At 48.8% G+C, this 140,918-nt stretch overlaps 2 protein-coding genes across 8 annotated transcripts; both read left to right on the top strand.

The window, feature by feature from the left end:
* The first annotated feature begins 7,074 nt into the window (after window positions 1–7,074).
* On the top strand, window positions 7,075–32,564 carry ETF1 (eukaryotic translation termination factor 1). The gene is made up of 10 exons (XM_051793811.1): window positions 7,075–7,308; window positions 22,095–22,270; window positions 23,024–23,163; window positions 26,495–26,633; window positions 27,473–27,663; window positions 28,182–28,311; window positions 28,667–28,822; window positions 29,373–29,437; window positions 29,973–30,120; window positions 31,722–32,564. The coding sequence occupies exons 1-10, from the start codon at window positions 7,223–7,225 to the stop codon at window positions 31,802–31,804; spliced, it is 1,314 nt and encodes a 437-aa protein (XP_051649771.1). The 5' UTR covers window positions 7,075–7,222; the 3' UTR covers window positions 31,805–32,564.
* A 15,058-nt stretch (window positions 32,565–47,622) lies between these two features.
* FBXW11 (F-box and WD repeat domain containing 11) lies at window positions 47,623–126,390 on the top strand. 7 transcript variants are annotated; one of them, XM_051793791.1, is made up of 15 exons: window positions 47,623–47,758; window positions 55,502–55,581; window positions 63,095–63,196; window positions 87,630–87,692; window positions 88,730–88,955; window positions 100,749–100,935; window positions 101,708–101,798; window positions 113,215–113,352; window positions 113,925–114,043; window positions 115,008–115,257; window positions 116,702–116,820; window positions 117,377–117,487; window positions 118,408–118,486; window positions 120,471–120,659; window positions 123,965–126,390. In XM_051793791.1, the coding sequence occupies exons 3-14, from the start codon at window positions 63,146–63,148 to the stop codon at window positions 120,630–120,632; spliced, it is 1,596 nt and encodes a 531-aa protein (XP_051649751.1). In that variant the 5' UTR covers window positions 47,623–47,758; window positions 55,502–55,581; window positions 63,095–63,145; the 3' UTR covers window positions 120,633–120,659; window positions 123,965–126,390. The 7 variants fall into 7 exon arrangements, with proteins under 7 accessions (XP_051649751.1, XP_051649755.1, XP_051649754.1 ...); XM_051793795.1 differs by lacking the exon at window positions 63,095–63,196 and adding an exon at window positions 57,958–58,065; XM_051793794.1 differs by lacking the exon at window positions 63,095–63,196.
* Window positions 126,391–140,918: the final 14,528 nt, after the last annotated feature.

Below are 140,918 nucleotides of genomic sequence, written 5' to 3'. Positions count from 1 at the left end.
GTTGTTTGATGCACTCACATGGATGTTGTATTTGAGCCTGTTCATATTTCCACAGATGGCGTATTATTTGCCTGTTTTGATGCTCTCTTTAAGACCAGGGAGAGGGATCCAAATTGTTTTATTAATATATTATGTTTATGTCATTCTAACATCAGAAGCAATGAGTTTCATTGTAAATGTGTATTCAGTCCTGTTTGCCTGTCCTGGTTTGGGTTGCTACCTCTGGGGCCTCATTAAAAATCGTACCCAGCTTTTTGGGGGAACAGGGGTGGATGGTTTCCAGCCTCCCACCTCCTTCTTCCCCTTCAGACCTGCTAAAACAGTTTTTGAAAATATTGAGTTCCCTTTTGATGTTAAGGACAGCATAATGTTATTGTTAGTGTTGCTCTGTCTGCTCTGTACTGTGTACACCATGTTTAGGGTCAGAAAAGTGCCTTTTAGGGAGGTTGGTTGGACACCTGCCCTGGGAGCAGATAATGCTGAATGGCACGGGAAGTGGGAGGCCATCAGCCAGTATTTGGAAAAGTTTTCTCCTCCAATGACCTGGAAATTCACCCCTGAACAACTGCAGGATCCTGTTAGCATGATAAGACTGGTGAAGGAAAAATGCTCTGGCAGCTCCAGAGATGGCCAGCTCACAGCAACCTGCTGGGCCCTGGCCACTGCCTACCGGGCACTGCTTGACATGATACAGCACTGTCAGGGCGAGGAGAGAAGGACCAAATCCGCAGACACCACGTCCACCCAAACCACAGCTGAGTCAGAGGGAGAAAGAAATGAACCAACCAGCACCGTGTCCACACAAACCATCGAGGAGCCAGAAGAACAAGCAAAACCAATAGCAGTCGCCCCTGTCCAGAAAAGGAAATCAAAGACTAAATCAGTTCGCATAGCAAATGATGACGAAGAGGCGGGACCTTCACATCCACCGGAGGAGACAGAGCCAGAAATAATCACTCGGTCCCTATCCCTGGGTGAGCTACGTGAGCTCCGGAGAGAGTTCACACGACAGGCGAACGAGTCCATTCTGACCTGGCTGCTCCGAATCTGGGATGCCGCAGCTAACGATACGATCCTAGATGGGAGTGAAGCCAGACAGCTGGGATCCCTGTCTCGAGATGTAGTCATTGATCAGGGGATTGGAAGGAGGCAGGAAACTCTCAGCCTCTGGCGGCGACTGTTGTCCAGTGTGAGGGAGAGATACCTTTGCAAGGAGGACCTCCACGTACAGCAAGGACAGTGGAACACGATGGAACAAGGTATCCGGTGCTTAAGGGAGTTAGCTGTACTGGAGATAATCTTTTCAGAGGATGAAAGATTCCCTAAGAGTCCAGATGGCGTACAGTGCACCTCCCAAATGTGGTTAAAGTTTGCACGACTCGGGCCAGAAATGTATTCCCGCTACTTAGCAACGCTGCAATGGAGGGAGGGAGAGGACAAGGTGGGAGCATTGGTTAGCAAACTCAGGATTTATGAAGACACTGTCACCGCCCCATTACGAGCCCACGTCTCATCTGTGGAAACCAAACTGGCTGAACACGTCCGAAACCTGGAAGAGAAAATTGAAGAGGGACACCAGAAGCTAAGAGAAGAGATTAAGGAAGGGATTTTCCATATCTCGCCAGGACGAACAAGAGTCTCTGCTATCAGGAGCCAGCGTCCCCCAGCTAAGGAGAGAAGGTACACTCCACGTGGCGATCTATGGTTTTACCTCCGTGAGCATGGAGAAGATATGAGGAAGTGGGATGGGAAACCCACCTCTTCCTTAGCAGCCCGGGTACGTGAACTGAAAAGAGGAACAAATACCATAAAGAACTCTTCAAGGGTAAACGTTGCTCCAGTCTCTCGTGGGCAAGACTCCAGACGGTACAGGAATGATGATACGTCTGATCCTCTCGAAGGGACCTCCAGGTCATACCCACAAGAAGAGCACAATGAGTACCATGACCAGGACTAGGGGTGCCCTGCCTCTAGCCAGGTAGAGGAGAGGGACAATCGAGTCTATTGGACTGTGTGGATTCGGTGGCCTGGCACATCAGAGCCACAAAGATATAAGGCTTTAGTGGACACTGGCGCACAATGTACATTAATGCCATCAAGATACGTAGGGGCAGAATCCATCTCTATTTCTGGGGTGACAGGGGGATCCCAACAGCTGACTGTACTGGAAGCTGAAGTGAGCCTGACTGGGAAGGAATGGCACAGACACCCCATCGTGACTGGTCCAGAGGCCCCGTGTATCCTTGGCATAGATTACCTGAGGAGTGGGTATTTCAAAGACCCAAAAGGACTTCGTTGGGCTTTTGGCATAGCTGCTGTGGAGACGGAGGAAATCAGACAGTTGAACACCTTGCCTGGTCTCTCAGAGGACCCCTCTGCTGTGGGACTACTGAAGGTTGAAGAACAATTGGTACCGATAGCCACAGCAACAGTGCACCGTCGGCAATACCGCACCGACCGAGACTCTGTGACCCCTATACAAAAGATGATCCGTGAACTGGAGACCCAGGGGGTGGTCAGCAAGACTCGCTCACCCTTTAATAGCCCTATATGGCCAGTGCGTAAGTCCAGCGGAGAGTGGAGGCTGACGGTGGATTACCGTGGACTCAATGAAGTCACACCACCCCTGAGTGCTGCTGTGCCGGACATGCTGGAGCTCCAGTACGAGCTGGAGTCCAAGGAAGCCAAGTGGTATGCCACCATTGACATAGCCAATGCCTTTTTCTCCATTCCTTTGGCAGCGGAGTGCAGACCACAATTTGCTTTCACTTGGAGAGGTGTGCAGTACACCTGGAATCGACTGCCTCAGGGGTGGAAACACAGTCCCAGCATTTGCCATGGACTGATCCAGACTGCACTGGAAAAGGGTGAGGCTCCAGAGCACCTACAGTACATTGATGACATCATTGTATGGGGGAACACAGCGGGCGAAGTCTTCGAGAAAGGAGAGAAGATAATCCAGATTCTCCTAAGAGCCGGTTTTGCCATTAAACGGAGTAAGGTCAAGGGACCTGCTCAGGAAATTCAGTTCCTAGGAGTGAAGTGGCAAGATGGACGCCGCCTAATTCCAATGGAGGTGATTAACAAAATAGCAGCCATGTCCCCACCAACCAGCAAGAAGGAAACACAGGCTTTCCTAGGCGCTGTGGGCTTTTGGAGGATGCATATCCCCGAGTATAGTCAGATTGTAAGCCCTCTCTACCTTGTGACACGGAAGAAAAATGATTTCCAGTGGGGCCCCGAACAACAACAAGCCTTTGAACAAATTAAACAGGAGATTGCCCATGCGGTAGCCCTTGGGCCAGTAAGGACAGGACAGGACGTGAAGAACGTGCTCTACACCGCAGCCGGGGAGAATGGCCCTTCTTGGAGCCTCTGGCAGAAAGTGCCTGGGGAGACCCGAGGACGACCGCTGGGATTCTGGAGTCGGGGATACAAAGGATCTGAAGCCAGCTATACACCAACTGAGAAAGAGATCCTGGCTGCCTATGAAGGAGTTCGAGCTGCCTCAGAAGTAATCGGCACCGAAGCGCAGCTCCTCCTGGCACCCCGACTACCAGTGCTGGGCTGGATGTTCAAGGGAAGAGTTCCTTCCACACATCATGCCACCGATGCCACGTGGAGTAAGTGGATCGCTCTGATCACGCAGCGAACCCGGATAGGGAATCCTAATCGCCCTGGGATTCTGGAAATTATCACCAATTGGCCCGAAGGTGAGAGTTTTGGACTATCCTCTGAAGAAGAGGAGGAGAAGGTGACACGGGCTGAGGAGGCCCCACCATATGACAAGCTACCAGCAGATGAAAGGCGATATGTGCTCTTCACGGATGGCTACTGCCGCATTGTAGGGACAAACCGAAAATGGAAGGCAGCTGTATGGAGTCCCACACGGCGAGTTGCAGAAGCGACCGAAGGACAAGGTGGGTCAAGTCAGTTTGCAGAGCTTAAAGCCGTTCAGTTGGCTTTGGATATAGCTGAACGAGAGAAGTGGCCAAGACTCTATCTCTACACTGACTCATGGATGGTGGCCAATGCTCTGTGGGGATGGCTGGAGCGATGGAAAAAGGCCAACTGGCAGCGCCAAGGGAAACCCATCTGGGCGGCGGAGATGTGGCGGGACATCGCTGGCCGGGTAGAGAAGCTGAGTGTGAAGGTCCGTCACGTAGACGCTCATGTAGGCAAGAAACGGGCTAATGAGGAGCATCATAACAACGAGCAGGCGGACCGAGCTGCCAGGATTAAAGTCTCTCAGGTAGATCTGGATTGGCAGCACAAAGGAGAATTATTTCTGGCTCGATGGGCCCATGACGCCTCCGGTCACCAGGGGAGAGATGCAACATACAGATGGGCTCGTGACCGAGGGGTGGACTTAACCAAGGACATTGTCTCACAGGTCATCCATGACTGTGAGACATGTGCTGCCATCAAGCAGGCCAAGCGGGTGAAGCCTCTATGGTATGGTGGACGGTGGTCAAAGTACAGGTATGGGGAAGCCTGGCAAGTTGACTACATCACACTCCCCAAAACCCGCCAAGGCAAGCACTACGTACTGACCATGGTAGAAGGAAGCACTGGATGGTTGGAGACATACCCCGTGCCTCATGCCACTGCCCGGAATACCATCCTGGGCCTTGAAAAACAAGTCCTGTGGCGACACGGCACCCCGGAGAGAATTGAGTCTGATAATGGGACCCATTTCAAGAATGGCCTTGTAGACACCTGGGCCAAAGAGCACGGCATTGAGTGGGTGTATCATATCCCCTACCATGCACCAGCTGCTGGAAAAGTTGAGCGGTGCAACGGACTGCTGAAAACCACTCTGAAGGCACTGTGTGGGGAGACTCTCAAACACTGGGAGCTGCATTTAGCAAAGGCCACCTGGTTGGTCAACACCCGAGGTTCCATCAATCGAGCTGGCCCTGCCCAATCAGAACTTTTGCATACTGTAGATGGAGATAAAGTCCCCGTGGTACATATGAGAGGAATGTTAGGGAAGACTGTTTGGATTAGTCCCACCTCAAGCAAAGGCAAACCCATCCGAGGGATTGTTTTTGCTCAGGGACCTGGTTCCACGTGGTGGGTAATGCAAAAAGATGGGGAGACACGTTGTGTACCACAAGGGGACCTAATTTTGAGTGAGAATGGTCTGTAATGTTTCATTGTATATATATAGATAGATAGATAGATAGATAGATGTATATAGTTTTAAAGGGATATAGTTTTTAAAGAGGGTTAATTTGGGCATGACATGGATGGCATAGAATAAGGGGTGGATAATGTCCTAGTTAGGACAGCTGAGATCAGTTCATCATGGTGGGTGTAACCCAAAACTGTATTCTATAGCCTTCCATGTCATTTCCCAGAAACTAGACTATTGTTGTCAATAGACTATTCGCACCCTCTGCCCATAGAGCATGGTGGGTGTAACCCAAAACTGTATTCTATAGCATTCCATGTCATTTCCCAGAAACTAGACTATTGTTGTCAATAGACTATTCGCACCCTCTACCCATAGAGCCTGACTCCTCAGGCTATAAACTAGGTGTTAAGAGGCCTGTGAGATAGAAGGATGTTTCTGTCCTCACACCCTTTGTGAACTCCCCGCCCTGAGGGGAGTACCAAGCATTCCTGCCTGAACTGGAGGATATATAATCTTGGAGTTTTGGAACATTTTTTCAACCCACTCGTGGGATCCAGAGGACGGCTGCATCTCATCGCTCTCAACCAGACTTAGACCACCACTGGACTGCGATCACCAGTTCTGGCCAGACTGCAGCAGCTCTCCCACCAGCAGGTTCTTCCCCTCTCCCTTTACTTTGGACTCAAACAGGGCCCAAGGAACACCACTTTGTTCAGGCCCCAGGGTACTGGGTTATACATTTGGGTTTTTGTGGGTTGAGACCAATTGTTTGTTTGTATTATTGTACTTACTGTATTATTTTAATAAATTGTTATTCTGACTTATAATCTCTCCTTTGAGTTGGGTTCATTCCCCCTGCTGGTTAACTTTTAAACCAGCACAGTAGAGAAGAACCCTCTGAAATTCAACAAAGGCAAATGCAGGGTCCTGCACCTGGAGAGGAACAACCACGGCACCAGCACAGGCTGGGGGGGACCTGCTGGAGAGGAGAAGGCCCTGGGGGTCCTGGGGGCCAACCAGCTGTCCCTGCCCAGCCGTGTGTCCTGGGGGCCAGGGAGGCCAATGGGATCCTGGGGGCATCAGGAAGAGCCTTGGAGCAGGGCAGGGAGGGGATCCTGCCCCTCTGCCCAGCCCTGGGCAGGCACATCTGCAGGGCTGGGCCCAGCTCGGGCTCCTCAGCACAGCAGGGCCAGGGAGCTCCTGCAGCGGGGCCAGCGCAGGCTGTGGAGATGCCCAAGGGCTGGAGCAGCTCTGGGAGCAGCAAAGGCTGAGGGAGCTGGGGCTGTTCAGCCTCCAGAGCAGAGCCTGAGAGGGGCCCTCCCCAGGGGGTGTCAGGGGCTGCAGGGAGGGGGCAGAGGCTGGAGCAGGCTCTGCTCGGGGGGCCCAGCAATGGCCCAAGAGGAACGGGCAGGAACTGATGCCCGGGAAGTTGCAGCTGGACAGGAGGAAGAACTTCTTTGCTGGGCAGTGACCCAGCCCTGGAGAGAGAGCAGAGAGGGTGTGGAGTCTCCTGAGTGGAGATCTTGCAGAGCTGTGTGGACACAACCCTGTGCCATGTGCTGTGGGATGGCCCTGCTGGAGCAGGGAGGTTGGACAGGTGATCCACTCGGTCCCTTCCCGCCTGTCCCCTCTGTCCATATCTCCGGGTCGCTGCCACTGTCACTGCCCCCCTCTCCCCCCCATCCCCTCACACTCCCTGCCCCGCCCCCCCGGGCCCCTTTAAGCGCGCGCGGGCGGTGCCGCTCAGCTCTCGCGAGACCAGCCACCCTTCCCGGGACTACACTGCCCAGCGTGCCCCGCGCGCGCGCGGAGGGGTGGTGGCCAATGGCGCTGCGCCCCGCCGGCGGCGGCCCCCCCCTCCCCGGAAGTGACGCGAGGGGCCCCATGTGAGGCGATTGCAACACATGGTGCGCGGCGCGGGGGAGCGCGAGCACCGCGTGCGACGTCAGCGCCGCGCGCCGGGGGGAGCGGGCACCGACCGCGCCCGGAGCCGCCGGGCCCGCACGGCAGCGCCCGGCACCCGCCCCGGCCCGCCCCGCCGCACCGCGCCCCGGCCCCGCCGGCCCCGCCGCCGCACAGAAGATGGCGGACGACCCCAGCGCCGCCGACCGCAACGTGGAGATCTGGAAGATCAAGAAGCTCATCAAGAGCCTGGAGGCGGCGCGCGGGTGAGCGCCGGGCCCGGGGCCGCCCCCCCCGCAGCGCTGGGGGGGGCCCGGCCCGAGAGCGGGGCCGCGGCCGGGGCGCTGCCCGGGCCCGAGCGGGGACGCGGCGGGGCAGCGCCGGGCCGGGCCCTTTGTGCGGCCCTTGGGGGGGCCGTGCGGGGCGGGGGGGAGCGGGACCGCGCTCCCCGCACGGGAGGGGCCGCGGCTGCCCCGGGCGGGGCGGCCCCGCACCCGCTCCCCTGCTTCTGCCCCCGCACTCCGGGCGGGCGAGGCCCCTCCGCCCCGCGGGCCGGCTCCGGTGCGTGTCCCGACCGGGACCCTGGGCCCGGTGCGGCCCCCATTCCCGGCCCGGCCGGCCGGCCGTGCCAGCTGGCACCGCGGGCGGGCGGATTCCAGCCGGAGGAGACGCTCCCGTACCCCCCGTGCAGCCTTGGGCTGTTCCCAAGGGGCCAGCTGGGCCAGGGAAGGAGCGGGGCGAGGGCAGGGAGCGGGGGCTGAGGCAGCGCTGACTCGAGTGCTTCTCTTACTGACACTCACTTGATCTGTCTCACCCCTTCCAGGGAAGGGCTCGGTTCCATTCCCCTGAAAGCAACCTTTTCCAAAGTTTGGGTAGCGTTAAATTTCAGGTCTCTAATCCCACTTATATCCTCCTGGCACTTTGATTTCTTTTTTTCCCACCAGAAGTAAAATTGCTGGTTGTTCCTGCAGCTGCCTTATGTCAAAAGTGCCTGTTTGGGTGGGTAATTCGACAGTGGTCGGTTACATTGGTCAAGGACCCACTTGGGCTCGAGGAATTGTGAGATCTCGAGGTTCTGGGGCTGTAAAATAGCAAAGGAAGTGTGTCTCGGGATATACTTTCATAAAATAAAAATGAAAGGTTACTCCTTGGCCAGCCCAGTGGCTCCAGTTTCCACAGGCTCACCTGAGCAGGTGTCTCTGTACCTGGGGCACCACTGGCAGTGTTCTGTGCCCCGCAGAAGCCTTGGGACAGGCTTCTTCACAGAGGCCTTCACAGAGGCCCAGCTGCCTTCTGCCATTTCCTCAGTGCCGGGGTTTGTTCTGTGTGGAGCCGGGTGGGGAATCATTGAGCTGAAAACTAACCCAGGCAGCAGGGGAACTTGAGCCACAGGTCTCTCTAAATATATTTTTCCCTGATATATGATGCAGCTGTGCAGGGCTGGGGCTGTGGGAGAAGGGAGTGGGGAGCCTGGGCTGCCCTTCCCTGTGGCAGAGTGGACTTTGGCTGCCAGAGCTGATCACTGGGCTGTGCCTTTGAACAGCACAGGTTGTGCCCACAGGGGTCCCAGCAAACACAGAGCTGCTGCCTGGAAGTACAGAGGGCTTGAGAAGCCACGGGCACCCACTGCAGCCTGTGAAATAGGTGTCTGTAACAGCACTGGGGGAGGCTGGGGGGGAGTTGGGAAGTGTAGACTTGGCATTTTGGGTCTCCCTGATTAGGAATGTGCCTGCCTCTAGTATTGTTTGGGATAGGAGAAGGTTAAGGTATGGGAGAACTCCTGGCAGAGGGGAGGCTGAAGGGCAGTGGCTGTTGGGGATATCAGCTTCCTGGGGCCACAGCCCAGGTGCCTTCCCTGGTCCCCATCAGTGACCCCTGGCACACCTGCTTTGTGGTAAAGGTGCCATGGGCACGGTCAGATCCGTGTGGGGAGGTTTAGCTGAGCCCCCTGGATCCTGCACCTCTCTTAGGTGTGGTGATCCTGCTGTTCCTTGGTTAAATATGTGCCAAACCACCACCTGAGGAAGGCGCTGATGGCAGCAGTTCTTAGGCTGCTTGTGTGGGAATGCGTGTCGTGCTTCCAGGGAGCCCTGGCTAAAATTAGTCTAGTTTGGGTCCAGTAAGGAGAAGAGATGCTGCAAGTTGTGCCAGCTGCCCTGCACAGGAGGTGTGAGCAGTGGAACAGGCTTTTCCGGCCTTTGGGAGAGTCGCTTCCTCTTCCTGTGGAGTAGGAAGACCTGTTCTGGGGTGGGTTAGGGGGCACAGCCTTTGAACAGGGTGATGTGGAGGGCCAAGGACTCCTTGGCGTCTCCACCTTCCCTTACTCATGTCCTCCTAATAGTGACCCAGCAGAGTGTCCCAGTTTCATGTGCTGGTTGTTCCTGCAGTGGATCAAAGGGACAGGAAATGGAGGAAGCTGGAGTTAGACATTCCGTTGGCATGTGGTGGTTGGGGCACCTCTGCTCTTATCCAGCTGTTTTGGGAAAATCCCAGTGAAGTCTGCAGGATGTTAACAAAATGTGAAGTGGGCAGGAGAGCAAGGAAGTGCTTTTATGGAGTGTGGGATAGATGAGGGAAGGGGCAGTGCTTGGTCAGAGCACTGAGGGGGAAGATTGGAGCTTCAGCTTTACCAGCTGGTCAGCTGGAGGCCAGCGAGGTGGGACTGCCTCAGACTTTGAGGTAACACTCTGGTGGGAATGCCCTGGATTGTTTTCCCAGCCCTGCTAAGGAAAGCAGGCTCTTTCAGTGATGTCTATAGAAAGAATCTGTCAAGTCAAAATAATGAGAAACAATTTTTAACCCCCCAACCCCTGCTCAAAGCCCTGTCTCTGCTGGCAGGACTAGAAGGAGCTGGTATCTGTGACTTGCTTCCTAAACCAGAAGTGTGTCTTATCTGCTCCCAGCTCTTTCAAAGTTTGACTTGCAAATTGTCTGACCCTGTACAAAGTTAATGAGTTGATGTTTGTGATTTGGGGAGGTGGGAGGGAAGTAGCTGGGTCCCTGCAGAGATGTGTGAGGGACAGCACTGAGATCCAAGTTCAGCACTGCAGGCAATTAACCTTCCTGGCCAGAAGAAGATGAGGTGAAAGGCTGGTCATGAGCCAGTTATGGCCTTGAAAGAAGTCCAGCCTTGTCATTCATCTCTGAGAGCTTGGAGTGCTCAGACTTTCATCAGACATCTCTGCTTCTCCCCTACACAGGGATTCATTCTGCTTTCAGTCCATAGGCAGGTTTTGTGGAACAGATTTGGTGAAACACTGTGCCCTCAGAAGTTGCAGCTGTGTCTTCCCAGGTGGAGGTTGCAGCAGCCCAAGTAGAAGCAGTATTAGCCACTGTTTTCCCCTTGTCCTCTCTCAGGGCTTTTCTGCTGTTGCTTCATGCAGTTTTCCAGTGTCAGTGCTAAACTGACAATCCCTCTTTGTTCCTTTGGTCTCTGCAGTTCTGAATAGTTAGCTGGGCTATGGGCAGGGTTTTTTGCTAATCTAAGCTGTAAATGCTTGGCAAAATCAAGTATCAGCAACAACAAGCAGTCTCTTTGCTAGGAGAGGACCTGGGGTGTCACATCTGAACTGTGTTTGGAAAACTTCAGGTCTTAGAAACAGGGGCTTTCTTTGTGGAATCAGAAATGGTACTGACACCTTCAGAACAGGTGGGCATCCTGACCCCAGATGAGCGTGCAGGAGGTGCTGGTGCAGCGTGTGGATCTCCCTTCCAGTGGTAAAACCTTCAGGAACCCGTTCCCTGGAGACATCTCCTGCACCTGAACTTGCTCAGAGCAGTAGCCCTTGATTACTTCACTGAAACCAGGAAAGAGGAGGCAAAAAGCAGGGTGTCTCTGAAGGCTCTGCCTGCAAACACAACAGAGGCTGACAAACTGTGTGTGGAAGAGTATTTTTTCCAAATTAGGTGTTTTGGAAGGTGGGAGGAACAGGGCAAATGCAGAAACTAGGTCTGAACAAGTAACTTATTCTGGTTGTAACTGGAAGAAATGTTTCCAAGCAGGAGAATGGTGAAATGGCAAGAGAAAGAGAAGTTTTGGTGTCTCCAAAGCTGTGGGAAAGCAAAGTAATGCTGTTTCCTGCCTGGGTTTGGATTCTGCCAGGTTGAGACTTGCATCTACTATGTGGGAGAAACCAAATGTGAGAGATATAAAAAGTCACCAGGAAGGACAGAGGGCTGAAAATACATGGGAATTCCTGCAAAGTGAAATGTAGTTCTGCTTGAGGGTGGACAAGCTTGTGTGTTTTTTGGACATAAAAGATTTGCCCAACTTGCTTTGCCCAGAAAGCATCATTTGCAGGTGGATTCTCCTGCAGTCCATCTGGAGTCTTGCTGGTCCTGATGGAAAGGGCCCAACCTTGAAATTAGCCACACAGTGCTGCTGTTTCCCAGCCTTGTGCAACAGGGACAGGAGGCTGTGCTTCTGCACACCCTCCTCTGGGGTGCCCTGGGATGGTGTCGTTTTGTGACCAGGCAAGCTGGCAAGACTGAGACCTGTCTGGTGATTCTGGAGAACAAACAGGATAGTCTTGACCTGTTCCACCGATGGGCCTTTCCAAAAGCGGCCCGAGAGCCCACCTTGCTGTGAGTTAACACCACAGCACCAGCATTGGGGGGTAACTGGGGCCAGTGACAGCCATGTCCTGTGCTGGTTTGCCTTGTTCCCAGTTTCGTTTGAACAAAAGCCTGGGAAACTGCTGGTGCTGGGGTTCTCTTGTGCTGCACTGGTGAGCTGGATTTCCCCCCTGGATTAGGCAAAGCAAATTCTCAGTCACTCCTGGGAGCACCTGCAGCACTTGCCTTTGGATGGATTGTCCTGCTGGTGGCAAGTGCTGTGCAGCTTCATGGTGCTGAAGGTGCAGCTGTGCTGGAATGACTTGGACTGCAGAATAGTTGATGTTCAACTCAGATGTGGATTCTCCTCCTGCTCCATCCCAGGCGCAGCACCCTGGGTGCAGGGATGTACTCTTGGTTCAGTGTAACACCACCACCGGGTCCAGGCAGGTATCAGTGCAGCTGTCTTGGCTTAAAGGGATGTCATGTACCAGGAGGAGCATTTGGTGTGGGATTTCATCCCTGTGACTGGCTTCTGGCTGCACTGCCAGAGATGTGTTGATCCAGATGCTCCCTCCCCTGCTCCCAGGCTGGCAGGAGATCTTTTCTTTATCAGGATGTGCTTGTTGTTGTGGCTGTGCCTCAGGTCTGGGCTCTCTTGATATAGGATCTGTTTCTGCAGAGCTGGAGATTTCACCTTAGGACAGGGAGTGTGATGGAGACCTTGCTGGGTGAGCTGGTCCATCTGGGAAGGTGCTACTTGGCTTTCCAAGTGGTGCTGTGTGGTGGTATGTTAAGCTAGTGCCAGTCATGGCATAGCCTTGAGGGTCTCTCCACTGCAAACTGGTGTCTCCAGTGGACCTCTCTTTTAGGAAAGTCTTGCTTCAGCTGGAATTTGGACTGGGCCAGCGCTGGGGTAACCTGCTGTTTGTCACACTGCTGGGAATGTGGGACAGATGTGGGGCAAGGACGGGAAGAGGAGGGTCTGCAGAGTGGCATGTGGAATTTATCTTTACTGACAGTGAGTTTTCTGCTTTGACTTTATGATCTGCCATTACAGTGTGGAATGTTTAGGGAAGAGGTGGTGATTTAAGGTCTTACCTAAGCCAGATTGCTTCCTCAAGGTGGTGCTTTCTCAGCCTGCTTCTGTCAAGGGAGTTCCTGAAGGAGGTAAAGGTTATCATTAATACTGTGCCTTTTGCTTCTGGTAGTGTGAGGAGAGGGAGATGTTTGCAGAGAGGGTGGAATAGAAATTGTCCCAGGCAGAAGGGACAGCTGAGGGCTGTGGCAGCTGAGCAGGCAGGATGTGCAGCAGCTGCTTCCACGCTGTTTCCCTGCTCTGACTGGTGGAGTCTCTCCAGGCTGCCAGTCTCCATAGTGCTGGGTTGGAAGCTGAATATGCATTTCATGTGAGCAGGGCTGGTCACACCTCTCAGGACCAAGGCAGTGTCTCTTGTGTTTCAGTGGTGCTGAGGGTGGGTGGTCTGAGAAAGCCACCCCGTTCCTGTGCCAGGTGAGAAGGCAGCTGGAGCCAGGGAGAATGGCCAAGGGGTTGTTGACGTCCTGCTGGTTGCCTGTGTCTAATTGTTGTAAAACATTTCCTGGGCTCTCACCTGCCTGCTCTACCTGTTCCTTTTGAATTACAGCAGCAATTAGGAAGTGCTGTTTGGAGAGAACTTGCCAGTGAGTGGCTGAAAAGAACCCGAGCTGGGAGAGCAGCTCCACGTCAGAACTCAGCAAGTGTTTGACAGCCCTGGGTCCTTCAGCAGCCTGGTACCTCTTTACAACTGTGTGAATCATTAGTGAGCAGTGTGATTCATGCACAGATCATCATTCACATCGAGCTAATGAATGAGCCCCTGAGGAATGACGTGGTAGGAGATGGGAGCAAGCATCTCAAAAGAGGACAGACTTTTTTGGCTTGGTGGCAATGATTTGTTTTCCCCCCTGTTAGCCACCTATTCCCATGTAGATCTGAGGCATTAACATCTTAATAAGCAAATCTGGATTTGTTGTTTCAGTCCCTCAGTGTACATCTTGTACCCAAATGGCCCATTAGCATAATGCAACAAGTCTTTTAAACTTGGAGCATTAATAATTGGAGAGGGAGGAGGGAGAGCAGGGGAGCAGTGGCAAAACTGAGCCTCCCAGTGAGTCACAAATGTCTGAAGTGCAGAAATGTCTGTTCCACTTACCAGTAATTGGGTATCCGGGCTTTCCACATGAGGTCAGATGCAGCCAATAGGGCCTATTCCAAATGTGGCCCTGCAATTATGTTTCGTGGTGTGTTTCCTTAAATCCAAGGATTTCAGGGGGGCATTGATTCACCTTGTCTGTGGGGTGTGCAGGATCTGCTTGTGCTGATTCAGTGCTCCTAGCAGTAGGGGATGAGGTTGGGCTCTGCTCCTGGAGCTGCACGAGTGATTTTGGGATCTGGGTGCTGGTGGTGGCCTGAGCAGCAGCCACAGTGTTGGAGCTGCTCCAGTTGGGGATGGGGGGATTGGGAACATGGAGCTGCCTCTGTTGACCTCTGGGCAGGTGGTGCATGGTGGACCAGTGGGCAAGGGCTCACTGTTACCTGCTCCTGTGCACCCTCAGACACATGATAGCTGGCCAGGCTGTGCTGTGGAGCAGTAGGAGTCCGTGACCTGATTCTTCCCTCACCTCCATGCTGTCCCCGGGGAGGGAGGCCAGTGGAGCTCAGGAGGCAGGTCCTGGCAGCAGGCCAGGCTGGGGGGAAGCACTGCCTCACCTGACCCTTGGTGAGCACCAGCCAGGCCTGCCTCTGCTCCTGCTGGAGCAGCCATTTGCTGCCTCCCTGTGGGAAGCTTTCCCTGGCTGCTGGAGCAGAGCACTGAGGGAATCAGACTTGCTTCTCTCTTGGGTTCTGCCTTGGTGCTTCTCTTTGTAGCTGGCACTCAGTAAGCTTGGTGGCATCTAGGGGTTTTTCCTCTCTGAGAAGATCAGTGGGTTAGGGTACAAGGCCAGGATACCTTTCCAGGACAGTCTTAATGTTTGTCTTCAAGCTCCTCTGGCTCTTTCTATCCAGTCTGCCAGCATTAACAGAAAATGGTGTATGAGATTCCTGTCTTGGGCTCTGCAAGGACTACAGCAGGAGAGCTTGGCATTGTATGAGCCATGGGGGAGCAGCTGCATGGTCTCATGCTGTGCAGCTAAATGGTTTTCCTTTGTCCAGGGTTGAGGTGGCATTTACAGACTGATGAAGGAATTTGGTATCTGGGGTGTTTCCTCAGTTCAGAGGAGGGGGGCTCAATTTCTCCAGTTAATGCTTGTGCTGAAAAGGATTCCTGAGGAAAGAATGGCTTGGTCTCCTGACTCTGCAGTCCCCTCCTCATACCCACCCTGCCCCCATCTTGTGCTCTTTCTTTGCTTCGGAGGCGTCACTCGATCCAAAGAGGTGAACTCTTAATTTTGCTTGGGAACTGGACTCTTCGTTATCTTCATACCCTTCTTTGGATGACTTGGAAACCTTTGAGGAACAACTTGTGTTGGTGTTGCCTTTTAGTAGATGATCCAGAGTCCTGTGCAAGCTGTGGTGAAATGCAGAGCACCACTGAGGTGCGGGTTGTGAGGTTCTTGCTGAAATTGTGCTGTAGGAAGTTCTGCCAACAGTGTGGCTTTTGGCTCAACTCCACATTAAACTTGAGTGGAGCTCTGGTAGGTCCCACTCTGAGCTCACCAGTGCTGTGTGCTCTGTCTGGGTGTCTGTGCAACACTTGTCTCCTGCTGAGCTGTGCTCTGAGCCCGTTGCCTGAGCAGGGATGGGAGTTCGTGTTTCTGATGGAGACATCACAAAGCTGTTGCCTCCAAGCAGCAGTTAGGTTGAGGCATGTTGGCTGTGTTTGTTGCAGAGCAGTCAGCTGATATTTTCACAAGCAATGCATCCTTTGGCTTCCAGGTGACATTGCCTCTGAAACACTGGGAGGGATCTCAGACTCCTGAGAGTCCCTGCTCTTTCCTAGCAGGCTGACAGGATTTCCAGGAAAAGTTGTGCAGCTTTTGCATCTGCTGTCGTCTCTGGATTTGGCATCTCAAGTGGACTTGAGCCACTTTCTATTTGATGAAGGCTTTGTCTTATTAAAAGACATTAAGTTTTAAAGGGCACAGCTGTGACCTGTTTATGTCTTCACAGCCATAATTTATAAGTTGTGAGAGCATGTGCTTCCCTATGGCAAGGTCAGAGCTGTTGCCTACAGGGCAGGGATGGATCGGGAGTGTCCGATGGCCTGTGTGTTGTAAGAGAACCCAAACCAGCAATTTTGTATTCTCCTATACCAAAGGACACTTACTTTTTATAGCACTCCATTCAACATCTCTGCTCAGATATAGGATCAAAAAATATTTTTTACTTACATCACTGATTCTGTGGACTGTGCCCTCGACTTTGGTGAAGCATCACGTGCCTGCAGTGCTGGGGATGTTTGTTCAGAAGCAGTTCCGCCCTTGGACCTGTGGCATGTGCCTGATGGAGTTCTGCCTTGGATTACATGGATATTGCTGGCAGCTGTCTTGCAGCTGGCTGTGGATGTGTCAGTGATGGAACTGGTTTAGCCATCGTCTGACTTGGGTGGTCTTGGCTGTCCAGGCAGCTTGGGCTTCTGGGAATATATTGTGCCTGCCCAGTAACTGAGTTCCCTCTGGATGGAGACCAGCAGAGGTTACCTGGGGAAGGTAACATTGCTTGGAGCACGGTGTGGCAACAGTTGTTTCATGGAAAGCTTCCTAGCTGTGGAATGTGGTTAGGATCACGTTATCTGAAAGCTGTTTGCTCTGTGTTCCTGCCAGGCCTCACGCTGCTCTTGGTTCCTGGGGAAAGCAAGATGCTCGTGAAGCTGTGCCCTGTAAAAATAGGCTCATTTTGAGTCCTAGAGAATGACTGGCCTCCCATGCCTCTGTATCCCCACATTACACAGTGTGCTATCACACAGTGTAAAATGTTTCATTGTGGAACAGCTACAGCTCAGCTGCTGTTTGTCAGGTCTCTGATACCACAGGGCAGGCCACTCGCTGCTATTTATATAGCACGTCTGTGAAATTACTGCTCTCCTGTGCCAGCAAATATCCCAAATTGCAGGAGACAGGTTGACTGTTCCTTCTCACACTTCTGGCTGTGGCTGCTCTTGTCTGCCAAGTTGAGGGGAGCTGTGGCTGGTGCTGCTGGTTTGGTTTGTGTGGCATGTTCAGGTCACCATTTCACTGACACAACACTGTAAGGTAGTGGGAGCCTTTTACAATACCATTTCTAGTTTCAGCTGAAAGCCTAGGGGTCTGCTCAGCTGTTCCTTCTGATGGGCATGGGAGTAGAAACCAAACCTCTGCAGGTGAGGATGGACAACCAGAGCAGGAGGCTCCTGTGCCAGCTGTAATGGAGCACTCGTGGCAGCTCATCTCTAACATGGGGCACTGCCCACTTTGGGCACTTGCCATCTGCTGACAGAAACACAGAATGTGCTGAGTTGAAGGGACCCACAAGGACCATCCAGTCCAACCCCTGGCCCTGCACAGGCCCAGCCCCAAGAGTCACCCCCTGTGCCCCAGAGGATCAGCCAAACCCTCCTGCAGCTCTGGCAGCCTTGGGGCTGTGCCCACTGCCCTGGGGAGCCTGAGCAGTGCCCAACCAGCCTCTGGGGGAAGAACCTTTTGCTGAGATCCATCCTGAGCCTGCCCTGACACAGCTCCAGCCATTCCCTGGCTGCTGTCCCTGGTCCCCCCAGAGCAGAGCTCAGTCCCTGCCCCTCCTCTGCCCCTGCCCAGGCAGTTGAACTGCACTGAGGTCTCCCCTCAGTCTCCTCTGCTCCAGCTGAACACACCAAGTGCCCTCAGTGTCCTCACACGGCTTCAAATCAAGGCCCTTCCCCATCTCTGTTGCCTCCTTTGGGCACTCTCTAATGGCTCAATATCTTCCTTATATTGTGGTGCCCAAAACTGCCCTAGCATTGCAGGTGGGGCTGCCCCAGTGCAGTGGATGATCCTCTGGGGCACAGGGGGTGACTCCTGGGGATGGACCTGTGCAGGGCCAGGAGTTGGACTGGATGATCCTTGTGGGTCCCTTCCAGCTCAGCATGTTCTGTGATTCTGTGGTTCCTCTTAGGCAGTGCAGGAGGACCTTGCAGGGAAAACAAGCTCCTTGGATGCTGTAGTGCCTGCTTGCAGGCAGAGTGGCAAGACTTTTCCCTTCAGCTTTTTGGGCCTATGTCAGCAGGGATTCAGCGCTGCCCACGCTGCCACTCGCTGTGATAACTTGTTAACGCTTGCTCTGAGGTCTCTCTGTCTGGGAAAGCTGTTTGTTTTGTGAAATTCCTTTATTAACGTCAAAGTTTTAATGATAAGAACAGACTGTCCTATACACAAAACTTGATTTTCTAAAGAACTTACTGTCTTGGGAGAGCAAAATATGCTTGTTCTTACTTCCCCTTTTTTCCCCAAACAACTCTCTGCCAGGCTGTAGGAGAAAGTTGGAGCCTACCTGCAGTGCTTTAGGAAAAGTTGGAGGCTGGATCCTCGTGTTCTATCCCAGAGATACCTAGTGCTGCTCATTCCAGGCAGTGATAAATCTGAGCTAATTGCCAGTTCCTGGCAGGGCTGGCGCAGTGAGCAGTACCCACAGTGCCAGGCAGCACAGGGCTTCTGCCTTCCCAGAGCTGGCACTTAACTGCCCCCGTGGTTCTTACAGTGTGTGGGCTGGTGCCCTTGGTGCCCCTGATTGTTTTCCCCTCCCCAGTCCCACGTGCAGTGGCACATGTTGTACTGGCCTGTGTCTGGGATGCCCTTTCCTGCAGAGCAAACATCCCGGAGCATCACGTCCTTGGATTACAATGGCAGCTCTTTGGCTGCTGTGCAGGCACTCCTTAGCCCAGAATAGGGACAGCAACTGTCTGGAGCTGCTGCCATCTCCCTGGCTCAGTTCTGTCGGAAAGCATTAGCTTCCAGCTGCTCTGGCAGAGCTTGGCTGGCTGTCCTAAACCAGGGGGAAACCTTAGCAGTGCTGTGAAACTGGGATTGTGCTGAGCAGGATATAATCTGGAACTGGGTCCGTCCTTCCTTCAGGAGCACTGGGGGTGATCCAGGGAAGAAGCAGCTCATTCCATGCTGGATCCCAGGTGCCAGTGTGAGCACTGCCCTTAATCTGGATTGGATACTCAGTTCACCACCGTACCAGGTGTGTGGGGCCAGGCTGGGAACATCCCCTGTGCCTCACACTCAGCAGAGCCCCCTGGGTTCAGGGTCTGCTCTCTGGAAAGACCCATTTTGGGAGGCCTGAGGATGATTCAGGGGAAATATCTGACTCATTCCCAGGTAAATGCACTGCTGAACCTGGTGGCAACTCATCTCCCAGCTGCCAGGGGGACAGGATGGGATTTGCAGAAATACCTGTCGTCTTGTTGAGGCTGCAAAGACCCCGAGGAGACCTGGAAATTGTCTTCCTCTGCAGAATAACCTACTTTTTTTCTGAGTGTTTTTGAACAACAGCTTTCTTAGAAACTCATTGCTGCGTTTTGTCTTACTGTGGTGAGTTCAGCAGATGCAACCACAGGGTTTTTTAGACCTTGCCATCCTGCAGGAAGGTCAGAAGGCACAAGCTTGCTTGGAGAGGGGAAAAATGCCCTTCCATGGTAGGGATAGCAAGGTGTTAGTGGTGTGTGAGGGAGTTCTGCAGCCATCCTGATTCCTGTTGCCCATCTGCTTCAGCTGGTGTCTTGCTGGTCTCAACCACTCTGGGATGTTTAATGTTTAGTCCTGACCTTCTGCTTGTTGGAGCAAGAGGGAGACAAGCAGGGGGTGCTGGCTGTCCCCTCAGTTACCTGGCTGCCTAGTGAGCCGCTGGGCTGGGTGGCTGGGCTGTGCCCAGTGGGCAGTGGCAGCAGCAGCACATGGCAGGGGCTCCCCCCTTGGGTGTCCAGGGACACTGGTGACATGCTGGCTGGCTCCTGGTGCTCTGGGCTTCCAGCAGCCTGGGATGCCACGGTGTGCTCGGGCTGCTGCTGCTCCCGTGGCAAGCTGCACACCAGCTGTGTCACTGGATTCTGCAGGAATTGGTTAGAGCCAAAAATAGCTTTGGCTCTGGAGTGGTGAAAGCATGCCAAAGCCAAGAAGTGCACTTGATGTTGGTAGTGGAAGGTGCTTTTGGATATAAATCCAGGCTGGAATTTGCTGAAGGGTTAGACCAAGCACAGTGCTGTGCTGTGTTGAACTAGTTTGAGATTTAAGTGAGGGGGAGGGAGTGCAGCATCTGAGAGACCCTTCTGGTTTGTTTGTTTGCAGTAATAAATCACGAGGGCTTGTGAAGGCCACTGTGTCACCTTGGGCAGGGTGTTCCCAAGGGCCAGGGATGTGTCTCTGCTCTGTAGTTAAGGTGCTGTGTGTGGTACAAATAACCCCCAGTCTGATCCCGTGGGTGCTCAGTTCTGGGGCAGTGGAACACAGCATGGGGCCATGGCTGGGATCTGAGGGCTGCCTTGCATTTAAAAACTGAAGGTAGCTTTACAAGGCTTTTTTACTGAAGGATTGATCTTGGGAGGGCATACCCAGCCTTCCTTCTTGCTGTTCACAAAGCTGGAGAAGGGGCTGGAGCACCAGGAGCAGCTGATGAGGGGTCTTAGCCTGGAGAAAATGAGGTTCTGGGGGGACCTTCTGGCTCTGCAACTCCCTGACAGGAAATGTAGGTGTCGGGGCTCTTCTCCCAGGCAGCCAGTGACATGACTCTGTCTGCTCTTTCCCCTCTGTCCTCAATTCAGGAAAAATTGTATGAAATCTCTTCCTAGCAGGAGAGCCAGGGAGCACCCACCTGCCACGCTGGGATGCCCTTAGTTAATGCAGGAGGTTGTGATAGTCTAATCTCTGGGAAGTCTGAGACTTTCTTTGTTCAGAGGAAGAGATGAGTGCTACTTTCAGGGAAGTTAGGAAGAGTTGCTTTCATTCTGATCAGCCTCTTCCTCAAAGGAGCCTGCTGGGGATGATAGGCCATTATCTCTCCCCTAAGGCTGGTGGCATTCTCTGGGGTAGCCAACTGCTTTAATTGAGCAGGATCTGGAGTGTTCTTGGCTGGTGTGACCTGGAAGCCTGAGAGCTGTCAGCATGGCTCAAAGCTCCTTCTGGGAATAACACGGGCAAGTGTCTCTGTGACTTTCTTGATTAGTGTGTATGGGGATCTTGGATATTAAAACCAATTAGTTGTCTTTAAGGTCGGGGACTTATTTGACCTACCAGCATCTGTTTCAACTTGGCCTGGATTGAAGATCTTTGGGAGAGGGCTGCCCAACTTCTGTAAAGAGGCTAATGAAGTGATGCTTTTTAAAGCACTTCCCTGCTGCCTCTGTAGCCCAAACACTTCAGGCAGGACATTAGTGCGTGACAGTCTGGAACAGCAGCAGGCAGGGGCTGTGTTAGTCTTCTCCTCCCCTAAGAAATGTAAAGAGCAAAACCCCATTTTTTTGATGTCTGAAAAGCACTTTGTTGGTTCTCTGACTCAGAATCCTGAGAAGAGGTTTTTTCACAGAGCTTAGCTGGTTTGCCCTTGAGAGAGGGCTGGAGGATATGATGAGGTATTTGATTTTTTTGCCATTACTCTAATGGGAAGCATGAGGTCTGGGTTAAATTTGAGACAATGCAGAAGCAGCACTTCAGACATCTGAGATACTTCAATGGCAAATGGGAGGTACCTGCTGGAAGGCAGATAGGAACTTCCCCAATTTTCCTTCTGGCTTTGGATGGATTTGAACCATGAGGCGGCTTTGGGGATTAAGACCTCTGCAGGATCCATCCCAAAGCCATAGGAGAAATCAATGTCAAACTTAGTTATTTTCATGTAATTTAAGCCTTTTCTGTGATTTGTGGGGTCTTATCTCCTGACTCCATGCCTGGGGTTGGTGCTTGTGAACCAGCAGTCATGTACTTAAGCACAGTTCAGTTAAAGCAGCTGCCAGAGCTGGGGAGATGCTCTGGAGAGCAGAGTGCTAGTGGGGAAATACAAAAGGCTGACTGAGGCAAAGGGATCCTTCCAGTTTTGTTTTCTGTATTAATCTGAGGAAAACAAAGTGTTAAAACAGCACTTGGGCTGCTGGGTGCTCCAGCTGTCTAAGAACAAATGGAATGGTCCTTAAAGTATGTGGCTGCACTGTTTTAAATAATCTCTGCTGGGAGCTGCTTCCCTGCCTTCAGCTCCCAGCCCTTAGCCTGCACGGGTGTTCTTTTTTTCCCAGAGTAGCATCCCAGGTTTAACAAGCAGCTTTTGGAGGACGTGCTTGGTAGTGGCAAACCTGAACACTGGGTTATGGAGTCAAATCCTCTGAAGAGCCTGTTTTATTTTCTTTACTGTCCCATTATTGTCCAGCAGAAGGGGAATTACACCGGTAGCAGTGAAGAAGCATCCTTGGCAGGGCGGGAGGGATGGGAGACAATGGCATGTGTGGAATATCGTGTGGGTACACTTGTTGCTTTGGTGGCTGGCTGCTCACAACCCTCTCTTTTCCCTTCTCAGCAATGGTACCAGCATGATATCACTGATCATTCCCCCCAAAGACCAGATCTCGCGAGTGGCGAAAATGCTGGCGGACGAGTTTGGCACTGCCTCCAACATTAAGTCTCGAGTGAATCGCCTTTCAGTACTGGGAGCCATTACATCTGTACAGCAAAGACTGAAACTCTATAACAAAGGTAACTTCTAGCTTGTATGGATGCTGGCACACTTCCCTTTCTTGGAAGCAGCCTTAAGTTCCTGCACTATGCAGTTTTCTGCTAATCAAATCTGTTGGCCTGTGCTGCTGTTTTGCACTGATATTCCAGGTATGTTGCCCTTGGATGGCTACTACAGGGGTGGACTTTGGGACTAGAATAGTGTGGTGGTCCTTGTCTTTAATAAGCAGGCTCATGATTCTGTCCTTAGCAGTGCTGATTCTGCTAAACTTGGCCAGATTTAGGAGCTATTTATTCCACAATAGTTCATTTGCATTAAAGTGATTTTGCATCAAGCAAAAACTTCTGTGTGCCTTATGCACTGTGCAGCTGCCATCATTTGGGAGGGAACAGACCCAGACCATCTAAAATGAGCACTGAAAGAGTTCATCATTATTGCCTTTACACTGGCATGTGGCCTTCCTTGGGATGGTCAGTCTGTAAATCACTGTAAGAGCAGTAGGAGAGCTCCATGGGGCTCTTCAGCCTTTCTCTGGGTCCTGTGAGTTTGCAAGCTCCTGGGTTTAACAGATCGTTGTAGGCATAGGTGCACTAAATGAGTTTGTTTTCCATTGTAGAGCTCTGGGAGGGAATGAGGTGGGGAAAGGGAAACTTAAAGATTTGGGAACTTTAATTTCAACTTTGCCATAAGTCTCAAGGTCTAGCAGTTAGTTTGTGATGGGTGCAGCTTGCCATGTTTCTTAGTAAACTAAAACTGCATTGTGTCGTTTATAGTACCTCCAAATGGTCTGGTTGTTTACTGTGGAACAATTGTGACAGAAGAAGGAAAAGAGAAGAAGGTCAACATTGACTTTGAACCTTTCAAACCAATCAATACGTCGTTGTATTTGTGTGACAACAAATTCCACACAGAGGTAAGAATTCTCCTGTTGCAGCAGCCAAAGTCAGCCTGCTTTGCTGGGCTGCCTGGGCCCACCTGGGTGTGCTGAGCCTGTGGAACAGCAGGCTTCTGGGAGCACGTACTCTGGGGAGGGCTTGTGACTGGCCACAAATGTGTGATGTTTGCTGAAGGGAGTTGAGACACTGCCAGCTCCTGCCACACTGATGTCATGGCCCAGCCCGTGACTGCTGAGTTGGTGTCACCCACAAACATAAGCTCCTCTCTGTAACTGGAGGCAGAGAGCTTTCTTTCTTTTTAACTGCAGAGGCCCATAGATCTTATTCCAAGCCAGGCCTTAAAGTACTGCCAAGATAATTATCAGTGTTGCCAGTCTTGATATCAGATGTGTTAACTGAGACCCTTGATGGAGAACTGGCATGTGCCTCATCTGTCTGGGATAAAGTGAGATTATTTTTATCCAACATCTAATTAAGTTAAATGAATGGTTTGAGGCATATTTAAAGTAATGTGGATTATAGCAGTCAGTTTGTTGCCTCTGTTTTGGCTCTGGCAGGTGCAGAGGTCTCAGTGTTTGCAGTACGATTCCCCCCACGTCCAGGGTGTTCACCACAGTAGATGTGTGGGCTGAGACTTAATTGCCAGTTGTCAAACCCATGTGACATGGGCTTGAGAGGCCCTTCAGTGAGGTAGTTCTGCTTGTTTGCTTGGGTTTTTGGAGATCCAGTCCATTACTGGCTTTCTAAGGGTAGAATTACAGGAAGGAACAGGTGAGGTACATCCCTGATATTCTGTGTCCCCACAAATGATGAAATCCCAACACATCTTTGGCCTACCAGCAATACAAACCTGTGCACAGGTTTAGAGTTCTGCTGAGTCTGTGTGTCCACAGGCAAGTGAAAGCAAGAGGTAGATAAGAGAATTCAGGAGAGAGCCAGGGAGGTGTTTGTCCCTGCCATTGTTGGCAGTGGGACAGGGGTGGGTTTCCTTCTGCCCTGTCAGGAGAGGGATTAATGTGGTGTCCTCTGCTGAGTATATTGCCTCAGGGCACTGACTCAATCCAAAAGTGTCCAGCAGGCTGTTCCCAGGAGGCAGCTCCAAGTACACTGGTGCTGGTGTGTGGCACTGCTCAGGCAGAGCGTGGCAGTGACCTGAGAGGACTCTGGTCCTTGCTGCTCCAGATGGTGTGATTGCTGACAGGCCCTCCCTCTGGGGCTGTGTGCTCTCCCCTTGGGAGTAGGGGATTATTTTACTTCTGCAGAATCAGATGGAGCTGTAAAGCCTGCTGTGTGATGTGAGCACCGAATTCTGGGCTTTGTCCATCTCTTTGGTTGTAGAGCAATGCCTTTAACCCCATGGTTCCTCCAGCATGTACCCTGAGCTAACAGACAGGGCTGCTGGCTCTGTGCACTCACAGATTTCCTAGGAAATCTGGAGAAGGGGATGTGAAGGAGCAGGGAAAGGAGGTGATCTTCACCTTCAGGCTAAAGCTGCAAAGAGGAAACTCAGTCCAGGCTGCAGGAACAGAACAAAAGCAATAGTCTCTTTTTGGTGCTTGATAGGTCAAACAGTGGAATTGCTGACAGAGGGGAGACTGGGGGAATCACTGATCACTGGATACTGTATTGAAATAAGAGGGAATCAAGACCATCAGAGCCGCAGTCATCTGCTGCCTGGCAAGAGTTATCTGATAAGAATTCCTCTGGATGTTTTATTGCCTGTGTGAAACCAAAGCACCTCCCCGAGGGGATCAGAGCCCGATGGGTCTGAGGGGCAGAGCTTACAATGACTTATTTTGATACCTTGGCTGGAGCATTCATTCCAGTCACACGATTTGCTTGGCTCTGTCCCAGTTGCAATGTAATATGCCACTTCCTCCTCTCATTCATCCCACTGCTGGGGAATTAATACAGAATATTTATTTTGGCCAGGGGATTCCATTAAACCTTAGTGCCTGGTTCTTTGAAGCTCAAAAGCTGTAGCTTGGTTTGTGGATTTTGGAAGAGGATGACTGATGGTTTTTATCCTTTCAGTTCAGCCCAGTAATCAGGCAGGCATGCTAAAGGGCCTGTGCAGTAAACCAGCACCATCACTTTCAGTATTAAACTGGGGACTTAAAGCAATCTGGAGTTTGACAAGTTCTCCATCCTGCTGATGTGGGTTTGCCAGTTAGAAAGAGGATTCTGGCTATTAGTTTTTTGGGGCATGTATAAATGAGAAGGAGTGTGTGTGCTGGATGTTTCCACCTGCTCAGGTGGCCCTTGAGGGAGCAGTAGCTGACAGATTCCCTTGAAATGGGAATTTAGGGTGGGGTGCTTGGGATGTCCCACACCACCAGAGAAGCAAGGCTGGGCAGGAAGGTGGGCAAAAGTAACTCAAACCCCTTGATGCTGTGCAGTGCTTTAGTTGTTGGTCAACTTAAATGACCTTATGGGATGAATTCAGCTACCTCCTTTACAGGGAGGAAAATGGAAGGATAACTTCATTTTGCAGCAAATGTTACTGCTGTCTTCTCCATAAGCAGTTATGCACAGAACAACTATTGCTGCTGTGACTTGTGTTCTGTAAGGCTGAATCTGCCACAGACACTATAGATTTAATCATTCTGCCTGTGGGGCTTGAAGTCAGCAGGTGCAGCAGCCCAGTAGTTGTGGTAGAGGTGAGTTGAGAGGCTGTGTCAGTGCTTTGGAGTGCAAAAATGAACTGACAGTCAACTGAACAAGTTCTGCTTTCCTGGCTGGAGTGCTGGGAAAATGACTCTTCCAGCTGTGCCAGCCAGGGAGGTGCTGCAGCCTTGTAGGTGTGATCATTTCCCTTCTCACCTCCCTGAGCCCATCTCTGGGGCTGTGCTATCACACGTGCCCGTGACCTCAGGTGAGGAACTGGCAAGGCTGTGAAATAGTGATCAAAATTAAACTCGAGTTTCCTTTATGCTCTTGACAGTGTTGCATGAGATTGGATTGTATATGGAAGGAATCCTTCCCTGTGAGGGTGGGGAGGCCCTGGCACAGGTTGCCCAGAGAAGCTGTGGCTGCCCCATCCCTGGAATTGTCCAAGGCCAGGTTGGAAGGAGCTTGGAGCAGCTTGGGCTAGTGGAAGGTGTCCCTGCCCATGGCAGGGGGTGGAATGAGATGATCTTTAAAGTCCCTTCCAACCCAAACCATTCTGCAGTGGGCTGGAATAGTCACAGCTCCTGAATCTGCTGGTCTTCCTGTAGTTTATTTGTAAAACAAACAGCAATGACCACCTACAGAACTAAAACTGTTTGAGCTGTGCTGTCTGTGGTGACCTGTCTGAGCCAGGGTCCCTCACCCCCTGTGCTCAGTGACACCTCTGCTCTGTTCCAGGCCCTCACGGCGCTGCTCTCCGACGACAGCAAGTTTGGCTTTATTGTAATAGATGGGAGTGGGGCACTCTTTGGAACCCTGCAAGGAAACACACGAGAAGTCCTGCACAAATTCACTGTGGATCTTCCAAAGAAGCATGGTAACACACTAGTCTGCCTCTAGACTGTCTGCAGCAGCATGTCCTGGGGTGGGATGTGGGGGTGGAAGCAGGGAACTTGGCCTGTAGGGGTTTAGCTCTATTCAAGTCTTTACTTCCTTGGAATCTGACAGCAAAGCCTCTAGTCTGAACCTTCTGTCAGAATTAATGAATCATGGTAATATGCAGCTGATCCTAAAAGTGGCACTTTTTATTTCTTGGTGCATTTGACCCTTTACTTGGTTTTGGGGCAGTTTTAATGAAATGTTAGTAGCACAGGTAGTAATCCCACTCGGTTTAAAGTTTGCATCCCGTGGTGTTGTGTGCAAACATCAGTGAAGAGCAGGAAGTTGTTCCCTGCAAGAAGCACAGAAGCCTCATGGAGCAAGGAGAATTTGAGTTCCACTCTATAATGCTCTGTGGTAGTCAGGCACTGACTGTTAGGTATTCCTGGCCTACTGTCCTGTGGAGAGTGGGATGAGTCAAAATGAAACAGAAATGTGTCCCACAGTAAGGTTGTGCAGCAGGGGCTGCTGGGCTCACTGCAGCAGTGCACCAAAGGAAATGCAGAACGTGCACAGATGTTCAGTTTCTATAGAGAGTTGTGAGTCTGTATAGAAAGAAATCACCATATTTTCCTCTATGGGATATGTGGAGAAAAATCTCTTGCTGTGAATGGACTCTCTTTGTTCACTGCCTGTGCCGTGAGTGTCACGACTTGGCTTGTGGCAGACTGCCTCAGCTGCCCTTGGCTTTGGTTCCTGAGGGCCTGGTTGGGCCCATGTTCTGACAGCCCTCCTGGAGTGCAGTGGTGCCCAGGCTGGCTCAGCCCTCTCGTGCAGGTCGGGGAGGTCAGTCCGCCCTGCGCTTCGCTCGCCTGCGGATGGAGAAGCGGCACAACTACGTGCGCAAGGTGGCCGAGACGGCCGTGCAGCTCTTCATCTCCGGGGACAAGGTCAACGTGGCCGGGCTCGTCCTGGCTGGCTCAGCTGATTTCAAAACTGAACTCAGTCAGTCTGACATGTTTGATCAGGTGAGTGACCTTTCCTGAGCAGAGCTCCCCTGTTGAAGCTGTTGGTGGTAACATGGTAACATCGACAGTAGCTCTGAGATGCTTCTCGGGAGGGGTGTAACTTGTGTCTGAAGTGACTGGATCAGAACTAAAAGTGTGGGGTATCCAAAGAGCTCTCCCTTTCCTAATCCCTCCTTGCAGGAGATCTCCTTTTCTTAAAACAGTACCAGTAAGAAATCTGTCCTCCCTGGTTTGGAAATAGCAGTCATGTTCTTTGTCTTCCTAAATCTAAAGTAGAAGCTTTATAGGAATTAAACTCCAATAAACCAAATCTTAGTGTTCCTGTTGCCTGAAAATTGTGGTTCAATATTGTGCATTCAGAGGTCCCTCTGACTCAGAGCTTGTGCTTGCAAGTGAAGCCCAGTAGATGAATGCAGTGACTCTTGCCAGGCCTGTACTCTCGTGGTGGGATGAAGGAATCTGATGGCCCTGCTCTGGAATAGATTTAATTTTTCCTGTCTCCTCTTTCCCTTGTTTAGCGGTTGCAATCCAAAGTGCTCAAACTAGTTGACATTTCATATGGAGGAGAAAATGGGTTCAATCAAGCGATTGAATTGTCAACTGAGGTCCTCTCCAATGTGAAATTCATCCAAGAGAAAAAACTAATAGGTAAGTGCTGCACGTGCAGCCTCCTCCTGAGCCAGACACGTGTGACTGAATATGCTGGTCATGCTTCCAACCTCCTGGTAGTGCCTTTGGGCTGCCCCAGCCCTGCCATGGTGGCTGAGAGTGTGACTTGTGATCCTTTCTGGTACCTGGGCACCTCAAATACTGGGGGGGATGTTTGTTTATTTTTTTTCTCCCCATCTTCTTTAGCCTTCTCCAGCCTTTCACCAGAGATTGCCTTAGTTCCAGGCCTTCTGGTGACAGTTTCTTCTTCTTGCATTCAAATGAAGCTTGTTTCAAGCTGTGTGTGGTGGGATGAGTGCTGGTGACAGTCTCTTTCTTTGTGCCCTGGCTGCAGGACGATACTTCGATGAGATCAGTCAGGACACGGGGAAGTACTGCTTTGGTGTGGAAGATACACTAAAAGCTTTGGAAATGGGAGCAGTAGAGATACTGATAGTCTATGAAAACCTGGATATAATGAGATATGTCCTGCACTGCCAAGGCACGGAGGGTAGGTGGCGCTTTGGGAGACCGGGTCCTTGAGGGTTTGACACCTGAACTGTGTCACGGGGAGAGGTCACTCTGGAGGAGCTCCCTGAGGAGATCTGATCACAGGGAGGTTGTGTGGGCAGGTCACGGACCTGCAGCTTCCCAGCTCCGGGGGAAAATCCTGTAACAAGCAGGATTCCCCTGCAGAGAGGGAATTGCAGTGCCAGGGTGGCAGTTTGTCACAGGGCCAGCCTGGAACCTGCCTTCCAGCTGTGAAAGTGTGACGCCAGAGGGGAGGCTGATGTGACCCTTAGGGCCAAAAACACCATTCTCACTGACTGCAGACAAACCCTGTGCCCACAGCAGGGCCTCTCCCTATTCTGGTGTTGGCACTACAGCTGTTCCCTGCTCCCTCCTTGGTTGCTGGGAGAGCTTCAGCTGGAAAGGAAGGCAGTGCCAGTGAGCAGACCCTCTGAGCTGTAATTGCTGGCTGTGCTCAGTCTCTTGCTGCCTTTAACCTGCATCTGGTACTTTTATCCAACCTAATACTATTTTTTTTTCTTGCTTCTCAGAGGAGAAGATCCTGTATTTGACACCAGAACAAGAGAAGGATAAATCCCACTTCACAGATAAGGAGGTATTCCAGCTTTGGGGCTTGTGGGTTTATTCTCAGTTACTGCAGGGCTCTGGACATCTGGGCTTAGTTTGGCACAAGCACATGAGCATGGTGACCTTCTGGCACTCATGTGAGACTTCAAGGCAGTAACCTGTGGCTCTTCTGTTCACCTCCAGTGTAACCCCTGGACTTGCTTTTCTCCAGTCTTCCCTGCTGCCAGTTCCAAGGCTGTGTAAATGGGCTGAGGTGACAGGCAGTACAGGGGCTTTGGCCACGTTCAGACCCTCTGTATCTGCATGGATCAGTGCTGTCAGTGTTTCATTTTATAGCACCAGGAGCCTTCTGCTTGAGCCAGCACTGTCTGACACAGTTGTGTCAGGAATGCCTTCCACCACGAAGCTTCCTGTGGAGCATTAAGGCTGCTGTCCTTAGGAATGACAGAACCGTGGTGATTTTTAAGCCAAAGCCAACTTTTGGTGTGAATTTTCTCAATACCAAACAGACAGTGACCAGGACAGTTTTTATTATTCATTTCTCCCTTCCAATGTCTCCACAGACTGGGCAGGAACACGAACTGATAGAAAGTATGCCCCTCCTGGAGTGGTTTGCAAACAACTACAAGAAATTTGGAGCAACATTGGAAATTGTTACAGACAAATCACAAGAAGGATCCCAATTTGTGAAAGGATTTGGAGGAATTGGAGGTAAATTGCAAGAGAAAAATGTGGGGGTGGGGGTTTAGTGGTTGATTTGATAGTCTGGTACCAACAGTGGGATTAGTCTTAGTCCTGTCAGTCATGAAACTGGTTCAAGAAGAACTGGTGTTCACCAGGGATGTCCAGGTGAACTCATTCCATGTGCAGCAGGATGATGATGCCTGGTGGGCAGCTGTCACTGTCCAGCTGTGTTCCTCAGTCCCTCTGTCCTCCAGAGTGCTCAGAGGGGGGGCTGCCCTCCTTTCCAGCTGGGCATGTCAGGAGGGCCCTGAGCTGCCTCACTGTGTCTCTGCAGTGCCCTGTGTGCAGGGGGGTCTGACAAACCCCAGCCCAGCTCCTGGGGCAGTTGGATCCCTCACTCAGCTCTCAGACCTTCCCTGTACTTGGCTCCCTGGTCTTGTGTTTCTTGTCAAAGTGAAAGTGTTTTTAGCCCAACTTCATGGAGCAATGAGGCCCTGGGAGGCTTTAGTCCTTCTCCTGAGCTCAGTGACCAGGATCAGCAGAGGTGCAGGTGTATCCTGTGCTTCAGGCTGACAAAAATCATTGGCAGGGTAGGGCACAACCACCTGCCACACTCCATGTTCTGCCCAGGCCAGGGATTCCAGGACAGAGCTGGGACTGCTTTGCTGCTAAGCCAGCTCTGCCTCTGGTTGTGCTTGGCTTGATGGATGTGAACCAGGGATGAATGTATTGGAAACAGGAACTTCTAGGCCCAGAGAACCAATCAGAAGGAAACAAGCTTGGATTCTCTGGCTACATAAGGAGCAACAGGTTTCTAAGTGTTCAGGTTTGTAATTCCAGGAGTCCTTAATTTCCTGCCAGATCCAGCCTCTTCACATGGTGGGATCCTCTTTGCTCCCAGGCCTGGTAGACTGGAAGGGAAATACTCCTTGAAAATAGCCTTCACCTCAATAAATGGGATAAGGCTTCCCAGAACCCTGGATTGGTGTTTAGGGTGGGAAGAGTCCAGGAATACAACCACTAAATCCTGCTTTTCCTGCACTGTAAAAGTAACCTCAGTGCCAGCTGCCCTCTGGATTTAACTGACAGGCCTCTGTCAGAGCAGTTACATTGGAACAAGTGATCTGCTTCTGGTATTTTTTGGAAATATAACCCTAAAAGAAATATTTGGAAGAAAATCCTTCCCTATGAGGGTGGGGAGGCCCTGGCCCAGGTTGCCCAGAGAAGCTGTGGCTGCCCCTGGATCCCTGGAAGTGTCCAAGGCCAGGTTGGATGGGGCTTGGAGCAACCTGGGCTGGTGGAAGGTGTCCCTGCCCATGGCAGGGGGGGATGAGATGAGCTTTAAGGTCCCTCCCAACCCAAACCACTTCATAATTCTGTGATACGATTCTAGAATGGGCTCAGCTCTTCCAGGAGGAATCTGGCCTGGCTGGGCAGGTGGGCATTCCTTCCTTTTGGCCATGAGTTCCCTGTGGATTTGTCACTCCAGCTGATGTCTGCTGGCAGGGCTCAGCAGGAGCCTGAGCTGGCTGCTGAGCAGTAATTGGGAAGCTCTGGCTGTGCAACCAGGGCTCAGGAAACTGTTCAGGTGGAATTTTGAAGAAGCTAAAGCGTGTTGTCTTTGCCAGGTATCTTGCGGTACCGAGTGGACTTCCAGGGCATGGAATACCAAGGAGGAGACGATGAATTCTTTGACCTTGATGACTACTAGGTAGTCGACCTGGGTCCGGCAAAACGTGCCTCGCCCCTCCAGCATCCAACCCAAGGAGCAAACTCATGGTGGAAAACACAACAGATCCCTGCCTTAGAATTGGAACATTTCCAGAACTTGATCCACAAGCATTGGATTTAAGAAAGCAAAACCCTACACTTTGATTTGTCATAGTGTCAGTACAGCAGCAAACTACTAAGTTCCTATATGCCACTTTGGACTAATTTAAAAAAGAATCCCAGTTTTTACTTTTACTCAATGGTGAAATTGGTTGCTCTTGTATTTTATGGAAATGATTTTTTTAACCTTCATGATACATTAACTGCTGTAAACCTCTTCCTTCAAAAATTAATAGAAGTAAGATCCTACTGGTTTGTTTCTTTATACTTTGATTGGAGAAATCAATTGCTGCATTTGGCAGCGCCGTGACCCATTTACATGGCATTCTCAGCTTAGACTGCAGAAGAAATGTAACGAGGTTGGAGCCATTCTCTTCAAAAGCTTGAAGAGGCACTGACCTGAGTGCTAGTTCATAACGTGTGGCTTGCAAATTCCAATGGTTTGGGGAGGCTCACCAGCCAAACGTGCTTTAATCTGTTTGCAGAAACACTGCTCTTGTAAACTAGAAAATGCACTTCATGGATTGCAATGGAAATGCTGCTGAAGTCTCGGGCTTAATTTGGATTTGGGCAGTGCAGCCTTCAGGAATTCTATTTTTTTTTTTCAGTCTTGACAAAAATAAACATGAGATTTCAGTGAAGTAAGGTACACTTGGCTTTTTGTTCCTCAGTAAGTTTTTCTTTTTGCTTTAGGACTGCGTAAGGTTTCCTTGATTATGTGAATTTGAACCCACAGTTCTTTAAGGGAAGTGGGTATTTTACAGGAATACTGAGTCAGTGAAGGCTGAAACTTTAGTGCTGGGGGTGTGGAACGTTGGATACCAACCCTTGGAGTGCTGGCACAGGCCCTGGGGCCACCATCTCCCAGCACTAAGGCAGTGTCTGTCCTGGAGGGGATGTGCCCTTCATGGGTTAAAGCCCCTGGGTGCCCCAGACCCCCAAGGCTCTGTGTCCTGCCCGTCCCACAGAGCAGGACCTGCTCCGGGTGTTGGGGGGTCCTGCAGGCCAGGGGAGCACTGGCACAGATCATGCACATGCACATGTCCTGCTTCTTCCCAGGGCTCTGGTCCTGCCTCTCCCCGGGGTGTGAGTTCCTGCACTCCCGTGGGAGCCGGGCCTGTCCTGCCCTCCTGGTGCGTCGCCGGCTGCAAACCTGCCTCTTGTCCCATGATCCTGGTTCACTTGAACGGAGGGGGAGCTTGTCTTAAAATCTCTGCCACGCTGTTCTTTGAGGTCCAAAATTCCTGTGAGCAATACAATTCGTAACCCTGGTCTCTAACCTGGCAGGTGGCTTTGCTGTTGCTCTCACATCCAAGCTGGAATTCTCACGGAAGGTGGGACTGGGTGTGCCGTGGCCGTGCCCAGAGCCAGGTCTGAGCACCCCCAGGGCCCTCACAGCAGTATGTTCTGGATTCTGCCATTGTAAATGGGTCTAATGTGACATGACAAGACCACAAAAATTGGATGTAAATTTACATTTTTGAATATACTGCTTGTTGTTTCACATGATACATTAGGGTATGCAGCTCCTTTTTGTAGTTTTTATTTTTACTATTTAAGTTTGGAAATGATGCCAAATTTTTGTATTTCTTTAATCAATGTGTTCTCTTCAGTGATATATATTGCATTATATATTGATGTGTATATCAATATATACTGATATGTATTACACTTACACATGCAAACACGTTCAACGGGGGTGGAAATTCCTAGCCTTCGCTACTATATAGCCTCTGCAGAGAGATCCCAAGCAGTGATATCTTGGTGTTGTGATGTACAGAAATGGAGAAGAGTATTAAACCATATTTAAGAATATAGTATGGACTCCTGATTTATTTTCTTCAGGAAATTCCTGCTTTTTACTCTCAGCTTGCTCCCAGCTTCAGGTCAGTGCTGGACTGTGGAGGCAGCTCTTTCAGCTGGGCTTATGTTTCTCTCTGGACCAGTTTTCCCCCTGTGCTGGCCCTGCTGAGGCCCCTCCAGGGCTGTGTCCAGTTCTGGGCCCTCATGGAAGAGAGACATTGAGGGGCTGGAGCGTGTGCAGGGAAGGGAACGGAGCTGGGAAGGGGCTGGAGCAGCAGGAGCAGCTGAGGGAGCTGGGGGGGCTCAGCCTGGAGAAAAGGAGGCTCAGGGGGGACCTTCTGGCTCTGCAACCCCCTGACAGGAGGGGGGAGCCGGGGGGGGTCGGGCTCTGCTCCCAGGGAACAAGGGACAGGAGGAGAGGGAACGGCCTCAAGCTGTGCCAGGGGAGGGTCAGGTTGGACAGCAGGAGGAATTTCTGCCTGGAAAGGGTGTTCAGGCACTGGCAGGGGCTGCCCAGGGAGGTTTGGAGTCCCCATCCCTGGAGGTGTCCAAGGAAGGCCTGGCTGTGGCACTGAGTGCTCTGGGCTGGGGACAAGGTGGGGATGGGGCACAGGGTGGGCTCTGTGATCCTGGAGGGCTTTTCCAGCCTCAGGGATCCTGTGTTTCTCCAGCACATTCACTTGCTTGTTTAAGCTGTAGCTTAAAACCTCGACTTCAGAATCACAGAATCAATGAGGTTGGAAAAGACCTCTGAGGCCAAGCCCAGCCCATGAGTGATCACCACCCTGTCAACTAGACCAGAGCACTGAGTGCCACATCCAGTCTTCCTTTAAGGATGGGAGGAAAAAATCCAACACTCCAAGTCCAAAGGCTGTTGTGCCATGAGTGTTACCTGTGGTGATCTCCTGAACACCTGAGGCAGGTGAAGGGCAGCCTGCAGGTGCAGAAACCTGCCCTTAACCTTCCAGTCACAGAACACCTGAGCATTTTTTTTCAGGGGCCTTTCCTGCCCTCGCTCCTGGCGCTGGACCCGCACAGACCCGCTCAGGCTCCATGGGCCTGAACTGCCACCTCTGGTCTCTGCAGCCAAGCTCAGTGTAACCAGGGCTGTCCAGAGAGCACCTGCCTCCTGCCCCAGCTGGGAAGGCAATACGGGAAAGACATCATTAGTATCAGGAATTTTAAGGGATGTGTGAAATCATCTCCTGGCTGGTGTTGTTCAGCTGAGATGCTCTGGCTGAGGCTGAGCATCCACCTTCACAGCAGAGCAGCAGGATCTGGGTGGGAGGCTCTTTGCCTGTTGCTGTCACATGCAGGTTGGTGCAGCAAGAGTTGTTCTTGAGACCTGAGGCTTCCCTTTTTGTAGTCCCTGCCTCCCCCAGTGTTTGATCTGCAGCTGGAGCAGACGGGAGGGTCTGGGCTTGCTGTCCTTGGGTCTCCGGATACCAGAGTTTCAGAGATGTGCCATTTCTGCTGGAGCAGAAATAACAGTGATGCACAAATCTCACGCTGTCTGTGACCTAAGTACAGAAAAGGGATCACCATTCATCTTGTGGTACAGGTCAAAGCATTGAGCTGAGGTCAGCACCAAATGAAAAATATAAAAACGATTCCCCTCAGTCAGCGCAGGCACAGGAGAAGCTGCTGCTTGCAGAAAACTGCCCACCCGTCTCCCCACTTGGTGTAACCAGGCATGTGGATGTGTATTGTTAAAAAAAACCCCAAATATTTCTCATTTCACCCTTTACTGGCAGCACCAGCAAGCCTGGTTTCTGCTTTCCAGTTTTGCATTCCCGGGGAAAGGAGGAGCAGCGAGGCCTGGCTGCTGTGGAGGGTTGCCCAGAGCTGTCTCCTCCAGTGTCACAGCTGCTCCACGCCAGACCTGCTTGGAAGCTGCTGTTTCCTCACTAATCTTGGCTGGTTCTCCTGTCTCTCCCCCTTCACGTTTCAGTGAGAAAACACAAGTGGGTCTCATTGGCCACGTGCACTGGGCTGCCCTGAGGTGTGTCTGGGACCCTCCAGCTGCCCCTGGAACACTTCCAAAGGCACCTCACCCTGACAGAAGGATGAGGCCACGGGAGAGAGAGGTGGTGAAACTCTTTTCTTCCTTCCAGCTGCCGAGATCCAGTTGCTGGGTCCCTTTCACCCTTCAGAAAGCAGTTCTGTTGCAGCCTGGCTTTTGTTCCACTTGCACTCAGGTTGTTTCCTGGCTAAAAGTGCTGATTTCCAGCCTTTTTTCACACCAAATATTGCAGCGGATCAGGTGGTTTTCCCTGCTGTGTAAGGGTGAGCATCACCCTTGCAGTGCTCCCATCCAGGAGCCTCGACTACCTTCAGCACATGGAATTGATACAGCTTGGACCTGGGAAGGGGGTTTGGGAGGGGGCAAGTGTGGCCACTTCCAGCCACAAGCGGTCAGGGGCTGCAGGTTTGGGTTTGGGAGCCAGGCAGGATGGCTGGACTGGATGGAAGGATGGATGGATGGATGGATGGATGGATGGATGGATGGATGGAGGGATGGAGGGATGGAGGGATGGATGGATGGATGGAGGGATGGAGGGATGGATGGATGGATGGATGGAGGGATGGAGGGATGGATGGATGGATGGAGGGATGGAGGGATGGATTGGATGGATGGAGGGATGGAGGGATGGAGGGATGGAGGGATGGATGGATGGATTTCCACCCACCTGCCTGCTAGACCATGGGCTGGGAAATCCCTGGAAGGGATCTGGCCTTGATCAGCTGGAATTGAGAGAATAAATGAAGTGCCACCTCCAGGCTGTCCCGTGGAGCTGGTGCTGGGCATCTCAGAGTGGCTCAGAGCACACCCAGGGTCCCATCCTGGTGTCCAGCCCAGCTTGGCCGGGCACTGCCAGGGGGAGGCTCCACTGCAGCACCTGCAGAGGATCATCAGCCCCTGCTGCCTGCCTGCTTCTGTTTCCTCACACTGAAGGGCTTCAGCTCTTCCGAACGTTCCAGCTGCCCATGCCCCAACCCTCAGTGTTACCTGCTCCTTTTCATGTCAGGGGTGGTGAGCCCACCCTGCCCTCACTGCATGCCCTGTTTGCTGGGAAGCTGCACCGTGTGCTCAGATATTCTGATAATGCACTTTTTAAACACCATTTTTTTGTCTTGCCGTAATTAAAGCCAGAATTTGCCCTTTCTAAGCTGTTATTTCGGGAGCTGGAGCCCGGCCTGTGCTGTTGTTGCTCACGGGCTGCAAATGCCATTGTCCTGGGCAGGCGAGCCCGGCCCGCGGCGCTGGGAGGCAGCTCTGGAATTCCACTCGCCTATTTTTAGTCGGTGGTGAAAAATTGCACTTCCAACACTTCTGAGTCGTTGTCAGGGCTTAAATAAATCAAAGAGCAAATCCTGGCTTCTTGCTAATGAGTGAGACAAGGGGGTGACCTCGAGCTGCAGAGGCTGAGCTGGGGAAAGGGTGGAATTGGGGGTGGGGAGAGTCTGGCTGGGAAGGGGCTGGGAGGGGCTGGGACATCCCAGCTCTGCCCCAGCCACTGCTCTGTCCTGCTCGGTGCAGGTATTCCATGGCCACTGCTGGGGGCTGACTCCTGGCTACTTGCTCTTCTCCCAGTGCCCCTCTCAGGGCTGGTCCCAATCCCCTCTGCCTCCCCGGGCTCCCCCTCGGCTCTGCCGTGGCTGTGGCTCCCTGGCTGTGCTGTGTGTGCAGGTCTGCTCCCCCCAGAGCCACCTCAGTGCCCACCCTGGATGTGGCAGCTCTTGGACGGCCAGGACTGGGAGGCAGGAGCTCCTGAAGGAATCTGTGTGTAAGTCCAGCTGTCTGAGCGTCCAAGTGTTGGACTCTTCCCTACAACCCCAACCACTTCTGGAGCTCTTAAGGCACAACCAGTTTCTAACCCAGGTTCTTCTTTTTAATGCCAGGGCAGGACTTTCCTGAGGAGCAGCTTCACCTGTTTGGCCACCAAGTTTCCACGTTGGCACAAACCCCTCCTCTGGCAATGCTCTCTCATGAGCACCACCTGTGAGGTGCAGCCATGCCGTGTCTCCTCTCCAGCTTTTCTTCTCCAGACTAAACAAACCAGCTCCTTGGTGCTTCCCCAGGGATCAGGGGCCTGGCCACACTCCTGCAGCCCCTGCCAAGGCACAGGGCACAGCTTGTGCTGCTCAGCCATGGGGGGGTTTGGGATGGTTTGGGGGGCACAGGAGGGCACTGACTGGGTGTGCAGGAAGGATGTCAGAGGACAGACCTTACCCCCAGTGGGGAGGTTCTGCACTGTCGTGTCTAAATTTACCCCAGATAGCAGAGAGGTGTGTATTATCTGAGGACAGAGGGGATGGAGGTGGGAGACTTGCCTGGAAGGTAAAAGTGAACAAAAAAGCCCTTTTCCAGTGAGGAAAATGGAAACTGTAGAGGAGCTGGGAAGCAGAAGAGAAGAGGGAGGGCTGCCTGGTCTCCCCTGGGCACTGCTGGAGCTGGATGCCATCCTTCAGGAACACTTTGCCTGGCCACAGATGTCCCCAGTGTGGGGACACTCCTGCTGCTGGGCCTGGCTGAGGTGGAGGTGTCTCCCCTTGCTTTGTCCTGCTGCCGTGGTGCCTCCCCCCAGGTGTGGGGGTGGGACACCCCAGTCCCTGTCACTGGGTATTTTGGGGGTCTCAGCCTTCCAGCACAGCACGTGGCTCCCACAGCTCCCAGGATCTCCCTCTGGGCCGAGCCTGGGTGGCTCTCAGAGAGATTGGAGTTGTTCAGAGGCCTGGAAACATCCATGGGTGTGAAGGTCACCCCCATCGGGGTCCTGATTGTGGCCTTCCAGTGCCTGAAGGAGCAACCAAAAGGATGGAGAGAGACTATTTCCAAGGGCCTGGAGTGACAGAACAAGAGGGAATGGCTTCAACTGCCAGAGGGCAGGGTTAGATGGGATATTGGGATGGAATTCCTGGCTGTGAGGGTGATGAGGCCCTGGCACAGGTTGCCCAGAGAAGCTGTGGCTGCCCCTGGATCCCTGGAATTGTCCAAGGCCAGGCTGGACAGGGCTTGGAGCAACCTGAGCTAGTGGAAGGTGTCCCTGCCCATGGCAGGGAGGGGTTGGAATGAGATGACCTTTTAGGTCCCTCCCAGTCCAGGCCATTCTTGCTGGGCTGGACATCCCCCCCCACGGGCACAGACCCCGGGTGCTGTTTGGGAGGTGCCCCTGTGCCACATCACCCACTGTCTCATCTCCTGGGGTTCAGGCTACCAGAGGAATCAAAGAGCTGCTGTAAATATGTCAAAATATCAGAATGCACCCGAGGCTCAGGAAGAACTGCTGCTCCTAAGCCTCTCTCCTCAAAAAGCTGCCTTTCCTTTGGTGTCTGGCCAGACAGGAGGTGTTGGGAGCTCCTGCAGCTCAGGCTGCACTGCACAGGACAAGAAACCTGGGGCTGCTGGGGGCCAGCAGGGATGGCAGGAGCCAGGGGGACCCTCAGGGCATTAATCCTTCCCAAAGTCCACACAGCTGCAATTTGTGGTAAAAAAATAACCTGGAAGTAAATTCCAATGAAGACCAACAAAAGGGCTGGGGCTTTTCCCTTTCACTTGCAAACCCAGCAGGAGGTTTCATCCCTCACTGCCCAGAGCTGGGATAAAGCCCCTGTGTGAAACTTGCTTTTGTTCTCAGTTCTTATGATGGGATAAGTGGGCTGCTCTCAGTCCCTCCTGTTTGTTGGGATAGGTGGATGTGCCCGAAGGGCTCTGCAGAGTGAAGCAAGTCTTTTGTAGCTTTATTGTCATCCTCCAATCAATTACTGGCTTCAGGAGGTTGTCTTACCACTGGCAGGACACCAGCTGCCCCAATGTCACCTCCTGGAGCAGGCTGGAGAGCCAGCACTGCCCTCTGCCACACGTAGGAGCTCCTGTGCTGCTCCTGCAGCCAGTGCCGTGCCCTGGGTGGATCTGCCCCGAGCAGTCCCTGGGGGCTCTTCTGTCTTCTGGTCTGTACATTTAATTCAATGCTGAGGGCTGAGCTTTGCAGCATTTTCACATTTGATCCAATTCTTGAGGGCACCCACTGTAATTGCAGCAACCAAAGCAAAGCTGGGGCTCAGTGAGTTGCTGTCACTCAACAGGGACAATCCCTGGCTGTGGTGGGAACATGGTCCAGTTCCAGCTGAGGTCAAGTGGAGTCCTTGGGGCTTGTGGTTGGCTCAGAGCGATGGCAGCACCACATCCTCTGCACTGGGGCACCTGCAACATTGGGGCAGTTTGGGGGGACACCATGTAGGGAAGGGATTGAGCCATTAGAGAGTGTCCAAAGGAGGGACAGGGAGATGGGGAAGGGCCTTGATTTGAAGCTGTGTGAGGACACTGAGGACACTTGGTGTGTTCAGCTGGAGGAGACTGAGGGGAGACCTCAGTGCAGTTCCAACTGCCTGGGCAGGGGCAGAGGAGGGGCAGGGACTGAGCTCTGCTCTGGGGGGACCAGGGACAGCAGCCAGGGAATGGCTGGAGCTGTGTCAGGGCAGGCTCAGGATGGATCTCAGCCAAAGGTTCTTCCCCCAGAGGCTGGTTGGGCACTGCCCAGGCTCCCCAGGGCAGTGGGCACAGCCCCAAGGCTGCCAGAGCTCCAGGAGGGTTTGGCTGATCCTCTGGGGCACAGGGGGTGACTCTTGGGGATGGGCCTGTGCAGGGCCAGGGGTTGGACTGGATGATCCTTGTGGGTCCCTTCCAACTCAGCATATTCTGGGATTCCATGATTTACTTTGCTCCAGCCCCTTTTAGGAGTGACACCCCCAGCCTCAGCTTCAGGGAAGAAGGTTTGGATCTGGTTTTGACTCCTGCAGCAAAAGGGATGCTGAAGTTCCAGGCAAGGGATGCAGAAATCCTTTTTGTTATTGTCCCTCCTTAAAATCCAGGTGAGAGCCCTGGAAAAGCTGCAGAGCAAGGCTGGCTCCGAGGATAAAACAGGGATTTTGTGACTCTTTTTTCTTCTCTTCATCCAGTACAAGGTGAAAAAATTTTTTAATTTCTTAAGTGTCCAAAACATGCTGAAGGCATCCAGAGAAAATAAAGACATTGCTGGAATAACCTGACTGTGTGTCTACAGAGAGCATTTGACAGGGACAAATCAACAGGACAAGAGGACACGGCCTCCAGCTGTGCCAGGGGAGGGTCAGGTTGGACCTCAGGAGGAATTTCTCCCTGGAAAGGGTGGTCAGGCACTGGAAGGGGCTGCCCAGGGAAGTTTGGAGTCCCCATCCCTGGAGGTGTCCAAGGAAGGCCTGGCTGTGGCACTGAGTGCTCTGGGCTGGGGGACAAGGTGGGGATGGGGCACAGGGGGGACTCTGTGGGCTGGGAGGGCTTTTCCAACCTCAGTGATTCTGGGATTCTGTGAGTACAGAATCAAATGCAGTGTAAAAATGAAATAAATAAACAGAAAGGTGCATGGGCTCTGGGTTGGGGCTGGGTTTGGTTTTGATGTTGGGGTACCAGTGCTGTGAAACAGCATTTCAGTGCCCCCAGTGTTTGAACATTGTGGGTGATGTGGGGAGGAGCTGGCCTGGGGCTGGGGGTGGCTCAGGGCTGTGTCTGTGCAGAGGTGCCCCCCTGGCAGGGCAGGGGGTGTGGGGGGGCTGAGCATGCCAAGCCAGGCTCAGGTGGGGCTGGGGATGCTGAGTCAGGCTCAGGGGAGAGGCTGCAGGTGACTCCAGCCCCAGAGGTGCCATCCAGGGCAGAGCAGTTCCCACCCCAAAAGTCCCCACAATCATTTTGCACCAAGTGGAACGGTGTCCCACAGCTCAGTGTGAGGGGTGTGAGGGCTGGGCAGCTCTGGGGACTCAGCCAGTTTCAAATATGTTTTATTACAAACTGAAGGGTTTTTTCATAGTACTCTAAAGCTGACACTGTATGAACTCTTCCCACCTTGTAAACACCTTTCTGAGTTGTATGAGCTGATGGGTTTTCGTAGTTTTCATATGACTGGCAGTTTGAGTCCATATTCAAGACCAAATCCCATCATACCAGGGAATATTTTTTTACTGACTTCACCTGCCTGTGTGAAGTGCAAAGAGCAACTACTGCTGTTTTCCTACACCTGGGAGAGGGTTTCTGGGCCTGGGGGAGACTTGAGGAGTAGTGGGCTCTGAGCAGAGGACAAGAGGCTTAATCCATGCTTTGGAATGTGATTTTCTGCCTCTCTCATCTTTGGACCACAAGCCCATGTCCTGCTCATCCCGTGGGCTGTGTGAGCTGTGTGAGAGCTGCACCCCTCAGTCACCAACACGGGCACTGCAGCTGCAGCCTCTTGCTGCCCACACTTGCCTCTCCCCCCCTTCCTTATATCCCAGTCTTTATCCAGGGAACAAAGCCACAGGAAAGAAGAATTGCTGGACCCCATGCTTGGGAGTGTGGGTGAAGATCAGTGGGTGCCCTGTGCCCCAACACCCAAGGCAGCAGTGCCAGCAGCCCTGTGCCCACACCCTCGTGAGAGCAGCCCTGGCACCACCCTGGGACACCACGAATCTGCTCATGAATCTTTTCCAGATCTTTAAAAAACCCATCAAACCCAGTATCAGCTCATTTTGGCTACAAATACTTCTTTGAAGGAAGAATAAATGTTTTCACGCTCCAAGTGCAGCCATCCCTGCCCTCACAAGAATGTTTATTTATATCTTACTCCTACCAGCTGGAAGTTCAATAATTATTCTTCCAGCAGGAGAATTTGGAATGGTTCTGCCCTTGCTTTTCTAGTGCTCTCACTGTTACTGGCCATTGAGTAACCCTTGATCCCTGTCCAAACAGCCAAATAAACACTGCAAGATCCAAGATGAGGGTTTTAGTGAGTAGACTCTGTTAGGCTGGGGATTTCAGGAAGGCATCTGAAATTTGGAAACGGATACCCACAGAGCTGCTGGAGGATTTGAGCAGCTGCCTCCCACCAGCCCCAGAGCAAATCCCAGAGATTGTGTCATTTTGTCACTGCCTGGCTCTTACTTTAACTTGTTTTTCCCTGCCTCAGCCTGGATCAGCAGTGGCACTGGGGGCAGTGGGTGAGTTCAGAGCAGCCTGTGTCCAGTCGCTCTTATGCTCATCTTGTGGGTGTTTAACACCCAAAGGCAGCCTTGGAATAAAGGTCCAAGCTGCCAGAATGATTCCCATCTGCCTGGGTTATCCGAGGCCTAAAAAAAATGCAGGAAATGGGTACAGGCTTAGAAATAGTTCACTTTATTATCCAGAAAAATGTGGTGAGACAAACTCAAGTGGTGTCTCTTCCAGTACCACAGCCCAGGTGTGCTGTGGGGCTGGTCCATGGCAGTGTGAGCCACAGCCAGACCATCCTGCGTGGGAATAGAGGTTGGGGCGGATCAGGGAGCAAATCCTCCTGTGACAAATGAAGGTAGCAAAAACAGGGACTGGAAATGATGGCCAAGGCTCAGCAGGGTCAGCCCAAGGTGCTGGTTTGGGCCGGGGCCGTGTCCTGGTGCACGCCCAGGCAGGGTGACACGGAGCTCTCAGGGCAGTGCCGGCCTGAGACCGCAACACAAGTTGTCCAGGGTCTTTCTAAACACCTGATTCCTTTTGCTTTGATGCAGTGAGGATGACATCACCCTCAATGGATTCTGGCCCTGTTGCACAATGTGGAGATATCTCTGGGTTCCTTGGCACCGGGACTTTCCCTCTTCCACTTCCCCTCATCCTTATCCTCACAGGAGAACAGGCAGAGCGAGTTCTCTTGGGCTGAAACTGCCCCACCATCCGGGTGTGCTTCCACCTGAGCAAGGTCCTCATTAGCACTAATTACCAGCCGTGTCCCTGCGTGGCTGCTGTGCTGATGTGCCACAGATCTGTCACACCGGGGAGGAGCTCCTGATACAGCCTTGTCTCAGCAGAGCACACGCCCAGAGACTGCTCCCCAAATTGCTGCAACCTGGGGGTCAGGTACTCATGGGAATATCGTACTTGAATCATAGACTGATGGAATCACTGGGGTTGGAAAAGCCCTCCAAGAGCATCGAGCCCACCCTGTGCCCCATCCCCACCTTGTCCCCCAGCCCAGAGCACTCAGTGCCACGGCCAGTCATTCCTTGGGCACCTCCAGGGCTGGGGACTCCAACACCTCCCTGGGCAGCCCCTGCCAGTGCCTGACCACCCTTTCCAGGCAGAAATTCCTCCTGATGTCCAACCTGGCCCTCCCCTGGCACAGCTGGAGGCCGTTCCCTCTCCTCCTGTCCCTTGTTCCCTGGCAGCAGAGCCCGACCCCCCCCGGCTCCCCCCTCCTGTCAGAAGGTCCCCCCTGAGCCTCCTTTTCTCCAGGCTGAGCCCCCCCAGCTCCCTCATATGACTGACTCTCTCTCAGTGAGTTCGTATCTCAGAAAAAATTTATCAAAAACCTGGTTTTTCATCCATCTCATTAGGTCTTGGACATGTTACTCACGAGGTCTTACTTTGGGAGCTGCTCAGAAACAATTTGAATTTACAGATGCAGGGATCAATATCCCCTCTCTTGCTTTTCCTGGTGTTCCCTGGTAAAGCCAACATGTTTGATTTTTTTTATAATGCTTTCCTTAATTAATTTCAACGTTTTTCTCTTTCTCTCATATCATAGGAATTGTTTTTGTCACTATTACAAGTAGATTACAGGAACTCGAGTTCCAGCTGACATCTCCTGCCACAGAGTGAGACCCACGGCCACTGCTGCACCATCCATTGGTGCAATCCATCAACTGCCAGAATGAGACACGGATTTACTCTTTCTACAAATAAATGGAAGATTTTTTCCCCCTTTTTTATCCTTTTTTTCTTTTTTTTTCATGTTTTCCTCATTTCCTATGTCCTGGCTATGTCCTTTCCATAGTCAGGACACCAGCCTGGCTGTACAGCAGTACTTTGGAAAGCCCCAAGAGCATTGTGCTGGTCAGCAAATCTCTATTCTGTGTATATTTAGACTGAGACATGCTGATTTTTTACTTTGGTGTCACAAACAAATCTCTGCTGCCTTGGGTGATGTCCAGAGCAAACGTCTGATTACAGGGAGAGCAGAAGAGGCTGGATTTTGTCCCATCTCAGTCTCGGTGACACCTCTGTGAGCTGGCTGAGGGGGAGTTACACAACGGGTGTGATTTGACCTGCAAGTCCTTTGTTACAGGTCATGATGTGAAGGTGGAAGGAATTCAGCTCAGGTGCCCAGGGTTGACAGGAAAAGCCCTCGGATGTTTTTTCACCTGGAAATGGAGTGTTGTCCACTGAGGGTCAGCAGTGCTCACACAGCCCAGGCTGACATGGGCACGTGTGTGACTTTGGGCTTTATGGCCCCACTTAGAGGGACTTTGGGGCAATGGTGTGTTTGGTGTTGGCTTTGTCCAGAAGAATGTAAATGGGGCAGCTTTTGAGGTACATCAAAGTTTCACCCCCAGACTTGGAGCAGTAGCAATTGTTTGCTGGGGAGGGAGACTTGCAGCTCCTGCTTTACCTTTTAAGTGCTACAAAAAGGGTTTAGAGCTCACAACAAGCATTGTCCTAAGCAATTTTGAATGGATTAAAGACATTTCTGCTGACACCAATGTCAGCAGGTGTGCTGTCAATAAGAAAGGACTTTGCACCATTCCCATTTGTCCATCCTCCATCTCTCTACCATTTGGCGGAAATTCAAACAGGTAACGGAAAAAAATGCTTAGCAGGAAGCTCTGGGTCCGTTTCCATGGCAAGCCCCAGTGCTGTGCTGTCTCACCATGCTGCTGTTAGGACAGTTTGGATTTCAAATTCCAATGCCTGCTGCTGCATTTGGTCCCTGCTGTGTCATCTGCTGGCAGCCTGTGTGTCCTTGGTCCCCGAAGCACCTGAGTGTCTCCCATCCTGCCCTGGCTCCTGGGTGCTCCTGCCCCGCTGCAATGGGGGCACTGCAGTTTGCCTGTGGGATACAGACCCTGAAGGCTGAAAAAGCTGCTCCTTGCCAAAGGTTGAGGTTAAGTAGATGGAAATGCCATCACCTGAGCCAGGTGTTTCCATGTCCCCTTGCAAATACGGCACATCTCCTTTACAGGTTTTTGTGTCCCACCCTGTCTCCCTCTCACCTGCACGAGAGGTTTTCTCTGGCAAGGCCCATTGGTTATTTCTGGATGCTGTGCCTGCTGTCAGTGGGATTGAGGTAAATAATCCCATGTCAGTGCATCCATGACAGGGATCCCTCTCCTCCAGGGCTGGCCCTCTGAGCAGCTGGAAGAGCAAAGCTGGCAGGAACAGGCACCCTGCTCGAAGGCACAGACAGGACAACCTGAGCCAGCAATGCCAGCAAGGTCAGGCCCGAGGCTGGGGCTTCTTAAATAAAACTGGCTATTAAATAAACAGCCCAGTGTGCAGAACCAGCTTGTGATTCGGGGTATCACAGAATCCCAGACTGGTCTGGATTGGAAGGGACCTCAAAGCTCATCCAGTTCCACCCCCTGCCATGGGCAGGGACACCTTCCACCAGCCCAGGTTGCTCCAAGCCCCGTCCAACCTGGCCTTGGACACTTCCAGGGATCCAGGGGCAGCCACAGCTTCTCTGGGCAACCTGTGCCAGGGCCTCCCCACCCTCACAGGGAAGAATTCTTTCTCCATATTTTCACCCCTGAGTCCCAGGTGGTAGCACCTCCTCCTGTGACACCGTGGGGCCTGCAGGAGCTCGGGGGGCAGGTGTCTCATTTCCCAAGGTACCATCCTGTGTTGCAGCTCTTGGGTTTGTAACAGGCATTCTGGGCTGAGCGAGTCACTCCCAGCTCTGCTGAAAGCAGAACTGGGCCAGAGCTGCTGGGACACCTTACAGGGACAGTTACAACCCCACCCAAGGTCTCATTCTTCAGGAAAACACGACCCGTCACACACCCCGGTACCGGTACCCGGTGACGCTGATGAGGCTCCCTCACCCCCTGAAGCTCCGTTCTCCTCCCCCCCCGGGCTTTCTCAGCGTTAATCAGGTGGATAGAGCCCTCAGGTTGGCATCAAGAGGGCGATTCCCTCTCTGGGTGAGCCAGAAGGATCCCAGAGCCACTTCCCTGGGCACAGTCCAGAGCGAGGGAGGGATTCTCCCAGGACTGGCTGCTGGAAGATTTCAGTCTTCCTGTGTTGGTCGGGGTGCAGAGCAGGAAAAAGAAATTCAGCCAAGTCTGCTTCAGTAGTGGGATATTCAAACTGCCTGGGATAGAATTAATTTATTGAGAACAGGAAAGCATCATCTATTTAAATCTGTTAATTTGCCACGGCAGGTGGGAGGGCAGTGGAGCAGGACAGGGTGGAGCAGAGGGAGAATTACGGAATCCCAGATTGGTTTGGGTTGGAAGGGACCTTACATCCATTCCCACCCCCTGCCATGGGCAGGGGCACCTTCCACTAGCCCAGGTTGCTCCAAGCCCCGTCCAACCTGGCCCTGGACACTTCCAGGGATGGGACAGCCACAGCTTCTCTGGGCAACCTGTGCCAAGAGCTCGCGGCGAGCACACGCGGGTTCTCAAAGGCGCTTTTCCAGCGCTTTCGATTCCCCGTTTCCAGCACAAACCGCAGCGCGGCCCCTCCCACACACATACACGGACCGGCCCCACAGCGCCGCAGGGCCGCCCGTCCGCGGGAGCGGGCACACGGCAGGGGGGCTGCGGGCGCTCCGAGTGCCGCACGGTCCCCGTGCGCTCGCAGGGAGCCGGGACAGCCCCGCCCGTGTCGGTCCCCCGCTTCCCGAGGGCTCCGTTCCCGTCGGTGCCCGCGCTCCCTGAGGGAGCCGGCTCAGCCCCCGGGGTGCCGCTCCCTGAGGGCTCCGCGGGGCCCTTCCCGTCACCCCCCGCGCGCGCGCGCCCCGCCCTCCTCCCCGCTCCGCGCGCGCCGTGACGTCACGGCTCGCCCCGGCGCGCGTGCGCGATCGCGTGCGCGTGCGCGTGCGCGCGGCGGGGGCGGGCGGGCCGAGCGGGGCCTGGCGGGCGCGGGGCGGCGGCGGCGGGGCCGGGCCGGGCTGGGCCGAGCGGGGCTGGGCTGGGCTGGGCAGGGCTGGGCAGCGCCGCCGCCGCGATGGAGCCCGACTCGGTCATCGAGGACAAGACCATCGAGCTCATGGTGAGTCACCCCCCCGCGCCCCGCTCGCCCCAGGCCCCGCGGGTCCCGCCCCGCCACTCTGAGGGGGCCGAGCCGGGGCCGCGCCCCCCGCGAGGCCCCGCCGGGGCTCCCCGCGGGTAAATCACTAACAACAATTAACCCCGCGGGGGCCGCGCCGGGCCGGGGGCGCCGCTCGGAGCCGCAGCGGAACGCCCCGGGGAGGGGGGTCCGGCCGCGCCTCCCCCGCACCCCCGGGCCCGGCCGGAGCTCCCGCCGAGCGGGGCCGGGGCCGCGCCGGGCCGGCACACACGGAATCACCTAACTGTGTATTGGTTGTACTCCTAATTAACGCTCACGCCGCTAAATTCACCGTAGCGGAGAGGCGGTCTGATGGGAGCAGTAGGAAGAGATGTTTTTTCTTTAATATAAGGAAATTAGGTCTCTTCAGTCAAATATGAGGGGCCCTTCGTTTTGCTGCCTTTAGGCATGAATTAAATTCAGTTAGGAGCTGGGAGAGAATAATAATCGGTAAATATCTTCTAATTTATTTGCCATGAGCGTAACTGCTTTTTGTGCTAGGCATAATTTGGTCTCACATACGAGTTTTCATGCAGTTCTTCAGAACTGAGGGGCAGAATGCAAGTAATTTGCTGTTAAGGCACTCTGAAGGTGAGCTGGGTTCAGTGGAGACATTAAATGGGTTTTTTGGCCAGTGGAGTTCTTGCTAAATTACCTGATCTGGAAAATATGAACTTTCTTTAAATGTATCACCTGGCCTCAAAAAACAGAAATAAAATAGAAAAAGGGGAAACCTAAAAACCCTTTATGTGTCTTTCATTATTTTTACTGGTCGCTGAGGCCAAGGGCTTAAAAGCTGTTCCTGGGGAGCCCCCTGCCCTGGCCCCTGTGGATCCCTGGGGGACATCAAAGCCATCAGTGCCCTGCAGCAGTGAGGGGAAGGCTGGGGCCGCTCTGTGGGGTCCCTCACAGGACCAGGCTCCTCCAGAAAGATGCCTGTGAAATTTCCGAGGGGAAAAGTGAGTTCTGGTGGCTTTTTCCCTCCCTGGAGCTGTGGTTCACTGACACCCCTCTGCTGGGGGTTGTGTGAGGTGCTCAAATAGCGTTTGGGGCTGCAAGGTTTGGCTCCCTCAACTTTCTTTCTTGTTGTTTTCTAAGTGCTCCCCTGTTTTAGTCTCTCCTATTTGGGGCCAGGCGGTAGCAGGAGGAAGCAAATGGAACTTTTGCTGGTAATTGTTGTACCCTCCATTTACAGCTGGAGCTGGGAAATATGCTGATCCATGCAAATATCTGTGGGGTTAGTAAGAGTTTCATTATGTAGGAGGAGGTTTAAGAAACAAATTTTTCTCTCTTTCACAAGAAATGAATATATGTAAAAATTTTAATAAGATGAACAGTTCTGTAGTTTCTAGCAGAAAATGGTACTCTGCAAAATGTAGATGGTAGCTGAATTTAATGTTAACCTAAGTGAGGGCTTGCACAGAAACACTTGCGTTTGAGTGGAAATGTTTCACTAAAATCGTTGAAAATCATCCCTAAATGAAGACGTGGAGGTTTTGCCTTCTCGTGTGGTGTGGAAGGTGAGATTCTCCAGGAGATTTGTTTAAATCCACAGAGCAGAAGCTGTTTGGGCTGAGTTTCCCATCAGGGATTTCTGTGTGAAATGAAAACTCGGGTGTTAGTGCTGGTGGGAAACATCCCAAAGCCTGGGGCTTAGGGCTCATCCCAGCCTGGCAGACTTAGGGGGGTGCTGTTCCTTTTGAGAGTGCTCTTGGTTACTAAAAGCAGGATGTTTTATGCCTCTCTGATACAGGAGATGCCATTGGTGCTCTCTGGGTGCTCCATTACTTCCCTGCAGTGCCAGGATGAATCTGTAGTAAATAGAGGAGCAAATGTGTGATGTGAAAGTTCTGAGGAGCAAACACAACCGGGTTCTGAGGGGCTGATAAACAAGAGATGATGTGTCAACACAGTAATTGCACAGAAGTTTCAGAACACGCTGTTCTAGCCCTCGACTTCCCTGGATAAATCATTTGCATTTATTTAAAGGAAAATCAGTCATGGAAATAACACTCTTCTATTTTTAAAGCTGGAATCTAAGAGAAATATTTTAAGGTTTCAAAGTGACAACTTTGATTTGCTGTATGAAGTTTTAGTGAGTGTTCCCAAGTCACTGTATCTCTTAGGACAGCTGAGGGCTTCCCGTGCCTGGTGCCAGTTGTGTATCCTGTCATCAGTCATTTCCAGGGATGAGCAGTGATTGAGTGATGCCATTCCATGGCTTCATTTGCCTGTCCCGCTGAGCTCCTGGTGCCTGCAGAGGTGGTTGTGGGAGGCTCGAGGCCTCACAGGTTTCCTGGGGCTGACTGGGGTGTGCAGTCAGGCTCACGGGGTGTGCAGGGGGACAGGCTCAGGGAAGGGCTGTGTGAGAGTGGGTGGGAAGTGAGGGGTGAGGAAGTAATCCAGAACAGATGGGGGGCCAGCTACAGTGATTGAAAGGGCTCTTTCTTCCTGGGCTTGGTTTTCTCAGTGAAATTAGATAACTGTGACCTTTCTGCTCTTTTAAAGAACCAACCTTTTTTCTTTCTTAAGGTGAAGTACTAACAATGCTTTGTGAAATAGGTTTTGTTACCTCCGGAGTCTGAGCTGTGTATAAAATCTATGGTGTTCAGTCACATCAACCCTGTGACTTGCCTTTGATACCTGCTAAAAGCCTTGTGTTCTTCATTTTCTCAGGAAGCTTCCCTCCACCATACTTCAGTTTTACCAGCAACTTTCAAAGCAGGGGGTAATTAGCTGCTTAGTTTATATTAAAGTAGTTGTAAAAGAGTACATAAATATGCCAAAGAAGGTTTTTTTAATACAGGTTAAAAAGTTAAGCATTTATGGGGTAAACTGTGTCCAGCATAAGATGTTGCTAGTACAAGAAAATAAATCTGTTGCCCCCAGGCTGTGGTACCCACCAGACCCCTCCGGGCTGTGGCTCCTGTGTGTAAGTTCTGACATCTGTGTTTCACTGTGCCCCTGGTGCCTGTGCTGTTCTCCAGACACAGATCCCCGTGCTGGCAGTTCAGATCCAGCAAGGCACTGCTCCGTGGCAGGAGCAGGAAAGGGTTATGGAAAGGCCATGCCTAGGAATAAAAGGGACAAGCACTTGTTCACACTGTGTTATCATTTGCATCTTGAAGTTCCATATGTGGAAAATAATCTTCCTAACACACTGCCTTCAGTGTCTAGAACGTCTCTGGCTCTCCTAAAAGTGTCCAGTGTTTAAGTACCTCTGTAAATAATAAATGAAGAACTCTAATTGAGTATCTTGCCAGAAATCTTTCCGGTTCTCATGGCAGGGCTTTGATGGGAGCTGAAGGTCTTCAAATCTGAAGGTACCAATTTCAGAAGGATGTGTTTCACGCAGGCCTGCCTTGCCAGCAGCAGCTCCTGCTGTAAATCAGTTCCTTGGGTTACTGCAACTGGAGATGGTTGTGCCCCCAAACTATTTAAAGCTTTACAGTGCAAAATAAATCTCAGCATTCTGTTTGGAAACTAAAATACAGCTGCTGTGTGTATCTCAGGAGGGCTATAGTAGTCTGGCTTTTTTCTTCCTTGTCTCAGTCTTTGCAAGCCAAACAGGCAAAGCTGTATTTGTGGGAATTTTTTTCCACATATTCTTGGAGGAATCCTTCAAAGAGCGGACTTTTGTAGTGATGGAGATACAGGCAATGATCATCTTTGCAGCTGAAACAAAGGAGGTGCTGTTCTGGCTGAAATGTCACTGGTTCTTAATCGAAGCCTGGGAGTAGATTGAGAGTTAGTAAGGCTTTTGTAAACCTGTGTGTAACCTAGTAGTGCTTTCTTCAGCAGGGTAACAATCTCTTGGCTCTGCAGTTATCATTTTTTTGATCTTCAGTAGCCAAATGAGCAGAGCTGGGAGCTGTGTGTTGGACATTAAAGCACGCAGGGGTTCATACATGGACTAAAGGCAGTGGCTGGAGCAGACAGCTGAAGAGGTGGTGCTTGGATGGGTGTTAGGAAGGCACAGCCTTAGGATGAGCCTGTGGGGCAGGGGATGTGAGGTCTGTGCTGCTGCCAGGCTCCAAGTGACAGTCCCGTTTCAGAGTGCCTCCGAGAGGAAGGATGCAAAGCTGAAGAGAAGAAATTGCTGTGACTTTGGCAGCCACGCAGAAAATGGGAAGGAAGAGCTTAAGAACATGAATTAGAGCACAGCAACTGCACTTGGAGCCAGCAGAGTGGGGAGGAAATGAGGGAAGTAGACAAGGAAGTGTGGAAAGCTGCACCTTTTGGGAAGGGTTAGGTGAAGGAATGGTCTGACTGGGGAAATGGGATGGCAGAGGGAAGAAGGAGGCTACAAAGATGCAGAAGTGTGAGGTTTGTGATGAGGGTGGCAGCAGCTGTCAGTTTATTCAGGTGAAGGAAAGCTGCAGATGTGCCAGTTGTAGGGAAAATTCTGAAAGTAAATTGCTTTTGGTTCTTAATAGAAAAGTTACAGTATCTTGAGGAGAGTCTGGTGTTTGACCAAAGTTTCACTTTTTCAGTCTCTTTCGAGGTTTGGAGGCTTTTTACCTCACAGTGCAGTTCCATTTTGTACCATCAGTGAATTTTCCAGCTCTGCCCCACGTTAGCAGGGGAGGTGCAGCAGAGAGAGTTCCCTGGAGCTGGAACACGTGCACGGCTTCCTGTGGAGAGCAGAGCAGCGTCCGGGGCTGCTGCCCGAGCCCTGCCCCGCGCCTGGGGATCCACATCCCGGTGTCCATGAGGGCAGGCTGGGCTGTGCACAGCTGCCCTCTCGGAAGTGCTCTTGGGTTGCTCCTTTCCAAAGCACGTGGAGCATGTGGAGCTCGTGTCTGCCATGGCTGTGTCACACGGTGCTCGCTGTATCCCTTGGGATACAGGGCTCGGAGCGCTGTGGAAAATTTGGGTCGCTGAGGAGCGTCGTGAGCAGCATGTCAGCAAAACAACCTGCCTTGTTACGAGCTGTGCCCTCAGAGGGGCTGGGAACGTGCTTTGAAGGACGGCTGTACCTTTTCATTTCCCCTGTGTTTTCTCAACCACCTTCTCTCCTTCCACCACCGTGCTGTGTGTCTCTGCTGGGGGGTGTTGCTGTGCACTTGGAGGTCTCCGTTTCTTTGGCATTTCCAGATCCCTGTCCCTGGGCAGCTCCGGTGCTTGTGCAGCAGCATGTGAAGGGGGATTGCTGATGGCCCTACGATGAAATGGATGTTGCAGCAAACGTGCCACTGTGAGAGGGATGATGTGTGGGAGAGAGTAAGAGGCCATGGTTATGAGAGGGCTGCTCCGTGACAAGGGGTTTTTTTGTTGCAAGGGAGAAAATAAATTGAAGGGAAATGAGAATATTTACTGAGTTGTTTAAACTAATGCTGATTAGTAACAATCCTTTCCTTCCAGCTTTTTTCTTGGATGATGTCTTCTTTATACGAGTGCCACTGTTTATGTTGTTACATAATCTGATTTCTTGGTTTGATTTTTATGGCATCATTATTCACAGAAAATCCATTTTTTCTGGAAAATCCCTTCCTTCCCACCTTTATTGATGTATTTATGAGTTCAGTGGTGTGACATCTGACAGCCTACTCTGCTTTCCTGTACCACTTCCACACATTTTCCAATATGAGCAATGCATGACCGAGACCAGATAATGCAAAAGTAACATAATGCTGTTTGTGTTTTGATAACCAAAAAGCACTGACTCTTTTTGAAAACTTAATTTGCTTCTCATGCAGGCTAAATTAACAACGGGAACGTTTAAAGGCATGTTGTTTCTTTGGTGCTTTGTCAATCCAGGTCCCCGCAGGACTTGCATCCTTGTATTTGCACCCCAGGAAATTACCAGTTTTATTTGGGATCAAAGAGTAGTTCAGCTTCCCAGGCCTGTTTCTCATATGAATACAGCTGAAAATTTGTAAGATGTAGTAGGGACCCGCTTGATAGGAATAGGGACTGATGTGGTTTCTGGGAAAAACAGTGAAAAAAAAGCTTTTGTGGGTCAACTTCTGGCTGTGGCAACACTGCAATATTTTGTTTTGCTCGTTGACTTGGAGGAGAATCACAGCTATGTATATGTGTATATTCAGTGTACAAGTTGCAGGGCTGCACTCTGAGTTTCATTCTGTTGAGGAGTTTGTGAATGTGGAGTTCTGGTACAGAAGTTGTGACACGTGCACTGTTTGCCTTTTTGAGAGGTGTGTGGTTGTATTTCAGGGTGGTTTGCAGGATGGGACTGTGTCAAATCTCCCAGCCTTTTCAGTGAAGCCAATTTCAAATTTTCAGACAAAAATACTTACATCTGTTTGAAAATCTACACTTAGAATTTGGAAAACTTAGTAATCTGCAGTTTGGATTTGATAGAGAATCTCTTGGGGCATGGGAGGACTGGCCAGGGAAACTTGTTATTCAGGCTTTCTCCATCACACCAGTCCTTCTCCAGACCAAAATCAGACCTGTGCTGTGACAATTGCAAATAATTTTGAGGTTTGCCTTCATGGAGGAATGCCTCTCCTTCCAACACCCTGCTGGCTCTGCAATGACTTAGCAAATCAGTGCATTTATGTAATTTTGATAGATGACTTCTTGCTGAGCTGTATTGTACTCTTAAAATTCTGACTCATATGCCTTAACATCTTAGTACTTTTCTTGGCAGCCTTAAAAAATCATACATTGGACATGGTACTGGGCCTACAGTGCTGCTTTGTCCTTGAAATGCTGCCCTGTAATTACTATGGCCTTACCAGTGGTAGAAAAGCAGGAAATTGGCCCAGGATAAAGATGCTCCTTTCTTTGGGAAGCTGTGGGCAATCAGGGGCACTCATGTCCTCATGGAGCAGTTTCTTGACACAGCTGGGAACAGTGGCAGTTTGTCCTACCCTTCTGAATTGCTGGTGCCTTGAGATGCAGAGCACAGGCTGAGGAACACTCGATTCAGCTCCCTGGAGGGGCTGGAGAGCAGGGCAGAGGGTGAGAGACGACTGTGCCGTGTTCATCTGGGGATGTGGCAGCATTTGGTCCTAGAAAACCTTGCTCTTGCTTCTGGCTGCTGGCAGGGGAAGTTTTATAGGCCACGGCCCAGACTTTTTGAAGATCTCTCTGAAAGGCTCACAGTTTGTTCTCTGTAGGATGTGCTTTCTGTGACACGTGTAGTGTGAGTTTTCTGCAGACTCCATCTTCTTTTAGGGGTTACTGTTCCAGCTGCTTTAAATGAGTCACCTAAAGTGTGCTGCTGACAGTACTGGCTGGAGGCCTTTTATCTCTTTGCTTAGCAGGAGGTGACATTTTCTTGTTTCAGGAGTAGTGGACTGTGTCTTCCTCTCTCCTGGTTCTGGATCAGGAGAAGCACATGGGGCTGTTTGCCCTGTGCATGGCCCTTGGGGCAGCTCCTGGAGCGGCCGTGCGAGGTGTGAGCTGGTGCTTGGAGCTTTAGTATTTGTTTTGTTGTTTGCACTGTAGTTTCTTCTCATCTTCTTTAATCTTTGCAAAGTGAGCTGTAGCCCCCAAACACTTGTTCATTGGGTGATTCAGGGTAGGGGAAGGAGCAATTGTTGTCAGTAAATCCGTTTCTCTGTCTTAGATCCACCAATCCGCCGCCCCACTAACGCAGTCGGTGCCGGGCTGGTCAGTGCCTTGTCTCTAACAGCTTTAGCAGTAATTGGGCTTTCGTTCAAGAAAGAAGTAGATACACCAAGCTGAAGATGATTGGCTGCTCTCTTTTAACAGACAAGTCTGAGAAGGAAAACCCATTCGAATCCCCTTTCATTCTGGATTGGTGGATCTGAAGCCCAGAAACAAAGTTTCAGGTAAGATGTCACCCTGTACTATATCTTGCTGCTTCTGCTTAGTTGAGTTTGTCCGCACATTCAGTCTCTTGCTTTAACTGCTTCATGTCCCCGAAGGGTTTGGACACAGGGAGTCAGCTGCTGAGCTCGCAGTCAGAAAGGGCATATCCAGGAGTTACAGTAGGACTGTAGGGAATTGCTGGTCTGCTGTGAAGGACAGGCCTAGGAACATGAGGCAAACTTCTGTGGAGCTGGAAAGCCGTGTGTGCAGGGGCACGGAGTGAGTGGCTGCACATCCTGCCCCTGGAAGGGCAGAGCAGCCTTGCCAGGGACTGCATTGAGCTTCTCGCGGAGTTCAGGGAGCTCGCAGAGCTCACCTGCTCTCAGTTCTGATGGCTTCAGCAGAAATGGAGAGAGTTTCTCTAGTTGTTCCTAGTACAAACTCCTGTAGCTTTTCCTGCTGAAATGCCATTTGAAATTCTGTTGTGGGCAGTGTCCTAAACCCTTTGTGGGATTTCAGTGGGAAGATCTGTCCCCAGCTGCTTTTGGAGGTATCTAAGCCAGGTGTAAGGCAGGGCCTTAGGGAGAGCCTTGAAGTGATAACGGGTTTATTTCAGAGCAGGGGAGGGTGGTTGTATTTTGAGTCTCATTCATCTGAGATTTTGAGATGACTGTAAAAGGCTACAAGATGTTGTCTCAGAGATGGGTTTGGAGGGTACTTTTGTGCCTCAGGAAGGAAAGCTGTGTCCCTAACTGGTAGGAAAATAAAGTTCTGCCAGTTCAGTATATGTGGTGTGAACAGGAGAGCTGCAGCTCTCCGAGTGCCCAGCTCTATTGTCAGTTAGTGCTTTGATGAACTTGGCAGCTTATTTCCAAAGTCACTCCAAAGCAATGCCCCTCAATTCCTTTGGACAGTAGTAGCAATAACACTAAGCCACTCGTGTGTTCTCTCTGGCAGGGAGTTGCTACAGCAGTTGGTGAGGCCTCAGTATTTAACCTCCTGTACCAGAGACTCTCGTAGGTGCCATTGGTTGTTTTAGCTCTGCGTTTGTCTTGCTGGCGTGGTATTTTGTGCAAAAGTTATATTTGAATTTAATTGATAAATACATGTGTAATGAATTATTTGCGCACAGGGTGCTGTTGGGTTTTGATTTGGTTTTTTGAGTAGTAGAATTTTATTTGGTTAGGGTGGAGAGGTGTTGGACATGCTGTTTTAGTGTAATTCTTTAAAATAAACCTGGGGTAAAATCTAAGGGAAGTACTTACTAACCTTAGTCTGGCACATTTCTTGCAGTCTTATCTAATATCAAATTGAATTTGCCCCATGCACCTATCAGACTCACTTTGGAGTTAAAACTGTAAAATAACATCTTCCTGTGGAATATTTACTGTTCAGGGTGTGCCTTTTTCTAAAAAGAGAAAATAAGGAGGCAGAAGTGAACTTGGCATCTTTTATGATGAAACCTGAAAAGAGGAAATAATTCAAAATACACTGAGGGGGGAAAAAAGAGGAAGCATAAATGTGTGCTCCTGCTGATCAAGATCCCCAGTGTTATGATATTTAATATTGCTTAACTTTTGGAAACATGAAACAGCCCTACAAAGGCAGCAGTAGAGCTGAGCAGGTTGATGGCTTTGTTCTTGCCCGTGTTTTGAATCTTACATTTCAGAAAGTACAACATAAGGCAGCTCTCAGAGCTGTGTCAGTATTTCTGCACAGCCTCTGGTGTGCAAACCCTGCCTGTGAATCCCGAATTTTGTTATGGGAGAGCCCAGGCTTGGACCTCAGGAGTGTGTGTAGTCGGGGGTTAATATTATTGTTAGTTATGTTAGGCCTCACCCTTAAAAACTTAATACAGAAGAGAGTCTGAGACAACTTTTAACATGTTAGACAAGTTTCAGCCACATTTTTGTACGTGTTTAACGCACTCAAAGTGTCTCCTGTCCGAGTTGGCAGCGCTGGGTCTCTTTTCCCCAGCTGTTCTGTGCTCAGAGCAGGGGTGCTGCTGTCTGGGGGTGTCTGGCCCCTCTGTTCCTGCTGCAGGAGAACAGGGGAAACCCTTTGCTTTGGAAATGGCCTTTTGAATGTAACACAGGGTGTGTTAATGCAGAAGGGAGTTTTGGAACTGGGGGAGTTGGGGTGTATGTGCATGAAGGAAGGAGGGTTAATCTAAATACTGTGTATTTTGGAAAATTTAGATGATTTCAGTTCATGTTCAGAGTGATTTACACAAACGAATTAGGATTTTCTCCCTAGTCCTTTGTGTCTTCCTAAAAATGAGCTACTGCATCTGACGAGTCTTATCCTGATGAATAAATTATAATGGAGTAAGATGGTTATTATATTCAAGGAAAGCATTTTATCTTCTCTCCACTGAACCCATATTCCTTTTGTAGCATTCATTTGGTGTAGCACACGTGTACTTTGATCTCCAGGAGCAGAGTGGGACAGCGTTATCCATCACCCTCCTGTGAATTCAGTGTCCTATCTAGAGCAACGGTGTGGTAATGAGGAGAATTTATCTGATCAATTATTTTCCCTTTGTCTTGCTTTAAATTTCCTGATTCCTCACTTAGTGCTTTTCCCCAAATGCAAGAGCTCACGTGCAGATCTTGAATGGCTGTTGGAAAGTTGTTGCATTGAACCACTTTTATTGGGAATGGCAAATCATTTGTCTAAATTGGTTTTCCTAATGGCACCATGACTCAGTTATTGGTTACCTATTTTTTTAAAATGATCTGATAATAAAGGAATAACCAAAAACATTTCACAGGTTAAAAAGAGTTTACTACTGTGTGGATAATTATTTTTGAGAAAATCACTTTTGCATTTGTAGTTCATCAAAGGACAGAAATGCAAGAGTAAATTGTATCTTAGACAGTTTTCTTGACCTGAAAATATAGTCCTCCTTAGATTGAAGCAGGTCACTGGAACCCGTGTCAAACTCCATGGGGTTTGGAAATACCTTGTAGGGATGGTGCTCCAACAGCCTTCCTGTCCGGACACTCGAGGTGCCGTGAGGCTGCGTTTGGCAAAGGCAGTGCCGGGATGGCACCAACTCCAGCAGCCTGGGACAGAGCATGTGGACCCCCTGCACCTCCAGGGGACAGCGGGGGCTCGCAGGGGCTGGGAGGAGCACGGGGTGTCACTGCCCCAGTCCCTCTGCAGAGCTGCCCTGCCGGAGCAGAGTGCAGAGCAGGGCTGGGCTGTCACCGGGACACTGGGGGTGCTCCTGCATGTCCCACAGAGTATTCACACACACCACACTGACATTCCTGCTTTCCCACCCCTCACATCCTCAGAGCACTCCTTCCTGTGCCCGGTGATTCACCACTGCTCTGCCTGGCACTCTGAATAAATCACTTACAGTAAAAGCTCCAGGTAAGATCTGGATGATATCCCAGCCTGCAAACCAGGATGGACTTCCAGCTGGCAACTGTGCCCTGCCGAGTGTAAAATAATACTGAAGGCCTTGCAACAGTGCTACTGCTTTATGGTTTTCATGTCTTATGGTGGTTAGTGCTGATTTTTGAGAAACAGATCTGAGCTTGATATTAAATTTGAGTTGGGAGCATAAGGCTTTCCCAGGTGGTCAGACTACCCTCAAATCCAAGTTTGCTTTTCATAAACACCCCTTTGTGCAGCACTAAACTGAACCCCCAGCCGTGGAGAGGGGATTAAGTAGCAGCAGTTACCCTATAAATTTATCAATATTAATTGTTAATAATTGGAAATAAAGAAGTGTCAGTTCTATTGGTCCAGGCCTAAATCAAAGTAAACTAAGCAGTAAATCACCAATGGTGAGTAGCATGTGAGTTTCTTACAGCTAAAAACCTGTACCTTTTTTGCCAGTTCAAATATCAATTTATAGCCCTATGGACATCCAGAGCACAACCTAACCTTGCTGAGGAACTGATCTGCTGTCCCAGGAAAGCTGGGAAAAGCATGCCAGACTTTAGGATTTATAAACTGAAAAGATTTGCTGGGTTCTGATGTTCAATTTCTGTGTAAGAAAAAAGTTGCTGCAGGAGGAGTGAATTAATATAGTTAGCCATGCTTCCTGGAAAAAAATGAAGTAAATTAGCTCCTTCATTTGTTTTACTGCATTTTCCTTTGGAATTCCAAAATGCCTCCCCTTGCCAATCTTTTTTGGATTCTGTCTAGAAACTGTTTGTAAAAAAACAAGGATATTTTTGCCTTATGACCCGAATTTCCCAAGCTGTAAATTTGGATTCCAGTAAATTTGGATCCAATAAGTGTGGATTCCTTAAATTATCTTGTATAAATAAAATGAATGCATGAAAACTTGCAAGGTCATAATTTTAATACTTTCTAAGAGCTGCAGCACAAGGCTTGGTTATGGAAATGCTGTAATTCTTGATTCTAACACTGCAGTGTTGCCATCCCTGGGCAGCAAAGGGATGATGGTTCCATCAGGAATACCCACTGTAGTCCAGAGGCATTTCTTGAGCAATTTGATGGGCTTTATAGGATAAATGAGGGATTTTTCTTTTTAAGGGATACAAAAGTGTGAGGATTTCTGTGGGACATCACTGTTTAATGATGCACTGAACCAAATGGTTTCTGGACATTTTACAGTGCTTTAACAAGACAGCAGTGCTATAACCTGGGAGAAGTCCAGGGGGAATGAAAACTTTGGATGGCTCAGGGCCTGAGATGTTCAGGGCCTTTTTTGATACCTTCATCCTAAAATGTTGGTTTGTTGGGTGAACACTGCTTTGTGCTTTGCTATTAATATAAGAAGCTCTTAGCATCTAAGATTTAAAGGCATTGAAGCACATTCCTTTTTTACTGATACTACTGAGAATTTCCAGGTTTGAATGCAAATGCAGCATTTGCATAGGCTGCTTAAATTTGAGATTTAAGGTTGAAACCTAAATCTTGCAATGTAATTCCTGGAGCTTTGCGTACAGAAGTAAAATCAATCATCTAATAATAAAATTAGGGTATGAATCCTTCCAAGTGTAAGGCATGGCAAAGGTCAGTGGGAGTTTCTGTGTTCTTGCCCTAGAGCTCAGAGCCCCTCTGTGCCCTGCAGACAGGGCCTTCAGGCGATCCCACAGCTCTCCAAACTTCCTGAAATCGTGCTGCATCTCCCCGGCATCCTGAGGAAGGACAAGTGGAGAGTGAAGGCACGAGTTCCGGCTTCTGCTGGGCAAGGTTAAGTCTGTAGTAACCATTAAACTTTTATTCCTGACAGTCCCTACGCAAGCAGGTCAAGCAATGACATGTCGGTGAACACACAAATATTTGCACGTTCCTGTTTGGTGTGAAGTGGGAGGCAATATTTAATTTGTAGTGTTGTGCAATATGGTTTTATAAATCCTTTCAGTTAGGGTTTCGTAATCCTGTGAAAAGGCTTTTGTGGGGCTTCAACTTGGCGTGGAAACGGCCTCGCTGTCTAATGTATTTTAAATTAAATTTAAAAAAATGTTCTTGAGTGACCCATCTTTAAGTGTTTAGAATTCAGCTTATTTAGGTATAAAGTAGTTCATAAAAGAAAAAGCAGTCTAACAACCTAAACTAGTGAAAAATAGTAAAACTATTTAGCTTATAATTTATGGACACCTACAGGTTTAGATTCATTAAAAACATTATACTTGGCTTTGTGCACCTGATCTTAACATCTTAGGAGACAAGTTTGCTGTGTTTTTTGATCAATGATTTTTATTAAGTCATGTGAGCAGAATGAAATTTTTTTTACCAGACCTATATGTTTTTAAAATGCAACATTTTCATTGGGCTTTAATAAATACCTGCAATGATTCCCTGAATTTTAATGGTTCAGTGTTGCAGAAACACCATACAGGAGAGAATTCCAGTGTGTTTTGATGCTGGGAGTGGCATCCTTGTCCTGTTCTTGCTTTAATTTCTCTCCTTAGCATGGAGATGAAAATATTACACTTTCTTTTGTTTTATTCATAAGACATGAAATGAAAACAATTAGTTTTTAACCCCTTCAGGTGCTCTGAGCTCTCTCCCCCTCCTCACTCCTGGCACAAACTGCTTTCCCAGAGGCTTCGCCTCCTGTTATTCCACTGTCAGCTTTGGCCTGTGTGGGGTTTCTCTTTTAAAGATCTGGTCTTTGTTATAACTAAATTGAAAGGCAGTGTGAAAAATACTGGAAGCTCAGTCTGTGCCAAGGGCTCGAGCTGGGTTTGTGCACTGCTTGATGCTGAGGAATTGAAGCCTTTTCCCCAACTTTATCTGGTGTATGAGCTGCTCTGCCCTTAAAAGGAGCTGTGAAATAATACCCTGGAGCTATAAAAGGTTTGGAGAGTCTCTGCAGAACACTTCTTCAGCTTCAGAAAAAACCCAGAAAGGATTTCCAAACTTTGCCTAACTTCTCCTGTCAGCAATGGGGAGTCTGGTAGTTAAGCTTGGTTCTCTATGGCTTGGGTGGTGGTGTGAGTAATAATTGTAGTCAGGGTATAATTTGGCTTTAGGATATCTTCAAACTGATAATTCCAAAGTTTTCCCCCAGTTTCTCAGGATACCATGTATCTTGACTAACCAGAACTTGGTCATGCAGTTTGAACTTAGAGATTGTTCCTGTCTAAAATATACCCCAATTTTTTGGTTGTCAGTGTCCCAGAAGAGAGACCGGAACCTCAGACACTAATGTTGGTTTTGCTGTTGGAATAAAGCACCACAAATAGTTTGGGAAAGCTGAGACAGTGGGGAGGACCAAACCTTAATTCCCAAAGCTCCTCCACTTCCACTCTCAAGATTTGCCACCCTAATGGGAACCTCCTACCCTTGTGTCTTGGGGGGGGGACTATGAAGGGAACACGTGGTGCTGTTCCCTTTTTGGGGTGCACTCTGGGGACAGGATCCTTAAAAAATCCAGAGAGAGGAAAATAAGGCAGCAGCAACACTGTATTAAGATAGAGAACGACACATGTTTTTATGAAATAACAATAAAGAACCAAAAAACCTGAGGATTTTTTACACATGATGGTGTTTGTGGTTCTCTTGTCTAGTTGCTGCATTCCCTGCAAAGAGCATTTGGCAATGGGTATATAGCTTTGATCCAGAGCTATTAATCTGGGTTAAGCAACAAAGATGCTCAGTAACCTAAAAAAAAGCAGCTGAAGTTGCTGTTGCTGAAGAACAGATCCCCAGTTGCTCCACTGAGTGTCCCAGCGTTTCCCTCTGCTGAGCGAGCCCCAGAACCTCTGTCAGCAGCAATGTGGGACCCAAACTGTGACAACTCCCAGACTACTGGTACTACGTTAAAACCTTTAGCTGGGCACTAAACCCAAGAGGTTACAAATGAGGCAGATGAGCTCAGGACAGAGGGGTGGCTTGTCCTGGACAGGACAGAGGGATGACTCCTTTGCTGCACAGGATCTTCAGTGGTTATTTTACCCTTGGCCGCCAACCCGGTGACTGATGTAGAAATAACATAGATAAGTACCCACGTTATCTTACTAATGAGTTGCCTGCCTTGAGTGATTTGTTGTGGCATCTAACTGCTTCTTCTCTTCCTTCCTTTTTGTCACCCTGCAGTGTTCTGTGCCAAGGTCTTTGTGGCTAGGCTGCTCCAACCTGGTAGAGAGCATGTGCGCACTGAGATGCCTGCAGAGCATGCCCAGTGTCAGATGTCTCCAGGTGCCTTTCTTCTTTCTTGTTGTAAATGTTATGCCTATGCTTTGAACTTGTGTTAAACTCGCAGGACTCTGTTTAATCCAATTGTTAAGTCTGCTAAATGTTTGTTGTGCATCCTTTTCTGAAATCTTCTACTTAACTGCATTGGAGGAGTGACTCTTAAAGGGCTGTCTGTGCCGGAGGTGCTGGGGGGTGGTGAGGTTGTGTTTGATTGCCTGTTTACTGAAGTTGTGATATAAGTAGCACATAGTTCTGCATGTTGCCTGCTACGTTTTGCTTTCTCGTTTAATTTAAAAAAATAACATAATGAGCTTTGCCATTTCTCTTAAATTGCAATGAACTGACTAGCCTGTGATATTTGTGTGATTTCATTTAGAAAGGATAAGCTTTTTGTTTGCTGCTGAGCGCGGTCCTGGGTGTAGCCTTACATTGGTCTTTGCATGTGTTTGAATGCAGAACAGTGAGCATGGAGTCCTGGGGTCTTTGGGTTGCCCTGTTCACTTAGTGTTTTAATTTAAAGAAGTGAAGGGATGGGGGCTTATTCTGCATAGAAAACCACTAAACCTTAAGTTCTCTGTTGTTTTTTTCTAGTAAGCTGTTGGAGCTGAGCCTGCATAATTTATAGATGGGGAATTGCTGCTGTTTCTTCACTGGTTTGGGAGGGATTGAAAATGATAAAAAAGGAGCTTTTGGTACCAGTTAACAATATTGAACTCCCAGGGGATTTACCTTGGAAAGAAAATGCCCAATTTGTGTAGTAACTGTGTGCCACTTCCTCAGGTGCTTCTGAATGTATCGTTTTTTAGCAGAGCACAGTGATTATTTAACATTTGTATATTTTATAGCATAATAACATTATTCAGTGGTTCAGTCTTTCATGTGTACAAAGTGAGTACTTAAAAGAAATTGTTTTTGTGAATGAAAACGAACAATTGAGTTTTGTTTGTCACTCCATTTGAGTTCAGCCACAGTCTTACCTTAGAGAGCAACCAGTTATTTCAAAGCCTCTCCTCCCACTTGCAAAATGTGGCCACTTGAGTTCCAGCAAATTTCAGTTTCAGAATGAGAAATTCCTTCAAATTTTCTGTTAAAATAGAAATGTTTTTCTGTTTCAATGCTTTATATTTCCCATTTTGAAATAGTATTCAAAGCAAGGAAAAAACACCCTGAGATAAACACATAGAAGGATAATTCAAATGTATAGAAATTATCACTGTCTCATGGCCAAATAATGGTTATAGAAGGTGCCTATAGTTGTGCCAGGGCAGTCACTGAGGTTTGGTGTCTGTCTTGGGAATATTCGCAAGCTTGTTCTTATGTAAAATCTTCCTACTCCCTTTTCCTGATCCTCAGTATTGACGCCCTCTTGGAAAAGTAAAATAAAACTTTGTTTCAGTGGGAATTCTGAATTTCTTTTTCTCCCTGGATCTTATCTGTGAGTGGCCAAAGGATGTCTCAGAATGTTTTAGCAAGTGATCATGGTTGGTTTGAAGCTGGCCAGTGATGTTGGGAGTGTGGTGGGATGGGCAGGGATGGTTCCTGAGCCCTGCTGAGGGTGGGAGCTGCTGCTCTGCTGCCACGGCAGACCCAGGGCTTAATTTGTTACCTCCTCCCTACCTGATTTTGCAAGTTGTGACTTCAGCCTAACTGTGTTCACCAGCTTGAGAACTGTTTCAGGACTTCTTAGTGCTGAGTCTGAGAACTTTGACTGTCCCTAGTTCCTTATAAATCAACTCCACTGGGTACATAAACTGTAAATTAAACAGAGGCAAAACTCTGCTCAGGCTGGGAGTTGATTAACTGATGCAGAATGTGTTGTATTACAAACTTCTGTTGATAATATTGATTACAGGATAAAGTACAATCCAGTTTGTTCACGAACGTGCCGCTTTATACACAAGGTTTTTGGAAACTTGTTATCACACAGATGTGGTGCCGTATAATTAAAACCCAGAGCTAAGGCAGCTGTTTTGTCAGAATGTGTCACTTGGAAAGATTTCTCAAACCTGTCGTGTTTTCAGGAATTATTACAGATCTGTCAGCTTTTATGAGAACCATGTTGAAGTGCCAGTTCATTTGTGTAAGGCTTTCCTGCTCCATATGCCTGTGGGAATTGCACAATCCCAGAACATTTTTAGCCGTATAATAGCAACAGTTATTAGGGTGAAGGAATTTCAGTGATTAAGTACATGCTGCAAGGGCAGCCCCGCTGTTCAGGCAGGTGGGGTTGCTCTGGGGCTGTGGGAGCTCAGTGTGTGCAGAGAAACAACTGTGTGTGTCCAGCCTATTGTACAGGTTGGATATTAGAAAGAAATTCTTTACAGAGAGGGTGCTCAGCCATTGGAATGGGCTGCCCAGGGAAGTGGTGGATTCTCCGTCCCTGGAGGTTGTTAAGATGAGGCTGGACGTGGCACTTAGTGCCATGGTCTGGCAACTGTGGTAGTAGTGGATCAAGGGTTGGATTGATGATCTGAGAGGTCCTTTCCAACCCGTCTGATTCTATGATTCTATGGGGAGGGACTGAGGAGGATTTCACCGGGATTTTGTTCCCCCTGCCTGTTGCAGGGCTCGTGCTTTGTTCTGGCTGCACCCTCCTGATGGGTTGTCCAGGCAATAAGAGGGATGAATGTCCTAAGCAGGCAGATCCCTGGGGGATTTGCCACTCAGTGGGGTGTGCAGGGTGCTTGGCTGGTTTGAGTCCAGTGGCTGAGGGCACTTGGTGTGTTCAGCTGGAGAGGAGGAGGCTGAGGTCAGACCTCATTGGGATCTGCAGCTCCTCCTGAGGGGCAGCTCCATCTCTGCTCTGGGGGGACCAGGGACAGCAGCCAGGGAATGGCTGGAGCTGTGTCAGGGCAGGCTCAGGTTGGATCTCAGCAAAAGGTTCTTCCCCCAGAGGCTGGTTGGGCACTGCCCAGGCTCCCCAGGGCAGTGGGCACAGCCCCAAGGCTGCCAGAGCTCCAGGAGGGTTTGGCTGATCCTCTGGGGCACAGGGGGTGACTCTTGGGGATGGGCCTGTGCAGGGCCAGGGGTTGGACTGGATGATCCTTGGGGGTCCCTTTCAACTTGGGATATTCCATGAGTCTATGAAGTATTGCTCCAAAATGAAGGCTTTTTTCTTTTCATTAAGGTCTAATTTATTTTGTAGAACTGCAACCAGAAGAGGTTTTGAATCTTTTGGGAGTATCTGTGGAGATTCTTTTTTTAAAGTTCTCCTTTTGGGTGTGTGAGCTGGTGACAACTGAAGGGGAACTTGGAAATGAAAGTGGCACCAGCTGCTTTTCCCCATTTTTTATTTTTGGCACCATGGCTTGCTCTTCATTGTTTCCTGAGCTGTAAGCCCACATATATATCAGGTGGGGCATAGATAGATCTTGGTTCTGTAGCACACAATCTTTTAGGGTAATGATGATTAATAGGAAGTGCAAGGAGGGACATACAGAAGCTCTTGGGTGATTCACAGACCTTATCTGGGAGATATATCTGTTATCTGTGTGGTGTCTGTGTAGAGTAATTAGTGAACAAGCCAGAAAGAGGCAAGAAAAGTCTTAAATCTGGAGCCTTGTAGAGTCTCTTCAGGAAGCTTTTATTCAGTCTTGGTGCTTTTTCAAACATTTAGGCTTCAGGAGTCATTTGGAACCCATCTGAAAGGAGGAGGCAGAGATCAGGTTTGTTCTTGCAAACCATCTTGTTCTCCATGATGTTGTTAATTATGAAACCTAACAAGGCTCTTCTAAAATGAGGGTGTAACATTAAGCAAATACCTCTGATACCCATGGATTGGAGGTGGTGTTCCAGTTGTCCACAAATAGTCTTTGTGTTTTGTGCTTTTTTCTCATGCAGTCAAATACCTTCATAATTCCTGTAGTTTACTGGAAAATTATTTACTTTCTGCAGTCTGTGAGCTGTTAGTGAATGGAGAGGAGAGACAGATAATTTGTTAAAAAGTATTTATTCCTATTTGTGGTACTTGGAGTTTGCTCTGATCTATTCTGACTTGCAATGTAATTGCTATTATTTGGAAATAAAGTCCTTGGTCCTTATCACTTGTTGCTGTTGCATTGAGAAGCATATATTAAATACCAGTTCCTAATACTTGAAGCTGTTATAGATTCCTAGGCCTTATTTTTAACTCCTTAATTATCTTTAATAATGCTGTTGTACCAAGGAGCTCACCATTATGAATGCACAGGGATTCCAATGGCTCCTGTTTTCATCTGCTCCAGTATGGATCTGACTGCAACATTAAACCCATACTGGTCTCTTATTTAGGTCTCTAGAGGAACTGGTTCTATTACCAATTGTGTAATGCAACCCTGTGGGTACAGCACCTTCCATGGCTTCATCCTTGTGGAGCATTGCAGGGTTGGAAGCGTATTTGTCACACTGATTTGGGAAACAGCTCCAAGAGCTCCGTCAGGCATCAGCCAGGGCTCTGTAAGCAACGTCTACAGTGTGAACTGGAGACTAAGCATCCAGCAGCAGGAGATAAGAGCCCAGACATCACTTTGAATTATTGCATAATGTAGGATGTGATGAAATAGTCCTTGGGAAATGAATTATTAGATAGATGTAATGAACTTAACCTAGTAACCAAATATTGCCCCACCAACTTTCTTCTCTGTTTCAGTTACACTTTTCCTTCACTTTTTTAAAAAAAAGATCATTTTATCTCTCTTCTAAAACTCTGCTTAGGTTTTTTCATGCTTATTTAGACCCTCACAGGGTCTTTGGGGATCTTAGAAAAGGTTCTTTTCTACACCTTTCTTTCTATTTATTGTTCTTAAAATTCTCAGCGTAATTGCACGTCGTGCCCTGCTCTGGCCCTCCTCTCCTGTTCACACATGGGCTGTGGAGCTGGGAAGCTCTAACAGAGAACAAGAAACTTCTCTCTTCCCGAGCATCCAGTGGGAGATATCGACCTGTTCCTCCACAGGCCACGTCTTAAAATTCCTGCGGTGGCTTTGGCAGACTTGACTCCTCCCAGCCCGTTCTCCCAGTGCTCCATAGGCTTGTGATGGTGCTCTTGGCTTTACCTGTCCCGTATCCTGGTTCTGCCCAGTGGCATGTCCAGCTCCATGGGCTCTCCTTCATCCGCATTTTTGTTTTCATGGTGTCCCCACACCCAGAGGTGTCCAAGGAATGACTGGCTGTGGCACTCAGTGCTCTGGGCTGGGGGACAAGGTGGGGATGGGGCACAGGGGGGACTCCATGGGCTGGGAGGGCTTTTCCAACCAAAGTGACTGTGATTTTTCCTCCATGTGTCCTGGTGATGGATGAGCAGTAGAAACAGGATGTTGACTTAGTTCTTGGTGCTCTCATTCCTGCTTACAGGTTGAGAGGAGTGGATCAGTTTATAACTGGAAGCTGTCTTCACAGAAATTGCAGTCTTAATTTGAATTGGCCAATTTGTAATTTATTGCTGTTCAGAAGAACCTATTTGCCCAGGGGCAAGTGGAGTTCTGGAGCATTAGGGTGTATATATGTGTATTCATTCCTTACACCAGCATTCCCTGCAAAGGCAGTTATTTGTTAGTGCTGTCACAGCTGAACTGAAGCACAAAGAATCTCAGAATCCCAGAATGGTTTGGGTTGGAAGGGACCTTAAAACTCATGTTGTTCCACCCCTGCCATGGGCAGGGACATCTTCCACTAGTCCAGGTTGCTCCAAGCCCTGTCCAACCTGGCCTTGGACACTTCCAGGGATCCAGGGGCAGCCACAGCTTCCCTGGGCAACCTGTGCCAGGGCCTCCCCACCCTCACAGGGAGGAATTTCTTCCCAATATCCAACATAAATTTCCCTTCTTTCAGTTTAAACACAGAAACTTCCAGAAGGAAGTTTATCTTTCTATTTATTGATGATACAATTTAGGATTAACTTGCTTAAGCTTCTGTTTGTTATTCTTTACTAATTTTGAGCTTCTTTTGGTTGATGCTTCTATTCCTATACCAGAGGGAAATACAACAACAGAAATTGGAGTTGGAAAAGTTTGTACTTGAAAGCCACGAATTTAACATCATAACTTCACCATCCCTTTTTCATGGTACAAATTCAGGCACAGACATGATGTAGTGTTCTTAAAATGCCAGCAAGTGCAGGAGATGCCTTTCTGCTCAAGCCTTTTCCTCTGGAGCATGAAATCCCAGATGGGAGGTGAGGCCTGGCCTGTCACTCTGGAGCCTGCATCCTTTTGGAAATGTTCTTCTCTGCAGCTGTTAAAATGAGTTGTCAGAACCAGGCAACTGCTTTGCTGCCTCTATTAGGTTGGAAGGAATTTACAAATACCTCTTTGGCATGTTTTTTGGTATTTTGCCTCAAGACAGTGGGACTGTTACTATTTCTTTTTGGAAACAGTCCAACAGATCCATTAAAAAGAAATACATATTTGATTCTTTTCCTTTAAAGGAACAGAGCGTTCTCTCCAATATCTGAAATATTTGTGCTTGTCTCTTTGTTTTAAATGGGCTTTTTTCAGAGACACGAAGCTTTCAGCCTGAGCCCCTCAGTGTAGAAGCAATGAAAGCTCTGCCCATGGTCAGCCTGGTGCTGGTTGGGGCAGGGGGATGGCCTGGCATCCCCAGTCCTTAAATCTGAGGTAAAAATGGCCAGTTTTCCCTCTGGTGACCAACAGCAGTGCTTCCCAGTATTGTTGACTCTTCTGGCTGAAACTGGAGGCTGCTCTCAGTTGAAGTTAACAGGACTTTGGGGGTTGTTTTCAGCAGTTTCTTGTAACATCTTTTTTTTTTTTTTTTTTTTTTTTTGAGTTCTTTGTGTGGGTGTTACAGATTTTGAGTGCTGATGTGACAGCCCAATTTGGTGGTAGTTGCACTTACTGCAAGTACTTTGCAAAGGGTAACATTGCATTTTATTCCCCCTCATGCTCCAGTGCTTGGCCATCCTGGACTCCACCAGGACTGTATCCCATCCATTTCCTGTGGAGTGCCCAAACTGGGATGGGCACTAGGATGGGTCTCAGAGCCAGGCACAGCTCTGCTGCAGCCCCTTAGGGGGACAGCAGCTTGTGGAGCTTCTGCTGGTGTGGCCATGCTGGTGCTGGCTCCGGACACCGGCTGGATCAGGAGCTGTGGAATGCAGGGATTGCTTTTTCCAGGTGTGATTTGTTCTCCAAGGAAGGATTGTGATAAGCACTTCGTTGTCCTTTGTGTGTGTGAGTGCTTTCAGCTTTATGGCTTCAATTATTAACTCAGCCTGTTCATTCTTAGGGCAGAAGAGAGAGCTGCTCTTTAGGGGGTCGACTCCTAGTGTTTCTTTTGCAGTAGAAGTGAGTGGTTACTCACTGGATTAACTGCAGCCCCTGAGCGAGGACTGAGCTGTGAACCAGAGCTCTGCTCAGTGCTTTCCTCAGCGGAGGAGAAGTGTGTCCCTGATGTCTAAAGACCAGCAAATGGAGTAAATATCTGTGAGTTTTGGTTCCTGATTTTCCTCAGACGTGACGTACACCGGTCCCTTGGCCTCTGCCACGCCAGTCCAGCTGTATTCCCTGTGGTCTGTGGCCAGCACGTGGTGAGAGCGGCCTGTGGAACCACGTGACAGGTTGGGGTCACCTGTGGTGGCCTCCCCAGCATGGGACTGTTTGAGAGCTGCCAACCCCCAACCTTTCTGCTCGTGGGGAAAAGGCTTTGCTGGTACAAACAACTTCATACACATGAGTGCTTTTTTTGGGCTTGATGGTTCTCAGTGGTTTTTAGAGAGCACTAAAGATCATACACCTCATCCCTGAGCTGCACATGGGCTTGAACAGAGGAGTGACCCCTTTCAGGAGCCCTGCTCTCTTTCTGAAGAGCTTTTCAAATGATTTCAGCCATGGCTGTTGGCTGGTGGGCAGTTCTCTCATCTTTGTCTTTTCCTCAGAAGTTGCAGCTAATCAAAAGTTAGTAATTTACTTAATCACTAATCTTGATGATCGAGATTAGGAGGAAGTGGTGATATGACTCCCTCCTGAGATACGTCACTGAGCTGCTGCAGAAGGGACTTCTGAACACAGAAAAAGTGGTGTGAGCTTAGAGACCTGGTTCCTATTCCTCTAGGTGACCTACTGGCCTGCCTTTTGCTGGTGTTTCTCTTGTTCCACATAAAGATCTCAATCTATCCTCTCTCAGACTGGAAGGATCTGTCCCTGTGGAGACAAATACATTTCTCTGTGATGCATTCATGTAACCCCACAAAGTACTAGACCTTGTCTCAGCAAATCCAGAGCCCGTTGCTCAGAGCTGCAACAGGGAGTGTAATTTTGACATAAATCTGTGTCCCTTAAAGCTTAACACAGTCCCACTAAGCTTGAAAGATTTCACAGGGAGTGGGCAGGAGCTGTTATTGCTGATGCCTCTTAGGAAGCATCTGCAGCAGGCTGTGTGTGAGTGCAGGGCTGTTGTCAGCCACAGCCTCATGTTCGTGCTTTCTCAGCCTCCTTTGGCAAAGAGGATTTTTTTTTTTGCTCTCTGATCCTGTTACGGTGGAAAGCAATGTGCTAGGAGTGTGCCCTGCTGTGTGCCTGCCTCCTGGCAGTGCCGTGCTCCTGCTGGGAGGGGAGGAGGGAAATCTGGAGAGAGGAGATGCCAGGCAGCGTCTTCTGGGTGGGTGTGACATTGTCCTCCTCCTTGCAGGTCTCTGGTCTCTCTTCCACAGGAGAATTTTCAAGGAAACAGAAACATGTAGTCATATATTCCCAACTCAGGTTGAAATGACGTTTGTTCGGTGTCTTTGCACTGCCGGACTCCTCCTGGGACAGAGCCCTGCAGGAGGGGCTGGCCCTGGCCTGGAGGGAATTCAGCAGCTGTGGCGATGTCAGGGCTAGGAATGGTCCCACTCGCCCTTCCCTGTGCCAGGCTCCTGGGGGTTTAGCAGGTTGGCCATTCCCAGGTATCCCTGGGCCTCCATCATTTGCATCCCACAGGTTATTCTGCAGGCCTTCAAGACCATGAGACAGAAGAGTCTTCACAGGGGTGGTTTGGTTCTTGTGATCCTTGGAAGTGATGAGAGAATCCACATAAATCAGAGGAGGCCTCAGAGGGAAGGGTAGGACAGGACAGGTGGCTCCAACCACAGCAGCAGGACTGAGCAAACTTCGCCAATGCCCATCTGCCCAGTCTGGGGGAAGTGGCACAGAGAAAGAAGGAACTATAACCAAAGCTTTTTACGACTTTGCATAATATTTCTGTGGTAAAATATTCATGTTGGCAAAGTCCCCCTAGGGAAGGGCATTACTTGGTGGTGCAGAATGTTCTCCCAGTGCTTCCAAGTGGATTTTACTGATACTTGAGAAGTTTGAGTTGACTTTGTTGCCACAGAGAAATAATAGAGGCTGTCTCCATCCCAGCCTTTTCACTTGGTAAGCACTGAGGTCTGTTCGGTGCCGTTGCACTGGTGTGATCAGGAACTCTCAGCTGTTGAAGATCAACTCTTTGCTTTTTTAATTCTTACATGGTTTTTGCATTCCTCAAGTTCACATGCATTTTTTGATGCAATTATTAAGCCGGGCTTTAGGGATGATCCAAACTATGTTTCTAATCTGTGTTTTCCTGCATCTTTTTAATATTATTTTTTAATAAATAGACTGCTAAATATTTAAGGTGTGCAAATGCAAGCATATTGGCATGTCTTTCATGCTGTGACTGATAAATGATGAATATCATTGTGCTAAATGGATTAGGGCTGTTGGAATCTAAATTTGAAGGAAAATACAGAAAAATGTGATCTAAAAGAAAAAGATGAGTGAATGAAAGTGGACCGTAAAGTTCTCTCTGAGTTCCTCGGTAGCTGATGATTAAATGTCCTTCTTGAAAAATGACTTAAACAAGGATCAGGTGAAGTTATCTTTAAAGTTTTATACATGATGGCAGAATTCGAATGCATACTTGAGCTCTAAAAAACTGGAATGCTTTTGTTTGCTTTTGAAGATTCTTGAGCTAGAGAATTTATTAAAGGCATATAATACTGAAAAAATATTTGCTGTACTGTTGCAGGAACCCACCTACAGTCCTGTACACTTAAGCCTGGGTTGTTAAAGCAAATAGAGTCTAAAAGGCTCAAACTTATACATGGGAACCTGAGACCTGGGGCAGGTGTTCCTCCTGTTCTCAAACCCTTTCTGTGGAGTCTTACACTGATGTGCTTTTTGTGTCCATCAACTGGATCTTGAAGCTGGAGAGGGAGAAGTGGTGCTGACTGTGCAGGTCAGGAACATTTCCCATCCTTTATATAAACCATGTGTAGTCTCAATTATGCAATTGCACATGCCTTTGAATACCCAGATAAAATCAGCACTCAGTGCAGAGTGTCTGACCCACCCCAGGCAAGGCTGAGTGGGGGCTGGAAAAAAGGATTTGGGCGTTTTTTCCATTTCGTGTTACTGAAGGGATTGTTCTTTGGCTGGGTAGTCTGCAACCCTTATAGAGATAAGGTTCTCTGCAGGTTTTGGGTTGCTTGGATGTCAGCAGTTCCAAAAACACACTGAAATTGTGTATAAACAAAAGCTTGTGTTTCAGACAACTAGTGAGTGATTAGAATTTCCTGAATAATTATGAAGGATTGATCCAGTTTCCTGAGCTGCCAAATCTGGAATACACTGCCATACATCTTTGGAGTTAAAAACTGAACTTGGAACAGCACAGGATTCTTCCTTGGAGTAGCTCACTGGTTCTAGGCTTTAGTTGTATTCAATATTTCATTGCAGTGCTACTTCTATATTTCTTTTGCGTGCAAACACCTTCTGTTTTGCAAAAGATAAATAATTAAGGGTCACTGCAGTTTTAGTATTTCAGATTCCTCAGTGGTTTTGAGTAACCTTTTTGTAACTTTTACACTAAAAGTCTGTATAGAAGGCTCTTCAAAATACGCTTAAAATTTTACTGATCCTTGGGGAAGAGCAAAACACAATGAATGTGAATAAATTCTGATGTGGTCCTGGTGCCCAGGCAAAACAGGAAAGGTTGTAGAGGAAGAAGTGCCAGAATCTGGTTTAGAAAAATGAGAGAAAATATAGAGCCATGCTGGAGGAAATTACTGAACATTTAGTTGAAGCTTATGTCTTCTTTTGGTTCTCCATTCCTGGTGCCTTGGTATTTAATGCCAATGAATTTGTGGCTGTGGGCTTGTAGTTGTTTGGAACTGCTTATTTTCCAGTTATTCCTCATTTATGTGTGCTTTGCTGTGTGGTGTTTGTTGCTCAACCACTTTTCTCAGGCTGGAAGTCGTGTCCACTCCTCAGTGTTGTTCTGCTTGAGGGTTAAAGGGCTGCAGGGCTTCTCATGGAATGGTTTGGGTTGGAAGGGACCTTAGAAATCATCTCATCCCACCCCCTGCCATGGGCAGGGACACCTTCCACTAGCCCAGGTTACTCCATGCCCCGTCCAACCTGGCCTTGGACACTTCCAGGGATTTTCTAGACCTTAGGGAAAGACAGAGGTATTAAGCAGTAACGGATCTGAGAAAACAATGGCTCAGTGTGTGTGAGGATCCCACCTGTCCCTGGCTGTGGTGCCAGTGTGTCCATGGTGTGTCCATGGTGTGTCCATGGTGTGTCCATGGTGTGTCCCGTGGTGTGTCCATGGTGTGTCCATGGTGTGTCCCGTAGTGTGCCCATGGTGTGTCCATGGTGTGTCCGTGGTGTGTCCATGGTGTGTCCGTGGTGTGTCCATGGTGTGTCCATGGTGTGTCCTGTGGTGTGTCCATGGTGTGTTCCATGGTGTGTCCGTGGTGTGTCCCGTGGTGTGTCCTGTGGTGTGTCCGTGGTGTGTCCATGGTGTGTCCATGGTGTGTCCATGGTGTGTTCCATGGTGTGTCCGTGGTGTGTCCATGGTGTGTCCATGGTGTGTCTATGGTGTGTTTCATGGTGTGTCTATGGTGTGTTCCATGGTGTGTCCATGGTGTGTTCATGAGGTGTCCCATGGTCTGTCCATGGTGTGTTCCGTGGTGCGTTCCATGGTGTGTCCATGGTGTGTCCATGGTGTTTCCTGTTGTGTGTCCATGGTGTGTCCATAGTGTGTCCGTGGTGTGTCCATGGTGTGTCTATGGTGTGTTCCATGGTGTGTCCATGGTGTGTTCCATGGTGTGTTCCATGGTGTGTGTCCATGGTGTGTCCGTGGTGTGTCCATGGTGTGTCCATGGTGTGTTCCATGATGTGTCCATGGTGTGTCCATGGTGTGTCCATGGTGTTTCCTGTTGTGTGTCCATGGTGTGTCCATAGTGTGTCCGTGGTGTGTCCGTGGTGTGTCCATGGTGTGTCCATGGTGTGTCCATGGTGTGTCTATGGTGTGTTCCATGGTGTGTCCATGGTGTGTCCATGGTGTGTCCGTGGTGTGTCCATGGTGTGTCCATGGTGTGTGTCCATGGTGTGTCCATGGTGTTTCCTGTTGTGTGTCCATGGTGTGTCCATAGTGTGTCCATGGTGTTTCCTGTTGTGTGTCCATAGTGTGTCCATGGTGTGTCTATGGTGTGTCCATGGTGTGTCCATGGTGTGTCCATGGTGTTTCCTGTTGTGTGTCCGTGGTGTGTCCGTGGTGTGTCCATGGTGTGTCCATGGCGTGTCCATGGCGTGTCCATGGCGTGTCCATGGTGTGTCCATGGTGTGTCCCATGGTGTGTCCATGGTGTGTCTATGGTGTGTCCATGGTGTGTCCATGGTGTGTCCCATGGTGTGTCCATGGTGTGTCTATGGTGTGTTCCATGGTGTGTCCATGGTGTGTCCCATGGTGTGTCCATGGTGTGTCTATGGTGTGTCCATGGTGTGTCCATGGTGTGTCCCATGGTGTGTCCATGGTGTGTCTATGGTGTGTTCCATGGTGTGTCCATGGTGTGTCCCATGGTGTGTCCATGGTGTGTCTATGGTGTGTTCCATGGTGTGTCCATGGTGTGTCCATGGTGTGTCCGTGGTGTGTCCATGGTGTGTCCATGGTGTGTTCCATGGTGTGTCCATGGTGTGTCCGTGGTGTGTTCCATGGTGTGTCCATGGCGTGTCCATAGTGTGTCCATGGTGTGTCCATGGTGTGTCCGTGGTGTTTCCTGTTGTGTGTCCATGATGTGTCCATGGTGTGTTCCATGGTGTGTCCCATGGTGTGTCCCATGGTGTGTCCGTGGTGTGTCCATGGTGTGTCCATGGTGTGTCCATGGTGTTTCCTGTTGTGTGTCCATGGTGTGTCCATGGTGTGTCCGTGGTGTGTCCATGATGTGTCCATGGTGTGTCCATGGTGTGTCCATGGTGTGTCCATGGTGTGTCCGTGGTGTGTCCGTGGTGTGTCCCATGCCCAGCAGTTCTGTCCCTGTCCCAGCCCCTCAGCCCCTCCATGTACAGGGCTGTTCTCCGGGCTGGCTCAGCGAGGGAGCTCAGCTGGGACAGAGCTGCTGTCACTCGGAACCAGCAGCAGAGACCTGAACCTCAGTTCCCTGGGGGAATCTAGGAATAACCCTTGAAATATTTGAACCAGACAGCCGGGTTGCAGATGTGTAGTTAATCTTAACCGAGGCTAATTTATTTTTGATGAATCTGAAGTCATCTAATTACCACCTTACCTCCAAATTTGCTTCTGAGAAGTTCCTTATCCTGCCTTTAATCTGGAATACTGTTAACACATATTAATTGGGTGGGGTAGGAGGGTGTGTTGTCTTGTTTACCCATGAATGTGATGTAAAGAAAAATGTCCAACTTGGAGCTTTTGGAATTTAAATTCTGCCTTGCCCCTGACTCGGGGTGTCTACACAGCACCCCCACTTTTGGAAAGGATGCTCCAGGGGAACTGCTGGGCTTTTGGGAGGTGCATGGAGCAGGTTCAGGGCTGTGGAACATGTGTTGATGGAGCAGTTATGTGTTGTAGGGATGCATGGATGGGCTCTGAAATGCCTTGGCTGCTCCTGGAGCCCTGGCAGTTGCATATGCTGCTCGTGTGCTGAAGGCCCTCAGTTTGTGCTAATTGGAGAAGGCAGCAGTGAAATGCAACTGTTTAAATAGTTTGTTTTCCTTTTACAAGTCCTGTAATTGATGAGTGGATCTGAAGAAGCTTCTTTACACCTGCTCTAAAAAGAAGAAAGGTGACAATAATCTTGAGTCAGTATTTTCCCCTCGAATTTTCATTTGTGGATTTTTTTAACACAGGAAATAAAAGCTGAAGGGGTTCTTTACTAGACATTGAGACAGTTTCTAAGGTAGTAAATACTACTTAATGCTTCCATTATACCAACCCCCCTGCAAAAGCTTCCCGTATCTAATCCTGCCTAACAAACTCCAGTTTTTTAGGGTGGCTTTTGGTTTAGTTGTAGGTGCAAATGTTCTGAGTAAGTATGTAGCGCTAGACAAATGTCCATGGTGTAGTCAGAGCTCTAAAAACTTAAGCTCTGCATTTACTTCAGAAGTTTTAATGAGTTCACTGAGTAACATGGTTTGAAGTTCCCCTTGAGTCCTAAAGTACAGAGGAAAAACTATTTTACTTTGGGATGGATTAAGATTGGAAGTGCAGATAGGTTCTACCTAAATAGGTTTATGTGGAAAATAGATGAACCATTGGTGCAAAACCATTAGTAATAATTGCAGCTGAGAACTTGAAGTAACTTCTCTTAATTTAAAAGAAAAACAAAATAAAAAAGCAAAGCAGTACCTTGCTCCTAATGCCTGTGTACCTTCCTACTCCCAGTTTGTGAGGGCTGTATTTCTGATTGAAACATTTTGCTGTTAAAATCGTTATTTGCAGGGAGAAAGGATTTATCTTTTGAGGTATTTGCCCTGTGGAGTTGTGAAAGTTAATTGAGAAATGTTCTAGGAAAGTGACTGCAACTGTTTTCATTGATATCAATGATAAGCTTGATTGCTTTGATAAACAGTTTGAGTACTGAGGTTTGTCTGCTCTGGGCAAGAAGTGGAACCAAGACAGCTGAAGAACAAGCACCACTTGTAAGCTGCAGGTACAATGAAAGCTCCTCCAGGCTGGGAAGGGGCTGCAGAGCAGCTGCTTGGAAAAAGAAGCTGGTTTTCAGTTGAGGTAAAACATGACCACTGAGCCTCAGGTGCAGCTTTGCAGGAAGACTTGTTGGATGCTGTGTCACGAGCTAAGAGAGTATTATGATTATTTCACTGATGCAAAATGTTGCCGTGCCAGCTGGCGCTGAGCCCGTGGGCGCTGTGGGGATGTCAGAGCAAGGCTTGACTTGGCCCCCAGGCCTGGCCTGGCTCAACTGCAAACTGCTTTTGCCATTTCTTCCAGTGAGCTGATTCTGCATCAAAGTGGTGCTTTCTGCTTTGAGGGGCAGGTGTAGAGGGAGTGATTTCTGTCTCTATTTGGGGCTCAATGTATTTATATTCAGCAGAAGAGTTTGCGTGATGTGCAAGTTCTGCAAGCCCTGCTTTGGTACCCGGAGTGGTGCAGGGATGAGTCATCACACTGCTACAATTACACAATTCAGTGCTCATTGTCCTTGGAAATACAACATATTTTTATAGGATGGATACAGGCAGGTTTTCATTACTGACTCTTTACTCGGGACACTCCAAAAATGAAATGAGAGTTTAAGGTGTCTTTGAAACAGTTGCACAAGGGCTGTGTTGTGAGGTGTGCTCCTGCAGTACCTGTTGAGGGAAGCCTGCCTTTAAGAACTAATAAGCTATTACATATTTAAAAACCAAAACCAGCAAAACCAAACAAAAGCCACCCCTGAGTGTCTCTTGGGATTGCAGTAATTATGTTTTTTTTCTAGTGACGTCAGCTTGCTCAGTGGAGATTGAGACATGCTGGAAAATAGCTGTTAGCTTGATCAGAAGTAGAATTTTTTTGTTTCTTATTACAACCTAAATTGACTGCTAGTTTAGTCAGGTTTTTTATGTAAATCTTGATGAGAATATGCATTACACTGTTTCAGAAGCTCTGAAACCCAGGAGAGTGATTCTGCTGTTACAGTTCTCCATCAGCTGTTGTGCTTCACAGGTTGGGGTATGAATTAAATCCCTGCTCTGCCAGGCAGGCTCAGGCTGCAGTTTGGGCACAACACTGCCCATGGAAAGGATGTGCCATCACCAAAAACTCAGTGGTGGAGTTGGAGTCCTTCATGTTTCATGGATCAGGAAAGTTATCCTGAAGTGCTTGGCATTTTCATGTGTAATTTCATTTTAAAAACAAGTTACGTAGTGTAACTCTGGACACAGCCACAGTGACCTGACTGCTGAGGGCCACCAAGATGATCAGAGGGATGGAGCAACTCTGCAGGGAGGAAAGGCTGGGAGAATTGGGATTGTTCAGCCTGGAGAAGAGAAGCTTCAAGGAGACCTAATTGTGGCCTTCCAGTGCCTGAAGGATCCGACAGGAAAGATGGAGAGAGACTATTGACAAGAGTGCCAGGATGAGAGGGAATGGCTTCCCACTGCTAGAGGTCAGGGTTAGATGGGATGTTGGGAAGAAATTCTTGGCTGTGAGGGTGGGGAGGCCCTGGCACAGGTTGCCCAAAGAAGCTGTGGCTGCCCCTGGATCCCTGGAAGTGTCCAAGGCCAGGTTGGACAGGGATTGGAGCAACCTGGGCTAGTGGACGGTGTCCTTGCCCATGGCAGGGGTGGAACCAATGATTTCTAAGGTCCCTTCCAACCCAAACCATTCTGGGATCAGCTCTACCTGGAGTCACATGTACTGAAGATACACAGTTATGGATATACAGAGGATCAGCAGGTTAGTTTTGGGATGAGTTCAAGGCAGCTCTGATACTTCAGAACCAAAGTTCTCGTAGTGGTACTAATTGCTGGTTATCAAGGCATTGGTGATTCAGCAGCATGACCTGTTTAGTAACTGTTTGCAGTCTTTGGAACCTGAAAAAATAACTGACCTGGAACATTTAGGTGAAGAATGGCCTGAGATTTTCTTTCTCTGAGCAGAGGCAGGAGCAGGCAGCTCTTGGTTTTGGGGAATTCACTGCTCTGGCCAAAACTTCATAAAAAATAGACCCTTGAGAGGTGTCAAACTGGGTATGTAAAGGCATTAGGTATCTTTTAAAAACTTCCCATCTACAACTTGTGGTCAAACTACACCAAATACTGTTTGTTGCAGCTTGAAGCACAAACTGGGTAACTGTGCTGGTGCTGAATTCTCCCTGTTTTCCTCTCAACTTTTTGGTGGTTACTCAGAGGCCGAATAAAAATTGATGCCTTATTTTCAGTGTGAGGGTTTTTTTCTAATTTTGCCTTCAGCTGTTGGCTCTTGGTAGACTCTTTTAGTATTTGAAGTGTATTTTTGTTTGAACTTCCAGCAATAGCTGCTCTAAAATAAAACCTGGCAACTGGGAGAGCAGCGAGCTAGGTAAGAAATGGAGCGTGTTCAGCCGAATTTGTGCAGATCTCTAGTGCTTACATAAATAGTTTGGTTTAAGCTGAAACAAGCAGTTACTAATACACATGTCAAATATAGACATGTCTGTGGTCAGCAGAGTTAACTTTTATGTTTGGTGGACAACCAGCTGTCCCTGCCCAGCCGTGTGTCCTGGGGGCCAAGGAGGCCAGTGGGATCCTGGGGGCATCAGGAAGAGCCTTGGAGCAGGGCAGGGAGGGGATCCTGCCCCTCTGGCCAGCCCTGGGCAGGCACATCTGCAGGGCTGGGCCCAGCTCGGGCTCCTCAGCACAGCAGGGCCAGGGAGCTCCTGCAGCGGGGCCAGCGCAGGCTGCGGAGATGCCCAAGGGCTGGAGCAGCTCTGGGAGCAGCAAAGGCTGAGGGAGCTGGGGCTGTTCAGCCTCCAGAGCAGAGCCTGAGAGGGGCCCTCCCCAGGGGGTGTCAGGGGCTGCAGGGAGGGGGCAGAGGCTGGAGCAGGCTCTGCTCGGGGGGCCCAGCAATGGCCCAAGAGGAACGGGCAGGAACTGATGCCCGGGAAGTTGCAGCTGGACAGGAGGAAGAACTTCTTTGCTGGGCAGTGACCCAGCCCTGGAGAGAGAGCAGAGAGGGTGTGGAGTCTCCTGACTGGAGATCTTGCAGAGCTGTGTGGACACAACCCTGTGCCATGTGCTGTGGGATGGCCCTGCTGGGCAGGGAGGTGGGACCAGATGAGGCACTGTGGGCCCTTCCAACCTCACCCACTCTATGACTCCTGTGGTGTCTCAGGTTGGAAGGGATCCGTAAGGATCATTGAGTCCAGATCCCTGCTTGTCACAGGACTGCTGAAAACTAAATCAAATTTAATTTGATGAACCTGAGAGCTTTTTTTTCCAACTGATTTGTAGTGACTGTGGACAGTGGAGTTAGTTTATCTACCATTGGGTGTTTTCAGAAGCTCTGTATTTGGAAAATCCTTTGACCGTGGGCTCTATTTTCTGCTTTTCTCAGGGGAATTATTCTTTTTGGGTTTTTTTTGCATAAAGCCACAACATGATTATCTCACTATATTAAAAATACAAGTTACATAATCAATGGAGAAATATTGGAAAGAACCATTTTCCACAGGGAACCTGAGTGAGGTTAAACCTGTAGCTGAAGGTGTGTTATTGCTCTGTGAAACCCAACGTCTTTATTGACCAGATTTTAATAACTATCCATACCTTTTTATGCTTATACATGAATCTTTGATATCGTTGCTCCATATACAGCCCATGGCTGTGCTTCCAAAGATATTTCTTGTGGGGATGAATCTTTTCAGTACTTAGGATAAGCACAGTTGGATCTCCTATTCCTGACCTGGCATTTGGAAGCACTGTAGTATTTTTGTCTTTCCTTGCAGACAGATAAGTAGGGATTTGATCCTTGCTGGGAGATGGGTTGATTCACATCTAGTGCAGTTTAAGTTCTCCAATTTAATTTAATGTTTGTGCTACAGTATATTTTTATTAAGAGTCTCTCAGTAGTTAAAAGAGGAAAATCCTTGATCAATAACCATTGTTTACCAGGCTCCTGGTTTAGCAAATGTTGTCCATTGCCCCCAAAGGAGAGGCTCACCCTCATTTAGAAATGCTCTAAAGCATTTGGGGTCTCTGGCTGTATTATAGCAGGAAGCCATGAGGACAGATGCTCCTCACTCTTGGATGGTACAGATGGATGCCCAGCTTTCTCCCTTCCTGCTGTGCCCCAGCTGTCCTGTGGGATGGTGACTCCTCTGCTCCTCTGGGAATGTGTAATTGGTGCCTCCGGCAGTCCCTGTGCGGGCAGAGCTGGGCTCGGGAGGTGGTTCAAGCTCCAGCTCAATCAGCTGTGTTTGACTTCAAAGTATCCAAGTATGTATTAGTTATTTTTTCTTGTTTCTTCAACTTCTTCAAAGTCAGATATGGACATGATTTCTTAAAGGAGATCAGAGCCTGTTTAGCTGAACTGTTATGATTAGTTTTGCTTATTTTGTAATTTTAACTGAAATTCCCTAGTGCTTTCTCCAGGGAGTGGGAATCTTGTGAAGAGTTAAGGTTTTTGAAGACTTAGCTTGATCTTTAGCTGAGATCAGAATTGCTGGTGTAATCTCAAGGGCAGTGGGAAATACAAGTGATTGTTTTCTATCACTTTCTCTTTCATTATAGCCAAAATATAAGACTGTTATTCTTTTTTTCAAGGTAACAAAGCTATTGTCTGGTTTTGTCCATCCATCCTTTGAATGCTTGAATGCTTCTTTGTTAGGGCAAAGTTTGTCATCAGAGAAGCTCAGTGATGTTGTCTGCCCTGCTGGGTGCTCTCCTGCACCTCATGTTTCTGTCCCAGTTCCCAGGATCACCTGCTATCACTTCTGTAATTGCTCTCCCGATACTGGAACTAGAACTGGGTTAGAGAACAAAGCTGCACCGGGGCTGTTCCTCTTCCCAGTCAATTAAGTGACTCAAGGCACTCCCTGGGTGCAAACCCGGGTGTTCCCTGCCTGGAGCCAAGAGCAGTCTGGTGGAAATCTGGATTAGCCTGTGCAGGTTTGATAGATTTCTGCTAGAAAAGGTGCAGCTTTTGCTGCCCCTGCTGAGGGAGGTGAGCCCTGCAGGCCCTGAGCCCTTCAGCTGCAGGAAAACATCGCTGCTTCTGCACCTCATGTTGTACAAACACAGAACGGGAAACTACTAAACTCTGAGATATTGGTTGCTACCAGGTATCCAGGGATCTTAATGGAAACTGTGGTTTATAGAGTTTTACAATACTGACAAATCTTTTGCCTCTGGGGATCATTGCTAGTTGTTTCTATCTTGGAAGCTTTTCATGATCTCCAAAGGGAATGAGCCTGTTGTAATTAGGCTTGTCAGTACCTCTTTCTCCCTAAGTAATTCTTGAACCTGTTTGCCATGTTCATCTGCATCTCATAGAAATCCCAAAGACTTGAGTTGTTGTGGAGCAGAAAGACTAAGGAAAGCCTGAAGTTACTGTGGGACTGAGCAAGGAATATGGGATGCAAAAGTTCAGGAAACCAGCTTTTTAAGCTTGCAGAGCAATGTGTCAGCTTTACTGCCATTGCTGGGCCTTTCTCGGGCTAACTGGGCTCAGTGGGGTCTGAACAACTGTGAGGCACCAGCAGAACATCCCTGCTCGGACCCAGTGTTATCTCTTGCTGTTGCTGCCATTCCCAGTAGGGATGGAGAGCACTTACTCCAGGCTGACTAATTAAGGAATGACAACTGGTTGGAAATAACCATTCTACTTTTGCAAGAGCTGTGAGCAACTTCATGAGAATCTCTGGAAAAAACGAACATATAAACAAGATGAATTGACACTCTTTAGAAGCTCTGCTTCCCCTCTGAGGAGCTGCAAGACCCTTGTGGGGGTCCAAAATCACGCCTGGGCAATGTCTGCGAGGGCAGGTCAGTATTGCAGGGGCTCATGGCCTTGCTGGGTCACTGCAGTGAGATGGCATTGATGGCATCGGGTCTTGGTGCTGTTCAGCTACAGGGGAGTAGGTTGAATTCTGTGTTGATGCCACTTTAAAGCCACCTGGGAAACAGGCAGAGGTGGCTTTATGTAGAGAATGGGTGGGGTGAACAAGGAGGTGTAGGGTGAGGGAAGAGTTGAACTTGTAGATGCCTATCTTTGTTCTTGCACAAGAGCTGGAGGCCTTACAGAGCAGGGACTGGTGACACCAGCTGTTAGGAATTCTGAAATTCTTTTGCCAAGTGCCGGGAATGGACAGGACAGGTTAGAGTTGTCTAATTGCTCCTTCCAGACAACAGGGCAGGATCCACTCTGTCATCTTCTGGTCTTAAGTTAGGTTTAAGTGCTGGAGAGGGAGACTGTAGTCGGAGCTAGGATGTATGTGACCTGGAGAACGACCCCAAAATTAAATGTTTAAGACAGAAGGAGAGTGAATTTATTAGGAAGAGAATATATAATAGTGAAAACAAACAATGTATTTGAGAGTGGAAAGGGAAAGGATGAAGGATTTAAAAGCTCTAAAGTATACTAATAGAACACGGAGTGAGGACAGGAAAAGAGAGAAAACACAAGAAACTGTAGCAGTAGATACCATTATATTAACACAGCTGCTGCTTCCTGGTGAAATATCTACGTAAACTGTTAAATTTCCACCCTAAAAATCAATCTGTGTCATCTACCCTCACATTCATGGCTCAGATGTTGAGAGCTGGAAAGTGCCCGCTGGGAAAGGCCCTGGGGGTGCTGGTGCCAGGGGCTGGACATGAGCCCAGGTGAGCCCAGGGGGGCAAGAGGCCAATGGCCCCTGGGCTGTGCCAGCCATGGTGTGGCAGCAGGGCCAGGGCAGGGACTGTCCCTGTGCTGGCCCTGCTGAGGCCCCTCCAGGGCTGTGTCCAGTTCTGGGCCCTCGTGGAAGAGAGACATGGAGGGGCTGGAGCGTGTGCAGGGAAGGGAACGGAGCTGGGAAGGGGCTGGAGCAGCAGGAGCAGCTGAGGGAGCTGAGGGGGCTCAGCCTGGAGAAAAGGAGGCTCAGGGGGGACCTTCTGGCTCTGCAACCCCCTGACAGGAGGGGGGAGCCGGGGGGGGTTCAGGCTCTGCTCCCAGGGAACAAGGGACAGGAGGAGAGGGAACGGCCTCCAGCTGTGCCAGGGGAGGGTCAGGTTGGACATCAGGAGGAATTTCTGCCTGGAAAGGGTGTTCAGGCACTGGCAGGGGCTGCCCAGGGAGGTGTTGGAGTCCCCAGCCCTGGAGGTGTCCAAGGAAGGCCTGGCCATGGCACTGAGTGCTCTGGGCTGGGGGACAGGGTGGGGATGGGGCACAGGGTGGACTCGGTGATCCTGGAGGTCTTTTCCAACCTAAATGATTCTGTGATTCAGTGACATGCCAAGGATGTAACATCTCCCCAAATCCTGCTGCCCAGTTTTCTTTCCCTGGGCAGCATCAGAGGCACAGAAGAATTGAGTGGGTGACAGAACAGAGGGAACCTGGCTCTGCAATCTGCCGGGGGTGGAATTCCCATCTGAGTGTGTGACCTTACACACTGTTACAGGGCTGCTCTGCTGCAAGTTTATTGTATGTGCCTGAAATGAAAAGACACCACGTTTAGGAGGCAGTTCTTGGCCTCCATCCCAGGGAAAGCTGGCAGTGAACTGAGGTGTTTCCTGATAAAGGGAGAAGTGCAATGGCAGAGTCTGCTGTGACCTGCTGAAGGAAAGTTAGGTGGGGGCTAAGTTGATAAAATGTGGGATTTCTGCTGAATATGCTGACCCAAGCCACCTGTGTTTGGTATTCCCTGTGTTCCTTGCTTGTGGCTTACAGGATTGATGCATTTCTTTAGCCTTCAGCTGCTAAAGGAGATGAGATGTCCCTCAGCATTTAAGGACATACTAATTGGAAACATCATTAACATATATAACATACCATTAACAACATACAGTCACTGTAATGAAATTTCTACACATTCATATTGAAATAAAATCAAATCAAAGAAACCCTGCAGAATTCCCTGGTGGCGTGTTTGCTTTCCAGAATGGTTTAACTGGTGTTGGCTGGTTGGGTCTCAGTAGGTGTGTGTCTGATGTGTGTCCTGGGCACCGTGTGGGGGACATGGTTTGTACCCCATGAGAGGGTTGGGTGGGAGCAGGGAGTAGTTTGGAATAACTGGGGTGACCCTGAAGAGTCTGTCACTTTAAAAACTGGGCAAAATGTGATTTACTTTCAGTGTTACTGTTCTATGTATGTCCAGGAACACTTCAATATATGTATCTGTGGAGTCACCCAAACCCTTTCCTGCCTTTAGCCCTTTCTGGATTCCCCTCTAGCCATCTCCTAGGCTCGTGTTTGTCATTGTCCTGTGTGTCAGAACTGGGTAGACTTGAGTCTTTCCATCACCCTGTGGCCACAGTTTTTATAATGTCATCTGAAGTCCATGTGACACATGTTTTTCCATACCTGGCTGCAAAGCAGAAGAGGGTTCAAGGTAAATGTGAGCCCATGGTGGGGTGGGGGAGGAAGGCTTTGCTGTAGAGCTCATAGTGTTAACTTCTCCACATTTTCTGGGTTTGATGCAGTCCATCCTTATGGCAGAAAAAGGAGGAGATGGATGCTTTTGAGGTGGAACTGTGTTTTGAGTGGGAGTGGATGTGGTTGTTAAGGGGTTAATCCATAATCCATAGTGACGAGAGTGAAGGAATTGTGTGACTTATTCCATCATGTGTTTTACTTGAGGGTGTTGTTCCTCTTTCTGCTGAGGCAGCTGATGGAGGGGAAGGAGGCTGAAATAAATGCAGACAGTGTTTGAGGACACTGAGTTTATGGTGCTGACCCCTGTGCTGGTCAGCTGGTGTGTCCTGGGCAGAGGGATGGGCACAGGGCTGGGGAGAGGGACCGGGGTGGGCAGCAGGAGGTGGGGGCTGTGCCTGCCCAGCGAGGGAGCGGGCGATGAACGAGGCACGGAAGGAGGGAAAGCTTTTGGGAAACCAAGGTGAGCTCAAAGAAACACTTGCAGCTGAATGTTCATAGAAATTCTTACATCTTCTGTTGGTGAAGAAAACAGAAGGGAGGAGCAGTTCTGATGTGGGGAGAGCACTGCAATTAAGGCAGGGGGAGAAAGATGGGGACTGCCAAGGGCTAGAGACACAGAGTGGCAGTGAAGTGCAGAGTTGTTCTGCAGAGAGCAATCCCTATTCCTTGTGGTAGCTAGAGCTGGGAAAAAACCCCGTTCTGTTGCATGTAAGTAGTGTATAGTGATTTTTAATTTTTTTTCTACGAGCTGTATGCAATTTAAGTTTGGCAGAAAGTGCTGGTTGAATACTTTGACAGGTTTAATTGCTTTGGCTTGAGTAGGATGAAAGTGAATTTATTTCCCAGTGAGAAAAGCGTTGAAAGGCTGCATGAAAACCTGTCAAAGGAAATTGAAGTGGGGTTGGGGAGTTATCTTTACAGTAAATGGAATTGATAAACATGTCAGTTAAAAGGGGAATTTATTTATAATATTCAGGTTTTGTGACCAGAAGTCTTTGATAGTTCTGTTCACTACAAAAATGAATTTTATAAGTTCAATTGATTTGCTTCTTCATAGTGCTTGTAGAGAGAGAAATTATCACAGAGTAAAAAAATTGAAGTGATATTTCTTCTTTTTTTTCTAGAACACGTCAGTAATGGAGGATCAGAATGAAGATGAGTCTCCAAAGAAAAATACCCTGTGGCAGGTAGGACTAACATTCTTGTAGAAAGAGAGTTGACATGATTTTGTGTGTTCCTGCTTTTGAGAAATATCCAAATCTTGTGTCTGTAAAATCATCCTTGGACGTAGTTCACTGTATCATCCTAAAATTAGCCCAGCCTTGGAGTGAAGGATGACACCAGTGGATAATCCTTGAGAAATTACTTGTTCTTCTCAGATTTTGTGGTTGGTGCTGACCTTGGAAGGACAATTGGGAATAAAGTTCAGCTGTGTTTCTGAGCATGTCACTGTTGTTTGAAAGGAGAAATTCAACATGGCAAGGACATGCAACCAATTTGCTTTGAAGGAGTTTGGGAATATTTCAGAGAGCTGACAATTGGTCCCCAGCAGCGTGGTGGCCTCCTGAAGGGCTCAGAGGAGCCTGGCATCAGTCTTATGTTCTACTCAGTAATTAGCAGTAACTCCTGGGGTGGTGTTCTTGTAGCATCCTCATTTGTGGCTCCAACTCCCAGGATTTTAATGAGGTATTTATGTGGATGTCCCAAACACTGACAGGAGCTGGTTTTCAAAAACAAACCAAACCCTGGATGTCATGTCATTCTCAGTTTTCACTTAGGGACAGGAAGTTCAACACTGACATGAGGATCTCGAATTCTTGTGTTAATTAGAGTATTAATATCTGACTTTGGTGTGTTGTTAATTTAACTGCTGAAACCTCAGTGAAACATTTGTGGAGGCAACTGCAAAGTGCTGCAGAAACCACTAGGTTAATCTGGGGAAGTCATGGCTAAAAAGAACTAAATTCCTTGCTGTTGAAATGTTAAGAGGTGTGAGGGAATTCAAGACTTTCAGTGTAAGAAGTAACTTAGAAGCAAAGTCCTTTCATTGATCTTTGTCTATGAAAGATGAAATTTATCTGGTGTAACTCATATCTTGAAGGATGTGTTTTAAAATTTAGTTTTGATTATTTCTTTGCATCTTCCGTGTTTTTCCTTCAGAGAGTTCTTACAAAGCTGTTCCTGGTATTTATATTTAACACTGCTGTTCTTCTTCTAACCCCAGATAAGTAATGGAACTTCATCCGTGATTGTCTCAAGAAAAAGACCATCGGAAGGAAACTACGAAAAGGAAAAAGACTTGTGTATAAAATATTTTGACCAGTGGTCTGAATCAGATCAAGTGGAATTTGTGGAACACCTTATTTCCCGAATGTGTCACTATCAGCATGGACATATTAACTCTTACTTGAAGCCCATGTTACAGCGGGACTTCATCACTGCGCTGCCAGGTGAGCAGGGGCTGGTCACAGCAGGGATGGAGGGAGGGCTTGGTCAGCACTCTGGGGGTGTGCAAACTTTTAGGAGCAGCCTCCAGGAATACATGGTCTCTTCTAATGGTGTTTCCTGGGCCCAAGAAGGGCAGGAGGGTAGTGAAGTCATTCCGTTCTGTGATTAATTGAGTTGGCCACTGGATGCCAGTGTTGTTCCATGTGAAAATAGTTGGACTCGCGTATCCCGAGGAGTTGGAACTGAGTTGTTGCAAAGGTTGTATCTCTGCAAGCTCTGGTCTAAATCCCTTTTTCATGCAAACCCCATAAGTGCAGAAAGTACTGCTACAGATGTTTATTAATTGATGAAGTCTTAAGTTCTGAGTTTCTTAACTAGAAATTTGACTGCTTAGATGGGTGGATCTAGTTTGTCTGGTCTTGTTGCTGATTTCAGAGCAAAAGCACTCATGGATTTTTATTGTATTGTACTGCCATGATTCCTCCCTTCAGTTCCTCAGAACTTCTTCTGTCACCCATCAGTGCCAACCTGTGTCACTAGTTCAGATGTGAAATCTGTCCTTACACTTGCTCTGTGCATTTCCTAAAAAAACCACGGAGCAGCAACAACGAGGCATAGAATCTCTAGGTTGTGGTTTCCTGGTAAGGTGTGTGTATTTTTTCCATTAATTTTTGGAAGAAATTGTATCTCTGGATTTTTGCTGCTGGAAAGAGTGATTCATTTATTCCTTGAAAGGTAAATGTGTGGACATTGTTTCCAGAGTGGGAAATAAGCCAGAAATAAGGGTCAGAATGTTTGGAGTGCCACTTGCAGTACCAACAGCAAGAGTCACCCCTGCAGTGTGTGAGCACCTGGGATGTTATCCCGGGAATGCCAGGACACAGCAGGGAACGCTGAGGGTGGAAGAGGAGGTGATACAAATCATAAAAGGAATTGGAAACTGGTAGTTTTTCTGCACAGGGACATGGAGTAAACTCTCTCTAAAGAAGCTCTGAGGCTCTTGCAGACATCGGTGTGCTCAGGTGGTGTGTGTGGGGCCTTCCTGGTCCAGGGGACAGGATCCTGCTCGGATGTCAGGAGTTCCTGACAGTGCTGCTGTATTTTCACAATACCTGGAGGAATTGGGCTCCGGGAACTGATGGGGAGGATTTGGGTTCAGCTGTCCAACATGGGTGAAATGAACTTCTGAGTCCTTGGATGGGAATGAAGAACACAGAGTAGGGCAGTGATGTGGAATTTTATATGTGCTCTATTTTCTTAAAAAAACAAGCTGAGAAAAAAACAAGCAGGAGGGCTCTAAAGGGGAGGAGGTGTCCTTTCTCCCCACCTCAGTTTCACAGGAGTTATTTTATAAAACAGTGAGTTTGTCTGGAAAATGTGCTCCTCGGTTCCTGTGCAGAGCTGTCTCCTTTAGGGAGTGTGGTTGCTGCTTTTCAAAATACTCAGTGTTGATTTGTCTAGGGAGTATCTGGGATTAACTGAAAATAAAGTGATGTAGAAAGTCATGGTGATCACAGAATCACTGAGGCTGGAAAAGCCCTCCCAGCCCACTGAGCCCACCCTGTGCCCCATCCCCACCTTGTCCCCAGCCCAGAGCACTCAGTGCCACAGCCAGGCCTTCCTTGGACACCTCCAGGGGTGGGGACTCCAACACCTCCCTGGGCAGCCCCTGCCAGTGCCTGAACACCCTTTCCAGGCAGAAATTCCTCCTGATGTCCAACCTGACCCTCCCCTGGCACAGCTGGAGGCCGTTCCCTCTCCTCCTGTCCCTTGTTCCCTGGGAGCAGAGCCCGACCCCCCCGGCTCCCCCCTCCTGTCAGGGAGTTGCAGAGCCAGAAGGTCCCCCCTGAGCCTCCTTTTCTCCAGGCTGAGCCCCCCCAGCTCCCTCAGCTGCTCCTTGTAAAACTGACTCTCCAGACCCACCATGTGCAAGTATGAGCTTCAATTATAGTTGTATTTTGTTTGCTTTTACCTCTCAGAGTTGATACAGAGTTATACAGTTCTTTCATATTATATATTTCTGCCTAAGAAATTTTTGGAAGCATCATAAGATGACACTTGTTTACATCATGTTTATATAAATCAAGATATATCTTTACAACTTCTGTTGCTTTTTTACAATGTAAATACTGTGAATTGTTTCCATGTTCAGCCTTCCTTGAAGGTGATGTGGTGTGCTAAGAACATCTGTCTAAATTGACCCAGGAACTTAATCTGAGGTGATTGAAATCAATCCCATGTTGGGCTGCAATCACATGAAAGGATCACAGAGAAGTACCACTTGCAGGCACTTGGTGGGATTATTGGGGTCATCCTGTGCAGGGCCAGGAGTTGGACTCGGTGATCCTTGTCCAGTTGAACTTAGTCATCTCTGTGATTTTGGTTATTTGGATCTTTAGGATGTTAATATTACTTGTATGGTCTCATCCAACCTGTGCCTTTTCCTCAGAGGAATTACACCTGTGATCCCTGAGCACTGCCTTGTCACCTTTGGTTAGGAGGGTCCCTTCCATCCCTGTTCTGTGTGCTGAACCTGTGAGAGCTGTACTCTGTGTCAGGCGAGTAAAATCCTCCCAGGTTTCCTTTGAAATTTGTTTCTAAACTAATAAAAACCTGAGCAGTTGCTTCATCTGAGTAACTGTTTTGTGTCTAAAGTTGGGCAGTTTTGTTGCGTTGACATCCCATGTTTGAGTTTTGTTTTCATACAAAGTGATATTTACACATTGACCTTTGAAAACCCTGTGAATTTTAATTGTTTTAATTTAATATTGAAATTCAACCAACCCTTCAGCTGGTCCCTCTAATCAACAATAGCTCTAACTTTTTCACCATTTTCTATAAAGCTGCAAAAACTTTTGGAGAGGCATAAGAGATGGGTGTCATGTTTTCTTTTGAAAAGTCTATCCATGGATGCTACATACATTTTACTTAAGAAAATGGATAGGTTTTAGTACCTATTTCAGAAACTCTTTCTAATAAACACTTGCTGTCTTCTAATGTGAAATAGGGATATGCAGCTATTTCAGGCCTTAATGTGTATTAAACTTAGTCCTGCATGTTGTCTGACAAAATTGGAGTGGGCCTGTCCTAAGTATCTGTGCTTTGGACCTGTTCCTACTTTGTTAATAAGGGTAAATATTTTACTTGACATCTTTTTTTTAATGTAGCAGTTTAAAGGAACACTTCTGCAAGCAGTGAAAGTCTTAAGGATAGACGTGATGGCAGAGCAAAGCATTTGTGTGTTTGTGCTCAGTGTGGGACTTTGAAGGCTCTGTGTATTCAGAGAAGGTGAGATTGTCAGATTTTAACATCAGAAAACACTGCAGTTTCTGGCTCATTAAAAATATGCTTTTAATTGTGACCAGTGTTATACAGAATTGTGAAAATTGGGCATCTTGATAAAGAAGGGCTTTTGCCTAATAATTCCCAGTTGATCCTTAAAACTCAGTGAAATCCTGGCTTCCTGATGGGCAGGGTGCCCCTGGTGAAGGTGCCCAGCCCCAGGCTGACGTGCACGTGTGTGAGCTGTTGTGGGGGTGTGGGAGCTGCTTGCAGTGGGCTTTGATTGAAAACCTTGGCTCAGCTCAGTTAAACATTAACAAGACTTTGGTACCAGGATTATGCTGGAAGGAAGAGGCTGAAAAAGCCTTGGGTTGAAGTGAGTTGAGTCAGCAATGCCCTGGCAGCCCTGGGGCATCAGGGAGGGGATTGTCCCGTGCTGCTCTGACCTGGGGCGGCCTCACCTCAATATTGGGGCAGGTTCGGGTGTCACAATATCAGAAAGGTCTAAGACTCTTGGAGAGTGTCCAAAGGACGGACATGAGGATGATGAAGGGCCTGGAGGGACCACATGAGGAGCAGCTGAGGGCACTTGGTGTGTTCAGCTGGAGAGGAGGAGACTGAGGTCAGACCTCACCGGGGTCTGCAGCTCCTCCCGAGGGGCAGCTCCATCTCTGCTCTGTGTGAGCAGGGACAGGATCCAGGGAATGGCTGGAGTTGTGTCAGGGCAGGGTTAGGTTGGATATTAGGAGAAGGTTCTTCCCCCAGAGGCTGGTTGGGCACTGCCCAGGCTCCCCAGGGCAGTGGGCACGGCCCCAAGGCTGCCAGAGCTCCAGGAGGGTTTGGACAATGCTCTCAGGGACAGGGTGGGATTGTTGGGGTGTCTGTGCAGGGCCAGGAGTTGGATTTCGGTGATCCTTGTGGGTCCCTTCCAGCTGAGGATATTCCATGGTTCTAAGTGAATAAAAATTAGCTGCACACTTGTCACTTGGGGTTTGGCTCTCCAAGCACTTGGCCTTATAGTTCCATAAAACATCCTTCTGTAGACAAACAGTCAAGCTGAAATCTTCTGTAGAACTTTCCTAACCTGTGGGAAACAGAAGGCACCTTAAGAAGAAAGACTTTTTCCTTGTACTTTAGTTTATTTGCTCTCCTTGGGAACTGTGTTCTAGTCCTGTCCTCTAAACTCTTGGTATGTAGTTTATAGTGACAGGATTTTTTTAAAATGGAATCTTGAGAAAGACCCGAGTCTTAGCCCGGTCCTTCCAAGTTCTGCACCTGCCACAGAAAGGCACCAAACACTGTAGTGCCCAGTCCCATGAGCTCTCTGGAGTGGAGGAGAGGCTTTGGTTCAAGACACTGGGCCAGCTCTCCAGTGGCACAGCGAGGTTTGTCCCTCTCTGAGGACATGGCATTCATTTCTGCTTCAAATTGTCCTGTCAACAGCCAGAAATGGGAACATTGCCCCCTCCAAGGAAGGCTTAGCTTGGGGATGGATTGCTGGTGGTGCCTTGGTCATTCTGGTTGCAATTCCAGACTTTGAGCATGAAGGGTGTCTCTGGATCCAGATTTTCACAATGTTTTTCAGAGGATTGTCATTACCCTTTCCAATGCAGTTGTGTGAAAGACTGAACAACTGTAGCATGTTCCTGCTTTGTCATCTATAATTTGTTTTAGTTAATTCTGGGCAACTGCATTTAATCTGGAGAAGTATGGAGAAATCTTTGTGAAAAATATGTTTCACAAGGAAGCAAACTAAAGTTGAACATAAGTGACTGAAGACCACATTCATTTCTAAATAGGAAATCATAAACCCATGGACTTTAACAGTCCTGTGTTTGCCTTGTGTTGAAAAGTGTCAGGATGGAAGGCAAGCCCTGCTGTGTCCTGTCTGCCATTGGGACTGACTTCAAGTGCTTTTTTTATGGTGTTAAGATTGTGACTCAGTCAAATTCTTCTGACACTGCTCAAATGACATGTACATTCTAACTCACGTGAAGGATTTCAAATACAACATGGATTTCTAATACCAGAATACGCTGATATGAAACCTGTGAAGTGTTTGTGCTTGATTCAAACCCACTTGCCAGCTCTGGAAACACAAGAGATGCAGTAGTGCTGACTCTGAAAGGCTTGTCAAGTGTGATTCTCAAACTGAACCTGGTCGGTGTCTTCTGAAAGATAATCGGAGTGTGTGAGAGTAGGGGGGGAAACCCAAACCCAACAGCAGCAAAATCCACAGAACCAGGCACATGTTTGGTTAAAAGGATGCTCTGCAGTGTGACCTTGGGTTGGTTGTGGGTAACTTTACAGCTCCTTGGAGTTCTCATCCATCTCTCCTTCAGGGCAGGAGGATTGTTTAGTTTGTTGCCAGGAGATGGCAGTAACAGATAAACTCTTACAATATTTTTTTATCCATGAATGTCATGAAATCACAGAATGGTTGGGTTGGAAGGGACCCTAAAGACCATCCAGTCCCACCCCCTGCCATGGGCAGGGACACCTTCCACTAGCCCAGGTTGCTCCAAGCCCCGTCCAACCTGGCCTTGGACACTTCCAGGGATCCAGGGGCAGCCACAACTTCTCTGGGCAACCTGTGCCAGGGCCTCCCCACCCTCACAGGGAACAATTTCTTCCCAATATCCCATCTAACTCTGCCCTCTGGCAGAGTGAAGCCATTCCCCCTTGTCCTGTCCCTCCAGGTCCTTGTCAATAGTCTCTCCATCCTCCTGTTGGCTCCTTTGGGTACTGGAAGGCCACAATTAGCTCACCCTGAAGCTGCCTCCATGTCATTTGAGCATCTTCTATTTATCCATCACTTTCTCCTTTAGGAATTGTTGATTTCACATCTGACATGTTCATGATCTCTACATTTCAAAAGTTGCTCAGAACTATAAGTGAGGTGTGAGCACCACATTGCTGTGCCAGCGTGGCTGCCCTGTCCCTCCCACAGCCCCTCCTCAGTCCATGGCTGAAAGAGGGGCAGAGTTAGGGCTTGCTCAGTGCTCTTTTCAGTTTCTCTCACCTAAGGACTTCAGTACACATGTTATTGTTGGTTTATAAATTATGCTAATTGGGCAAAATTACACTTCTCACCTTGGGCATGACGACAACATCCAGCAGCTGGGTGCCTGTTCAGCACTGGTCCTGCTGTCCAACCTTCACTAGGGATCACTGTGTCCTCCACTTCCACAGTCAGTTTGTTTGCCATTATGATATCTGAGGATTCATGATTTTAAACTGACTCTTCAAAGTGACCTTGCAATAATTATATTTTCTGGAAAAACCTTGAGAATTGTTTCAAAACATGAGTAGTGTTTTGACCCCCATGTGCCAAGGACAGCTGTTCCTTTGGCTCTCCAGACATTTATGTGATGAACTTTGCATCATTCCTTTGCTCAGTCTCCTGCAATCTTAGGGATGCAGGAGTAGAGAATTTGCCACCTGAAGAGTGCAGACATTGGCAGATTTGTCTGTCGTGTGCTCCTGGCTGTTTTGGAACCCAGCCATAGCTGGGCTGTGTTTTTCTTCTAACAAGGGGGTGTTCAGGACATCTGAAAAGGTTGGTTTGATGTGTGTGTGCTCTCCTGCCACACCACTGCTGGTTCTAAATGCCTGTCACAGGGGAGGGAGCAGACAGCATCCTGGGGTCTCCAGGAGAGATGGGAGCTGAAAGTCCGTGTACTTGTCACTCTGCCCCATATTGCAGAAATCCTGTTGGCGTCATGGTGTTCTCCTCACTTTTCAGTAATTGCTGGGTCTGCTGAAATTATCTGTAACTCTTCGGTGTTTACCTCTGGTTTCTTTGAACTTGTTCCAAGTTTTGCTGTCATTATTTTTTCTGTTTAATTAGTACCCATGAAATGTAGCAGCCTGATGGAACTGAGTGATCAATTCTGACTGTTCTTAGCACCGTAGTGTCTTTATTACCCAATGACTTGACTAAATGTTCCTGTGGGAGGTAAATAATACACCTTTAGTACACGTGCAGGACAGTGAGTGCACTAACAGCCTCTGCAGAGGGAGGGGGAGGTGAGCTCAGGTCAGATGGTGTATATTGGCTGTTGGAAGAAAAATGCTGCAGTGAAATGGGAGCCTGAAACACCTTTTGTACAGGAACCTCGGTGTAGTGCTCTGCTCACACGGGGTTTGCAGTTACAGGGGATAATTGCCGTGTCCTTTGCACTGTTTGCTCTGGGAACTGCTGTGCTTTGTGTAGAAAATCCTGCCCCTTCACAATGTCCTGAACAGGGAGAGCTCTGTTGTGAGTGCAGGGTTAGAGATGGACCACAGAGTCACTTGCTCTGCCCAGCCGTGTGTCCTGGGGGCCAAGGAGGCCAATGGGATCCTGGGGGCATCAGGAAGAGCCTTGGAGCAGGGCAGGGAGGGGATCCTGCCCCTCTGCCCAGCCCTGGGCAGGCACATCTGCAGGGCTGGGCCCAGCTCGGGCTCCTCAGCACAGCAGGGCCAGGGAGCTCCTGCAGCGGGGCCAGCGCAGGCTGCGGAGATGCCCAAGGGCTGGAGCAGCTCTGGGAGCAGCAAAGGCTGAGGGAGCTGGGGCTGTTCAGCCTCCAGAGCAGAGCCTGAGAGGGGCCCTCCCCAGGGGGTGTCAGGGGCTGCAGGGAGGGGGCAGAGGCTGGAGCAGGCTCTGCTCGGGGGGCCCAGCAATGGCCCAAGAGGAACGGGCAGGAACTGATGCCCGGGAAGTTGCAGCTGGACAGGAGGAAGAACTTCTTTGCTGGGCAGTGACCCAGCCCTGGAGAGAGAGCAGAGAGGGTGTGGAGTCTCCTGACTGGAGATCTTGCAGAGCTGTGTGGACACAATCCTGTGCCATGTGCTGTGGGATGGCCCTGCTGGGCAGGGAGGTGGGATCAGATGAGCCACTGTGGGCCCTTCGAACCTGACCCACTCTGTGATTCTGTGATAGGTTGTTCTTGTGTTTTTGAACACGACTCTTTGGTACTAAATTCTAAAATAACTGTTACATGAGTTCCTGTTAGAATGTGGTGTGTGCCCTGTTCACATCTGGAACCTTCACAATCATAAGTGCTTTACTCAGCAGACCTGTTTGTTCATTTTAACCATCCATGTCCTCCACTTTCATAATGAATTAATTTGTTGTCTTGGTACCTAAGGCTTCATAATTTTAGATTGACTCTTGAAAGGGACCTTACAATGATTATATTTTCTGCAAAAACCTTGAGAACTGTTTCAGATCACATGGCATCACAGTAAGATAAATACATCCCAAGTGAACAGCATCTAGAGTCTTGGAGCTGTTTTGACTAGCAAGACTGGGATGTGGCAGACTGGCAGGCCACTGTTCCAGTGGATTTAAAATGCCCTGGTATTTTCCTCAGACTGCTGATGTAGGAGCTGGGGCAACTTAAAGCTGCTCTGAGACATGGTGGTGTTAAGAGAGAATTTGCCTTTTTGGAAGTGGTGAGATTTGAGACCCACCAGTTATTTGGACATTGTTACATTTCAGTTATTTGAATCTGTTATTATGACTGGTGTTGAAAAATTTGTATAAACCCAGTTTACATTGTAGGAACTTTCACCATCCTTTAAAGCCTTTTTTTAGTTCTCTAAATTATGTAGAAGAAATGAATAAATGAATAAAACTACATGTATTGGCTTCTCCTTTCTGTTGCTGTTCATTTCTACCGAGGCCATGCCAAGTTTAGCATGCAGTGGAGGACTGTATGAACACACTTTCTTAATTCCTTCAGAAATTAACAGGAGTTCCTTTCGTTTTCCAGGACTATTTGAAGCCTAAAGTAGGCTGTCATGAGATAAAGTGGAAAATTAAAAAGGTCGTCATCTCCTGCTTTGACAGGTTCTTTTCATGCTTGGCCAACTTGTGTATGTTACTCATGAAAATGGAGTTATTCAAGATCTCAGGTTCAGGGGAGTTTTGGGGAAAGCAAAATTGCAGGTCCTTTGAAATAAATAACAGACTTAGGAGTGACTTTTTGTGGGACCCAAGATGCTGTAGTTAGAACATGGACAAGAAAAGTTTGATTGCTGTTTAAATTTAGTGCAAGCACATTATTGAAGTGGTTTCTGTGTATGGACCTTTGCTCAACTGCACTCCTGTTTTTAAACCAGGCACCCGCAGTAGGAGACGAGGTCTGGGCAGAGGCAAACACGTGCAGTGTTCACCTGGTTGGTGTCCTCATTGGTCTGTGCTGGCAACTCACTGCAATAATCCTATTTATTGTCGTGTTTATTTCTTGTGCCAGTTCCAGCTGAAGTGCCCAGTGCTCCTGGAGAAATATTAACTGAGAGCTGTGAAATAATCTCTTGTAGCACGTTGCCTTATGTAGTCCTGGATCAACAGGCCAGGCCCCCCTTCTGGCAGTCTGGAATGTGCTGGGGTGCTGAGAGCATTTCATACCTAAATGTGACCCTACTGTGGTATGAAAGGATCACAGGGGTTACCAGGCTGCCTCTGGGATCTTCAAAGGGAATGTTGGTGTGTCCCTAGTCCCCAGACAGTGGGGCCTGGAGCAGCCTGGCCTAGTGGAAGGTGTCCCTGCCCATGGAATGAGATGAACTTTGAGATCCCTTCCAACCCAAACTGTTCTGGGGTTCTGTGGTAGCTCTTGGTTGTTGACCAACATCCTGATGCTGGAGGTGGAATCACAGCGTTGGAGCTCCCAGGTGGATGTTCCTGGGATGAGTACTGGCCAAAGGCTTTTGCTTGGAGTCATGTCCTGTTACCTGGGAGTTCTCCTGTGGTTCCCTGCTGAGCTCACTCTGATGGGCAGTGCCCAAACTCACACCTCTGTGCCCTGAGAGTGGGAGAGCAGCAGCTGCAGGAAAGATGCCAAGATAATATCCATTTGTATGGCTGTTGTAAATACATTGGGAAATCTTTGGGAAGCTAACCTAAGTCTATTTTGCACTGGAATTTAGGATGCAGAAGCTGCACTGTTGCCCCTCTTGATTTGAGAGTTACTCAACTGCTGCTGATCCTGAGGGTTCTTAACTGGTTCTCATACTAGAACCAGTTGCATCCATTGGCTCCTCAATATATCCTTTATGGAATGTTACAATCTGAGTTGCTCAACTTGAAGTTGTTTAAAAAAAATTACTGCTTTTGATTTTTTTTTCCCTCTTGCTGAGGTGAAGCCTCAACCCCCCCCAGTCTCTGGTGTAAGTAGTTCAGGAATAATTTCACTAAGTATGGATCTAGGAACAGTAATCCCTGAATTGGGATAAGAGCCTTGGATGTTAGAGCACCATTTGCAGTTAACAAATAACTGTCCAACTCATTATTTCCCCTCCCTACATCAGGCTGCAGGGCATGGTGCCTTTGGCATATGCTCTGCCACTTGAATCCTGAGGAAAATTAAGGAGTGGATTTGGCACCAGCAGATTCTTAAAAGGGCTTAAGTAGAAAAGATGTCCTTGTGTTTGGTGCAAGAAAGTGTCTGCAGAATCTGCGCTCGCACTTTCAGTGCTCTGTGTCTGTTTCTGTGGTGCCCTGTATCGTTTGAGCCGAATTACCTGGTGTTACATGTGAGGGAATGGTCAAAGAATCAATAGTTTAATTTGTTACTGCTGCTGCTTAGTAAAGCGTGTGCTGGAAGATGACCGTGTGCTGGGAGATTGTGTGCTCAAAGTGTCCCAGATTCTGTGCTCAGAAGTAGCAAAATGCATTCTGCTGCTTGTACACTCTGCTGAATTTTGGGTTCACAGAACCACATAGAATGGTTTGAGTTGGAAGGGACCTTAAAGGTCATCCAGTTCCACCCCCTGCCATGGGCAGGGACACCTTCCACTAGCCCAGGTTGCTCCAAGCCCCATCCAACCTGGCCTTGGACACTTCCAGGGACGGAGCAGCCACAGCTTCTCTGGGCACCCTGTGCCAGGGCCTCACCACCCTCACAGGGAGGAATTTCTTTCTAATACCCAATCTAAACCTACTCTCTGTGAGTAAGAAGCCATTCCCCTTGTCCTGTCTCTACAGTTCCTCATGCAAAGTCCCTCTCCAGCATTCCTGTAGCCCTTTAGACACTGGCAGGTGCTGGGAGGTCTCCACACAACCTTCTTCCCTCCAGGCTGAGCAGCCCCAGCTCTCCCAGCCTGTCTCCACAGAGGAGGTGCTCTAGTCCCCTCAGCAACACCATGGCCTCTGCTCCAGCAGTTCCATGTGCTCCTTATGTTGGGGGCACCAGAACTGTGCCCGGTGCTCCAGGTGGGGTCTCAGGAGAGCAGAGTGGATGGGGACAGTCCCCTCCCTGGCCCTGCTGCCCTTTGGATGCCTTGCTGTACTCATTCTCCCTGCAGGGCAGAGGGACAGTCCCACAGGCAGAGCAGGGGAGGTGTCAAACGTTGGAGATGCTGTGGTGTGTGTTTGCAGTCGTTTGTAGCTGGTGCTTGCCCGTGTGACACGGTGACTCTGGTGTCCCTGCAGTGCCCAGAGCTCTGCATTTCTGGGCTGTTTGCAAAGCTCGTTCAGTTGTTCTCTGTGCACCAGCTGACTGGTTGCCTTTATTCCTTTGCAGAGCAAGGCTTAGATCACATAGCAGAGAACATCCTTTCCTATCTCGATGCCAGATCCCTCTGTGCAGCAGAGCTGGTGTGTAAGGAGTGGCAGAGGGTCATCTCGGAGGGAATGCTCTGGAAGAAGCTCATCGAGAGGATGGTACGCACGGACCCGCTGTGGAAGGGGCTGTCAGAGAGGAGGGGTTGGTAAGTACCTTCACAACTAAACTCTCCTTTACAAAGCTCTAATAATGAGCTTTGCCAAAAAGGAAATCTATACTAAGGTGGTATTGCTGAGCTCCAGGGACTGGGGGGTAGCTGTGGTCAAAGCTGTCAGCTCCCCTTCCTGCCCTGCCTTGTCCTTTTGTGCTCCCGTGTCTGTCACACTTGCTTTCTTGCTTAAGTCTTTCTGCAAATTTGGAATTTCTGTTTTGCAGGGAGAACTAACAATTCCATCAGCTCACAAAAACTAGTGACAGCACGTTTGCAGGGCTTTTTCTCAAATGAAGTATTTCCAATTCAGCTTTTTTGCTTACAGTGTAAAATAGCTGCTTGGGCTGCAGAAGCCTCTCAAAGAGAAACCATTTCTGTTTGTGGCAGTGGACTTTTTCTGTCCTTTCCAAGTATCTGAAGAGATGTTCTGCTTCAGAAACCTGTTTCCCTGTGCTCTCTAGTGGTGTGCCTGAGCAAAGCAAGGCATGTTGTACAGAGCAAGGGACACCTGCTGCCTGGAAACCTTGTGGAGCAGTGAATCCTAATTGGAAAACCATAACGAAAATACCTGTTATCTTTTTAATCTTGGACATTTTAAATACTTGTCAAATTGCACAGTCACAGGGGTTGTAACAGCAATACTAAAAATTCTCCCAGGTATCCTGTGAGAATATGTTGTAATGGTTTGTTCTGGGCAGGCTTTGCATCCCTTTGAAGTTTGGATTCTTGGTGATATAATGAAAACTGTGTTTCTGTTTCTTTCTAGGGATCAGTACCTGTTTAAAAACAGACCAACAGATGGGCCCCCCAACTCATTTTACAGGTCCTTATACCCAAAGATAATCCAGGATATAGAGGTAGGTGTTCTGATGTAGGTAGGTGTCTGCAGGACAGACAATGGTGCACGCTGGGGGGCTTTCAGAGGGGGTGCATGTTGGAGCAGTGGATCTGTGTCACTACTGCTCTCAGCAACTCACTGCCACAGCACAGGCGTTAACGTGGTGTTAACACCATCCTTTTTGCACTTAAAGATTTTTGGAACTCTTCTGGGACTATGGATTTTAATAAAATAAAGATATAGAGCACACGACTGCCAAACATTTCCATGTATTGCTGAATGTTCAGTGTACTGGTCACACTCCCTTAGGAAGTGATCTGAGGGTTAATGCCTTAAAACTCCAGTCATTTAAAATGTAACTTAGTACTTCTAGAGCAGTGACTGACTTTTGCAAATCCAGCTTTGCTCACCATGTGGGATTTTTCCCCTCTCCAGTGGTTTGATGGGAACAATAACCAGGCCTATGATGATAAACCCACAGGGGCATCAGTGGCAAACTTTGGATATGAAATTTTGCTCATCTTGGTTTAAGATTTCCAGAGTTAGGCTTGCTTGGTCATTTAAAAGTATTTCTGATAAATCAGGATAATCCCAATATTCTGCCTGCAGGCAGCAAATGTGTCTTGCTCTGTTTGCTGTGTACCCACCACAACACTCTGGAGTTACACCACAGACTGTCATGGATTCATTTCAGGATGTGAAATTATTGGTCTGAAATTCATTAGTGGGGAAACACGTGTTTTGGTGTTGAAGACAGATGTGAACTAATGGAATCACTGAGCAATGGCAAATGGCAATTTGTGTTCCTTGGCACTCAGGAAACAAAATTATCCAGAGCTCTTAACTTGGCTGTGAAATGGATCTGCTGGAAGGCATAATATACTTCTCAAATATCTTTTTATAAACCTTGCTACATAATTTATTAACCTTCAAAGATAAAGAACTAAGCATGAAATGCAGCCTAGGCAAGATATGGCCAAACTTGATATTTACCTGTGAGCTGAATGATACACTTTGTTATTTGATGTCTTCTCCCTGTAAGGAATGAGAATGATACCGCAATCAGCAGAAGCCCATGGGATTTAGAGGAACTCTCACTGTGATATTTTCTTGCTTTCTGCACAATTCTGGCCTAGTTCTGTAAAGAAAATGGGCAAAAAGAAGCATGAAAACTTCTGCACAGACCACTGAAAGAGTTCGGTGTTAGTGTAACTCACACTTTTAAGGATGGTCTTCTGAAACTCGTATATATTTGTGTAGGGATTGTTACTGTTAAAGATGGGAGAATTCCTTGAAGGTGTTCTGAGGACTTTCTGAGGCCTTTTGAACTGTCCCAATCTGCTCTTTAATGCTGTGATTCTTCAGTTGCTGTAGATTTGCTGGTGCAGTGCACAGAAACAAAGCTCCAGAATTGGACAGTTCTTGCTAGAATGAAATAAGTAGGAAAAAAACAAACCCTCCATGCTTTTCTCATCCCCAATATCAATAATAAATCTAGAAAAATGGTCAGAGAGTGGGGAAAGGGTGTGCCATTAAAAACATACAGTCATGAGCATGTTTCCTAAAAAACCCTCTGAATTTCATTAAATTAACAATAAATATATTAAACCCTCAAATTAGGAGAAAAAATTGCACTACACAACCTGGTAAATAAGAGCTCACCTGTTCAAAATGGAGAGAAAACACCCTGGTGTTTGGAAGTCAAGAGATAGAGTTGTGTTCTCTGCACTGCACAGAGCAAACTGGGAGCTGTTGCTGCAGTTTCTGCCCATTCCAAGCTGCCTGGTGATCCAGCTGCTTCTTCCTGTGGTTCTTGGAGTTTCTGTCCAATGCTTCTATTCATAAGGAAGTGAAATATTCCTGGGGCAGGCAGGGAACTCCTGTGTGGCTCAAGTGGAGGAAGACAGGAATAGAGAAGCAGAATCAAGGGTGTTCAGGGAAAACTTCCTGTAGTTCTGTGCTTTCCCTTCCGTGCTTGTTTCTGTAAACCCATGAAAAAACTTCAGTTGGTGGTGGTTGTCAATCACTTGGCATTTAAGGAATTTAAGGTGTTGGCAGTAACCTCAACACCATCCATGGCCCGGGGGCACTTGGGAAGTGGAGTAAAGCAGGGACCTGTCAGCTCTGGGCTACTGCCTCTGACCTTAAGTGAGCAAGAGGAACTGAAGCCTCTCTTTGCCTGAACTAGGAAATAAATCACAGAATCACAGAATGTACTGAGTTGGAAGGGACCCACAAGGATCATCCAGTCCAACCCCTGGCCCTGCACAGGCCCATCCCCAACAGTCACCTCCAGAGGATCAGCCAAACCCTCCTGGAGCTCTGGCAGCCTTGGGGCTGTGCCCACTGCCCTGGGGAGCCTGGGCAGTGCCCAACCAGCCTCTGGGGGAAGAACCTTTTGCTGAGATCCAACCTGAGCCTGCCCTGACACAGCTCCAGCCATTCCCTGGCTGCTGTCCCTGGTCCCCCCAGAGCAGAGCTCAGTCCCTGCCCCTCCTCTGCCCCTGCCCAGGCAGTTGAACTGCACTGAGGTCTCCCCTCAGTCTCGTTCTCTCCAGCTGAACACACCAAGTGCCCTCAGTGTCCTCACACGCCTTCAAATCAAGGCCCTTCCCCATCTCTGTTGCTCCTTTTTTGACACACTGATGGCTCAGTATCTGTCCTATATTGCTGTGTCCAGTGTTCTAGAGTGGAGAAGTCTGTTTGAAAACCAGTGGCCACTTCCAGAATCACCAAGGCTCCATTTACACAGGGAGTGTGATTCCCATTCCTGGTTCTTGAGCACAGCTGAGCTGGAGGGAAGGCAGGGGCTTTGTGCCACAGCAGAGTTTTCCCTGCTTACATATTTCCTTCAAGCCCTCTGAAATACTGCTGTTTGCCATGTTTCCAACCTGCAGTGGGCTGAGTTTTTCTGCTGATAGTCAAGGGGCCAATAATTCTTCCACTTGCAAAGGTCTATTATAATTTTTCAAATAAATCTCCCTTTAAATTACTTTTCACAAATTACTTCCCTAAAGGGCTGTCAAAAGAAGCTTTTAACACTTTTTAAAAATGTAGAGGGTGAGTACCATAACAACCAAATTTAGCTTTAAGATTAGGAGCAGTTCTTAACTTCTTCCTCCTCTCATTGTTTTTAAGCCTGAAGTTGTGCTCTCCCACAGTTTCTTACTTTTCCCATTCTTTCATGTTTCACAGCCATGTGCAGAAGCTCTTAAATAAGACTCTCATCTTACCTGTGATGAAGAATTTTGTATCTCTGAATACCAAAATGTTTTTTCTTCAAATATTTTCCTGGACCTTTAATAAGATCTTGTTTCTGTCAGAGGGTCAGAGCTTGGGGAGCGAGTGATGAGCCAAAGCATTTACCTGTTGTTAAAAGACTTGATTTTTTAATTCACTAAAACACCCTTGGAGCACAAAGATTAACCAAATTCTGCTGGACTGTTTCTAATGGTGGGAGTTTGGAATTCACTGCAACTGATACTAAATTGGGTTGTGGGCAGAGATAAGCTCAAAGGAGAAGGTACTCTCTGACTGTCAGAATTTGAAAAATAATCCCAAATCTGAATTAACAATTGGAAAGAAAAATGACGAGTGAGAAACAGCAAATTGGAATTCTTTCCCTTGGGCTCTGTTTGTATTTTGGTCAAAAGTTCACACCAGCACGATGTGGTGATATCTCCAAGGTAATAGAGGCAGTGAGTGACTTGGCAAAGGGGGCTTCCCTTGCCTCTGAAAATTTAATGGTGCCAGTATCTGTTTATTTTGTGCCAAACACATTTTGGGAACATCATGTCCCTTCTGAAATCATTGGATTTGAAAATAAGAGGACATTTAGAGATCTGAAACCAAATTCTTGGAAAGAGGTGGTAAATCTCCACCTCTGCTGTGAAGCCAAAGATTTAATTAGGTTTCATTTCACGAGAGGTGGCCCATCATTTTGACCATCTCCAAGTCACATGTTGAGTTGCCAAACTTCTTTAAGAGCTTTTATAAAGGGAAAACTTGATTTGGGGGTTGTCCTAGGAAACTGAACTTGGTTTGCAAGGCCTTGTTTCTGGAGAGCACCTGGTTGGTGCAGGGTGTCCTTCCCACAGGACTGTGTCCATCCCACGGTGCCAGGCTGGGGAGTTCAGTGATGCTGATTCCAGAACCCCAAATCCCTGGAATTTTTCCATCTGATTTGTGAAGCTTGACCAACTATTCTGTTTTCCCCTCAGGATTAGCACAAGTATCTATTTCTGGTGGTGAGTTGAGAAGACTTATTTCATAAATGTTCCTCTTATCTTTAGGCACATGATGGATGCCCTCATCTGGTTTCCATGGAGACTTAGGTCCACTTAATTAAGACAAGAATTAAAATGTGTTTTTTCCGAAGAGCTTAGGAAAATGTGGTGCCAGGCCATCAGATAAACATCATGTGTTCTTCTGAATTCTGAATAAGTTCAGATTTTAGGACTGAAACTGAAATTTTAAAGCCTTGGGACAATTGGAAAAGGGGAAGAAATCAACTCCCACCCTTAGTCCCTGCCAGCACGAGGAGATGGTTGTTTATGAAAGTTACAGTGTATAATTTCTGAGAGAAATGGGTTTGTTTAGTACTGCTCTCAGTATGATCTGAAGAAACTTTATGTGCATGTGTGGGGAGAATCTGGTCAGCATTATTTGCCTAGAAATTTTTTCAGCCAGCCTTTGAAATCTCTGTTCCACAGGCACTTTCCAAAAGGCATTTCTTAACAATGAAGCTGGCCAAGGAAAGGAGAGGCTTTGGAGCAGCAGGGACACAGTTATTGTGGTGCATGACACAGATCTCTACTGTCTCCTCTGAACAGGGCAAACACCCCTTTCAGATGCCCCAGCATGGGGTGGGCCCTGTCTTGGATTTTTTGGCTCACTTTGCCTGTGTCACACCTGCTGGGGAGCAACTCTAGGGGAAGGGCCCTGGGGGTCCTGGTGGGTGCCCAGTTGGCCCTGAGTCAGCAGTGCCCTGGCAGCCAGGAGGGCCAACCCTGTCCTGGGGCATCAGGGAGGGGATTGTCCCGCTCTGCTCTGCCCTGGGGCGGCCTCACCTTGAGTCCTGGGGGCAGTTTTGGGTGCCACAATATCAGAAAGATCTAAAGCTGTTGGAGAGTGTCCAGAGGAGGGACATGAGGATGGGGCAGGGTCTGGAGGGGCCACATGAGGAGCAGCTGAGGGCACTTGGTGTGTTCAGCTGGAGAGGAGGAGACTGAGGTCAGACCTCACCAGGGTCTGCAGCTCCATCTCTTCACCCTTGTGAGCAGGGACAGCACCCAGGGAACAGCTGGAGCTGTGTCAGGGCAGGCTCAGGATGGATCTCAGCAAAAGGTTCTTCCCCCAGAGGCTGGTTGGGCACTGCCCAGGCTCCCCAGGGCAGTGGGCACAACCCAAGGCTGCAAGAGCTCCAGGAGGGTTTGGACAACACTCTCAGGGACAGGGTGGGATTGTTGGGGTGTCCTGGGCAGGACCAGGAGTTGGACTGGATGATCCTTGTGGGTCCCTTCCAACTCAGGATATTCTGTGTTTCTAAGAACTTTGTGTTTTTATGATGTTGTGCTTGAACTTAGTTGTTGTCTCTAATGGAACCTAAAAGGTGAAATAATTTTATTTTTCAGCAGCATGATTTTTGTCAGGTGTTGTGTATAGTCAGAGGCACATGTCACTGAAGTGCCTCAGAGGATCTCTCTTTTTATTGCTGTTTGGCTTGATTTCCTCTCCAGATCTGGCACATACAGCAGTACTTCTCCTCCCTCCATCACTTTGGTGTTACCAGGAATCCATTAAAGTCAATCCGTTTATTGATGTTGCACCTCTAACATAAAAGCTGGACATTTTAATCTTAGGTTTGTTAGTTGGTGGAAATTGGTGGAAATGAGGATCCTTTAAGAGAAAAGGAGCCAGACCCATCAGTGTGTGTTACTGTGATCATGGCACTGCAGGCATGAGAAAGGTTTCCTTCAGCAGGTGCTACCCTTGAATCCCTTTTGGGCTCCTGTGCTTCATGGCTGCGTGTGCAGAGGTGGAGAGGACAGACCACGGTCTGGGAACCACGGCGGGGTTGGATCAAGGGTTGGACTTGATGATCTCGGAGGTTTTTATGGTTCTGTGATTCAGGGAGAGCATCTGCTTTGTCCATCTGCATCCTCCTGTTGTTGGGACTGCTGAGGAGGAGCTGAGTGGATTCTTTACTCCTTCCCTGGGGAGACAGAACAGCTGGTGTCCCATCAAAGGCTGGCCAGCACAGCATCCAGGAACGGGACCGTGGGGACAGGATGAGCTGCAGTTCATTTCCTTGGCAGTAATCAGTGTCTCTGTGCCCACTGTCAGGCAGCACGTGTGGCCCTCCCACCACCCTGGGCAGTGAGACAGTCCTAATGCTGAGTGACTGTTGTTCAGGGCTGAAAGGGCAGGTTCTGTTGCCTTATTTTACCTGTTTTGCCTCAGCTGGTCTAACACTGTTTTTACACTTGGAGATCACACTGTCTTTCCCTCAGGCTCGATTCAGTGGTCGGGACTGCACTGTGAGCTTTCTCCCAAAGTGATTTCTAGATTCCTTGGGTGTCAGTAGTCTTTAATGCACATTCTCCAAGTCTTCTCCTCTTCCTCTGTCAGACATAAACATGTTCCACTGCCCAGATTGATCTCACTCAGCATCAGGAGGTCGATTTGTTCTTTTAAAATGTGGCTTTAAAAAGGGTTCAGTGAAGCTGCAGTGAGGTTGGAATGGTTGCACTTGTGGACCTTGGAGCAGCTCCATCCTTATGGAGTCTCATGCAGAAAGGGACCACACTCCATCAGTTTGTGTTGTCACATTTGGATCTTAGGCCTCATATTCTGCCAAGACACTTGCTGAGGAAAGCTTCAGTTTCCTTTTGCTCTGGAGTTGTTTAGATTTCTGGACTGTTTACAGCTCTTCCTCTGGTCTTGGGAGTCCGTCCTGGAAGGGCTCTTTTCCCCCAGACTGAGCTGAAAGCCCACATAGTGTTCAAGTGTGAGTAGCTCTCAGTAATACACTCCTGTTTTTTTGGCCTCACTTTAATTTGGGACTGTTCTTAAAAACACAGCCTGAGTATCCTGGGATTTTTCTGAATCGTACCAGAAGCCCACTTATCAATTCCTGGAAATCTCCCCCCTTCTGTATGTGTGTGTGTGAAAGTGGGCACTTCTGCTTGTATTAAACAATGCATGCTGAACTTGAAATGTCTGCATACATATGTATAAAATTAACATTCCTTATATGTTAGTGGGGTATAGTGAATCCCTGTTTCTCTGTTTGACTTGCTACAGTTATTATTCATGAAGGTGGTTTTTATTCTTACTTGACTCTTCTGTTTGCAGAAGAAGTGATGTAAATACCAAAACCCAGTTGATCACTTTTATGAATTTGTTTGCGTTTATTTCCATGTATTTGTTTCCTTTGTTACTCTTTACTGCCTCTCCCGGTGTAACATGGCAGCAAGTTTCTTCCATGTAACTTTTTGTTTTTTCCAGGGTTTAGCTTTAATGTGGATAATCTAGGGTAGGGCTGCTCTCGTTCTCCCAAGTAACAGGGGACAGAACCAGAGGAAACAGCCTCGTGTTGCACCAGGGGATGTTTAGGATATTAGGAAGGTTTCTTCATCAAGCACTGGCACAGCTGCCCAGGACAGGGCTGGAGTCCCCATCCTTGGAGAGATTTAAAAGCCATGTGGATGTGGCACTTGGGGACATGGGATAAGTGGTGACCTTGGCAGTGCTGTGGAATGGTTGGACTGGATGATCTCAGAGGGCTTTTCCAAGTAAATGATTCTTTGATCAGGTTGGTTCAGGCTTTTTGTGGGAGAGGATGAGAGAATTAATAGCGCAAGGCAGAATCCTTCATGGTAAAATCCTAGAAGTAAGATTGGAGAAGACCTCCTAGACCATCAAGTCCATCCTGTGCCCCATCCCCACCTTACTTCTGCCTTTCCTCTGCCGTGGTCAGGAGGGGTTTTCTCTTTTCTCTTTGAAGAAGGCACGTGAAGAGCTAATGTGTCAGAGAAATCCCTGTGTACGTAACAAATGTGTACGTTCCTTCTTCTTTTTCCTGCCCCATTTGTCCTGCAGGAGAATTGTGTATTCAGAGGGAACAGAAACTCCTTGGGTTATGGGATAAGATAAACCCACTTACTCTGCAATAACGTTCACAAGGATAAAAATGCAATTGTTAGCCAAGGAGCTGAACACAGTGTACATTATCTAATGGGAAAAAACCCTGCTTGTAGTAGGTTATCCTTAACACTTCTAATGTATAGTTCCAGCTGTTAATGCAGATGAATTGCATCATTTTGCACTGTGCATCTTTGTACCAGTGAATATATTCTGGCGTGGTCAAGGCTTGACTTTACCTCTAAGTCTTGGACTGCTTTTTCTATGTGGCCTTCTCTCATTAAATGCCTTTTTTCCATATCCATTTATGCACCACTTCAGCTGCCAAATGGCTCTCCTGCTGTGGCAAATGCTTTGGCTTGGTCTTTATCCCTTATATGCCCGAATTTTGTTGGTTGTACAGCATTCGTCAGCTACTTGCTGCTGTTGCTCTGGTGAGCATTTAGCAAAGGGTGAGAACTAAGTGTGACCTCAGGAGACTGTTCTGCAACATCTTGCTTTTAATTGTGAAAGCCAAGAACAGAGGCAGTTGGAGACTTTTGAGGGGATCTGTAGAAAATACAGTAGTGGGTGTTGAATATATTGGTGTTAGGTTTGGAACCATAAACACGCAAATAAACAGTGGGACTCTTCACTGACTCCCTGGTGTTTGTGAGAGTCCATGAGCACAGTGATCTCCTCCCTGCCCACCTGCTCAGTGTATCCATGGTCAGTCAGATATCTCCTGGAAGGACGTTGTAGATGAAGACTTTTACGAACTGCACAATTGAGTAACAACCAGAAATTTCCCAGAGCAAAAAGCTTTCATGTGGTTTCCAGTATTGTACTAACCATGTTCCTTCTCGGAGGGTCCTCCAGGTTGCCCACCCACTCAGCCCTATTCAGTCATCTAAAATAATGTTATTTCTCTATACATCCACATCTGGTTTCACTCTGCTGCCCATTGCAATGCTGCTGTGTACTGTGTGTATGGTGGCTGCCTTCCCAGCACACCAAGAATTTACGCAGTGTAAGGGGATTTTACAAGTTCTCAACAAACATGCAGTATTTTCCCACAGTAGCCACCCCGTGTAATGTCTACATGAAATGACCTCTATTCACAGAATTAAAATGTGCACCTGCATGTGACTTACTGCTTTACAGTGCCTTCACAGGAATATATGTGGGACTGCAGTTTCCTTTATTTGAAGCCAGAATTTCCTTACAGGGAGTGTGTTAAGTAGCTTCCTATAGTGAATTTGTAAGAATTAAGGCACCCTGTGTCCCCAGTGTCTGCTGAGTGAACTTTCACTGCTGTTGTGGCTGGGGACTGTGAGCAGCAGCAGCTGGGGCTTGTGGTGTTCCCGGTGTGTTCTGGAGCCGTTGGGAGTGGCTGTCGCAGGAGCTGGAGTGTGAAAGTGCTCACAGACTGTTGGAGCTCTCACAGCTCATCTGGCACGTGCTTTGTGCAACTGCTCCTTGCAGAGCTTTCCAAGAACAGTGCTTTAGGGAAGCTCTCCCCTAAGGCTTCTTAGAGTTGAGTATCTGAACATAGATAGTTTGTAAAACTGTTTAAATTGGCTAACTCAGATCTCTGATGCTTTGTCTCCTGTCTTTTCAGTGTTACTGTTGCATTTTTAAATCTACCTTCAGATCTGTAATTGCATTGGTTCATGCTGTTATTGCTTGCAGTCCTCTCCTGTTTCTGAGGGTCACCTCTGGAGCAGCAAAGGAGTTAATGAGCTGCAGTCCTGCCCACTTAGTACAGATGAAAAATCTTCAGATAAAGCCTGAAAATTGCCTGTCCTTCCCCCTCCATCCCATGCTGAGCAAGGAGCATAATGAGGAGCTGCTCCCTCCAAGGCTGAAGCAGAGCAGTGTCAGATTGGAGCCCAGTTCCCAGTCTGACAGTCAGCAGTGCACTGCTTGGCCAGGGAAGCTGATCCCAAACTGACAGCCGCCTCATTATCCTAATTTCATCAGCTTCCCCACCAAATTGGAAGAGAATGAGAGAGGATGAGTGGCTTGTCAGCTGCTCCTCTGGAAGCATCTCTTGGTATTTATGATCTAGACAAATTCCTGGGGCACATCAGGTTTGTATTATGACTGTGTATAATTCTCTCCAAATTGCATAATGGGAGACAATTGAAGGAGCAGATGCATGAAAAACAAAGTGGAAAGTTAGTTTTCCCCTGAAGCAGAGATACTTTCCTAGAATTGGGATGTCGTAGTCACACGGCACTTCTGTCTTTGCTAAGTGTTGGGTTTGAGTCTTGGAGGAGCTGCAGAGGTGCCTGCTATTGCTTTGAAAGTTGGGATTATAGGATTATATGGGTTATAAATATGCTTTTCCAAACAAACTGACAGTCAATCAGCTTCTGCCCAGGATTCCTTGCAGTATTTGGGGAGGATCCCTGAGAAATTGCTAAATAAGTGGCCTGTTCTGGTGAAAACATTCCAGCCTGTCCAGGTGCTGCAGGTCTTGGCCTGGAGTTCTGTGCACACATTGCCTTATGGTTGTTGTTACGAGCTTCCTGTCCAAAATCCTACATGGCTTTGAAACCAGCAGTGGTTGTCTAACAAGTAATAAAGCTGATTAAAACACAAAAATTATCCTGGTTCCACTGTAAAATAGTTTGCAGCTTTTTAAAGCATGTCAGGTCTCCTTCTGTAAAAATATCTCTCAGAATGCAAACGTGCAGAACTACCCTTCCACAGGAGCAGGAGGAAAGCAACTTTGGATTGTTTGAAACTTTATAAAGTCCCTGTTCAGTTTTATTTTTATCAGGTTTCAAGGGGCTTAGAGGAGGCTTTCATATCTCAAAATCCCTTTTTAAAGTGTGTAACTACAATTAATAGGTGATATGGCTGGGTAGGGGAAGGAAAGGTCCAAGAACTCACATAACCCAGCTGTTGGACTCAGCAGTTTTGTAACGTTGGTCACTCAGGGGAGACTAAACATGGCACTGTACGAGCTCCTGGTTTCATCTTTGCTGCTTCTGTCATATGGTCACATATATATGGGGGGGGAGGAAGAACTGAATGTATCTCTGCAGTGGCTCCTTGGGAAACTGTCATTAAGGTTGCCTGACCATAATTCTCCCCACTGAACACAACTTTAGTCATGGCAAATTACAGAAGTGCTTGTTCTAATTCATTGTGGTTTGTGTGTTTTTATTGAGGGGGGAGAAAAGATTCATTGACGTTTTACATAGCTGAGATTTAAGGATGGCATGTTTAAAAGTGTGTGTGTGTTGGAGCATTCCTGCTCTAATCTTGGGACTAACTGCTGGTTCTCCCCCTGCCCCCAGACCATAGAATCCAACTGGCGGTGTGGGCGACACAACCTGCAGAGGATCCAGTGCCGCTCCGAGAACAGCAAAGGGGTCTACTGTTTACAGTATGATGATGAGAAGATCATCAGTGGCCTACGAGACAACTCCATCAAGGTGAACGCTGCTGTCAGTGGAGCTCTGCCAGGCACAACTGGCTGCCTGTGCTTCCTTGGCTCCCCTTGTCTCCTCATGGGACAGTGTTTGTCTGCGCAGGGTTCGACAGGGTGGGATGTCTGCTGGAGCCTGGCAAAGTCACCTGCACTTTGCCCTGGAAACGTTGGGCACTGCCAGCCAGGGGTTGGTTCTGTTGACCACAAAGACATTCTTGTGAGATCAGTGTTCCCACAAGAGGGGTGCAGTGTGTGTGTGCCCCGCTGTCCTTTGCTGGGATTGTTGGCATTGCCAGGGGTTTGCTGTCATTCTACCAGGTTGCTTCCACGCTCATTGTCCGTGGCTTTTCCTTTTGCCAGACAGGATTTGATCTTTCCATGATGGTTGGTCATTTCAAACCACACTTGCATCAAGACTTGCCTTAAGCTGAAGGGAAGGACAAGGCTCACTGATGGGACAGACTCACTCCTCATGGGGCTCTAGTTTTCCTCCTTCTTCGCAGTTACGACAGTTTTCAAGTCTTGGATCCATGTTCTTGGTCTTGATAAGCCACTTCTCCTTCTTGTTTTTAATAGATTTGGGACAAAACAAGCTTGGAATGTTTAAAAGTATTAACGGGACATACTGGCTCAGTTCTTTGTCTGCAATATGATGAAAGAGTCATTGTAACTGGATCTTCAGATTCTACAGTGAGGTGAGTGTTGAGTTTTTCCACAAAGATGATTTGAGTATCAGGGCTGGGAATATTTACAATTAATCTCTAAATATCAGAAGACATCTCTAATACAAATGTGATACTGTTATTCCAGAAGCAAGATATTCATTGTTGGCAGAGCATCTCATTAAATAATTTTTTTTTCAAAATCTGTCTCGTGTTTTTACCTTTAAGAATTTTGAAGGAATATGACCTGAGTGATTCAAGGCATATCCTGAAGTTTTAGAGTGGCTGATGGCCAACTGTACAATAATTTCTTGTTTTAGGGTTTATGGTACTGCCTTCTGACATCTCTCAGTTGTGACTATTATTGAAAGGGCATTTAGTACATATGGAGCATTTGTCTGACTGCAGTTTTGCTCATAATGAGTTAAAATTCTTCTATGATCTTAATGGTCAGTAGATGTCCCAATATGAAGACACTCAGGTGCAGTTCAGTGAAAGGGCCTTGTCTCCTCTAGTGCCTTGCATTGGTCTGCCAATGGCAATCTCTCAAATACAGTAAATTAAGTAGTGATTTTACACTTCATGTAAGCTGCTGGGTAGCTCTGGAGGGTGCTGCATCCCAGTTGTTACTGGTGGGGATGAAATCTGAATGAACAGTGTAAAACTGGAAAAACCCCATATGGATAGTGTTTGTTTTGATCTGTTCCATCATACAAACTTTAGTCATCCTGGAAAAGTTTGTAGAGTTGTTAAGTAGCTTATTCTCTTAGCAGTGGTCCCAGGTTAGGCATTTCCTGCCTGTTTGCTGCCGCTAGTTGTTATTTGTGGGTGTGAGGTGTGACAAGAATACTTCCCAGCACTCATCTCCCTGCTTTCCCCAGGCCCTGGCAGGGGTTAAACAGCCAGAGAGCTCAGGTAGAGATCAGACAGGCCTGTGCCCCTTCACGCCCTGCAGAGCCATCATCCTTCATGTGGGATACGCTCTTTTCTCTCGCAGGGTTTGGGATGTCAATACAGGTGAAGTTCTGAACACGCTGATCCATCACAACGAGGCAGTGCTTCATCTGAGGTTCAGCAACGGCCTGATGGTGACGTGCTCCAAGGACAGATCCATCGCCGTGTGGGACATGGCCTCACCCACCGACATCACCCTGCGCCGGGTCCTGGTCGGCCACCGCGCTGCCGTCAACGTGGTGGACTTCGATGACAAGTACATTGTGTCAGCATCAGGGGACAGGACCATCAAAGTGAGTGGGCACAGCTCTGGTCCAGCTCTGCGTGGCCACCAAGCCAGGGAAGCCTCAGAGCGTCCTCAGCTCGGAGCAGCCATGAGCAGTTCTGGGCCTTTGCCTTTCTTGTTCCCCCTTGGCTTCCTCTTGCTGGCAATTGGTGTTTGTGCAAATAACTGTGCTTGAATACTCTCGTGGCTTCTGTGGTGCAATTGCAGAAGAGCAAAGCACATTTGCTGTTTGAGCTCTACTCTCAAGATGGGTTGGTTTGTTGAATGTGGAACATCTTGTGCCTATTTCCAGTGGGTATTTTTAATTTCGCTTTGCAATCCTGTCCAGTTGTGAAGTTCAACAACAGTGCCTTTCACAGAATCCCAAGATGTGCTGAGTTGGAAGGGACCCACAAGGATCATCCAGTCCAGTCCTCAGCCCTGCACAGGCCCATCCCCAAGAGTCACCCCCTGTGCCCCAGAGGATCAGCCAAACCCTCCTGGAGCTCTGGCAGCCTTGGGGCTGTGCCCACTGCCCTGGGGAGCCTGGGCAGTGCCCAACCAGCCTCTGGGGGAAGAACCTTTTGCTGAGATCCAACCTGAGCCTGCCCTGACACAGCTCCAGCCATTCCCTGGCTGCTGTCCCTGGTCCCCCCAGAGGTCCCTGCCCCTCCTCTGCCCCTGCCCAGGCATTTGGAACTGCACTGAGGTCTCCCCTCAGTCTCCTCTCTGTGCCTTCCCAGCAGCTCAGCCAGGCTGTGCCATGTTTGAAGACTGAAGAGGCCGTATTTGAAGGCTGTTATATACCAGAAGATTTGAGTTACCCAGAGTCTACAGTATAACAAAGGCATTTCCACTCTGCCCTCTCTGAACCAGAGCTGCCTTAGTCTGGGCCAAGAAGTTCTTGGCAGTTTCCTGTCCAAATCTCTGCCAGAGATCCTGCTGTGCTGTGTTGGAAAATGAGCCACTTGATACTCTGCATTACAACTTCAATTACAGTTCATTAAAAATGGGCAAAGTTGTTTGAATCCTTTAATGTTAAGAAAGAAGCAGCCACCAAACTTTTAAAGGCCACAGTTTGGACCTTCTCTTTACTAGTAGCTTGCTAGTAAATTCTTTGGTAAAAAAATGTGGGGGTTTTGTGTGTTATAACTTCCACTTTTAAAAATGATTTTTAAGTTACCAAGATTCAAGTGTAATCAAATTTATGATATCATTTGGGGCAGTCTCTAACACCTGAAAACATTTTATAGGCAACCCTCCTGCTCTTCTCAGTGACTCTGTGTGCAATGGCAGTGCTCAATGTCACTGCTGGGTCCCCAGAGCACCCTCGTGGCCTGTAAAGATACACTGGGGGTTTGCAAAAGCTGAGCCTCAGGGCTCTCCAGTTTGTGAATTCATAGTGGTGTCTATTGAAATCCATAAACCTTGTGTGGTGCAGTCCTCAGAGGGGTTTCTGCTGTGTTCCCCAGGTCTGGAGCACGAGCACGTGTGAGTTTGTGCGGACCCTGAACGGGCACAAGCGCGGCATCGCCTGCCTGCAGTACCGGGACCGGCTGGTGGTCAGTGGATCCTCAGACAACACCATCAGGTGGGTGCCCAGGGCTGCTGCTCCTGTGGAACAGTGTCCATTTGACCAGGGAAAACAGGATTTCCCCCTTTTTTGATTCCTGCACATCCTTGGCATGACTTCCAGTGGAGCAGATGATTTATGAATGGAACTTAATGCAATGTGAGAGTAAACATATCACAGCCCCGTGAAAAAGTGGGCCACAGGTTTATTTCAAACTAAACAAAACTTCTTGCCTACTGCTGTATCACCTTGTCTTCTGCTTGGAGAGGTGGGGAAGACATTGGTCACTGGTTTTCTAATTGCCTGAACCTCTAATCAACTGTTTATGCAGATGGAAAAAAGTATGTTGAAATTTCCCAGAATAACACGGATCTAAGCTTTACTTTCGTGTAATTTTGAATGACTACACCAATTTTGATAAGCTGCAGCTGCTCTGAGTGGCATGCATGGTTCTCATGCCTTTTTGAGCAAATTACACAATCTTTTGCCCAGGAAACCAGTCGGTAGCACATTTAAATCCCTGGGTGTGAGGCTGAAGCTGCAGTGCTCAGCCTCCCTGCTCTGTTCTCTGCAGGCTCTGGGACATCGAGTGTGGTGCCTGTTTAAGGGTATTAGAAGGCCACGAAGAGCTGGTTCGATGCATCAGGTTCGACAACAAGAGGATTGTTAGTGGAGCCTATGATGGGTATGTTGGAAAGCAGTTGCCAGAAATTTTGCCTTTAGTGAACCGTCTTCTGAAAGCCCCTGAGCCTTGTGTTCCCTGGGCCAGGGTCTCTCCTGGTTTGGTGAATGGATCACTTGAGCATTTCAGCACAGTTTTAAGTGGCCAAGAAGCTGCTTGTCTGGTGCCCTTTACATTCCTGAATTGTGTTATCACTTGAGTTTGATTTTCCATCGTAAGTAAACTTCTGTTTGGCTGAAGTGACATTGCTTTGTTTCTTCCATCAGGAATCACTCCTTGCCAGGTCCTGTGTGCTTAGTGTAGTTCAAGCTTTCTATTTTTCTAAGGCAGCACACTAAAAATGTTTATTATGAGCGTTAATGTATCTCATGGGGCTCTCAGAAGTCTTCAGGGACTGTTTCTGTGGGGCTGAGGGCAGGAGTCCCACCAGGGCACCTCTGTCTTGCTCAGTGTTTTCAGTGTTTAATGGATTTGTGGCATTTTACATCCATGGCCAAACCCTCCATTTCTTTCTCTGCCTGAACAGCAGAGTTACTGAAAACAATTCTGGAACTGTGTCTGTCTGTAGCCTTCTATTTGAGGTCAGTGTCTCCTTGGGGTTGGCCAGCCCAGCTTCATTCCCATGTTCCAGAGGGGTTTGTGTGTGCACAGTCCACTTGTCTGTCATACAACCATCAACTTGTCTGTCATACAACCATCACAAAGCCACCACTGCATTTACTGCTGAAAAGAAACCCAAAACTACCTGTGTTCTACAAGATTGAGTTTTAGTATTTTAGTGACAACAGATTCTCACAATTTGCTTAATCCTGAGGAATTAGCTGTAGGGAAAACATGGCAAACTTTCCAGGGCTTTGGATGTTGTTTTCTGTGCTTATACTTGAAACGATGTTTTCATAATGACCTTCTTCTCTTCCTTTTAGCAAAATTAAAGTTTGGGACTTGCAAGCTGCTCTTGACCCTCGTGCCCCAGCAAGTACATTATGCCTGCGTACATTAGTGGTACGTAAAAACTCATTAATTTGGGGTTATCTGAAATATTCTCTTGGTGAGGGGTGTTCTATTGCATTATAGTGGGATAGGTGGGAATGTCGGGATGTTTTATGAAGTCTAGAGTGCTTAAGAGTAAAGAAAAATTTATTGTCATATCCTGAATGATTTGCATCTGAGCTTAAATGAAAGACCAAGTTTTTCTAGTTTGGGATTCTCAGGTGCTCTTACAGGAAAAAAAATCATCATGAACTGTGTATATCCTTCTAGTTATTGTTGTGTTTCCCTGATATCACTGTGGGGCTGGCTTTAAATTTCCTCTTTATTAAAAAGAGAGGAGGAATCTTGGGAGCCTTTCCCAAACTTTTCTCCTAACCCTTCACTTTGCAAGGAAGAGTTGGGAAGGGGGAAGGGGAGTTGAGTTGCACATTGCCACAGGAACTCTTGTCCCTTTGAAAGATTGTCACATTTAAGGCTGTTGCTTAAGTTACATTTTTTTGGGTTTTGGGTTTTGGCTTATGAAAGCTGACTTGATTAAAAATAGATTGGGGAAATGAATTAATTGTTTTTTTAATCGAAATGTGGGTGGAATTTTCCTTCAGGAGTCAGTTTGACAAGCTGATAGCAACCTGAAGTCATTGGCTGTAGGTGTGCATGTGCTTGGCCTTGCCAGCACCTAGAGAAGGGCTTATGTGGCCAGAGGTGCTTCTTGTTTTTCTTTCCCTTCAGTGGTCTTTGCACAGAGACAAGATTTAACTATTCTTTAATTTAGTTTTAATGAAAAAGTTGATTGTTTTCCTTCTGTGGGTATCCCGTAGCTCAGGTTGGAGTTTGGGGATCATTCTGCCAGCTGGGATTAGTTCTCCAATAAAGGCAGTGTCCTCATTTTGAAGTGAATAAAAATGGATAAGCAGGACTAAGAGGAGACCCTTTTCTGGGCTTCTTGGTGCCATTTTGAGGTTTCTTGGAAGAGCTGCTGGAGCATGTGTTTCACCCCCCTTCTTATGGCAGTGTTTGAACTCAGTGGGTGAGCCCTGAGGATCCTCCAGCAGCATCTCTAGGTGAAGTTGGGATGTGATGTTTTGGGGCTGCACAGAAACAGAGTCAGCAGAGAATTCTGCAAGAGAAGGAGCCCTGGGAGAGCACTGGTGCCAACCAGTCTCCAAAATTGCTGCTTTGATCTGGAATACTCTCAGCCTATGGCTGGCCCTGCTGAGGGAGGCTCAGGGTGTACAGGCACTGAATGTGGAAGCAGTGAGTTTTGCTGTAAAAAACTTTGTTGCCGTGGGAGTTAGGTGCTGAAAAAATCTCCGGGAGCAGTTAATTAGGGGTGAGATAAGAAAGGGTTTATTTGCCAAGGCTAAGATGTTACAAGACGTGTGCAGGCCGTGCCTGAGAGGTTACATTTTATAATATCATCCATCCAATCCCAAATGTGTCCACCCTGTGGCCTTTACTCTGGTCCACCCCGGGTCCACCCCCTGAAAATGGGTCTGGGGTGTGTTTCAGGACCCTCCATTCATTCCATCTTCATCTTCATCAGAGCACAAAGGGTACATAGTCACCCAGTTCTTGACTGTGTTCTGTGGTTTAGGCCCTGATATGCTGTTCTGCCAACAATCTAGACCTTGCCTTGACAAAAGACTAAACATTTCTACTGGATTCGGGAGTAGGGGTGATATAGGGAGCATAGAACGGGGTAAGAGGGTTAAGGAATGTGTAAACAAGGGTGCTACAGGGAAAGGGATGCTGCTTTTAGAGTCTACTTCCACTACTTATAAAACAAGTATTAGAAAAATAAAAACCCTTAGGGGCTTAAGGCATCACTTACATACAAAAGCAGCTTTTCTTGAATTCGTGTGTAGTGTTAACAAAGGGTTTCTGAGCCAGCACAGCAGAGTTTGGACACACTGTCCCGTGTCCAGATACACGTGTGATGCCAATGTACTGAAGTGTTCCCCTCTTGCCTTGCTAACTCCTTGCCTATTGCTCACAGGAACATTCAGGACGTGTCTTTAGGCTCCAGTTTGATGAATTTCAGATCATTAGTAGTTCCCATGACGATACAATTCTGATTTGGGATTTCTTAAACGTGCCACCGAGTGCCCAGAACGAGACCCGCTCTCCATCTAGAACATACACTTACATCTCCAGATAACAGTCTGCACTTTACTGCCCTCAGAAGGTAAGAAAGGCTCCCTCCTTTTATTGGATGTGTTATAAATATCTGAAATGTTCCCTCTGCCTGCAGGTTGGCTTAGTCAAAACACAAGATGAAGTTTTCCTTAAGCAAATAAAGCCTGTTTATGCCACTTCTTTCACCATCTAGTCTTGGTGCAGTCACGCTTCAGCATGTCCTGTTATCTCCCCCTCCTGTTTGGAATTGGGTACTTCAGGCATTTTGTAGGAAGCTATTATGTGTTCACAACAGCCTTGGGCAAGTACTCACCAGGAAAGAGCAGCTCTGTGAGCACCACGAGGAGCAGAGGAAGCTCTCAGAGCTCAACATCACGTCGTGTTGGGCACCACGACAGCTCAGAGCTGTCCAAAATGGACAGAAACTTGGCCTGTTTTGGTTCCCTTTTCCTGCCAGTCAGCTCCAGTTAGTGCTCAAAGGCTCTGCTGTAGATTCCTTTGTTGGGACAGTGGATTTTTTTCCCTAGGTCATCTATGCCAACGGTCGAGCTTCCAGCTCTACACAGCTGTGAGTGCTGGGACGTGGAGACACAGGCACTGCCTTTCCAAAGCAGAGCAGTCTCTGCCACTGCCAGACTGGATGCTTCCCAGGCACTGGAGACATCACAACAGGAGGATTAGGAGTGGCATTGCCCCAACAGGAAGGATTTATTTTATTTGAAGTAGATAATGCTTTGCTTAAATGTGATGTGAAAAGCTTTCCCTGTCTTCACATAAGAATGGATTTTCATTATCTATCTGGATACATTTGTCCCTGCTGTGGCAGCGTGTTCCTCAGGTTTGCTGCTCCTGTGGGATCTCTGCTTCTGGCTAGGAAATAGCTTCCCTTGTGAAGACATACTTTGAGATGCTCCTACTTCAAACTGAGTTTGCTTTCACCTGGAAGCATTCCTGGGAAAGTGTTGGCTGCCTTCCCTGCTGCTGAACTCTACTTATTCTAGAAAAAGCCAAGGCAGCTGCCTCTGTAATTATTCCACCTAATCAGGCTCATGATTAAGGAAGAAGGCTAATGATGTGATGATGAGCCATGTGCAGAATCCCACTTAAACTTTCCCTTAAGGCCACGTTTTAGGAACATTGCTGTAGGGTAGTTTAGTGAAACTCATGGACTTGCTCATCCTGCTGCAGAGGGACAACAGACACCTGGAAAGGCCCAACTGCTGAGCTGAACGTTTGTACATGGTGGGGACTGGCTAAAGACACAACTCCATGGGAGGGAGCTCCTGAGCCTCCCCACAGAGCCAGGCTCTCCAGTGCTGCCTCCCTCATTCCAGTTGATCCCAGAGGACACACTTGCATCCCTGTGGAAAGCTCGGTGCTGTCACTGATGTGTCCCTAGGGACTCTGTCCTGCCCCTGCCACTGGCTTTGTGCCACTGGGTCCAGACCTAAGTGAGCTGCTGCTGTGGGAACTCCAAGGCTTCTTGAAGCTAAATAGTTTTCCCTCTGAATAGAAAACTTCTTTGCCTTCTTTCTGAGTAATTCTGTTATTTATTTTTCTTGCTTTCTCAGACAGAACAGATTGCATTTTAGGAACAGTCTGTCTTTTAGTCCCTGCACCACTGCTTGCTTCTGTTAACCCAAAGATCATTTGAGATAGACCAGTTCTTTTCTTACAGAAGTACATTGGGCTTCTTTTATTAGCTTTGATTCGTGGAAGAGCTACACATAGTGTGTCTTAAGCACGAAGGAATCACAGAATGTCCTCAGTGGGGAGGAACCAACAAGGATCATCCAGTCCCACTCCTGGCCCTGTGCAGGACACCTCAACAATCCCACCCTGCCCCTGAGAGCGTTGTCCAAACCCTCCTGGAGCTCTGGGGCTGTGCCCACTGCCCTGAGGAGCCTGTTCAGTGCCCAACCACCCTCTGGGGGAAGAACCTTTCCCTGAGATACAACCTGACCCTCCCCTGACACAGCTCCAGCCATTCCCTTGGGTCAAGAAATTAGGAGTTGAATAAAGTTTATATTGATTCACTTGGACCAGCAGTGTGCTGGTGTGGGACTTCCTTGCCACATGGCCACATGGCCCTGTCATTGGGATTTGCCAGTGGAATATGAAATGCCTTTGGCAGGGTGTTCTGCAGTTCAAATTCTGCACACTTGACAGTTCTGCACAGCTCAGTCTGGCTTGTCCCATGACACACAGCTGGAACCACACAGCCCCCGTGTCCTGGGACTTCTTGTGTTGGTAATGACAGTCCCTTAATAGCTATTTCCTCTCCTGGAGAGATGCTGTGATGTCACTTTTTGACAGGTTTGTCTGACTTCAGAATCCAAAAACCATAGATCTACATAAAATTATGGTCAAACAGCTAATATTTCATTATGACATTTAATGAAACAGTTTTATATGCTTTCAAACATTACAGTCTTCTGAATTTTGAAGCAGCCCTGTACACATTTTTACAGGCTTTGCAATGTGAGGCCTCTTCAAAGTGGATCATTTTTGACAGTCCTGGCAATTGGCTGTGAGAGTTTTATTGCTTTCTGTTGAATTCCTGTTGTTTATTGTAACATGATAAAAATTGTTACCATATGATAGTCTAATATTCTTATATTAGGCACTAGGCCTCGGGCTGGGGGAAGGGAAGTCAGCGGGAAGTGCCTACGGATGTTTTAACCTTTCATGGGAATTTTGTATCAGAAGAGGGAAGTTCTCCCTAGTCCATAAAAATGTCAGGGAAGTGGCAGGTACAATCAAAGTTCAAATTTAATTATGCTCAGAGCTTGCACAGCCTCCAAGTGGATAAGGGAGTCATCGGGATGGAAAAGGTCAATGAAATATCAAAGTACTTGAGTGTTGTGTCTGTTTTCTTAAAAGCTCCTCATGTATTAAAGCAACTGAACTTACCTCCTGTGCAAAACTCCTCCTCTGCAGGATGAGGAGGAAAGGACAGTTTTCTGGCAGCTGTGGATCACTGTTTGAGTAAACAGTGTTTGGGGTTCAGTGACCTGAGCTGGGGGTCACCTGACAGTGCCCAGGGCAGGTTTGACTCTGACACGTCTAAGAACACTGCCAGCCTTGGGTGACCCCCCAAGGAGCAGTGCCCTGCAGAGCCTGGCTCTTGCTCCAGGGGATTCAGAGCACATCCCACAGCACAGAGTCCCTGGGGTGCTGTGCCCTGGAGGAAGGGCTGTTAGCAGGGAGCAGCCCTCCATGTGCTGCACAGTGTCACATCCTCCAACCGTTCTGCCCTTCTCCTTCCAGCAGAGGATGGTGAGGGCCTGCCCAGCTCTGGATGCTGTTTGATTTGTGCCTTTTCTCAGTTCACTTGTCTTTTGTCTTTTGCAGGGTTCCACAGTCTTGAACTACTGGATTTTTGGCTACTACATGCCTGAAGATGTTGATTGACAGCTAAAGTCAGAATTGGTTCTAGATGCTGTGTAGTTGCAAAGCAGCACAATTCTATATCTAAATTTCTTAATCTTCCCTGCTCTCAGTGGTCGTCTTTGAATTTGCTACAAATTCACTGACTTGGAGTAGATGAATTTCAGAAGCCTATCCTTCCCTGCCGTGAGAAATCCAAAGCTTCACATGTAAATTGTCCGTAGAAACTGAACTCTGATGGCTTGTTTTTCAGAAATAAATCAGAAGTCAAGAAAGGACTTGGCCTAATTTATATTGCTTTGCACTTTTGTCTGACTTTAAAGAAAAAAAAACATTCTCCAACGAAATTTGGGTGCCAAACACATGCCCAGAATGTACAGAGCTTTGCTTTCCAGTCACCACTGTCCTTTAGGCGTTACTCATGCCAGTTTCAGAGCCCGTTCTGTTCATAGGAGTGTACGTTGGACTCTTACAAATATTTCTGATTCGCTCAGTAATATTTTTGGATGACAGTTTACTTGTTTCTGCACCAATAATTTCTTTTAAATTAAAGATTCCCTGTAATTCAGGCTAGGTTATCTGAACTAATTGTATAGCACTGTCTTTTCCTTTTCCCTGTGCTCTGTACTCCAGCCATCCTGCACTCCCCAATGTTTGCTCTAGTAAACCCTCCCCATGTGTGCTTGCCTCATTTCAGATACTGTGTAAGCGTGTAGATATGATGTACATACAGAAACCTCTGGTGCCAGAGTCAGGATTTCCTGACAGTACACACTAACACAGAACGTGGTAGCACTTGGCAGCAGGATGTCCTGAGTGTGGCACTGGTGGGGACATGAATTACTTAGAAATTTTCTCTGCAAAAGGAGGTTTTCAGTATTCATTAGTTGTTTTTGGTTTCTTGGTTTGTTTTTTTTTTTTTTTTTTGGTTTTGTTTTGTTTTGTTTTTGTTTTTTTTTTTAATGGGAACTACATATTTTAAAATGTAATTTCTAAACTTTTTAAAAATTAAAAACTGTTTAATTTATGTTCTGTATCTTATATTTTTGTGCCGCGGTATTTACAGATGTCTGTCTTTAACACCAGCGGGTCCTCACAGCCACCTGCTGATGTCCTTCGGTAGCATTAGTTTGGCTGCTCAGTGGAGAAGATACCATGGGCCAAAGTTACATTTATTTATGTTTGGTTTGTACCACTTCCTTACGGTGGAGTGGAGCTCCCTTCCGGTCTGGTTTCCGTGCTCATTCCCGTGCTGGTTTTCCATAACAATCTGCTGTGACCACGTTGCAGTGTCCTGGTTCCTCCTCATTAGCATGGTTTTGTTAGAAACTCCAAAGTTTCTTGAGTTCTCATAGTCTCCCCTCTAATTTATGTGGTTGTACAACTGCATTTTCCTGAGGTCAGGATGAGCCCTGGATAAGTCAGGCGTGGATGTTCATCGGCCTCAGCCGTGTGGCTCCTCTGTCCCCCCGTGAGCCCACCCGCTGTCCGGGGGAGTTGTGCTGGCACAGAACTGTCCTGTTGTTCCCCTGGCCGTGTGTACGTCCTGTGTCTCTGTTGTCCTCTGGCAGCATTTGTTGGTTTGCATTCACCCCCTTCCAGTCCCAGGTCAGGCCCAGGCGGTGCTGAGGCCGCTCCGGGGGGACCCTCCATGAGACCCTCTGGAGCACACGGATGGCGAGGTGGTACAAGACCCCCCGGGAGTGCAGCTGGAGGTGTTCCCTCCCCCCTGCCCGGGGAGAGTCAAACTCCCATTTCCATGTTCCTCCAGTGCCGCTTCCTTCATCGCCGTGACCGAATGTGCTGGAGTGCGGAAGATCCAACGCTCTGAGTGTCCATAAGATCATTTTTGGTAAGCTTGGCAGTAGTTCGTGCAAGTGTCTTACTTTCCCCTTCTCATCTAACAGCTTTAATATTAAACTGGCTAAAAAGAGAAATCTGTCGCAGCCCTGAAGAAAAAGGTATTTGTTTCCGAAGAGCGGAGTCCTTTTGTTAAAATGCATGTGTAAGATTTAAATTCCTGTTTTTCCTTGGGAGATAATGGTATTTGAACATGCAGTCTAAACTTCTTTGTGCTTTGTGTAACATAGCAGTGGACTTTTGTGATTGGCACCCAAGGAATTCGACTCCTGGGATTCATGGTAGTGATCCTGGCTGCACTCTGGACTTTGTTTTGCTAACCATAATTGAGCAACTGTACATTACTGCGATATTAATGTTTCAAAGCACTGGGATAGTCTAATTCTAACTTGTAATTATGTTTGCCAATTATCTGTTTGGAAAGTTGGTGTATGAACAGCTTCTTGAAACTGTTAAATTGTACAGATATTGTTCATGATCTAAAGCTTTGTACTGTGGAATGTGCTTAATAAAAAAAAGTTTGAACTTAATTTGTCAAATGAATGGATGAGTGACGTTGTCTCCACAGCCCTCAGTCCTGTGCTGAGTTAAGGCCAGGTTGGACCGGGCTTGGAGCAACCTGGTCTAGTGGAAGGTGTCCCTGCCCATGATCTTTAAGGCCCCTCCCAACCCAGACCATTCCACGATACAAACTCGTGTGCAACTGCACAGCTCGGAGCCGTGGGTGAGGGTGTAGTGCTGGTGCAAGGCCAAAGCATTTGGAGTCAGACCGTGTGTGCTGTGGCCCAGCTGTGCTCTGGCATGGCTGGTGTGAGCTGGTGTGTCACCCTTCCCTTTGCTGGGTGCAAACTGGGAGGACACAGTGGCTGAGGGAGCTGAGCTCGTTCCCCCGTGGCAGAGGTGCTGAACCCCCCTGGCTGCAGCACTTCTACCTCCACAGGAACATCAGATGAATTTTTTCTTACTTTATCAAGAATGCAGATAGAATTTTTAAAATATTACTCATCTGCTTGCTTGTTAAAACAACCTGTCCATGCCCTGAGCCCTGTGTCTTCCAGTGCTTGCTCTGACTCAGGAAAAGCCTTGTTTGGGGTTTTCTTTAATGTGCAGTGAAAAAGGATTCCAAGTTCTCGGCTGTGCCCCCTTCCCTTGCTCTCTCTCAGTAGTTTCATTCATGAGTTCAGTTCACTTCAAATCAGTTTGAGCAGTTGCTGCCTGTGTGTGGTTAATGAGCTGCTCCAGTTCATTGCTGACCAGAGATGGTCCATGGTGAAAAAGGTTTTCTTTAATGTGCAGGAGAAAAAGGATTCCAAGTTCTCGGCTGTGCCCCCTTCCCTTGCTCTCTCTCAGTAGTTTCATTCATGAGTTCAGTTCACTTCAAATCAGTTTGAGCAGTTGCTGCCTGTGTGTGGTTAATGAGCTGCTCCAGTTCATTGCTGACCAGAGATGGTCCATGGTGCAGATCCTCTGCCTCAGGGGGACTGGCCAGGACTGTGCTCGTTTGTCCCAGGTCAGCTCCAAGGACACTGAGGGGTGACAATCTCTGGTTACAACCTCATGCTGTGGTGCTTGGGCTGGCTTTGTGTGCCAGCCATGGGGGTCACAGGGGTGAAGCCTTGGGTTTGGTGTGGTGTCTGTTGGAGCCACTGACCTGAAATGCTTTTAAAGGTGCTGTAAACCCTGTGGTAAGAATATGAACTTGGTTCTGGCTCAGCGTTGGCAAATACAGTCCTCAGAATGCCTCTAACACAGAGCACTTTTTATTCTTCTTGACCCACTCTAGCACTGGGTAATAGTTTCTAAGTAGGGTTGCTGCTGCTCAGGTTGAGGCTGCTCTCAATGAGAGCAGAGGATCCAAATCTCATCTGTTTTCTGTCAGAAATGCACTGTAAAAGTGCAGCCTTGCTGGGCTCCTGAGAGGGGTTGGGAACGTCTTGCTGGGTATTGTTATCCCAATAAGCTGCAAAAGCCCTGTGGTAGACCTGCATTATAAACCTTGAGGTCAAACTTTAACATTCCACCTTACCTGGGTGGCCTTTGGTTTTGGTTGTTTTGTTGGAGTTTCCCTTGCAGTTATAGCCTTTTTAACAGTTGTCTCTTAATTCCCACCAGAGAACTTCCCAGTGAAGCTGTGGAGGCACCTCTCTGCTGGGTGTTCCCACCCATCCTGGTGTGATTTGGGGCCCCTTTGGACCCTCCCCTCCCACCAAAGGTTAGGAGCATGTGGGCAAGGAGAGCAGGTCTGGGGTCCATTGGCCCTCACAGGCACTGGGGTCTCTCGCTCGGGCCCAATATCTGCTGCCAACCCTGCCCACCCTGCTGGGGCTGCCTTGGGTGGTGTTGGGACCCATCCCTGCCCTGCTGCTGGAAAGGGTGGTCAGGCACTGGCAGGGGCTGCCCAGGGAGGTGTTGGAGTCCCCATCCCTGGAGGTGTCCAAGGAAGGCCTGGCCGTGGCACTGAGTGCTCTGGGCTGGGGACAAGGTGGGGATGGGGCACAGGGTGGACTTGAAGATACTGGAGGTCTTTTCCAACCTCAGTGATCCTGTGATTCCAAGAGCACTGAGCACCTTGGGTGAGCCTGTGCCTGCCCCCCTGGGGGCTGTGGGGAGGAGGGGTCAGGCTGTGGGGCTCCACGTGGGGATGCTGCTGTGCTGCCCTGGCTCTGCCCCTCCAAACCCACCCACGGGTGCAGAGGCCGTGTCCGTGGGGTGCTCTGGTCTCCATTTAGAGGTGAGAACACAGCAGATGACAGCTGGAAAGAGAACAGTAAAGCAGGCCCTGTGGAACAGGGTGAGTGCTAAGCAGGGCTGTTGGCCCCTCTGCAGAGGATGGGGTGTAGTGTGGAAACCCCAGCAAGTGGCACAGAGGAATTTTGGGGAACAGAGGGGATGGGGGGTGTCCTTCTAAAGGTGTCTCAATGTGACCCAGCTCCTAGAAGGAAATCTCAGATCTGTTACTTGTACAGGCTGTATGAGGAAAGCTTTAGAAATCATTCTTGGAATCAGGTGGAAGCAGCCACCTCTGAGCCAGGGCAGCTCAGGGCTGGCAGTGCTGAGTGGGAACATGTTGATTTACCCTCCACCCCCTCTGGACTGGGGCAGTGAGCAGCTGCTGGGGAGCACTGGGGACCTGAAAGGGCCTCATGGCACAGCAAGGCTGGTGCTGAGTGCTTGCACACTTGTGACCTGCTCTGATGGCTCAGGAGGACACATCTGAAGAACGAGATGCCATCCAGAGGGACCTGGACAAGCTGGAGAGGAGGCCCAGGGGAATCCCATGGTTTAATAAGACCAAGGGCTGGTGCTGCACCTGGGTTGGGCCAAGCCCCGGGATCAATCCAGGTTGGAGATGAGCAGATGGAGCAGCCCTGGGGAGAAAGACTTGGGGGGCTGTGGGGGAGAGGCTGGACATGACCCAGCTCAGAACCCCCCGTGCCCTGGGCTGATCCCCCAGCATGGGCAGCAGGGCAGGGGGGATTCTGCCCCTCTGCCCCTCAGCTGAGACCCCCCTGCAGAGCTGCTCCAGCCCTGGGGAACAGCACAGGGAGGACATGGAGCTGCTGGAGCTGTGTCAGGGCAGGCTCAGGTTGGATCTCAGCAAAAGGTTCTTCCCCCAGAGGCTGGTTGGCACTGACCAGGCTCCCCAGGGCAGTGGGCACAGCCCCAAGGCTGCCAGAGCTCCAGGAGGGTTTGGACAATGCTCTCAGGGACAGGGTGGGATTGTTGGGGTGTCTGTGCAGGTCCAGGGGTTGGACTGGATGATCCTTGTAGGTCCCTTCCAACTCGGGATATTCTGGGTGCCAACAGCAGGAGAAGTCCATTGGGGTGAGTGCCCACTCTGTGAGATGTTTCCCTCTCTTCATGGAGAAAAAGGAGTGAAACATTCCCTGCGTGTTTATGGATTGGGGTCTCCTGTGGGCTCAGCTCTGGCACTCCCTGTGAGGTGTATCCATGTGGGAATGGCCCCATCACTCCCTGTGAGGTGTATCCATGTGGGAGCAGCCCCCTCGCTCCCAGCAGCTCCAACAGGGCTGCTCCAGGCTCTGCTGTCCAGAGTGGGGAGGCAGCCCTGGCTGGGTGGCCCCTCTTTTATCTGGAGACAGGGCTCAGGCTGAAGGAAAAACAGCTTTCCTTGTCGGGACGATTTAGGGAATGGCAGTTCCATCTTTTCCTTGGCACAGGTCAGTGCAAATAAAGTGAGATGCGTTTGTATCTCTTGACTATTTTTTTTTTCCGCAGTTGAAAATTTTGTATTTTCTTTTCCTCCTTTTTTTTCCCTTTGAAGGTTTAATTTTTAATTTCCAAGCACATCATGCTTCTTTTTTCTATGAGGCTCCCACTAGGACGGGCTGGCCCATCCATGTCAGGGGTCGGTGGGATGACTCTGCTGGATGAGCCTCTGGACAGCAGGAGCTGAGCTGGGGAATGCACAGTGCTCAGCCACATGCCCTGAGTTTTTCCCAGGGTGGTGTTGGGTCCTGGGTCTGATGGAGCCTCCTCAGACCCAAGGTTTCGCTCTGCTCTGGGCAGTAGCTCTTCCCAGCAGGTCTCAAACAGGGCTCTCTGTGGCAGGGTGTGCCTGCCCTGATTTGGGAATGGGTGAGCACTCTGTGGGGCCAGCTCATTAAATCTTGCAAATGGGAATGGTTCTGAAGGGTGAGTGTGTTCATGGTTAACAAATAAACCCCAGAACACAAAGGCTGCAGTCATTCAGTCCCTCGGGGTTTCAGGAGCCCTGTGTGGGTGTCTTCTGAAGGAGCCAGCTGGTGTTCCCAAGAGGTGGGAAAGCTGTGTACACTCAGGTTTTGTTTTTTAATGGCAGAACAATCTGCTTAAGAAGTCCCACGTGGTGTTAGTTCTGTGATCCAGTTCCCTGGGAGAGGGCTGTGCTGAGCACCCCCTAGGCTCCATGTCCTCTCCAGCTCTGGTGAATCCCAGCATATGCTGGGGCTGGACTGGGAGCTGTGAAGGGATTTACCTTCTCTGAGCAAGAGCCCTGTGCCCATCCCCTGCCTCTCAGCTGGAGAACCCGACCTGTTGACCTGGGCTGTTTCCCTCTATCTGTGGGAAGATGCTCCTCGAGCTGCCACTGGATCTTCCCTGTGCTCCCCACAGTGCTCACTTTTTTCCTGCAGGTAAAGACTAACAGAGTCAAAAGGTCACAAAGGATTAAAAATGGTACCTTCTGGGGGGGTTCTCATAGTTTTTAATACCTTTAGCGAATTAATCTGTTGCTAAGGGAGTTAACTTGAGAGAAATGTGTTTCTCTAATGTGGTTGGTTGAATTCTCATGTATTTTGTAAAGAAAAAAACCCCAAGCAAACACAAACCAAACAAAAGCTGTGGAGAGATTACAGAATTTGAATCTTTCAGGTGGAAGGAAATGCTGGGACTAGTGGAGCCATTGCCTTCATGCAACTCCTTATGCTGCACCTTTCAGCCCCATCCTGGGACAGGCCCAGATTCCCATGGGAGCCACCTGATCACCATGGAAAGCACATTCCAGGACTGAGTTCTCAGTGCTTTTCCAGGAGAGTGAGTCCAGGTTTGTGCCCTCAGTGTCTGTATTTTTACAGCACCAACCACAATATCCCATGGTATCAAGATCAAGGCTTTAGCCCTTGTTTCCAAGGTGTGTAGGTATGTAACACCCTGGGCTATGGATTTCTGAGAGCCAAAAGCTTCCAGCCTGAATTAACCAACACAGCATTACTGGCAGTGGGGATGGGCAGAGCTCCTGGACCTTCCTCTGCTGTGACAAGAGCCTGGGGAATGCCCAGGAGCAGAGTCAGGGACACATCCCCCCTTTCTGAGTCCCACGGGGAGCCTTCATGGGACCCACTTCTGAAGAAGAATCATGGAATCATGGAATGCTTTGTGTTGGAAGGGATCTCAAAATCACCTTGTTCCACCCCCTGCCATGGGTAGGGACACCTTCCACTGGCCCAGGTTGCTCCAAGCCCCGTCCAACCTGGCCTGGGACACTTCCAGGGATCCAGGGGCAGCCATGGCTTCCCAGGGCCTCCCGACCCTCACAGGGAACAATTCCTTCCCAATATCCCATCTAACCCTGCCCTCTGGCAGTTTGAAGCCATTCCCCCTTGTCCTGTCCCTCCAGGCCCTTGTCAATAGTCTCTCTCCATCTTTCCTGTCGGCTCCTTCAGGCACTGGAAGGCCACAATCAGGTCACCCCAAAGCTTCTCTTCTCCAGGCTGAACAATCCCAACTCTCCCAGCCTTTCCTCCCAGCAGAGCTGCTCCATCCCTCTGACCATCTTGGGGCCTCCTCTGGACTCTCTCCAGCAGCTCCATGTCCTCCCTGTGCTGTTCCCCAGGGCTGGAGCAGCTCTACAGGGGGGTCTCAGCTGAGGGGGCAGAATCCCCCCATCCCATGCTGGCCATGCTGTGAGGATGCAGGGATAAAAGTGTAGGAATAATGTGTTCAGAAAAGACCCTCTTCTCCACCCCATCCCATCCCACCAGAGATTTTCCTAAAATTCCCAGGGCAGACCCAGTCTTCAGGAACACCCTCTCTTGGCTGTGCTGCCACAGGGCTCAGAGCACCCTTGAAAGGGTCTGTGACCATCCCTGCAGTGCAGACCCAGCCCTGGGACGCTGCAGTGGCACCTTGGTTGCTCTGTGCTGGTTTGTTGGTTGCCCCTGTACCCCAGCCCAGGGTGCTGAGCACACACCGTGTCCTGTCCCCGCAGGTTTTATGGTGCCCCCCATGTTCCTGCTGCCATGGGGGTGGGCTGGAGCACTCACCAGCTCTTCCAAGGTTCAGCTTCTCCCTGGTTCCTTCAAAAGCAGTTGTGCTGTGCTCTGTGGTGCCAAAACAGGACTCAGTCACTTGTCAGTCACTCACACACAGAAGAAAATTCCGCTCTGGGAGGTGGTGTCCTCATGGGAGCACTCCCTGCCTTCTGCAGGAATACTTGTTATTTTCCCGTATAACAGGAATTCAGGGCATAAGATGACAAAAGTCAGCAGTGATTCCCCATGTCTGTAGCTGACATCCTCTTTGAATACCTCATGGATGCTGAGTCCAGGTGCTGTAGCAGGATGAGGGACTGAACTGAGTCGAGACCTCTCTGCTTTCAGCTGGTTGAGCTCCCTCAGTTTCCCTGGTTGTTTCTCTTATCAGTAAACACGTGGCAGGTGCCCACTGAAATCTGTTAGCACCAACTGAAACATTTTTATCCTTAGGAGATTTTCGTTTAATTTTAGCATTGAGATTATTTTTTTTTTGAATATTCAAAACGGTACTTTAACAAGTGAAAATTCCAACTGAACCAACTCTCTCCAAAGAGAGACTCCCCAGAATTTTCAAGGTGGTTTATACATCTCCACACAAGGTAACTGTGTGCAATCAGGCTTTAGGCACAGGTGACTCAGTGCAGTTCCCCTGCCTTCCCTGAGCTCTTGGAGCAGTGATTAGTTCTGGCTGCATCTGAAGGGTTTGGAGTCTGACCACCCTCTCTCCCGTATCATCTTTCCCGCTGTCTGCTCGTGGCTGTGAACCCGGGGCAGCCTCGTGTCCCAGGAATGCAGGTCCTTGTGCCTGTGGCATTTCTGGGATCAGCACAACGAGGCTCCTCACCCGTGGCCGAACCCGAGGATCCTGCAGGTCTTTGCCACCTAAACACAAGTCTCTGATGAGCTGTGCAAGGTCTGCACCCTCCACCCTGCTCTGTGCTTGGCTGCACCGTGCCAGCTCCTCAGGGGTGGTGTGGGGGGATCCATCGGGAAAAGGTACTTGGAGCACTCAGCACACCCATCACTGACTCCAATCCCCGGCTGGTTTGGCACAGACACTGTGCCAGCCCCTCGTGGGCACTGCTGGACCTCGGCACGTGCTCCTGGCTGGCCCCAAGCCCCTGTCACAGGTTGCAGCAGATGCCACAGGACTTGAGCTGTGAAAGGAAAAGTCCAAACCCCCAGCACTTGGTTTGGAACACAAACATCGCCCTCCCAAATGGGGCTGCTCTGAGTGAGGAAGAGGCATGAGGAAGTGGCCAGGAGAGTGTGGCCCCAAACCTTTGCTTGCCCTTGGATGGGAGAGAAAATGGCTCCTGGTTTTGCTTGTGGAGCCTTGGTTTTAGGGAGAGAGGCTTAGCTGGATCACAGAATCACAGAACATGCCAAGTTGTGAGGCACCCACAAGGATCATCGAGTCCAACTCCTGACCCCCCACAGGACCCTCCCCAAGGGTCACACCCTGTGCCCAAGGTGGGCAGCTGAGTGGTCTGCCTGACTGTGACCTGCCAAGGACCCTTTGTACTCCCCAGTCCTCATCCTGCTGCCCCTTGGCAGGGCCCCCATCCCACTGTGCAGCCCCTCTCCCTTTGATCCTGACCTGCACAGAGAGGGGTGTGGGGGGATATGGGGATGGGAAGAGCAGCACAGTGGGAGCTGCCACAGGTAATGGGGCAGGGAAGGTCTCCTTCACAGAGGTGCCTCCTCTGTCGTGATTGCACCCATTTCTTACAGCAGTCGACATGGATCCTGCTCAGCACCTCCGGGAGGAAGCAGGAGATGGGCAGCCACAGTGCCCGGGGGTGCCTGGCACCGTGCAGGGTCCTGCCTCTCCCTGACAGAGTCTGGGCTGTGCTCCCAGAAGGCTGAGCCATCACCCCAACACTGCTTGGCTGGGATGGTGGGAAGCTGCTGAGCACCAAACTGTGCTCCAGGATGAGCTGCACGTGGTGTGAGTGAGGCTCTGCAGCACCTCGGGCCCACCAGGAGCCTCATTCCAGGGACATCCCATGGGAAGGAGGTGGGTGACCACAGAGCACTGTGAGGAGACAACCTTCTCCTCTGCCTCTGGGCCTCCTGGATGTGGCTCAGAAGTGAAGCTCAGCCCAAAAGCCAAGTGTCCTGGGAGCCACCTGAGCGCAGCCACTGCTGCTCCAGAGGGACCCTGCTGAGGACAGACGATGCTTTGCTCACTAATCACATTTCAGGACATATAATCCTGACTTCACACTTTTTCCCAGACAATATCTTTCCATATAATCTTAATGATTCCTGCTGCAATAACAAATAGGCAGCCCTGAGAATAACTTCACACTTAATTGCTCGTGCCAAGAATCTCACCACTTGGCCCTTCTTTGGGTGTTTTCCCTCCAATCCATCTGCACAAACAGAAGTGGGCCAGTTCTGTGCCTCAGGAATGAGGAGATAAAAAGGCAATAATTTATTTTTCCACCAAAGCTAGAAGTATTTTATAGAATTTGCTAAAGTTTTTGTTTCAGGAAATTTCATCATGTCTCCAGGAAAAAAAAAAAAGGGCCTAATTGGCCTCAGATTTTCTAACTCCCTTTTCATTTTTGTAATATGAGGAGGTCTAGGTCATCTCAAGGTCACTGCAGTTAGTGTTGCTTTAGTGCACCTCTGTGGATACCTTGTTTCTGCAGCAGTTTTTCCTTGAAAAACAGCCCCAGTCTGCTGCTGTAACAGCCCCTTTCCTTGGCAACCATTTGCATTCCTTTAGCATATGGAAATATTTTTTAAAACACATAACATATAGGGCTGCTTGTAGGTGAAATTCTCCAACAGAAATGGAGCAAATGCTTCTAAGCTTTTTGAATGGTGCTGTAAAAAAAAAACTTTTCTCAGAAAGCTGCCATTTCCCACTATCTTGACTGGAATCTTAATGTCAAAATACAATACTGGTGGTTATCAAATTAATAAAAATGTTTTGCTTGGGAAAAATTTAAATTTACCACCCTCCCAAGGCTTCCTTCTGTCTTGCCATGTTGGTTTACATGGCTTGGGGTGGTGAGGTCATTCCAGCCTTGTTTTAGCTTGGTCTTTCTGGTCTATCTCAGTAAAGCTGTGGATTCCAAATCTTTCTTAGGCACAAGGTTTGACTCTTGGCAGTGGGCCTGTGCTGGGCCAGGAGCTGGACTCAATGATCCTTGTGGGTGCCTTCCAACTCAGCACATTCTGTGATTTTGTGATGCTTCCCATGTGTACCCCCACGCTGCCTCCATCTCATTTTGTCTCTTCGTGCCACTGGTGTCAAAACCTGGCAAAATTTTGCAAATTCACCAATGAAAAGCCCAAATGCAAATGAAAACTGCAGAGAAAGCCTGGGCAGGAGTGTTGGGGAGGGAAAGATGCTGCCACAAAACTGTGGTTCTTGATCCCATACACAATGGGATGTTTTAAATTTGCTGGTGATGCCAAGGAAGGACAAACTGCTCAGCTCTGGGGGAAGAGATAAATGGAGAGGATAGGGCAGGGGGCTCCTCAGGGATCTGCCACAGCTAAGGTGCATGTTCTCAAGCACTGGAAAGGTTTTGGGGAAATACAGATCAGCCCAAAGAGCTGGGCAGAGCTGCCAAACAGCTGGAGAGCTGCTGCCTTCACAGAGTCACAGAACGTGCTGGGTTGAAGGGACCCACAAGGACCATCCAGTCCAACCCCTGGCCCTGCACAGGCCCAGCCCCAAGAGTCACCCCCTGTGCCCCAGAGGATCAGCCCAACCCTCCTGGAGCTCTGGCAGCCTTGGGGCTGTGCCCACTGCCCTGGGGAGCCTGGGCAGTGCCCAACCAGCCTCTGGGGGAAGAACCTTTTGCTGAGATCCAACCTGAGCCTGCCCTGACACAGCTCCAGCCATTCCCTGGATCCTGTCCCTGCTCACACAGAGCAGAGATGGAGCTGCCCCTCAGGAGGAGCTGCAGACCCCGGTGAGGTCTGACCTCAGCCTCCTCCTCTCCAGCTGAACACACCAAGTGTCTTCAGCTACTCCTCATGTGACCCCTCCAGACTCTTCCCCATCTTTGTGTCCCTCCTTTGGACACTTTCCAACCTTTAGACCCTTCTTCCATTGTGCCCCCCCAAACTGCCCCAATGTTGAGGTGAGGCCGCCCCAGGGCAGAGCAGAGCGGGACAATCCCCTCCCTGATGCCCCAGGACAGGGTTGGCCCTCCTGGCTGCCAGGGCATTGCTGACTCAGGGCCAACTGGCCACTGACCAGGACCCCCAGGGCCCTTTCCCGGCACTGCTTTCCAGCCTCTCATTCCCCAGTCTGTCCATCCACCCAGGGTTGCCCCAGCCCAGGGGCAGAATCCAGCACTTCCCCTTGTTGAACTTCATCTTCCAAATTTATGGTGGCAGTTACTGAACTCCAAAGCTCAGAAAGGACCTCAGGAGATGGTGATGTCATGTCCTGGAAATTAACTACAAGCAGGACTTGGAAAAGGATTGATGTGGAAATGATTGTGCCCCCATAGGAGAATTTGTTTTTTTCAGGCAAGCACGTGGTTCATCAGAGTGCCAGGCTGGATCCTAGGCCTGAGGTACCTCTGTATTTATCTGTGTTTCCCCTGAAAAAAAGGGAGAGCCTGCACTGTAGTTTGAATCTCTTGCTGGGGATGCCCTGGTCTGCACTGCTCCCCAGCTCTGACTTTTGGGTAGGACCTCACAGCCCTTCTAGCACAGGTGTGTGTGTGAATGTGCATTGTTCGTTTTGAAAAAAATATTGTTTTTTCTCTGGCACCACCCTTACTGCTGTGGGAAAACCCTGTGTATGCCCAGTGCCAGGGATGCCTCAGGAGAAAGCTGTGCTGGCCTGAAGGCAGGGGAGGTCAAACTCTGCTTTGCTGAAGATCACATTTCACCAAACAGAAAGGCCATAAATGCCTGCACCAGTTACCTTGACAGGGGTTGGAAAGAAAATTGGAATGGAGGGAGAAAAATCATAAAGAATCATATATTCATGGCAAGAGCAGCAATGAAAGCAGTACCAAAATCAGCCCTGTGTGACCAGCAAGGCACAGAGTGATGCTGAAGAACAAATGAACTTTTCCTTCCAAGCCCAGCTGGCAGGGCCTGGTCCAGCAGTAGGTGTGGGGCTGGCAGATGCCTGAGCTGATTCAGACACCCTGAGGAGAACAATGCTGCCCCTGCAGGAGTGTGCTCCCTCCTGTGCCCTCCTCACAGCACCCTGTGCTTTGGAGCTGCTCTGGAAGATCTCAGTAGAAGATCGTGGCCCTTCCAGCAAAGAGGGAGCAGGGGAAACACACTTCTTGTTTTATTTCTGTAGGAGAAATAGTCTTGGGTCTGTTACTGGACAAGAAAATAGACAAGAAGTGTCCCTCTGGGTTTGCTGGGATGCACACACTCCCTAAATGTGGGTATGTGCAGTTTTCAGCCTGCACAGACCAACTGGTTTTTTGCTTGTGTTTGTCTCTTCTATCCTACCCCTCCTGCATATTTACATATCTCAGGAGGTTTTCTGACTCTGCATAATCCTTGGGGATAATATGAAACCTGCAGGCATTTGCACTAGAGATGTTGGATTTAAGATGTTCTGGGGCCCTGTTTAACCCCATGTCAGGATGGGAAGGTGTGGGCAAAATGCCCTGAACTGCTGAGTGACATTGTTGTTGCAGTGCCATCAAACTAAAAAGAGGAGTTCAGACTGAAAGAGGGGAAGCTTATGTCAGATATATGGGAGAAATCCTTCCCTGTGAGGGTGGGCAGGCCCTGGCACAGGTTGCCCAGAGAAGCTGTGGCTGCCTCATCCCTGGAAGTGTCCAAGGCCAGGTTGGACAGGGCTTGGAGCAGCCTGGGATAGTGGAAGGTGTCCCTGCCCATGGCAGGGGGTGGGATGAGATGGATTTAAGATCCTTTCCAATACAAACCATTCTGGGATTCTGTGATTCAAACAGGTACTTATGAGATCCTGTGGTCTTTATTTCCCTGTGGTTCTTTCGGGGTGCATGGATGCAAAAGAGAAAGTAAAGAGATACTGTAGTTGGGTAATTCACTTCAGAGCAGTCTAATTTATTTGGAACAATGCCTCAAAGCAGGACTTCCTTGTGCATTGTATTTGGCTCCTTTTCCAGTTTCTCTCTGCCTGAGCTGTACCTGTGTCAGTGACAGTGGGTTTGGGTTCTCCTTGGGCTTTGGCAGCTTTCTACAGGTGAAGTTTTGGTAGCTTTTCCACAACCTGGTTTTGTCAGACTCTTTCCTTGGTCTAAACTCTGCCATGGCACTGTCTCAGATGGCAGACAAGTGGTGGGGTGAAGATCCCAGCCATGGGAAGGAGCTGGAGCTGGATGAGCTTTGGAGGGTGAGTGGTGGGCAGCCCCCCCAAGTCAGAGGTGGGGCTCTGATTCCATTCACAGAATCACAGAGTCACTGAACAGTTTGGGTTGGGAGGGACCTTAAAGATCATCTTGTCCCACCTCTCTACCATGAGCAGGGACATTTTCCATGTGGATCTTTTCATTTGGCCACACCAGAGCCTTGATCTCACTTAGGGGCCCTCGTTCCATATCTATGTACAAAGGAAAATTTTGTAGCTTTTATGCCAGGGCTTAAGTTGTCTCTCTCACAAGCAGACACATGGCCTAATCTCTGTTGGCAAGCTGAGAATACAAAATGAAACACCATTCTCTATGGTCTATTTACAGCTGTGTGTTGTGTGCTGGTGCTGATCCATCCCGGTGCCACTCGGGGCACAGTGGGAGGGGAGCCCATGGAGAAAAGGATTTTACAGAGCAAGGCATTTCTGCTTGGATGACCTTGGATAAGATCTGTTGCCCTCAAGGTTTCCTTTTTCTGGTGCACCTGATGGCCACTGTGAGACAACAGCAAGCCTGCAGTGAGGTTCTCAGTTCGGAAGGGTTAATTCCAGGAGGGTCCAGCCCTTGTTTAGGGACCATGTTGGATGGCTGGGTTTTCCCAAGGGCTCTGAGCATCTGGCAGCACATGCTTTTGAAAACCTGTGTGTGGGACTGAATTTTAGGAAAGTTTTTGGAAGTCGTGCCCCACTTGTGACAGCTGAGAGAACTAAATCCTTCCTGGAAATTAAGTCAGGTGTCCTTCCAGGTGGGATGGAATCATAGAATCACGGAATGACCTGGGTTGAAAGGGACTTGAAGATCATCTCATTCCACCCCCTGCCATGGGCAGGGACACCTTCCACCAGCCCAGGTTGCTCCAAGCCCCGTCCAACCTGGCCTTGGACACTCCCAGGGATCCAGGGGCAGCCACAGCTTCTCTGGGCAACCTGTGCCAGGGCCTCCCCACCCTCACAGGGAAGAGTTTCTTCCTCATATCCCATCTAAATATACCCTCTGTCAGTGTGAAGCCATTCCCCCTTGTCCTGTCCCTCCAGTTCCTGGTGAAGTGTCCCTATCCCCACAGGCCCCTTCAGTACTGGAAGGCTGCTATGAGGTCTCCACTCCACACCCTCTCCTCCAGCCCTCCTGCCCAGCTGGTTTCCTGGTGAGCACAGCATGGTTTGTTTGCACCTTCTGCTTCATCCTGACCATGGTTTGCCATATTAGGCAAATAATAGAACTGGAAAAGATGCCAGTAACAAATATCATATTTTGTCTGTTGATGAGTTTCCTGCAAACACACATTTCTAGGAGTCTGCTGGTCAGAGCTGGCTGAGCCCCCAGCCCAGTGTGTGTCAGCAGAGCACTGGGGAATGATTTGCTGTGACTTTGCCTTTGGCCATTAATGGGAGTGATTAATCATGTACCTTGGGTGCTCTTCTTTTGTTTTGCTTTTTCACTCCATGACCGGATAACTGAAACAAGAGGAGTGAAATGAGGAAATTCAAGTTGCCACATAGGCTTCCAGCAGGAATTCTGGAGCCAGCACACATTCATGTGAGAGCTGGCCAGACTTTAGCTTCTTCCACTACCTCTGTGACATTTTGGCAATTCCTGAGCCCACTGCTGAATGTTTAACTTGTCCCATGTGACACAATCCAAATATGCTGGGCCATGCTCCTTCTCAGCTCCTGCAGCAGGAGAACAGGCACCCAGATGATATCCCTTTTTAAGGAAAATCAACATTGTTTTTTCAGGAACATCATGGACTGGACATGTGTCCTTTTTCTCAGCTAGTGCCATGATATGGTGTGGGAAGAGCATCAGAATTCCTGTGAACCACAGGGCCATCAGAGGTCAAGGGCAATGGGGACACAAACTTGAGGCAAGCTTTATTTTAGCTTATTCTGAGACAGTTCGAGGTCACCTGTGCCAAACCAGGGGCTTTACTTCTCCATCTTTGAGGAGAGTTCAGCACAA

Source organism: Manacus candei, unplaced genomic scaffold, assembly GCF_025592945.1.
Source record: "Manacus candei isolate 608988 ecotype Guabito, Panama unplaced genomic scaffold, ASM2559294v1 h1tg000037l, whole genome shotgun sequence".
Lineage (NCBI taxonomy): Eukaryota > Metazoa > Chordata > Aves > Passeriformes > Pipridae > Manacus > Manacus candei.
This window is presented reverse-complemented; position numbering and strand designations above follow the sequence as displayed.

Coding starts and splice junctions, on each gene's coding strand:
- ETF1 (XM_051793811.1), top strand. CDS start 7,223: ATGGCGGACGACCCCAGCGCCGCCGACCGCAACGTGGAGATCTGGAAG. Junction 7,309..22,094: donor AGCCTGGAGGCGGCGCGCGG/GTGAGCGCCGGG, acceptor TTCCCTTCTCAG/CAATGGTACCAGCATGATAT. Junction 22,271..23,023: donor ACTGAAACTCTATAACAAAG/GTAACTTCTAGC, acceptor TGTCGTTTATAG/TACCTCCAAATGGTCTGGTT.
- FBXW11 (XM_051793790.1), top strand. CDS start 47,714: ATGGAGCCCGACTCGGTCATCGAGGACAAGACCATCGAGCTCATG. Junction 63,197..87,629: donor CCAGTGTCAGATGTCTCCAG/GTGCCTTTCTTC, acceptor TTTTTTTTCTAG/AACACGTCAGTAATGGAGGA. Junction 116,821..117,376: donor TCCTCAGACAACACCATCAG/GTGGGTGCCCAG, acceptor TGTTCTCTGCAG/GCTCTGGGACATCGAGTGTG.